The sequence below is a fragment of the Narcine bancroftii genome, chromosome 10 (genome assembly GCF_036971445.1).
Source record: "Narcine bancroftii isolate sNarBan1 chromosome 10, sNarBan1.hap1, whole genome shotgun sequence".
Lineage (NCBI taxonomy): Eukaryota > Metazoa > Chordata > Chondrichthyes > Torpediniformes > Narcinidae > Narcine > Narcine bancroftii.
This window is the reverse complement of record NC_091478.1, coordinates 63,143,386-63,257,681: the sequence shown is the minus strand read 5'-3', so window position 1 is coordinate 63,257,681 and position 114,296 is coordinate 63,143,386. Positions and strand designations below refer to the sequence as shown.

At 40.3% G+C, this 114,296-nt stretch overlaps 2 protein-coding genes across 4 annotated transcripts; both read left to right on the top strand.

Moving 5' to 3' along the window:
* The first annotated feature begins 18,752 nt into the window (after nt 1-18,752).
* Nucleotides 18,753-72,477, top strand: ogfod1 (2-oxoglutarate and iron-dependent oxygenase domain containing 1). Of its 3 annotated transcripts, XM_069901051.1 has the most exons (14): nt 18,753-18,976; nt 23,062-23,210; nt 33,319-33,365; nt 34,054-34,154; nt 48,158-48,274; nt 49,501-49,592; nt 50,164-50,322; nt 53,941-54,054; nt 55,757-55,836; nt 57,192-57,241; nt 57,320-57,508; nt 62,579-62,707; nt 68,061-68,119; nt 72,034-72,477. In XM_069901051.1, exons 1-14 carry the CDS (start codon nt 18,826-18,828, stop codon nt 72,193-72,195), a joined length of 1,599 nt encoding a protein of 532 aa, XP_069757152.1. In that variant the 5' UTR covers nt 18,753-18,825; the 3' UTR covers nt 72,196-72,477. The 3 variants fall into 3 exon arrangements, with proteins under 3 accessions (XP_069757152.1, XP_069757151.1, XP_069757150.1); XM_069901050.1 differs by having other exon boundaries at nt 50,194-50,322; nt 57,192-57,508; XM_069901049.1 differs by having other exon boundaries at nt 57,192-57,508.
* A 9,023-nt stretch (nt 72,478-81,500) lies between these two features.
* LOC138744618 (natural cytotoxicity triggering receptor 3 ligand 1-like) lies at nt 81,501-103,534 on the top strand. Its single transcript, XM_069901048.1, has 5 exons — nt 81,501-81,687; nt 82,329-82,640; nt 88,041-88,331; nt 95,590-95,694; nt 103,305-103,534. Exons 2-5 carry the CDS (start codon nt 82,514-82,516, stop codon nt 103,502-103,504), a joined length of 723 nt encoding a protein of 240 aa, XP_069757149.1. The 5' UTR covers nt 81,501-81,687; nt 82,329-82,513; the 3' UTR covers nt 103,505-103,534.
* The last annotated feature ends 10,762 nt before the right edge of the window (nt 103,535-114,296 follow it).

The window sequence follows — 114,296 nt, the reverse complement described above, 5'->3', positions numbered from 1 at the left end:
GTAGAAGAAAGGAGTAAAGAGGTCACAATGACACAGGATTTATTGGCCCAGAAAATTGACATTCTTGAAAATTTTAATAGGCATAATAATATTAAAATAGTGGGTCTGAAAGAAGGTGTGCAAGGTACGGACATAAGAGGATTTCTAAAACAATGGACTCCACAAGTTCTGGAGATGGAAGAACTTCAGGAAGAAATAGAAATTGAAAGAGCTCACAGATATTTGGCACCAAAGCTGCAGGTGTAGCAAAGACCATGTTCCATCTTGGTCAAGTTATTAAGGTATCTGACAAGGAGAAAAATATTAGGGCTGGCAGCCAGAAGAACAAAAGAAATTAATGATCCATTGGAACATAATGGGAATAAGCTATTTTTTGACTCAGACATAAGTTTTGAACTTTTAAAGGAAATTAATCCAGTATAAGACACATTATGGAGATAAGGTTATAATTTTATCGTGTGGCACCCAGCAGTGTTAAAAATATTCTTTCCCAGTGGACAAAACTGACTGTTTGATGACCCAAGAAAAGCTTGAGACTTTGTTGAACAACTTACAAATATTCAACAAGGAAGAGAATGATTGACAGAACTAAGAAACAGTTAAAGACAATATATATGTAAATATGTTTGGAGGTAAACCAGTCGATTAATAGTTGGTTTATTTGAGAACTTTGTTTAAGTGTTTAGAAAATAAGTTATAAATTCTCTGGGCTGGGTCTGGGGAGGGCTGGGTCTGGGGAGGGATGGGTCTGGGGAGGGCTGGGTCTGGGGAGGGATGGGTCTGGGGAGGGATGGGTCTGGGGAGGGTTGGGTCTGGGGAGGGTTGGGTCTGGGGAGGGCTGGGTTTACTGCAAAATCAGTTGATAATTGCAGTTTATACCACAGTCCGTAATGTTAAAGGTGTTGTGGTTGTTCCGCAAGTCTGCAAGGGCAACTCAATAAGGGGTGGTTCTATATGTTTTTTTTACAGTTTCTTATTCTTTTTTTTGTTTTTAAAACTTTTTCAGGGTGTTTATGTCAACAAATATAGAAGGATATGTTAAATTTCAAAATGTGGTGGGAGTTGGAGGGTTTGAGAGGGTAGTATGAAAAAAACATGGTCTAACGGAATGAATACATTGAAGTTTATGACTTAATGTTAATGGAATACATAACCAAATCAAGAAAAAAAGATTATTGTCATCTCTAAAAAATGAAAAAAATAGGTATTGCATTTTTACAAGAAACTCATCTAACAGAAGAAGACCATCGTAAATTGGAGAGAGATTACATATGTCATGTGGTAGCATCATCTTCCAACTCAAAGGGTAGGGGGGTGGCTATCTTAATTAATAAAAATTTGCCTATTAAAATAGGAAAAGTAGTTACAGACCTGGCTGGGAGGTATGTTATGATAATATTCCAGATCTACTTGGAATGCTTAAATTTATTCAATGTATATGCACCGAATGAGGACGATCAGAAATTTATGCGGGATTTTTTTTTACAATTAGCAGGTACACAAGGACTTATCTTATTGGGTGGAGATTTTAATTTTTAGCTTGGATCCATTATTAGATAAAACCTGGAAAAATTCAAAAAGAGTAAAGCAGCTAAATTTACAGTAAGTTCCATGCAAGATGTGAAGACAATAGTCATATGGAGAAAACAACACCCGAAAGATAGAGATCACTCATATAACCATATAACAATTACAGTACAAAAACAGGCCATCTCAGCCCCTCTAGTCCGCACTGATTTAAGTGAACGCCACTAGTCCCTCTCCCTATCCATAACCCTCCAATCCCCTCACATCCATCCACTTATCCAACCTTTTCTTAAATGAAGAAATTGATCCTGCTGCGAACAGAAAGGAAAACTGAGACTGATGATAGATGTAGGAAATTCCCCACAAAACTTGCTGCCTTATGGGTTAGTATCAGTACAATTCCTCTTTGAATTCTTCTGGTGATCTTTAAAATTAAAGATGTGCACTTCATATCATTCTAACAGACATAGACTTACTCCAGGATTGATATGTTTTTACTTTATGCCCACAATATTGAGTATAAAGCAAATTGTTATCAGATCACTCACCCTTATGGCTGACAATTGCTCTGGAGGATACTCCAATTAAAGAATATAGATGGAGACTTAAACTCATCTTGCTAAGAAGACAAGATTTTAAGCAATTTATAGAACAACAAGTTAAAATATATTTTGATATGAGTACAAATTCTATAACATAACATAACAATTACAGCACGGAAACAGGCCATTAGGCCCTTCTAGTCCGCACCGAACCAAACACCCCTTTCTAGTCCCACCTCCCTGCACAATGCCCATAACCCTCCATCTTCTTCTCATCCATATACCTGTCCAACCTTTTCTTAAATAATACAATTGACTCCGCCGCCACTATTTCTCCCGGAAGCTCATTCCACACGGCTACCACTCTCTGAGTAAAGAAGTTCCCCCTCATGTTACCTCTAAACCTCTGCCCCTTAATTCTTAACTCATGTCCTCTTGTTTTAATCTTTCCTCCTCTTAACAGAAATAGTCTATCCACATCCAGATAAATTTATATTATGGGATGCAATGAAAGCCTTTATTAGAGGGCAAATAATATATACAACTAAAATCAAAAGAGAATATTACCAAGAAATAGAAAAATTCGAAAAAGATATAGTAAATTTAGAGAAAGATTTAATGAAAGGAGAAGAAAATGAGAAAAAACAGCAATTGAAATATGATACATTACAAACATACCTCATGGAAAAAAAAACCATGAAAACTACACAAAAATACTATGAACAAGGTGAGAAAACTCACATAATCTTGGCTTGGCAATTAAAGATAGAGAAAGTAACAAGAACTATTATAGCAACAAGGAAAGGAAATAATCAGATCATATAATACACAAGAGATTAATGAAAATTTCAGGAGATTTTATAAGCAATTATACCAATCAGAGGTCCTAGAGAAGAATAAGGAAATAGCTAAAGTTTGACAAATATCGAGTTAGATAAGGAAGAACAAAATAAATTAGCAAATCCCCTGATGGTTATGCAAGTTTATGACACATTAATGAATCTATCAAAATAATAAAGCACCAGGTGAAGATGGATTCCCTATGGAATTTTACAAAATTAAAAAAAAACTTGTTAATTCCACCATTTTTAAATGTAATAAAACAGGTGGAAGAAACTCAGAATTTACCTGAATCTTGTCAGATGGCAATAATCACAGTAATTCCAAAAACCTGTTGTAACCATCTTCATACAGAGCAATTACCTTATTAAATACTGATTATAAATTAATAGCAAAATTACTAGCAAATAGATTAATGATTTGTGTACTGTGATTGGTGAAATCAGATCAATCAGGATTTATTAAGAATAGAATGGCAGCAGATAATGTATGTAAATTTATCAATCTGATACATACGGCACAAGAAAACAAAGAACCAACAGTGGCAGTAGCTCTAAATGCAGAGAAGGCCTTTGATAGACTGGAATGGAGCTTTCTCTTCAGAAATTTAAAATACAAGGAAAATTTATTAATTGAATCAAAGCCTTATATAATAATCCTAAGGCAGGAGTACTAACCAATGGTTATAGTTCAGATTATTTCAAATTGAGTAGGTCAACAAGACAGGGATGTCTACTATCAACTTCCCTTTTTGCCTTGGCAAAAACTATCAAAATGGTTGCAATATCCATTTCAAATACTACCTTTTCCCGTAAAAGGGGATTTTTTTCAAAAATTGAATAAGTTGATAACGAAATTTCTATGGAAAGGTAAGAAACCAAGAATAGCTTGGAAAAGCTGATAGGGACATATAATCAAGAGGGAATTGCAGTGGCAAAATTAAAAAAAAAACTACTATAAGGCTGCCCAATTAAGATTCTTGTCAGATTTTTATAAAGTTGGAGAAAAGCCAGCCTGGCTTAGGATGGATGTATGTAAACTAGGGGAAAGTGTTTCAGAACTTGTACTTTACAAGTGGAATGAGAAGTTAGTGCAACAGAACAGTCTACCAATACTACACCATATATTAAAAATATGGAGTAGGATACATTTAGAGCAAAAGTTAATAAATGATCTAACACCAAATATGTTGCTGCAGCAAAACCAATTAATACCTTTTACAATGAATAACATATATTTTAAGGAATGGTCAAGAAAAGGAATAACAAGAATAAGAAAACTTTTCTGAGCAATAACCTACTGACATTTGAACAGCTAAAAGATAAATGTGGAATATTGCATAGTTCAGAATGTTCATAATATCAATTAAAAGAAAATCTAGGAAATGATCTAAGTTTGATGGAGGGCAGTAGCTTTGAATATATAATCATGGACACTGATAATTAAAAGGTTTATTACAAATATGTATATTAAATTACAAGACAAAGGAAAAGATGAGGCAATATCAGACCCAAACATCGGTGGGAAACTTTAAACATCCAAATAAATAATGAAACATGGAAGGAATTATGCGCGGGCACCATGACAAATAAAATAAAAGCTCGGTATCGAACAATACAATATAATTGGCTTCACAGACTATGCGTTACACCTCAAAAATTAAAAAATGAACCTGACTGTTTCTGATAAATACTTTCACTTTAAACAAGAAATTGGTACAATGGTACATTCAGTTTGGATATGTACAAAAGTGAAATCCTTTTGTGAGGATTTAAATTCAATACTAGATCAAATTACAAAAACTAGATACTAAAAGACCCAAAACATTTTCTGTTAAGCAATATAAAAGACAAAGAGTTAAAATTAAATTTAAACAGATTCCAAAAACGATTTATCAAGATTGCATTAGCGGCAGCTAAAAAATGCATAATGATAACTTGGAAAATGGAAACATCCTTGAAAATACAGCAGTGGCTCACAGAAATGAACAAATGTATTCCATTGGAGAAAATTACTTCTAACTTAAGAGACAATTATGCATAAAACGAACAAATTTGGGACCCATATATCAACTTTATTGGTAACTGCAACCTCTGACCTCCAGCTCATAAGTCTTAATGAGAAAGAATATATGTAAGAAAAAAGTGAATCTCAAAAATGACATAATCTGAAAATCAAGTTCAAATTGGAGTTCACCCTGTGTTCTGGTACCTAAGCCATATGGCTCAATTAGGTTTTGTACAGATTATCGAAAGGTAAACATGGTTACAAAGACTGATGCATTCCCTATTCCCAGAATAGATGATTGTATAGATAAGGTGGGGAAGGCAAAATTTCTTACAAAGATTGATCTCTTAAAAGGATACTGGTGTGTTCCTTTGACAGAGAAAGGCAGGGAGATTTCTGCATTTGTTACACCTTCGGGATTGTATGAGTATAATGTTATGCCTTTTGGGATGAAAAATGCACTTGGCTCATTTCAGAGAATGATAATGCAGTAATTCAGGGTTTAGAGCACACAGGAGCCTATATCAATGATTTAGTAATTAGTATGGATACATGGGAAAAACAGATGCTTGAGTTAGAGCAGTTATTTCAGAGTCTCGTGGAAGCACACCTTACAATGAATTTGCACAAGAGTGAGTTTGGACATGCCACTGTAATTATCTATCTGGGTTATGTGGTAGGGCAGGGAGAGGTGACACAGGTTGGAGTGAAATAAAAAATGATCTGGTCAGATGCATGCCAGGAAGCATTTCTGAAGTTAAAGGCCATTTTATGCCATCAGCCTGTACTTGTATCTCCTAACTTTGAAAAGCCATTCTCTTTAGCCGTGGACATCAGAGACGAAGCGGTTGGTGCTGTACTGTTGGATGGTGATGGAGTAGAACATCCTATTTTGTACTTCTCGAAAAAGTTTAATGACCATCAATGAACTTATTCAACCATTGAAAAGGAGTTATTAGCACTTGTTTTAGCATTGCAACATTTTGATGTGTATATTTGTACTGCTCCAAAATTGTTAATAATATATACTGATCATAATCCATTAGTTTTTCTGTCTAAAATGAAAAGTAAGAACAGACGGTTATTGACCTAGTGCTTAATATTACCAGAGTATGATTTAATTATTATACACATAAAGGGGATGGATAATGTAATAACAGATTGTTTGTCAAGATGTTAATCTGGGTAGATATGAATCTAATCACATACTTACTGTAAAAAAAATTGAATGTTTATTTTATTTTATTTATGTAATACTTTGATTAATTGTTAAAAAAATTGTTCTTGTGGACCAAATTTTTTTTTAGCAGGGGAGGTGTTACAGAGTTCTGTATTGGCCTATGTGTTGTGTGGTTTGGTGTTTGAAAGTGACAATTTACATTAGAGTACCATGGTGAAGGTGGACTGCTGAGAGAGTGGGAGACGGACTGGGCATGTGGAGAAGATGATCTAGAAATTTCTGGACTTGGAAGACAAACCACCACTGGGTGTGGCTGTGAAGTGGAAGGTAGCCCAAGCAGAGTCATTGTTTGGGAGGCATTTTAAAAGGGATGAACATCCTGAAGGCAGCCAGAAGGATCCAGACCAAGCCATTGTTCCTCTCTCTGCAAGCAACACAAGAAGACAACTTCAGATTTTGTGCTCTCTCTCTCTCTCTCTCTCTTAAAGATCTTTTGGCTTCAGTTTACCAAACAAACTGAATTTTGTTCGTGATCTTTTCTTTGGTTGAGATTGACGTTTTGTGAGTCTGTGTGCTTGGAAAGATAAGAGTCTTTAATTACATGTTATATTTAGGCTGGGGAATTTATTAGTTTTACACTGTTATAGAAATTTGCATAGTAACCAGTGGGCATTGTTATAAAAGGGGGGATTTTGAATTAAAGTTTGAAGGTGAATTTTTGTTAATAAAGTAATTGTTCATCTTTACATCTGTGTGATATGCCTACTTTGTGGTTGCTGGTTTGATCTTGTAACAATGTACATACAAAGTTTGTGTAAATATTGTTAGAGATTGGTTATATTGGATGTATTAAATTTTAAAAATTTTAAAAAGATAATGAAATATTAAATGGTAGATAAGCCTCTTGGACTGGATGGATTGCACTCTAGCATTGTCAAGGGGATAGCTGCAGAGATTATGGAGGCATTGGTTTTAACTTTCCATAAATCAATGGAGTTTGGCATGGTCCGATGGACTGGAGGATCGTGAATGTCATTCTGCTGTTAAGAAGGGGGCGAGGTAGCAAAAGGATATTATTCATCTATTAGCCTGATGTTGATGGTTGGGAAGCTGTTGGAGTCGATTTTCAAGGATAAGATTACGGAATACCTGGACATGGATGAAAAGATAGGCCCAAGTCAGCATGGTTTTCGTACAGGAAAATCATGCTAGAGTAACTTATTGCAACATTTTTGAAGAGATCATGAGTAGGATAGACATGGGACATGCAATGGATGCTGTATATTTGGACTTTCAAAAGTTCTTCGACAAGTTGCCACACATAAGGCTGCTAAACAGGATGAGAGCCCATGGAATTACAGGAAGGATACTCACATGGCTGGAGCATTGGCTGGTTGGCAGGAAGCAGAGGGTAGGAATAAAGGGATCTTATTCTGTTTGGCTACCAGTTACCAGTGGTGTTCCACAGGGTTCAGTGTTGGGGCATCTTTTCTTTACATTTTATAAATGATTTGGATTCTGGAATAGATGGTTTTGTATCTAAATTTGCAGATGATACCAAAATAGGTGGTAGGGGTGGTGGTGCTGAGGATACGGAAAGGCTGCAGAGAGACCTGGATAGATTAGGAGAATTGGCGAAAAGGTGGCAGATGGAATATAGTGTCGGAAAGTATATGGTCATGCTCTTTGCAGAAGAAATAAATGGATAGACTAATATTTATATGGGAAGGAAATTCAAAATTCTGGGGTGCAAATGGACTTGGGAATCCTCATGCAGGTTAGCCTCCAGCTTGAGTTTGTGTTGAAGAAGGCAAATGCAATTTTGGCATTAATTTTTAGATTGATAGCATACAAGAACAGGAATGTAATGTTGAGACTCTATAAAGCACCGGTGAGATCTCACAAAGTACTGTGTACAGTTTTGGGTGCTGTATGTGAGAAAAAACATGCAGGTGTTGGAGAGTGTACAGAGACTTACTAGAATGATACCATGAATTAAAGGGTTAGCATATGAGAAACACTTGCCAGCTCTTGGACTGTACTTATTGGAGCACAGAAAGATGAGGGGTGACCTCATAGAGGCATTTTGAATGCTGAAAGGCCTGGACAGAGAAGATGTGGCAAGGTTGTTTCCCCAATGTAGGGGATTCTGGGACAAGAGAACACAATTTCAGGATAAAAGGGCATAATTTTAAAATAGAGATGTGGGAAATTTTATTTAGTCAGAGTTGTTAGTCTGTGGAACTTGTTGCCACAAGTGAAGTGCGAACATCCATATAAACCACTTACAATAAATAAATAAAATTAGTGCACAAAAAGTCATAGTAAGGCAGTGTCTTTGGTTCAGTGATCATTCAGGAATCAGGTGGCAGTGGGAAAGATGTCCTTGAGCCACTGAGTTCTCATCTTTAGGCTCATGTACCTTTTTCCTGTGATAGCAGAGTAAAGGGGGCATTGTCCTTGAGGAGAGAGGCTGCTTTCTTTACATATCATCTCTTGAAGATGTTCTCGATGGATTGAAGTTTGGTACCCACTATGCTGCAGGCCTAGTCAATAACCCTCTGGAGATTTGCCTTGTCCTGAGCATTGGCACCTCCATACCAGTGATTCTCCAGGGAACACCTGCAGAAGTGGATACCAAAATAGGTATGCAATCGCCTCAAACTTCTCACAAAGTATAGATGCTGCCGAGCCTTCCTTGTGATCTTGTGATACTGTGTTGTTAGGTTCTCAAAGCCCCTAAATTCAAGGGCATAATAAGTTAATATAACAGCTTGGTTGAACAAAACGTCGATATTAAGAGCAGCACACTAAATGTTGGAGAAACTTTGTCGAATAGACAGCATTCATGGAAGGCAACTTTTCGGGCGGAAAACCTTAATCAAGGCTTTTAAGATTTTAAGAGCCGCTCTTTTCAAGAGAGAATCCGATTTTCTGAAGAACGTTGCGAGTTAAGGTTTAGCCTGATTACAGGAGGTCGTGGGATGGGAATTGTGGTATTCAGTAGAGAAGTGAAGCGCTAAGGACCGCAGATGTGAGCGAACATTTAAAGACAAGGCGGAATAAAGTGGAAGCGGAGGATGGAGAGAATACTAGATGTAATGTACAATGTATAATCAATGTTCGAGGTGTAATTACTTTATTATTAAGTAATAATATCAATAAAATTTACGTATTCCAGGATTGTGTGCAAAATTAAACGATAAGGCAAAATTGAGAAGTGTGGTGTATATAATATATCGTTCAGACGGAGACATGTCTTCAGGGACATACAGATTTACGGACAAGAGCACACAGACAAATTCTTTTGTGCATATTATACACACAAACAAACACACACACACACACACACACACACACACACACAAACTTGTGCACCCTCTGTGGAAATATAATTGAGATTAGGAGTTCAAATAATTTCTTCTCAGCCGTGTTTCTACGTTCCCCTCACGTTTGTTTCACGCCCATTCTGACTGCAAAGTCCCGTTCTATTTGTCCCGATGGCTTTTGATTTTGCAACAGAATCAATAAGAATCAAACCAAAGATAACGATCATTCCCCACAATCGTGACACCACATTTTGATTACAAATACTCACCTATATATTTGTCCATTTTCATCGCCATATTTCTGTGACATGGAACATCTTCATCTCAATCTCTCCACTGCTCTCATGGCTTGCCTCTCGCGAAACATCACCGCACCAAATCTTAATTCACCTGAAAACGCGTTGCCTTGCATGCTAAAATCTACCATAGCCTATTCCATGCTACCCACCCCGTGCTCAGTAAGCACCCAGTGCAAATGTAAAACGATGCCAGCTTTTATTCGCGGTCAGTTGAAAGGTTATATTTGAACTATTCTTTCACCTGCTTGTTAGGGAATCACGATTGGAGATCACAGAATTACAACAGGCCATGCCGACCAAATTGTTTATCTGAGCTCGTTCCATTTCCCTACATTTGGCTCATATTCCTCTGCATGTTTCCTAGCCCTGTACCTCTGCAAATGTCGTCGAAGTGTCGTTAATGTACTCATCTCCACAGGTGTTCTTGGTAGCTCTTCCTATAATTGCACTTTCCTCTTGGTGAAAAGTTGCCCCTCATGTCCCCTTTAAACTCTATTCCCTCTCTCTTGCTTTCATAGGTCAAAGCATTTCGTTCATAATAATGCTTAGTACATAAATGTAAATAGATTTCCCTAGATAGTATCTACATGACATCTCAATTCACGTATTGAATGTTTTGGCCGATGAAAGCAAGACGTCATCATTTTCCGAACGTTTTATTGAGCGACTTCTCGATGAGCTGGTACCAAAAGGCCATTTTTGGCGGATTATGGATCTGAACACGTTGACTTCACTTTTCAATCTTTGAGAAATTGTGGACGATTGTTTTACAGGAACGATATCAGGCTTGCTCCTGGAATTCTCCTGCTCCAGTTCTGCTTGTGACAATTATTCAAGGGCAGTGCGTGTCGAGCTGTTTCGAATTTCCTTCTCCAGTTTACGTCAACGTTCGTCTATTTCATGACTAATGATAGAAAGCAAGGCTTGGATGCATTAGAAAAAGCATTGATTATTTAAATGTGAATGGGATGGATAAGTTTTTTAAAATATTTTTTCTTTAACTTTAAGGTGAAAAGAGTGGTAATTCTGATGTATATTATTTTGCTATTTTAGTTATAGAAAGAAGGGAATAATGGTGAAAGTTATAAATTGAATTGTACAATTCTTAATGAGGCTTGAATTTTGTTTGTGGTTTATGCTCCATTTGTTGAAGATATAGATTTCGTTGTAGATGTGTTTTTATTATTTGGATATCTGAATTTTAACGTAATGATTGGGGATATTTAAATGTGGTATTGGAGCTTTTATTGGATAACTATTCAAGAGTAAAAGGGAAAAATGGTGGAAGAGTACTAAAATTGAATTGTACAATGCTTAATGAGGTTTGAATTTTGTTTTAAGATGGTGGTTTATGTGACTAATATGATGATAGATGTGAAGTTAGTTGATATTTGGTGAAGGTTTATCTCTATAGAGAAAGTTTTTTTTTCATCTTTTTTTTCATGCTACAATTTTTTTTAAGAATTGATTATTATTTAAGAATTTTTGATAGATAATGTTACTAACTTTACTATTTTTTTATATTAAATTTGAGTTAAATATATGTTTCATCTTAACTCCGTTTGTTAAATATATGCATTTAAGTTTGATTTAAATATGTTTTTTAAGTCTGATATCTTAGTATTAATTATTTTTTTGTTAGTATTTTAATCGGTTATGTTTTTGTTTTTTTTTTGTAAGTGGGTTTTTTTCTCACATATATTATTAACTTTATTAATTCTTCACTCTTTATTTTGGGGGAAGGGGGGTTGGACTAATTTGAGTTGGGTTATTAATGTGTAATAATTATTGGGGAGGGTATAGTTTATTTAGATTACTGATATTGTATTGTAATTTTATTATTTTATTCTTAATTTTATTTTACTGTAATCCTATATGTTATTCATGTTATAAAATCTTAAATAAAGTTTAAAAAAAGAAAAAGCATTGATTTAATTCAGTAAAAGAGAATTTATTCAAAAATTTTGAAATAATTGGCGTTTTATTTTAAAACTATTAAGAGACAAGTTACCACGAGGGGACCTGGCACTAGTGATATTATTCACATTTGAAACCCAACGTAAACAAGAACTGCTTTTTAATTTGATGCATGTTTTCTTTGATTTCATCCTTGATAACGTGATTAGTGACTGGTTGACGGTCACCTCGGCCAGAACGTCAAGGAAGGAGAAAATCACAGCTGCGCTCTGTCAATACAAATAACCTCTTTCCACCGATTGAAATGGACTGAAAGCAGTGATATTTTGTTGCCGCACATGGTCCAAAGTGCAGAATTTCACTTCAATTCTCAGCTTCTTGACTCATTTAAATTTGCGGACAGTGCAAGTCTCGATAAATGCTCAGATTTTATCGGCGTTGGTAAGAAGCATGTCAACTTCACCACTGTTAATCTCTGGGAATGATTCATATTGATCATAAAATTAATCGCACCAAGTACTCGATTTAACACTCCCATTGATTATCAACGGCGGATCGTTTTTCACTATTTTAAATTCCTTTCCTTTTTCCCGATTGCATATCCATACTGAATCTCAGCACTGCGAGTTATTTTCGTGTCATAGAACAAAATACATTTTTCCCTGTTGATTTTTTTCTTCCTTTGTGTAAATGTTAATGCTATAGATTTAAGCGTGTGACAGAGTATATAGAAATGTTTTTGGGAGATAAATTGGGAAAGGTTTGTTAGAGTAGGTCACATGCAAACACTTTAAAACAGATCTTATTTGAAATACTGGAGCTATGCTAGACATAGTGGCTTCTCACACCTTTTTGCAAGACTTTGAAGAGTGCTCAAGGGACGTCACTAATGGATTATCTTTACCCAAAAGCAACAGATGAAAGAGAATTGTCTGCAGGAGACTTGGTGTTGTAAGAGATACAAGTGGCTTTGCAAGCAGAGAGAGTCAAACAGGCTTTCTCTTAATCTACGTGTGTGTGTGTGTGTGTGTGTGTGTGTGTGTGTGTGTGTGTGGTGGGGGGGGGGCGGGGAAGTGAGAGAGAGAAAGCAAAGCAGAGATCACTCTGACAATGTTACAACCAGCAAGGGACTGAAACAGGACAAGTTGGCAAGCTTTTGGAAGACAGCCTGGTCAAAGCCCTTGTGGTTAATGCAAGAGGAGAGGACTGGCTGTCTAATATTTCGTTTGGAATAAGGGAAACAAAAAGGAACTCTATGATGACCTGAAAGAAAGAGGTTATCATCTGGAGAACCTAATGGGATAAGTTTTGTTAGTAAGATGCTGAGGTGACTGATGGAAGTACATCAGTTGTGGACATCCTGGAACAACACATCTCTCTCTCTGAAAACTTAAAAGAACCTTCCTGAGCGGTAAGCATTTATCTTTTGAGCACCAAAGCCTGGTGAACTTTATAAATGTTAAATTCTGTGCACAGCATAAGAATTGCCTGTAACCAGTGAACTTGGAAGAATGAGGTGAGATTGGACAGTGAACCAAAGAACTTTTCTGAACTTACATACACATTACGCACAGGTGCACTTAGAATTAGAAGAGGGTTAAGTTAATAATAGATAAGTTAAAGATTGATTCTGTTTTCATGACCAAAGCTGTCAAGAAGGAAGCAGCTCCAATGTGCCCCTTCATTTTCTACGATTTTAGCTGTTAAAGAAAACATATAATGAATTATTCACATCTACTGTCTAATCCTTTCAGCATTGGAAAGGCAATCTGTTTGCTCATAGTTTTGCTATTATCTGATTCCACCTGCATTGAATTCGCCCATCGTTATTGAATGAAGATCTACCGGGACCAATGCCTGAAGAGGGCGCACAAAATCAGTGAACCGGTGCGGACTCGAAAGGCCAACATGGCCTGTTTCTGCTCCGTAAATGGTTACATGGTTATATGGTTATGTTTAAAGATAAATAAAAGCAACTTTTGTTTAAGTAACCATTTGTCTTGGTGAATATTTATTGCTGCTGGGTTTATGGGACCTCTGGGCTTGTAACAAGTGATAGACCAGAAATCACATAAAGAGTAATGAACAACCTTCCAGGCACTTAACTGCCACTTCAACTACTGATAGGTTGTTGCTGTTTACTGGACAGTAATACATCCCGGACTCTGTGAGGCTCACATTCGGCAGAACAAGTGTACTCCTGCCCTTGATTGCATTAATTTGTTTTCTGATTCTGGTTCTATAAATGCATTTTGCCCTTTCTTCACCAATAAATATCAGGTATTTATTGTAATATCGGAATCTAGGAGAACATGGAAACATTTCAACTTTTCAGGGCATTGTTCTACTTTGCTTGAGGTGACTGCTAGAAAATGATCAATAACAAAAAATAGTTGCACATGACAAACAAACCACAAAAAGCATCATCTACAGAAATAAAATTGAGAACCAATGGGAGCTGAATTGGAGAAATATTACACTATGTATTCAAGCATGATATTACTGGACATCGAAGATGTTGCATCTTGAACAGTTTTGGGTGTATTTTATAGATTTTGGGCTGCTGGTCATGAGCATCACCATAAGATCATGTGATAGTACCAATTCTATCACCAATGTGTATATGTACATATGTACAGATGGTAGTGTAGGATGACTATGATTGGCTGAGAGTGTAGCCACACATAATGGCAGGTCTTAAAGGATTGCTCCTAGCGAGACAAGGTCATTCTGGACTGGTCAACCTACTTGTGATATGCTCCAGTCTTTTAGTTAATAAAAGCCTTGGTTTGATTCAACAATTCTTTGGTTCTTTTGACGTGCACTACAATTTTGTTAACTAAAAAAATTTTGAAGGGATGGAGTGTATGCTACGGCTGGAATGCCTCATCATCGACCCATAGTCAGCTACAGCCTCGAATGACTTTAAGCACTGGGTGAGATGCTTGAAAACATACAGCTCTCTGATCCTGCCATGATAGAGGACAACCATCGACTACTAATACTGATGAATATGGTGTCCCCAAGAGTCTACCAGAGTGTCCAGGACGCGACTACTTATGCTGCAGCCACGAAGATGCTGAAAGGGCTCTATGAGCGACCGGTGAACAGGGTCTATGCTCAGTACAAACTTGTTACAAGGAGGCAACAGCCCGGTGAGTCCTGTAAAGCTTGCCTCACTGACAAAAGGCAAAGGAGGAAAAACCCAACACCCAACCCCAACCAACCAATTTTCCCCTGCAACCGCTGCAACCGTGTCTGCCTGTCCCGCATCGGACTTGTCAGCCACAAACGAGCCTGCAGCTGACGTGGACTTTTTACCCCCTCCATAAATCTTCGTCTGCGAAGCCAAGCCAAAGAAATATTCAGGCACTAAGGGCAATGGGCAAGGACTGTGTCTGCACAGACAGAACTGCTGCAGAGACCACAGATGATATTATTTGGGATGCCTATGTGGCTGGGGTTCGATCGAATGAGGTGAGGCAGCACCTGCTAGAGCACGGGGGAGAAAACCTAGAGGTCATGATCCGGATCACAGAGATGAAGGAGGCTGCAGTCTTAAGTATGGACATGTACTCTTGGGGCTGGACCCCACACTCTGATGTGAGCAGGATGCCCTCTGTCTACCCTACTACTGTCGCTACGATGCCCGATGCAACTCTAAAGTGTTATTTCTGTGGGAAGAACAAGCACAGCAGGTCCAAGTGCCCATTGGCCCTCATATGGCCCCTGTAAGGGTGACCCATGTGCACCTCTAAGCACAAACACAAACTCACAGTCCTGGAGTTCCTTTGGGATGAAGGGTGTAATTGTTCCATGCCTTTACATGGGAACGTCAATTTTATAAGCTGCTCCCACAGTCTGTCTAAGACTTCATTTGGTGGCAGCTCCTGTCCATGTGCTGTGGGCACAAACTCCCCAGGTATAATGAGAGGGCTCCATAAATCAACTCTGCTGATGAGGAGTTGAGATCCTCCTGGGGTGCTGTTCTTACTCCTAGGAGGATCCAGGGCAGCTCGTCTGCCTAATCAGGTCCCTGGAGATGGGCCATCAGTGCAGCTTTCTTGTGCCTATGGAACTGTTCCACCAGGACATTCGATTGCATATGTGGTTGAGCTGTATTCCCAGCAGTCGTGGCAAAATATCCTAGAGGATGAAGGTAAACTGTGGGTCTCTGTCGGAGGTGACATGTGGGTAGGCTGAACTGAGATACCCAGGAAAATAAAAGCACTGGTACATGAATTAGTTAGTGAGCCCATCATAGGAACTGCCTCTGGCCACCTAGGCCCTCTTGATATCTGAAGTGGGCTGACAATGTCGACATGTACATGGTTGAATCTGCGCAGCAGTGGCTGGAAAGGCTGAAGTGGTGCCTTCACGTGCCTTTGCACTTATGCAGATTGGCAATTTATGCACGTCTTTGCCCAGTACATGACCTGTTTTTTGAGTCCATGTCTGTACAAACTTGTCAGCTATCAGGCAGACCATCACTCGAATTGACAGTCCATGAATGGCATCAAAAATGCAACTTCTCCACACAGCAGGGATGATAGGATGAGGCTGACCTGTGGAAACATCGAACATGGTACCTTGCAGCCCAAAGGCTACATCCTCGCCAGCAGTTCTATAAGTCGGGAGAGTTTATCATCCTGCTACTGAGCTTTGGTGAGCACCATGTAGTCTACACCCAGAGAGATGGCACATATTGCTTGAATGGAGGAGTGGGACAGGGCATCAGTCACCACATTACTCTTACCGGAGATATGTTTAATCCTAGTTGAAAATTCAGATATCTAAGATGGGTGGCATTGCTGCTGGGTTGACTATGGATCTGATGCCTTCGCAAAGTTGAACATTAGTGGTTTGTGTTCAGTAAAAACTCTGAAGTCCCTGCCTTCCAAAAAATAGTGACAGTGTCTGACCATTAGGTACAGTGCCGGCAGTTCCCTTTTGAATGTGCTGTATTTTGTTTCTGGAGGGTGGAGGGGCCTACTAAAAAATGCTACAGGCTTCCATTGTCCATTGGTATGCTGTTCTAAGACCCTACCTACTGACAGTCGAGCCTGTCTATCATCAAGACAGTTGGTGCATCAGATTTTATGGATGGACCAGCAATGTTGCCTTTGCTACGGCGTCTTTGGTCTTCTGGAATGCTACTGTCGACTCTTTTGTCCACTTGAGTGCTTTGGCATTGCTGGACATGAGGCCAATGAGGGGTTTCACAATATGAGCTGCAGAGGTTAGAAAACAATACTAGAAATTGACCATCCCCACAAATTCCTGGAGTTCTTTGATGGTATTGGGCCTCACAAATTTGAGGATGGCTTCCACCTTGCTAGGAAATGGAATGACACCACGGCTATTGAGAAGATCTCGATATAGGACTGCCTGAATTTGCACTTGGCAGGGTTCACAGTTAGCCCAACTCCTGTAGGCAATGGCAGATTAAACATAGATGCTGCAGGTGCTCTTTGTGGGAGGGGGTGTCGACGAGTATGTCATCCAAGTATATGAAAAGGAAGTCCATTCCACGTCCCACTGCATCCGTCAGTCACTGGAATATTTGTACAGTATTATTGAACCTAAAATGTATTCTCAAAAATTTAAAGAGGCTGAATGGTATTATGATGGCGGTCTTGGGTACATCCTCCGTGTTAACAGATATTTGGTGGTACCCACACACCAAGATAATTTTAGAAAATAACTTGGCCCCGTGAAGGTTAGGTGTAAAGGCCTGTATATGTGGCACAGTGTAGTGGTTGTACTTATAGAGAAATTGAGATGCCTGTAATCCCTGCAAGATCTCCAGCCTCCTGTGGTTTTGGGCACCATATGTAGTGGGGAAGCCCATGGGCTATCAGACTTGCATATGATTCCAAGTTCCTCCATTTTGAGGAACTCTTGTTTTGCAAGCTGCAAATTGGGTGGCAGCCATCGGGCTTGGGCGTGTAGAGGAGGTTCTTGGGTGAGGATGTGGTGTATGATGACATGTTTGGATATGGCAGTAGAGAACTGGGGAGTGACAATATTCTGAAACTCTGCAAGAAGTATGGCGAATTCATTATTCGACTACTCCATGGTACCTAGGCAGGTAGTTTGGCTCTTCCAAGGCGAAAAGTCTGGAATGTTGTGTTGTTCTCCAACCGGCTCCCTTTTAAGTCCATCATTAGTGAATGGGCTCTGAGGAAGTTGGCACCCAGCAACAGCCAGGACACAGCAGGAATGAACTTCCATGTGATCCGATTGTCGCCAAATTTCAGGGGTAAATTCTGTGTGCCGTACATACGAATCGAACTGTTACTCACCGCAGTGAGCTCTGGTCCCGCACTCCTGGTATGGGTGTCAAAACCAAAAGGAGGAAGGACACTAACCTCTGCACCAACTAGAAATCTGTACTGGGAGAGTTCAACCCAGAAGTAGAGTAGGCTGTTACATTGGCCGTAGCCATTGTTACAGGGTCACTTGCATCCACCTGCTGCTGCCAGCTCCTGTGCCAGCCTCTGTATCACCCCTCTTTGCTCCCTGAGTCCTGTTACAGCCTCTGGATCCAAAACATTGACCATCACTTCCCCACCAAAGATGCTGGCTAATCTGCTAAATTTCTCTAGCAGTTTATTTTATGTTCCAGATTCTAGCTCCATCAGGAAACGCCTTATTTTTGGAACATGGTAGACATAACAAGTTCTCTGCAGAAAAAAAGAGAATAATTAATACGTTAATTTAAATTACAATTTTAAATGTAATATTAACAGAATGATATGAATCAAAACAGGTTCGGCAATTATAACATGGTTCATCTTGAGCTCGATGGATCATGTGAACAGTCTTCATCATAAATGACTATGTTTGGTCTGAGATGGCATTTTGATTTCGTTATCTGCAGATACTACCCGGTCGGGTGGATTTTTTGCAGCATTTTCTGGTTTGTTTCAGACTTTCAACATTTGCATTTTTTGGATTGAAATTCAACATTTAATGGAGAGTTTTTGTGGTGTTGTTCAGGGACCTGTAGCAGTTTCCACGACTCGCCATGTGGGTGCACTCCAGCACAAGAGTCGCTGACCGGACCGTTAGGCGGCGCTGTTCCTGGAGTCAGCGGGTACAGGGTGTTGCTGGGTAATGTAGTTTTTGTTCGAACCACCACGTGAACTGGAATCGATCAAAACTGCCAAACTGCTGTGGGAATGAGCTTCAAGAGGCTTCGGGCAGAGCCCGAGAATGGGGGCGAAAGGAAAAAGCAATTGAAGCGGGAGGTGGCGGAACTCAACCCGTCATTGCTGGAAGCCAAGGAGCGAGTGAGCGAGGCCTGGAGCCGGGGCTTTGAGTACTCGGAGGGTGAGGAATTGGGGCCCGGAGGAGGGGCGGCAGCTCTCAGGCTGCAAGGAGAGGCAGGAGCTTTCGGGGCGGGATAGGCAGAAATTAGAGGCCTCATTCATGTGTCAGTTTGGCCCACTCTGGTAATGTGAAATGCCGTTCGAAGATTTGAGCATCCAATCACTTCAAGTTCAAGTTTATTATCATCTGACTGTACTTGGACAACCAGGCGAAACAGCCTTTCTCCAGACTACAGCACACACACACACACACACACACACACACACACACACACACACACACACACACGTATATATTATACACACACAAAACGTGTGCGTGTATGTATATATGCACAGAACGTGTGCGTGTATATATATATATATATACACACAAAACTTGTGCGGACGTGTATACACACACGTGTGCGTACGTGTATACACATACAATGTGTGTGTACGTGTATACACATGTGTGCGTAGGTATATAAACACAAAATGTGCATACGTATACACACAAAATGTGCGTACGTATACACACAATGTGTGCGTACGTATATATATATATATATATATATATATATTTTTTTTTTCTTTGGCTTGGCTTCGCGGATGAAGATTTATGGAGGGGGTAAAAAGTCCACGTCAGCTGCAGGCTCGTTTGTGGCTGACAAGTCCGATGCGGGACAGGCAGACACGGTTGCAGCGGTTGCAGGGGAAAATTGGTTGGTTGGGGTTGGGTGTTGGGTTTTTCCTCCTTTGCCTTTTGTCAGTGAGGTGGGCTCTGCGGTCTTCTTCAAAGGAGGTTTCTGCCCGCCAAACTGTGAGGCGCCAAGATGCACGGTTTGAGGCGTTATCAGCCCACTGGCGGTGGTCAATGTGGCAGGCACCAAGAGATTTCTTTAGGCAGTCCTTCTACCTTTTCTTTGGTGCACCTCTGTCATGGTGGCCAGTGGAGAGCTCGCCATATAACACGATCTTGGGAAGGCGATGGTCCTCCATTCTGGAGACGTGACCCATCCAGCGCAGCTGGATCTTCAGCAGCGTGGACTCGATGCTGTCGACCTCTGCCATCTCGAGTACTTCGACGTTAGGGATGAAAGCGCTCCAATGGATGTTGAGGATGGAGCGGAGACAACGCTGGTGGAAGCGTTCTAGGAGCCGTAGGTGGTGCCGGTAGAGGACCCATGATTCGGAGCCGAACAGGAGTGTGGGTATGACAACGGCTCTGTATACGCTTATCTTTGTGAGGTTTTTCAGTTGGTTGTTTTTCCAGACTCTTTTGTGTAGTCTTCCAAAGGCGCTATTTGCCTTGGCGAGTCTGTTGTCTATCTCATTGTCGATCCTTGCATCTGATGAAATGGTGCAGCCGAGATAGGTAAACTGGTTGACCGTTTTGGTTTTGTGTGCCCGATGGAGATGTGGGGGGGCTGATAGTCATGGTGGGGAGCTGGCTGATGGAAGACCTCAGTTTTCTTCAGGCTGACTTCCAGGCCAAACATTTTGGCAGTTTCCGCAAAGCAGGACGTCAAGCGCTGAAGAGCTGGCTCTGAATGGGCAACTAAAGCGGCATCGTCTGCAAAGAGTAGTTCACGGACAAGTTTCTCTTGTGTCTTGGTGTGAGCTTGCAGGCGCCTCAGATTGAAGAGACTGCCATCCGTGCGGTACCAGATGTAAACAGCGTCTTCATTGTTGGGGTCTTTCATGGCTTGGTTCAGCATCATGCTGAAGAAGATTGAAAAGAGGGTTGGTGCGAGAACACAGCCTTGCTTCACGCCATTGTTAATGGAGAAGGGTTCAGAGAGCTCATTGCTGTATCTGACCCGACCTTGTTGGTTTTCGTGCAGTTGGATAATCATGTTGAGGAACTTTGGGGATATCCGATACGCTCTAGTATTTGCCAAAGCCCTTTCCTGCTCACGGTGTCGAAGGCTTTGGTGAGGTCAACAAAGGTGATGTAGAGTCCTTTGTTTTGTTCTCTGCACTTTTCTTGGAGCTGTCTGAGGGCAAAGACCATGTCAGTAGTTCCACTGTTTGCGCAAAAGCCGCACTGTGATTCTGGGAGAATATTCTCGGCGACACTAGGTATTATTCTATTTAGTAGAATCCTAGCGAAGATTTTGCCTGCAATGGAGAGCAACGTGATTATATATATATATATATATATATACATACACACATGTGCATATGTATACACACATACTAATCGTGTATACAGACTCAACGTATGTGTATATATATATATATATATATCTTTTTATTTATTTATATATATATATATATTAAAAAAAGGTCAATATAAATAAATAAATAAATGTTTTGGAATGATTTACTTGGTTACAGAATACTATTTTCAATTTCACAGTTTAGCCTGATAATGTTGTTGCTGTACCTCCTGGGTAGCAGGTCAAAGGTACTGTGTGAGGGATGGAAAAAAAATCCTCGATAATTCTATGAGCCCTGTTTAAACAATGCTTCAGATGATTGCTGTCATTGGAAGAAAAGGGGACCCTAGTGATACTCTCTATTGATAATTCTCTGTATTGACTTCTGGTCCAATGTTTTGCAACTACCACATCACATGTTAGTGCAACCTGACAGAACACTCACAACTGGGCTCCTATAAAATATTGTCAAGATTTGGGCTGGTAGCCTTGCCTTCCGCAACCTCTTTAGGAAGGGGAGGCATTGCTGTGCCTTCCTGACTAATGAGGTGTTGTGGGTACAGGAGAGGACAGTGGTGCAGTGGCATTAGAAATATCTTTAAAAAAAAAGACAAAGCATCTCCTTGAGACTGCTTTGCCAAATGTTAAAATAATGTCTGATCCTCATATTATTTACTGTATATTTTGTCCTATAAGATAAGACGGTTCCCCAATTTCAGCCTGAATTTCATGGTTTTATCGGGTGTATAAGGCAACTCCCACCCTCCCCCCCCAAAAAAAAACAATATGTGTGCTGACTGAGCTGGTGTCGTGTTGACTGAGCTGTTGCGCGGGCTGGAAGGTGGATGTTATCGTGAACTCTTCAGCAAAACAAAGAAAGTATGAAGCAAGTTTTAAGTTAAAAATCATTGAAATGGCCAAGGAATCTAACAGCTGACATAACTGAGAAAATGACAAGAGTGGAGAAAGAATGATGTTTTAATAAAAATGCCTAAGAAACAATGTTCAATGAGAGGAGGAATCATGATGACTTGCCCAGAAGTGCTTACCCAGTTCTTTGCCTCAGATAATGATCATGAATAGTGATTTTTGAAGGATTTTAGATGTTTTTTTTACAATAAAAATGTATTTCTAATGTACTTAAACATTTGTTGTAGGGTGGTGTCTGAGTGGGTTATGCAACCAATCAAGTGGCATTTTGAGTAGAATTTTAATGTCTCACTTTTGTATCTGGGCTATAAGATGACCCCTGTTTCTGGCATGTTTTTTGGGTGCTTCAGGGGTGGTAATTCCCTTAGTTTTTGAAAAGCTATGGATCTTGAGCATTGATATTTACTCAAGGACAACACCAATGGGCCTCTGGGGTAGAGAGGTGGACTTCATCGAGAACTTGGGTCACAGTTTTAAACGAAGGCATCAGACATTCAGATCAAGGATAAGAAAAAAATTCTTGTCGATATTTGGAATTCTCTAGCCAAGAGGAGCATGCAGACTCAGTTGCTCACACCCAGATAAGTAGATTGTTTGATGTTAGAAAAATCTAGGGATATTGGGGGTTTAGTGCAGGAAGTGGCACTGAGGTAAAGTGGTAGCCTTGATATTATTACTAAGGGTTGTACAGACAGGTGAGGCCAAAATTAGCACACGTGATTTGATTTAAATGGAGGACAAACACAAAGATTTGCACACCTTGTATGTTCCTATTTTGATGGCGAGTTGGGGGATCAGCACATACTGGGAAGATAATTCAAGTGTTCGCCAGGCAATATAAGTGGAACCAATCCTGCAGTTATTGGTATTGTGACAGTGTAGAAATAGTTTCCCATTGTATTTCTTTCAGAGCTTGTGATCATTTTAGCAAAGAAACTGAATTGCTGTCTATTGCAGCATAAGTGCTTCTCGACAAGATATTTACCTAATATATTTCTCCTTTCCTTTACAGAGCAGGGTCTGCTGGTCAGCTGTCAACCATTCACACACTGCGTGATACCAGGTTTTATCCAGAGTCAGTTGTTCCTGACAGGGCTTCAAAATGAGCTTCTGCAACTAAATTTTCATGAAAAATCCAATGATCTCTATAAATTTAAGCAGGTGAGAAGCAGTTTGTGCAGGCAAGTAATGGAAGGGTTGGCTGGAGGGAAAAGAAAATGGAAATTATGCATCAAAAGTGCAGAGTTTATCCTATTCTAGTTGGTTGCGCGCGAGTGCAGCGAAAAGAACGGAGACCACAGGCTGTGAGCTCGTTAAGCACAATTGATTTACTCCGAAGTTTGCGCTGCAGCCCTTAAGGCCATCCGGAGCCTGCCCTTTGTGCACTGAAACTCGTGTCATGCTGGCATATGCACATACTCGTACTTCCGGTCTGTACCAGAAGAGAAGGACCTGCGATGCCATCATAGCTGCACATGACAAGTGGGACCAGTTCGCCGCTGCAATTATGTGCGCTGCCACACAAACCCCCACCCCCAGGTGGGCTCTGTGTGTCGTGGGTGAGGTTTGCTGCTTCAGAAGTTGACCTCTTTGAACTGGCAGCAGGACATTTACCAGCTCTGACAAGTCGAAGTGTCCAGGGTGAAAAGTTCCTCTTTGCCCCTGATGTCAAGAGTGAAAGTAGATGCATTTCTCTGGAGCACCTTGTAGGGTCTCTTATAGAGACACTGGAGGGGTCTGAGTCTGCCCCTGCGAACAAACACATAGTCTAAACCTGCGAGGGGGGGTTGGGTGGCAGTGTCGTGATGGTGACGGTGGTGCGAATGATCCCACTTTGTCTCTCAGACTTTCCAGTATGATGGTGGTGCCAGAATCTTGCTCTGGTGATGGAGGAATTGGCCCAGGACAGCAATGGGTTCACCATAGATCAACTCTGCTGAGGAGGTCTTGAGGTCGACCTTCGGTGCTGAGTGGATACCGAGGAGAATCCATGGCAGTTCGTCCACCCAGTTTGGCCTCTCCAGCCTTGCCATCAGTGCCGACTGAAGGTGGGGATGAAAATGCTCGACTAGTCTATTGGACTGAGGATGGTAGGCAGTGGTGTCATGTAGCTGGAATTTGGAGAGTTCATTTCTAAGGGCAGAAGTGAATTGGGCCCCCCAGTCGGTGGTTATGTGCGCTGGGACTCCAAAGTGGGAGACCACAGGCAGAGAGGAAAACTCTGATGCAAGTGTCGGTGGTAGTGTCCAGGATGGGGACAGTCTCCGGCCAATGGGTGAATCTGTCCACTATTGTGAGCAGGTAGTGTGACCCTCGGGAGACTGCCAAGGGGCCTACTATGTTGAGGTGCACATGGTGGAACCTGCAAGTGGGTGTGTCAAGCTCTTGGAGGTGGGGTTTAGTTGCTACTGGATCTTTGCAGTTTAGCAGTGAGTGGAGATTTTCGCCCATTCGCTGACTTGTTTTTGCAACCCGTGATAGATGAAGAGGGAGGATATCATCTGTACTATCATTTGTATGGGGAGATGGGAAAGGCCGTGTCGTGTGTCGAAAACCGTTTGTCACCATTAGGCGGGGACAATTGGTCGGGGTTGGCCGGTGGAAGTGGTGCAGAGTAAGATCGTGCCATTGGTGTCCAGTGGGAGGTCTCGGAGCTGCCAATTCGTGATCGCCATCCTGAAACTGTGGGTCTCTGGATCGTCCTGTTGGGCTTGAGCCAGGTCATGGTAGCTGATGCTGTGCATTGGCGACAACATTCTCTTTGACCGAGAGGTGGCAGATGGAGGTAGTAAATTCTGAGATAAGATAAATGCTGCAGTGCTGGCGGGCGGATCACGGGTCAGACGATTTGGAGAATGTAAACATCAACAGCTTGTAGACCACACATGTCAAACTCAGGATCGCGGGCCAAATTTGGCCCGTGATATAATTATATTTGGCCCGCAAGATCATATCAAATATGTATTAGAGCTGGCCCGCTGGCCGCCGCGCCAGTATAGCGCATGCACAGCTAATACTACAAATCCCAGAATGCTTTGCAAATGCGTTGGCGCCGGCCCGTCAGCCCGCTAATCGCCCCCACCTCCTCTCTTTACTTTCATTAGCATCTGCGACCTGCCGCCCAACTCACATGTAATAAACCCCTTACGAAAAATGGCCAAACGAAAGACAGAAAACAGGACCTTTCATGACAGGTGGGAGGAAAACTCTGACCCCAGAGTTTGATGAACTTGCATCTAAGAAGTGATGCCAAGTATTTGGTTTAGACCCAGGTGCATCAGAGTAAATCACAGTGTAGCAAGCTAAGCTTGGATTAATATTTTCTTTGGTTAACTTTGGACTGTTCATAGTTGACAGATTGGATTTTCATTGAAGCAAGTTGTTATTTTTTTGACTTGTTGGCTTGTGAAAAAAAAAAACATTTAAAAGGAGCTTAAAGGCTATAGAGAAATATTATTTATTGAATATTTTATTTCTCATTTGTTAATGCTTCTTCTGGAAAGAGTTTAACCAAAACTATTATTAAACATTTATTTTAATAAGAAAAAGTTTAACATTACATATGTTGAAAGAAGAGAAAACATGCAGATGTTGTTGAAAATTTTCAATAAATATTTAGTTTGTTCCACGACTTAGTCCGTTTTTAATTTTGGCCCTCTGTGAATTTGAGTTTGACACCCCTGGTGTAGACCGTGAAATGCCGCCCCTCCAAGAAGTAGTGAAATGGTGGACAGCCAGGTAGAGGGCTAGCAGCTCTCTGTAGAACGCGTGTACTTAAGTTCAGGGGCTTGTAGATGACTGCTGAAAAAGGTGAGGGGCCTCCAGGTGTTGCTACGAACTGTTCCAGTCCATGCGTGGGTGGACAAGCATCATTGTGGCAGTCAGGGCCTCTTTGGTTCTTTGGAAACCTGCCTGTGCCTTGTCAGTCCAGTCTCTCTTGGAGTTCAACGTTAACGTGGAGAGGGGGTGCATAATGCTGGCAGCTTCGGGGACGAACCTGTTGTAGAAGTTCATGCACACGAATTCTTGCGGTCCCTTCAGAGTTGTTGGTCTGGCGAACTCTTGTATAGCCTTCACCTTTCTGGGTAAAGGAGAGGCACCGTTCTTGGTGATCCTGTGGCCCAAGAAGTCGATTTCTTCGAGGCCGAACTGGCACTCGGCTGGGTTGATGGTGAGGCCGAACTCAGCCAGTTGGTCGAAGCGAGAATAGGCGAGGAGGGTGTGACGTGATGGAATAGCGGTTGGTTGGGTGAAACCAGCTGTCTCCGGAGAATAACTGGGTAAGGTGGCCTGAGCTGTGAAACCGACAGGTGAGCAACGTTGGCGTGAAAGATTGCAGGGCAGGCTCCAGCGATGGCTGATGAAAAAGAAAGTGGAACGCTAATGCATTGCAGTCAGGACACTGAAGAGAACAGTCACCAGTAGCAAGATCCTGCAAGCCCAACAACAAGTAAAGCAGGAGAAACGGCCTTGGAAATGGACTCTACGTCAAGTGAAGATACGGAGCACGAGAGAGAAGTCTTGGAAGGGACAAGAAAAATAGAAAAGAAAACTGAAGGTAAAAGCCAAAAACAAACAGTAGATATAAAGTGGCAATCAGTTGAGAGCGATGATGGAAACATTAATGTCGGACATCAGAGTTAATAGAGAATGTGTACTGGAAGCAGATATAAAAGTTCAGCATATGGAAAGTGTAATAAGGGATATGAAAAAACAATGTGAAGAAGAAGAAGAGAGTGAAAGGAGTGGAAATGGACATGACTGTCTTAAAGGAAAAAACAGAAGAAAGGAGTAAAGAGGTCACAAAGATGCAAGATTTATTGCCCCAAGAAAATAGACATTCTTGAAAAATTTAGTAGGCGTAATAATATTAAAGTAGTGGGCCTAAAAGAAAATGTGGACAGTACGGACATAAAAGGATTTTTAAAACAAATTCTGGAAATGGAAGAACTTAAGGAAGAAATGGAAATCGAAAGCACTCAAAGAACATTGGCACTGAAGCTGCAGGCACAGCAAAGACCATGCTCCATCCTGGTCAAGTTATTAAGGTATCCGACAATGGAAAAATTTTTAGGGTTGGTAGCCAGAAGAACAAAAGAAATTAAAGGACCATTGAAATATAATGGGAATAAAATATCTTTCTCCCCGGATATGAGTTTTGAACTTTTAAAGAAACGCAAGGAATTTAACCCAATAAAAGACACATTATGGAGAAAAGTTTACAATTTTGTCTGGTAGCACCTGGCAGTGTTAAAAATATTTATCCTGGGTGGATGACCTAAGAAAAGCTCAAGACTTGTTGAACAACTGACAAATATTCAACAAGGAAGAAAGTGATCGACAAAACTAAGAGACAGTTAAAGACAATATATATGTAAATATGTTTGGAGGTTAACTGGTTGATTAATAGTTGAAATATATGAGAGCTTTAAGTGTTTAGAAAATATGCTATAAATTCTCTGGGATGGGGTGGGTCTGGGGAGGGACAGTTTGCTACAAAATCAGTTGACAATTGCAGTTTATACCGTAACCTGTAAAGGGTGTTGTGGTTCTCCTGCAGGTCAACAAGGGCAACTCAATAAGGTGGGGGGAGGGGGGGCATTTCTCCATGTTTTCCATTTTACTGCTTCTTAGTCTTCTTTTTGGTTCTTAATTTTTTCAGGGTTTTTGCCAATATGTATAGAAAGATATGTTAATTTTTGAGATGTGGTAGGACAAAGAGTTTGAGGATCTGAGAGGGGGATATGTAAAAAAAACACGGTCTAACAAAATGAATATGTTGAAGTTTATAACTATTAATATTAATGGAATACATAACCAAATCAAGAGAAAAAGATTATTGATATCACTAAAAAAAGGAAAAAAAAATAGATATAACATTTGTACAAGAAACTCATTTAACAGAAGAAGAACATCTTAAATTGGAGAGATTGGGTAGGTCACGCGGTAGTGTCATCTTACAACTCAAAGGCTGGAGGGATGACTATCTTAATTAATAAAAATTTGCCTATTAAAATAGAAAAAGTAGTGACAGACCCAGCTGGGAGATAGGTTATGATGGTATGCCATATTTCCTCGGAATCATGGAAATTATTCAATATCTATGCGCCTAATGTGGACGATCAGAAATTTATGCAAGTTTTTTTTACATTTGGTAGATACTCAAGGACATATCTTATTGGGTGGAGATTTAAATTTTAGCTTTGATCTGTTATCAGATAAAACTGGGAAAAATACAAAAAAAAGCAGCTAAATTGACATGAAAATAATAGACATATGGAAAAAAAAAACAACACTCAAAATATAGAGATCACTCATATTATTCTAACAGACATAAGACTTACTCCAAGATTGATATGTTTTTACTTTCAGCCCAAATATAAGGGAGAGTCCAAGATGTTATCAGATCACTAACCCTTACGGATAACAATTGTTCTGGAGGATACTCCAATTAAAGGATATAGATGGAGACTTAATCCTATCTTGCTAAAAAGCCAAGATTTTAGGCAATTTATAGAACAACAGATTAAAATAATTTTGATATGAATGCAAATTCTGTAACAGATAAATTTATATTATGGGTTGCAATGAAAGCTTTTATTAGAGGGCAAATAATAAGTTATACACTAAAATCAACAAAGAACATTACCAAGAATTAGAAAAATTATAAAAGATATAGAGTCTAGAGAATGATTTAGTGAAAGGAGAAAATATAGAGAAAAAAAGACAATTGGTGGAGAAAAAAATTGAAATATGATATATTACAAACGTGCCAAGTGGGGAAAAAACATAATGAAAATAAAACAAAGATACTATGAATTAGGAGATAAAACCCACAAAATCCTGGCTTGGCAGTTCAAGGCGGAGCAAATATCAAAGACTATTGTAGCAACAAGGAAAGGAAATAATCTTCTTCTTCTTTGGCTTGGCTTAGTGGACGAAGAATTATGGAGGGTGTAAATGTCCACGTCAGCTGCAGGCTCGTTTGTGGCTGACAAGTCCGATGCGGGACAGGCAGACACGGTTGCAGCGGTTGCAGGGGAAAATTGGTTGGTTGGGGTTGGGTGTTGGGTTTTTCCTCCTTTGCCTTTTGTCAGTGAGGTGGGCTCTGCGGTCTTCTTCAAAGGAGGTTGCTGCCCGCCAAACTGTGAGGCGCCAAGATGCACGGTTTGAGGCGATATCAGCCCACTGGCAGTGGTCAATGTGGCAGGCACCAAGAGATTTCTTTAGGCAATCCTTGTACCTTTTCTTTGGTGCACCTCTGTCACGGTGGCCAGTGGAGAGCTCGCCATATAACACGATCTTGGAAAGGCGATGGTCCTCCATTCTGGAGACATGACCCACCCAGCGCAGCTGGATCTTCAGCAGCGTGGACTCGATGCTGTCGACCTCTGCCATCTCGAGTACTTCGATGTTAGGGATGAAAGCGCTCCAATGAATGTTGAGGATGGAGCGGAGACAACGCTGGTGGAAGCGTTCTAGGAACCGTAGGTGATGTCGGTAGAGGACCCATGATTCGGAGCCAAACAGGAGTGTGGGTATGACAACGGCTCTGTATACGCTTATCTTTGTGAGGTTTTTCAGTTGGTTGTTTTTCCAGACTCTTTTGTGTAGTCTTCCAAAGGCGCTATTTGCCTTGGCGAGTCTGTTGTCTATCTCATTGTCGATTCTTGCATCTGATGAAATGGTGCAGCCAAGATAGGTAAACTGGTTTACCGTTTTGAGTTTTGTGTGCCCGATGGAGATGTGGGGGGGCTGGTAGTCATGGTGGAGAGCTGGCTGATGGAGGACCTCAGTTTTCTTCAGGCTGACTTCCAGGCCAAAATTTTTGGCAGTTTCCGCAAAACAGGATGTCAAGCGCTGAAGAGCTGGCTCTGAATGGGCAACTAAAGCGGCATCGTCTGCAAAGAGTAGTTCACAGACAAGTTTCTCTTGTGTCTTGGTGTGAGCTTGCAGGCGCCTCAGATTGAAGAGACTGCCATCCGTGCGGTACCGGATGTAAACAGCGTCTTCATTGTTGAGGTCTTTCATGGCTTGGTTCAGCATCATGCTGAAGAAGATTGAAAAGAGGGTTGGTGCGAGAACACAGCCTTGCTTCACGCCATTGTTAATGGAGAAGGGTTCAGAGAGCTCATTGCTGTATCTGACCCGACCTTGTTGGTTTTTGTGCAGTTGGATAATCATGTTGAGGAACTTTGGGGGTATCCGATACGCTCTAGTATTTGCCAAAGCCCTTTCCTGCTCACGGTGTCGAAGGCTTTGGTGAGGTCAACAAAGGTGATGTAGAGTCCTTTGTTTTGTTCTCTGCACTTTTCTTGGAGCTGTCTGAGGGCAAAGACCAAGTCAGTAGTTCCTCTGTTTGCGCGAAAGCCACACTGTGATTCTGGGAGAATATTCTCGGTGACACTAGGTATTATTCTATTTAGGAGAATCCTAGCGAAGATTTTGCCTGAATGGAGAGCAGCGTGATTCCCCTGTAGTTTGAGCAGTCTGATTTCTCGCCTTTGTTTTTGTACAGGGTGATTATGGTGGCATCACGAAGGTCCTGAGGCAGTTTTTCTTGGTCCCAACAAAGCTTGAAAAACTCATGCAGTTATAATCAGATTTCATATAAACCACAAGAAATTAATGAAAATTTCAGGAGATTTTATAAGCAATTATACCAATCAGAGGTCTTGGAGAAGAATAAGTTAGTAGATATTGAGTTACCAAAGAATGGTCTGACAAAATTCTACTCTTATACTCTGCACTATCAACTCTACCTTGTAAATGAGCTAACAGCAAAAAAGATCTATTCTGGAAAAAGACTCATGACGAGTAGAATAAAAAGAATAATCTTTCTCAGTCGGATGAATTCGTCACCATATTTCGACTAAATTCAAGTCTTCCATCAATTCATTTACTCTTTTCACCATCTTAGTTTTCTTAACAATTTTTGGAGGTTTATCCAACAGTGGATCCAAACAACGATTAAAGTCCCCTCCTACCATTACATTCTCATTTGATTGATTCAAATGCAAAAAAGCATCTGTTCATCTTCATTTGGTGCATACAAATTCAATAAAGTCCAAGCTTCCGAAAACAATTTACAATTAACTTTCAAAACCCTTCCAGCATTCTCAGAAAAAGATTCTAAAACAAAAGGCAGCTTTCTGTGTATCAAGATTGCCACTCCTCTGGCTTTCGAATTAAAAGAGGATGCCAAAACATGTCCAACCCAATCTCACTTCAATTTCAAATGTTCCTTTTCTGTCAAATGTGTCTTCTGCTAAAAAGCAATGTCCACCTTCATCTTCTTAATATAGTCCAACACATGTTTCCTCTTTATCGGATGATTCATCCCTTTAACATTAAATGTGAAAAATTCAATTTACTCATTGTGTCTTAACAAAGCCCAGCACAATCAACCCATGCACAAATTTAAGCTCCAAAAAAACCCCAAATACAAAATTTAACAAAAAAATCCTCCGCCCCCCCCCCCTAAACCCTTTATATAAAAAAAATAAAAAAAAATGCCTAAGTGGTACCCCCCTCTATTGACCTGGTGTGGTCTAAACCACTAATGGTAGATGACTTCAGATCCTGTCTCAGATGTGGAGTAGGCTGTTCAGCTGGCCAGAAGGAATCAGTTTGTGTCCAGTGAACAACAAAGCTCTCTCTAAAACCATCAAGAACCTTCCAGAGTGGTAACCATTTAACTTTAAGTATCAGAGCTTGGTAAAAATTCTGTGCACAGTATAAAAATGGCCTGATACTGGTGAATGTGGAGAAGTGAGATTGGACTGTGAATCAAAGAGCTTTCCTGACACATTATATAGATGTGCGCTTAGAATTGGAAGTGGGTTAAGTTAGGTGAAAAATAGTAATAAGTTAAAGTTTGATCCTGTTTTTATGATGAAAGAAAATTAAAAGCAACTTTTGTTTAAGGTCTCGCCTTAGTGAAATTCTATTGCTGCTGGGTTTTGAGGTCCTCTGGACTTTTAACAAGAGCCATGTATTTACCTTCTTTTGGTGGTGCCTGGATGAGGTCATACACTCATGAGGCAGCTTCCTGGTCTACCGAGCTGATGATGTGGAAGTATTTTGTCGAACTGAGCTTCCGTTTGGACCAAACCAAGTGCGGGGCCTGTTCGCCCAAAACGTGGGCAGCTTTATGTAATGGCGCCTACAGCTACAGGGTCCATTGTGCTGAGTTTTCAGAACGTTGAGCCTTATTAGGGCCATCAGTGAGGTGGGTTGTGCGCGAGCACAGTGAAAAGCACAGAGACAGCAGGCTGTGACCTCATTAAGCACAACTGATTTACTTTGAAGTTTGCACTGCAGCCTTTAAGGCTGTCCAGAGCCCTCCCCTCACATACTGTAACTCGTGTCGTGCTGATGTAAGCACGTATGTGTAGTTCCGGTCTGTACTGGAAGAAAAGGACCCTTGACGCCATCTTTGCCGTGGCTGTCCCGCTGATCGCGCATGACAAGCGAGGCTGGTTTGCCGCTTCAATTATGTGTGCAGCCACACTATATATTGATAAATGAAATTTTATTGAAGATTTACTGGTTTTGTTGCATTGAATAAAAGAAGCTTGTGCATCATGTGGCAACAGATACTTAATAATGACATAGGCTTTGGCGTTCTCTCACCAGCAAATGGACTAGTTGCATGATTTGGACAAGAGAATCATAGTTCAACTGGTACTAAAAAAGACAGACGAAAGAACAAAATAAACTTAATTTTTTTTATATACAAATGGCTCTTTGCTACATCCTGGGTCTTTTCAAAACTATACAGCCAAATAATCATTTTTATAGTGTAGTCCTTGTTATAATGTTAAAAGACATTTGTTTTTGAAGTGATATCAGGTGAGCTGATGACTGCACAACAGAAACCCTGAAATAGGGTGAGGTGTACAATTTAAATCCTACATTCACTTGGGGAAATTGGTGTTTGACAGTCACATTACTTTCTAGTTCCACTGGTTGCTGGGATTTTTAATTTCTTAACAGAAACAGTGAATTGCGGGCATTTAAAAATATTATTTGTAAGTTTTTATTAGCTTATTCAAGGTAAATTGGAGGGAATAAAACAGCCAAATTCCTTACAATGATGTCGAAAATGACTGTCACTAGAAGCAGTGAGATGAAATTCTGAACATAATTATTCTAATTGAGGTTCCAAACAAGAAGTTTTCATGTAAGTAAATAGAATTATTACGGGGACAGTTCTAGAGTTAGAATAGATTGACTTTAGAGATGTTAATGCTTTGTTTCTTTACAGTCAGATGACCTCAGGAGAAGGAAGGAGTACCATATCTCAGCATTAAGGTGAGTTCATTGCTGAATCCCTTGTGGTGTTCATTGACCCTTTCAGTAAAATGTGTTTCCTTGTATAGCAATGAGAAACAGAATTGTTTTAGGACATTTATTAAATCAACTTGGGAAATGGGGCCCACTAAGAGATATTTAGAGTTTTGACATTTGGGCATGAGTACCACACCACTGCCACTGACACCACTACTTGTATCATTCTGTCCCTACTGGACTACATGCTGTCAAAGGCATTACCTGTGGATTCCTTTGTATCTTTCCTCTTTCGCTGCAATTCAATATTTTTATTATTTATATCTTTGTTCAAGTTCGTTTATTTGTCATACAGTACAACCTGACAAAGAACCTGACAAAACAGTGTTTTCCAATCCATGGTGCAGCACAATGCAAACAGTGCAAAATCACGTACAGACATTCCACACATGCAGACAAATGAAGCATATACACAGTATACATGTACATATATGAATATAACTTATTAATATATAGTAGAATCACGGAGTATTGTTTAGCAGGTTTGCTTTGCCAGGTGAATTTTCAATATTTTTTTTTGTATTCAAGTGTGTGCTTATTGTTCTGTTTTTTAAAAAAATCACCCAGTAAGTGTTTAAATTTAATTGAATTTGTGATCTAACTTCAGCTGAGATCTCGCTGTTAATCTATTTCACTCTATTTTTTCCTCTAGGAAAATTCTTTATGAAGACTTTCGTAAATGGCTTTCAGATATTTCGGGAGTAAAACTGGAAAGCACAGTTGATATATCCTGTGCTCAGTATGAATACACAGGTATATTAAATGTACAACAGAGTTTGCATTGGGGATATTTATTGCAAGTCATTTTACTGTGGGCACTGCCCATAGAGTATGACATGGGTTATGTGGTGTCACTGTTGCAACATTGTATGGCATATACACATTATTGGCATTGTGATGTGTATTGAAGATATTTAATTAATATTTTTGCTCAGATCTACAGACATGCTAGTAATGTCTGATTGTGGAAATGCCATCTTCTTTGGCTTGGCTTCGCGGACGAAGATTTATGGAGGGGGTAAAAGTCCACGTCAGCTGCAGGCTCGATTGTGGCTGACAAGTCCGATGCGGGACAGGCAGACACGGTTGCAGCGGTTGCAGGGGAAAATTGGTTGGTTGGGGTTGGGTGTTGGGTTTTTCGTCCTTTGTCTTTTGTCAGTGAGGTGGGCTCTGCGGTCTTCTTCAAAGGAGGTTGCTGCCCGCCGAACTGTGAGGCGCCAAGATGCACAGTTTGAGGCGATATCAACCCACTGGCGGTGGTCAATGTGGCAGGCACCAAGAGATTTCTTTAGGCAATCCTTGTACCTCTTCTTTGGTGCACTTCTGTCACGGTGGCCAGTGGAGAGCTCGCCATATAACACGATCTTGGGAAGGCGATGGTCCTCCATTCTGGAGACGTGACCCACCCAGCGCAACTGGATCTTCATCAGCGTGGACTCGATGCTGTTGGCCTCTGCCATCTCGAGTACTTCAATGTTAGGGATGAAGTCGCTCCAATGAATTTCGCTGGTGGAAGCGTTCTAGGAGCCGTAGGTGCCATAAGCACAAGATAAAGGAGCAGAAGTAGTTACATTGGCCCATTGTTTCTGCTCTGCCTTTCTAATCATGATCTGATCCATCCACCCACTCAGACCCACTCTCTGGCTTTCTCCATAACCCTTCATGCCCGGACTAATCAAATACCTGCCAGTCTCTGCCTTAAATACATCAACGATTTTGTTTCCACGGTCTCTTGCGGCAATAAATTCCAACGATTCATGACTGTCAAAACAATGATAGAAAATAGACATACGATAGTGATTTGTAACAATGTGCATGCAATTAATTAATTTGAGATTGCTTTAAGGCTGGGTCTTCAGAATTGTCAGAATGGTTGCACATTAAAATTCTCAAAGAAAAATATCCTAAGTTTAAAAGTTGTTCTGGGTGTGCTTGTGGACAAGCTGAGTTTTACATCAAACACTGGCTAAATAACTGACAAAATTTGAGTTTTTGACAAGGAGATGGATGTTCTTTCTTTTTTTGTAATATTTTATTTATAATTTTAAATATATTTAACAATCAATAAACATACCAAATACAAAACATCAAGAGAACCCCACCTCTCTATACGTCCTATTAAATACAGGAAGAAAAAGAAACACAAAAAAAAATCCCATCGTCAGTGCATACAGTAAAACATGGAAACACAATAATACCACAGTGTTAAAATCTTTACAGGGTCTACTGACCAGCTAACCCTAACCCTATACTGGTGCCAGTGAGGTACCTCTATGCTCTAAATAAGGCTACCAGATTTTTAGGAAGGTGTTATATCCCTTCCTGAGATTTTACGTGACCTTTTCTTTTTTTTTTTTTTTTTTTTTATTTTTTTATTTCTCACACCATAAATCACAATAGCCATGATATACACTTTTTCTTTTCCACACATTTACAGTGACTTTTTCTCCCTCCCCCCTCCCTCCTCCCAAGCCACCCCCCCATCCCTCCCCCCTCTCATCCATTTTAGTTATACAATCTAGGTTGCATTAATTCAGTTAGACAATGTTGTCATTCAACAAAAATACACCAGAAATTCTACTGAGTCCATTTTTTTCTTCTCTTCTCCTTCCATCAACTTAGGTAATGTTTGTTCCCGGTAGGTTTTCGCTATTGTATTTAATGTAAGGCTCCCATACTTGTTCGAATATTTCAATATTATTTCTTAAACTATATGTTATTTTTTCTAATGGAATACATTTATTCATTTCTATATACCATTGTTGTATTTTCAAATTATCTTCCAATTTCCAGGTTGACATAATACATTTTTTTGCTACAGCTAGGGCTATCTTAACAAATCTTTTTTGTGCATCCTCCAAGTCAATTCCAAATTCTTTATTTTTTATGTTACTTAGGAGAAAGATCTCTGGATTCTTTGGTATATTGTTTTCTGTTATTTTATTTAATATCTGATTGAGATCATCCCAAAATTTTTCTACTCTCTCACATGTCCAGATTGCATGAATTGTTGTTCCCCTTTCTTTTTTACATCGAAAACATCTATCAGATACTGTTGGGTCCCATTTATTTAACTTTTGCGGTGTAATGTATAGTCTGTGTAACCAATTATATTGTATCATACGCAGCCTCGTATTTATTGTATTTCTCATCGTTCCAGAGCATAACTTCTCCCATGTTTCCTTTTTTATCTTTATATTTAAATCTTGTTCCCATTTTTGTTTAGTTTTACCATTTGTTTCCTCATTTTCCTTTTCTTGCAGTTTAATATACATATTTTTTATAAATCTTTTGATTAACATTGTATCTGTAATCACATATTCAAGGTTACTTCCCTCTGGTAAACTCAAGTTGCTTCCTAATTTATCTTTCAAGTAGGATCTCAGTTGGTAATATGCCAGCGCTGTATCTCCCGTTATATTGTACTTATCTCTCATTTGTTCAAAGGATAAGAATCTACTTCCTGAAAAACAATTTTCTATTCTTTTAATCCCTTTTTTTTCCCATTTTCTAAAGGCAAGGTTGTCTATTGTAAAAGGGAGTAGCTTATTTTGCGTCAATATTAGTTTTGGTATTTGGTAATTTATTTTATTTCTTTCTACATGAATCTTCTTCCATATATTGAGGAGATGGTGTAATACTGGAGAAGTTCTATGTTGTACCAATTTTTCGTCCCATTTATATAATATGTGTTCAGGTATCTTTTCCCCTATTTTATCTAATTCTAGTCTCGTCCAGTCTGGTTTTTCCCTTGTTTGATAAAAATCTGATAGGTACCTTAATTGTGCGGCTCTATAATAATTTTTGAAGTTTGGCAATTGTAAGCCTCCTTGTTTATACCATTCTGTTAATTTGTCTAGTGCTATCCTCGGTTTCCCCCCTCTCCATAAAAATCTCCTTATTATTTTCTTTAACTCTTTGAAGAATTTTTCTGTCAGTTGTATTGGCAATGCCTGAAATAAGTATAGTATCCTTGGAAAAATGTTCATTTTAATACAGTTTATCCTTCCTATCAGTGTTAGTGGTAGCTCTTTCCAATGCTCTAAATCGTCCTGTAATTTTTTCATTAGTGGATTGTAATTGAGTTTATATAATTGGCCTAGATTTTTGTTTATTTGCACACCTAGGTATCTTATTGCCTGCGTTTGCCATCTGAATGGGGATTCCTCCTTAAATTTTGAGAAATCTGCGTTATTCATAGGCATTGCTTCACTTTTATTTACGTTTATCTTGTATCCCGACACTTCTCCATATTCCTTCAATTTCTTATATAGTTCTTTTATTGATAGTTCTGGTTCTGTTAAGTACACTATCACATCATCCGCAAACAGACTGATTTTATATTCCCTGTCTTTTATTTTTATTCCTTTTATATTATTATCTCTTCTTATCGATTCTGCTAGTGGTTCTATAGCTAGCGCAAACAATAATGGTGATAGTGGGCATCCCTGCCGCGTTGACCTGCTTAAGTTAAATTGCTTTGATACATGTCCATTTACTGTCACTTTCGCTAACGGTCCCTTATATAATGCTTTAATCCAATTAATATACTTCTCCGGTAAACTGAATTTTTGCAATACTTTGAACAAGTAATTCCATTCTACTCTGTCGAAGGCCTTCTCTGCGTCTAAAGCAACTGCTACTGCCGGTGCTTTATTTCCTTCTACTGCATGAATTAAGTTAATAAATTTACAAATATTGTCTGTTGTGCGTCTTTTTTTGATAAATCCAGTTTGGTCTAAATTTACCATTTTCGGTACCTGTTCTGCTAATCTGTTCGCTAATAGTTTAGCTATTATCTTATAATCTGTGTTTAGCAAAGATATTGGTCTATATGACGCTGGTGAGAGTGGATCTTTCCCTTGTTTTAGTATCACTGTAATTATTGCTGTTTTACATGAATCTGGTAAGTTTTGTGTCTCATCAATCTGGTTGATTACATCCAGGAGGGGCGGTATTATTAGGTCTTTAAATGTTTTGTAGAATTCTATTGGGAGTCCATCCTCTCCTGGTGTCTTATTATTTGGTAAATTTTTTATTATCTCTTGTATTTCTACTGTTCCAAATGGTTCTGTTAATTTATTTTGTTCCTCTATTTGTAGTTTTGGTAGTTCAATTTTAGTCAAAAATTCATCTATTTTCCCTTCTTTCCCTTCGTTTTCGGTTCGGTATAATTGTTCATAGAATTCTCTGAAGTTTTCCTTAATTTCTTTTGGATTATATGTAATTTGTTTGTCTTTTTTCCTTGTTGCCAATACCATTTTCTTAGTTTGCTCTGTCTTAAGCTGCCATGCTAGGATTTTGTGTGTTTTTTCCCCTAGTTCATAATATTTCTGTTTTGTCTTCATTATATTCTTCTCCACCTTATATGTTTGTAATGTTTCATATTTTATTTTTTTATCCGCCAATTCTCTTCTTTTGGTTGTATCTTCCTTTATTGCTAATTTTTTTTCTATGTTTATTATTTCCCTTTCCAACTGCTCTGTTTCCTGATTATAGTCCTTCTTCATCTTGGTTGCATAACTTATTATTTGCCCTCTAATGAATGCTTTCATTGCTTCCCATAGTATAAACTTATCTTCCACTGATTCCGTATTTACTTCAAAGTACATTTTTAATTGTTTTTCAATAAATTCTCTAAAATCCTGTCTTTTAAGTAGCATGGGGTTTAATCTCCATCTATACATTCTTGGAGGGATGTCTTCTAGCTCTATTGCCAATAACAGGGGTGAGTGGTCCGATAATAGTCTAGCTTTATATTCCGTTTTCCTAACTCTCCCTTGTATGTGGGCTGATAACAGGAATAGGTCTATCCTTGAGTATGTTTTATGTCTAGTCGAGTAGTATGAGTATTCCTTTTCTTTTGGGTTTTGTTTCCTCCATATGTCCACAAGTTTCATTTCTTGCATTGATTTAATTATAAATTTGGTTACTTTGTTCTTCCTGTTAATTTTTTTCCCCGTTTTATCCATATTTGGATCCAAATTCAGATTGAAATCCCCTCCTATTAGTATGTTCCCTTGCGTATTAGCTACCTTCAAAAAGATATCTTGCATAAACTTTTGATCTTCTTCGTTAGGTGAATATATATTAAGTAGATTCCAAAGCTCTGAATATATCTGACATTTTATCATAACATATCTCCCTGCTGGATCTATTATTTCCTCTTCTATTTTAAATGGCACATTTTTGCTAATTAATATAGCCACTCCTCTTGCTTTTGAATTATACGATGCTGCTGTTACATGTCCTACCCAATCTCTCTTTAATTTCTTGTGCTCCAATTCAGTTAAATGTGTTTCTTGGACAAATGCTATATCTATTTTTTCCTTTTTCAGTAAATTTAGTAGTTTCTTCCTTTTAATTTGGTTATGTATTCCATTAATATTTAGAGTCATATAGTTCAGCGTAGCCATTTTATATTTTGTTTATCTTCTCTTTCCGTTTTTCCATCATTACCTTTCCTCCTTTTCCATTTCTGTTTTCTTATTTTCAACTCTTTACCAGACAACATTCCTACAACATCCAACATTTTCCTTATTCTCCTATTTCTATCTTCTTTATCCCCAATCTCCCCTTCCCCTCCTGAGTTGCCCTTTATCCCTTGTCGGACAACCACATCTCCCCTCTCCATTTGGATTTGCGAATCCACTCGCAAGCGTCAACTGATTTTGCAGTGACCGCTCTTTTCCCCCCACCCAGCCCCCCCCAGAAAAGATTTCGTTTTTTATATGTCACAAAGGTCACTCTTTTAGTTCCCTCCTTATTCTCTCTATTCCATTACCTTCCCTTATTAATTCTTGTCTATACTTTCTATGTTTTCCTCTAATTACAGATACTTTCACATATGCCCGTTGTCTCTATTCACTCTTATACCTCTTTACCCGCATACATATCAATCGTGGTCATTTTTACCCTCCTTACCCGTCTTCATCCCTCAGTCTATTTTTGTCTTTACCCACATACATATCAATCGTGATAATTTTTGCTCTCATTACCCGTCTTCATCCCTCAGTCTATTTTTGTAATTGTTCTGCAAATTTTCGTGCTTCTTCTGGATCCGAGAATAGTCTGTTTTGTTGTCCTGGAATAAATATTTTCAATACCGCAGGATGCTTCAGTGTAAATTTATATCCTTTCTTCCATAAAATCGCTTTTGCTGCATTGAACTCTTTTCTCTTCTTTAGGAGTTCAAAGCTTATATCTGGATAAATGAAGATTTTTTGCCCTTTATACTCCAGTGGTTTGTTGCCCTCTCTTACTTTTTCCATTGTCTTCTCCAGCACCTTTTCTCTTGTAGTATATCTTAGGAATTTTACTACAATAGATCTTGGTTTTTGTTGTGGTTGTGGTTTAGGGGCCAATGCTCTATGTGCCCTTTCTATTTCCATTTCTTGCTGTAGTTCTGGACATCCTAGGGCCTTAGGGATCCATTCTTTTATAAACTCCCTCATATTCTTGCCTTCTACATCTTCCTTAAGGCCCACTATCTTTATGTTATTTCTTCTGTTATAATTTTCCATTATATCTATTTTTTGGGCTAGTAATTCTTGTGTCTCTTTAGTTTTTTTATTAGATTCCTCCAATTTCTTTTTTAAGTCTTCTACCTCCATTTCTGCTGCTATTGCCCGTTCTTCCATCTTGTCCATTTTTTTCCCCATTTCTGTTAAGGTCATATCCATTTTATTTATTTTCTTTTCTGTGTTGTTTATTCTTCTTCTTAAATCATTGAATTCCTGTGTTTGCCATTCTTTAAATGACTCCATGTATCCTCTAACAAGAGCAAGTACCTCCTTTACCTTGCCTATCTTTTCTTCTTCTATTTCCCTGTACTCTTCCTCTTCCTCTTCTTCTTCCTCTAGGTTGACCATCTGTTGTTTCTTTGCTGCCCTTTCCTCCTCTTCTTTCTTGTTTCTATTGTCTTCTGTGGTCTCTTCTTGCTGCAGGTGTTCTGCAGCTGTCGTTGCCGGCTGTGGAGATCGACTCCCCAGCTGGTCCCCCCTCCCGTCGGTGTGTTTCTTTGTATGCGCATCGCGCATGCGCGAGGAGTCGCGCATGCGCGGTTGCGCACTTTTACTCGGCTCTGTGAGCCATTGTTGTAGTTCTCTTTCTACCGACCTGAGGTAGTGGGGTCTTCTCTCCACAGCGGGCCTCTTCGGACAGGTAAGGCCTTCACCTTTTTCCTCCGTTGTCTTCTCTTCCTCTCTTCTTTCCGTTGATTTTGATTTTTCTCCTTTTGTCTCCATCTTCTTTCCACCTTTATATTCACTTTTCTTTAACTTGTATTTCTGTGCCTTTGTATTTTCTCTTGTTTTTCCCGACTTTTCTGGAGAGGGCTGGAGTTCACCGTCCGGCCACTACTCCATCACGTGACTCCTCTTTTACGTGACCTTTTCAAGTGGGATCCAGCTATTCATCTCTGAAGACCACCTATCCATGAATAGATGGGAGTCAGACTTTCATGTTATTGCTATGCTTGAGAATTAGTGATCTACCAACTGTGGTAAAGTTCCCCAGAGGGCAAAACTCTGGGTCTACTGGGAAGCTGACTTCCATGATCTTGGTTAGGGTGTCACAGAGGTCATACCAGAAGGCCCTCACCTTTTGTGCAAAGCTAGGTAGAATGTAAATATGAACCAACTTCTACACCACACCTAAAACACATCTCTGATAATTTACATTTATATTGCTGTAATTTCTGTGGGGTGAGGTGCAGTTGATGGAGAAAATTATAATGGACCAATCTATACCTGGCTTTGATCAAGGCCAATATACTTCCCTGACGCAGATCTGACTAGAGTTGTTTGTCAATTGTTGTGCCTAAGTCTGACTCATATATCACCCTAGATTTATGTAAACTTGACTTTGGGATCTCGCTCATCAATAAAAAATACATCCTAGAAATAAATGTATATATATTTCCTTCATGGAGTAGTTTCTCCTTTTCAGTGAGTCCTGGTAGAGTCATTTCAGGGCCCAAATTGGCCCTAAGGAAGGATCATAACTGAAGGTAACAAAAACAGCTATTATTGAACAAGTCCCGTTTCTTATTCAGCTGTTCAAATAACAATCCTCCAGTCATTGTATCCCCCTTATGATACCAAGTTTCCAAAATGGTGTTATTCAAAGTCATAGGTATAAGTTCATTCTGTCTCAAAGGTATCCTCGGTGACAATCCTCCACAAGTCTCACACCATATTTTAACCAAGAGTTTTAAAATGGGGTTGCCTGTCCTGCTATCTATAGTTTTGGAATTCCATTTACACATGAAATCATAATATACATTCTCTTTTAGAGAGTGAAATCCAATTTGTACTCATGAGGGGTATCGTCCCTCTCAAAAAAATGAAGAAATGAATCTCATTTGGGCAGCCAAATAATACTTTTTGAAACTAGGCAACCTGATGCCTCCTAAGCTATAATCACATGTTAACTTTTCCATGGGTATTCTAGGTACCTTACAATTCCAAATAAATTGCCCAACATGCTTTTTAAGGCTTTTAAAAAAGGTTTGAGCTGGTGCAATGGGCAAGGACTGGAAAAGGTACTGCAATCCTTGCAATATATTCATCTTTACACAGTTGACCCTGCCAATTAGAGAGATGGGCAAATTCATCCACCTACTCAAATCTTCTTCAATTTTACTAAGTAGTGGGTGGTAATTGAGTTTGTATAAATTCTGAAGATAATTTTCTACCATTATTCCAAGGTATTTGTTGCCACCTGAGGGCCATTTGAATGGACTTTTTCGCTAGTACTCAGTGTGATCAAAATTTGTTAGTGGGATGATTTTACTTTTTCTCCCAGTTTCCCTTGTATTTTGAAACTTCGCCATAAAAATTTAATAGAATGTGTAATTTAGTAAGGGAATTAATCGGATCTGTTAAATACAGGATTACATTGTCTGTCATAAGATTCATTTTGTGGTTTGTCTGACCCACCATGAAACCCTTTATCTCCGGGTCTTGTCTAATTGCCTCTGCCAAGGGTTAGTAGGCAAGATAAAAGTCCTGGAGACTAGGGGCAACCTGTCTGCTCGATCTGGTCAAAGGGAATGCTGCCAAGACCTGCCCATTAGTGACAACTCTAGCTTTGGGTCTGTAATAAAGAGTTTTAACTTAATTAATGAACAGTTGACCAAATCTGAGCTTGGTCAAGACTCGAAATAAATACGGCAATTCCAGCCTGTCAAAGGCTTTCTCGGTATTCAGAGCCACAGCGACACTTGGTTCAACCTGAGATTTTGCATAGTGGATAATATTAAAGAGCCTACATAGTTTGTTGGCTGACCATTTATAAATAAAGCCGCTCTGGTCTATATTTATTAATTTAGGCAAGTATTGGCCAAGCTTGTTAGCCAGGACCTTAGAAATCAATTTGTAATCTGAAGTGAGTCAAAATGAGGGGTATTTCAATGGCTCCCAGTTCTTTTTATGAATCACAGTAATTATGATAGTAGAAAATGATTTGGGGAGAGTTTGGGTTTTACATGCTAAGCTAATTACATCCATGATGAGGGGTATAAGTAGATTCTTAAATTCTCTGTAAAATTCTGGCAGGAAACTGTCCTCCCCGGTGATTTATTGGACTGTAGTGAGCTCAAGGCTTTTTCAATGTCTTTTGAAGTGAAGGGGAGGTTCACATTTACTTGATCATCTTGGCCAAGTTTGGGTAGTTCAACAGTGGATAAATCTTAAGTCAGGTCTTCTGAAGACTGATTTATATAGGTTTGTATAAAACAGTTTAAATGTATTATAAATTTCTGTTTGGTTATATGAAACTGAGCCCATTTCATTCTGGATTGAATTTATTATTCTTGAACTCTCCCCTGCTCTCAATTGCCAGGACAAGACTTTACGAGCTTTGTCTCCCAGTTCATAATTCCTTTGTTTAGTTCTTAGAATTTTAGTGTGCAGTTTATTCTACTTGAATTTTTTGTTTACAAGCACTTTGGAGCTGGACTGTTGAAACTGCCATGTATTTCTTCTTAATATCTTTTGTATTTGAGATTACCCGATATCTGTCCCCTAAGGTAGGCTTTTAATGTGTCCCATAGAATAAAACTATTGGGACCAGAGAGACAGTTTATCTCACAGAACTTTATCTGGTCTCTAATGAATTTGCAAAATTCTGGTTTTTGGAGTGAGGTAGGATTCAGACGCCATGTGTATGAATTAGTTGATTTTTCTGGCAGAGAGAGAGTCAGAGATGAGTGATCCGACAAGGTTCTAGATAGGTATTCAGATTCTAATGTTCAGTGAATTAACTGTGTTGATAACAAAAAGAAGTCAATCCTAGTATGGGTGTCATGAGGTCCAGAATGAAAGGAGTAGTCCCTGATTCGAGGCTGTGTTGTTCTCCACATCTGTCAAATTGAAATCTTTCATAGTGGTTTTTGTCTATTTTATTTTGGATATTGTTTGCTTAATTTGTCCAGAATAGGGCCCAAACAAAGAATTGAAGTCATCTCCTACAATTATATTTTGTTGTTCCCCAAAACCTTAGGGAAAATATCTTGATTAAAGGATTCATCATCATAGTTAGGTACGAATAGGTTTAAAAATGTCCAGGACTCTGGCAATTAGCTAATACATATTGGTCTGACGGGTCAATGGTAGTTTCTCAAATCATTACTGTTGTGTTTTTGTTTATCAGGATGGCTACCCCTCGATTTTGGAATTAAAAGATGACGATATATGTCCTACTCACTCTCTCCTTCGTTTCTTGCATTCTTGTATAGTAAGGTGGGTTTCTTGTATAAAGGCAACATCAATTTTCATTTTTTTTCAGCTGTGCCAAGACTCATTTCCTCTTAACTGTTCCATTCAGAACATTCACATTAAAGCTAATAAATTTCACTACCTTATCAATTAGTAATAATCACATATATATATATATATATATATACACCAAAGTGTTATGATCTCCTGTAAAATTGCCATACAAGTAAAAATGTGTCTTCTGTGGCAAAGTTGTAAAGGATCGGATAAGGCACTGACATGATTGACAAATTTAAAAATAAGACTAAAAATAAAAATCCCTCTCTCCCCCCTCCCAATGCTAACCCCTGAATATTCAGCATTACCTTCCCCATTAGGCTGGGTTGTGCATTTTGCACTCACTAAGTGCAGCATATCTGACTAACTCTTCAACATTTTACCCGGCCCAGGGCTCCTATCTAAAACGTATAAACTATTATATAAGTTTATTCAATTTTGAATACAACATTGTTTTTTTAAAAAAATGCTCAACTCAGAAACAATTAGTCTGAAAATCAGTCATCGTAAAAAAAACTAGTCAGTTTAATTTGGTTTAGATTGGAATTCAGCTATCTATTGTAGGTGGGAAAGGTGACTACACTTTAAGGCACATATTCTCAGCAGTTCGTGAGGACCACGATCCAATTTTCCTCCACCTGCTCTTACTCGCCATTTTATTTTCCTTCTGGCCAATTATGGAAGAGTGTCATTGCTTCCCCGGGCACCTTGAAGAATCTTCCTTCCACCTACAGTGTTGCTGGGTGAAGCAAGGTAAATGGAATACACTTAGACCAGAGCTCCTCCTTTACCTAGTCGAACAAGACTTGCACTTAAGTCAGGAAAAAAAACACTGGCTTGTTGTCATACAATGGGGCCCTTGTCCTCTCTTGCTCGTTGCACACAGTGTTTAATATTTTTAACCTGGTCCTGATACCTCAACAGACATATCGGGATGTGTTCTTGGTCTCTGGCCCGTAGACATGCCAGGTGCAAAGACTTGGTGGGCCCTTTTGATTCAGTAAAGTGTTCTTGTCCCAGAATGTCTGGGATCCAACCTTGAAAAATTCTACGGGATCTTTTCCCTCAGAGCCTTCCTTCAGGTTAACGATTTGGACATTTGGACATATTTCTAAATGGAGCACCTTTCCCAGTAGAAAGTCATTTTCCTTCCTTAGCCTCTCACGGGAGGAGTCCACTTCTGTTATTTGGTCCTCTACCGTCCTGATGCGCACCTCAGTGGCAGCCACTCGGGTGGTCAACTGGTTGAACATGACATTAAGTCCTGAGATAGACTGGTTAATCTCCTCCATTGGGCATCTAATTTATTAGAGAGGGCTTAATTGTCTTTTTGAAATCCCCCTCCTTCAGTGGTTGCTCTTGAGTTGGCCCTGTGCCAAGGATGGATCTCTGCAGACCTCGAGGTTTTTGAGGCAGCCATCTTTCTGCTTTGTGAATGTCCCTTTGCTGAGATGGATTCTACTATCGACTGGATTCTGGTCAGAAACTGTATTCCTTTGTATAATTTCTTGTTTCTTGCTCAAGTTCTAGGTATGTAACTAGTTTAAAGGTGATTTTTAAGTGTTTTTAATGGTTTTAAATGGCTGCCATCTTGCCTTTTTGCCATCATCCTATAGCTAGGATGAACTTCACTCTTAAGGTTGAATTCTTGTCAGTACCTGTTTCTTTGCTTGATTCTTCATTTCTTGCTCTTGATTTAGCTGTTCAGCTATTTTACAGACAATTGTGAGTCCTTTTAATGGTGTTTCAGTGAATTCTTCTGAGGAGCCCTGGGGCTCACGTCCTCCTATCTCCATTGCATCACATGACCCCCTCTTTCTCCCCCCCCCCTTCCGATTCCCTGGACATGCTTTCTCCTGTAATTTAGAAATTTTTTACATGGCTTTGTATATGCTGATTTGCCTTAAAAGTCGTTGTTCTTGTATCAGTAAAATTAACAGAATTTTTATGAGATAAATAATCATTTAATTTGTTTTTGGTGTTGATCACCAGAGATTTTTCTCTGTTTTTGTCCACTTAGAACCCTTGTATGCCTCCTGGAAGGTAGTCATTGCATCCAAAAGATGCCTTTTGTGGACAATTATCATGACAAGGAGTCTTCGGAGTGAACAAGTGGTTTTAATTGCAAAGAAGTGCTTGTAATAGGCAGGGGAGAATTGTTGTACAGGGAGAGCAGTGTACCGTGCAAACTGCTTATGTGCAGTTGAATGTGAATGGCAGTTTGGAGTGATTTATTCTCTTAAATATGAGCTTTTAGATTGAGAAGGAACTGGTGAACAGTAGCAGTTATTCTGTTCACTGTGCTTTTAAAATCCATCTGATGAGAATTTCATGATTGGAAAAAATGCACGAACAAAAAAATGTATTGTACAAATACGAGTGCTTGAATCTTAACAACCAGCATCAAGAAAGCTAAAAATGTACAAAGTAATTTAATTTAATTTTTATCTTCACAATGCCAATCCTTGGCATTACATAAACAGATGTGACAGGTCCTTTTTTTGTTCAATAGATCCTCAAAAGACAAATTACAAAACATTTCTTTCTTTCACTTTTTCTCTGAAAAGTGATAGTTCCATGGGGGGGGGGGTTGCATGATGTCCATATTTGTATATATTATATTTGTTTATGTGGGTTTGGATTTTGTGTGTTGATAGCTTATTTAATCAACTGCAGCTGTTTTAGTGTTGCATATGTATTTTATATTGGGGACCATTAAATTGAAAGATGAGGACAGCCTTCCTGTTGCTTGGAGCAAGCATGATGCAGGCTAACGATGGAGTGAGTAATCTGCCTGGATTGGGTATACTGGATGTCATCAAACCATCAACAAAGATGGGGAAAAACGTTAAAATAAAACCTGAACATTTATTAGTAAAATTTGTTAGACTGAAAACGTTGCTGAATATTCACTAAGTATAACCAAGGATAATTTTAAGTAGAAGCTACACTGAACATTTGACCCCAATGCTGTTTTAGATGTCTTGCTTTGTCATGACGATGAGCTGGAAGGACGGAGAATAGCCTTCATCTTGTATCTTGTGCCTGAGTGGCAAGCAAGCGATGGTGGCACCTTGGACCTTTATGATGCAGATGGTGAGTGAGTAGGATTTACAATCTATCACTGAGTTATACTGCTTCAGCTGCGTCTTAACTGGAGATTCAACCCAAGAGATGTCTACCTGCAGTTCATCATTATGGTGGCCATATGTGTTGAATTGATTGTGTTGTTTTAGTTCCTAGCAGTTATGATTACTGTGACAACACCCTATGTCAATGTATATACAACCAATGTATTAAGGATGCTGACACAATTTGAGGGCCTTATTTATCAGGGTAAATGGGCCGTACTGACGTAGACACATTTCTGATGGTAGATTTCAGAATCAAAATAACTGTTGTGTGGGACAAAATTAAAATGAAGAAAGAACTAACAATTATTTATGTGCAGTGAAATTAGGATGCCGCCATCTCTAATTATTCAAGTGCCTTTTGCACTTAATATTTAGGTTTCTTTTTAAATGTGGACTGGATGGTTTGGTATGTGACTCCATCAGCAGTTGTAAGTGCCAATCAAACAACTGTCATTAGGGCTGATCAGTAACTCTCCAAAGACAAAGCATCTCACCTGATGTGCACCCATCAACCCTCCTAAACCTTAATTTCCTCCACCACCATCACACACTGGTTGCCTGTGAACTATCTATAAAATGTAGTGCGGTGAGTTGCATAGGTACTCTGAGACCACCTTGAAACTTATGACTTCTACCCAGTAACTAGTGAACACCTCTGCCTGCAGTAGAAAAACAAACTGCTGAAGGGAATGGACATTCATTGTTTCGGGTCAAAATCCTGCTTCAGGTCAGTGAAAGGGGAGGGAAGGTAGGCAGCCTTAAAAAGGAGAGAGACAAGGAGAAAGTTATAGGTGATGGATGGACCTAGGAAGGGTGAAGGATGATAGAGCAATGGAACCAGATGGTGGGTGGGTGGGTGGTAGAGTTGGGAGACAAGCAATTGCCAGGATTCCAGCATTTGCAGTCTCTTGTGTCTCCATCACTGACTGCAGATTCAGCACTACTTTGCACATTCTCTTTGGAAATATATTGCCATGCTTTGCCCAGTTCTCCCTCCCCTACAGCCTGAAGGCACACTTTCACCAGATGACGAGAATTCTGATTAAAATTGTAGTCTTCAGAGGTTAGTCAGAACAGAAAGATGATGTTGATTGTAATGTGGGAATCGGTTTGTGGGCAAATGGGAAATGATGCATGTCTACCACTTATAACTAAATATTTACTACTTTCATCAATTGTCTTTTACAGACCATTACCAGCCTCAGAAGATTACCAAGTCATTAACTCCATCGTGGAACACTTTAGTTTTCTTTGAAGTTTCACCTGTCTCTCATCATCAGGTACTGAAGTGACAAAGTTCAAAAATAAGCCAACTGTTGATCACCAGACAAAGAAGCTTCAGATAAATACTTTAAGAGACCTTCTGAACTTTTGTTATTGTCCCAGTATCTTGTTTTAAACTTGTTGTGACAAGTATTCTGTCTTAGTATTTTTTTACCAATATGTGTTGGAATATAGCCTGGTCAGGCACTCAATTCAGGCCAACTGGTTAGCTGTCAACTAGTGATTTTTTTTTTGCTGGGGATTTTTAAAATTTTTCGCAACATGGTAGAAGCTGATACCAACTTGAAACTCGTGCTACCCAATTAACTTATCAACTCCTTATGTTTTTGTAGGGTGGGAGAACCCATTCAGGTCATGGGGAGAACATAAATAAGACCAGGATCCAATCCAGGTCGTTGGCATTGTAATAGTCTTGTGTTAACCAAGCAATCTTTTTAAATCTTTAGATATGTATTAAAGTCTTTGTAAAGGTCAGGGATATTTTTATTTGCATGTGATCTTCAAGTTTTGATTTGTGTTGAAATTTGATTTAATGAAACTACAAATGGCTTATTTTCTGTAATATAGCATTCATTGCTCAATGCTTCACCTGCCCAGGTGTCGGAAGTTCTGGTTGAGGGAAAGTGCCGTCTTTCTGTCAGTGGTTGGTTCTATGGACCAGCATTGGAGAGGCCACCTCGCTACATTGAATCCTTCTCTCCTCGAATGCCACATATTACATGTGATGTAAGTTGAAATCCATCTCACTTACAGCTTCCCTTGAACAACCGTTGTGCACACACAGAAAAGATCAAACAACATTGAGATCCAGAAAAAAACTTCTCGTACTTTGGCTGACAACACTATTCAGCTGCACTGAAATATCAATCTAATGCTTTCCTAACCAGTTCTGGTTATCTTTTGAAGCCCTTCCAATGAAAGCCAGTTTGTACCAAACCAATGCCACGGTGATAGTAGTTAACATGCTATGATCGTTTAATTCACTGAACCTCTTGTAACACTTACCCACACTTGCATTGTATTCCTGCTACCAACAATTTGCCGAAGATTACAAAGTCCACCTCAATGGCTCAACAGCTACCTTAGTGATTGGAGTAGTGGATGTAAGTCAGCTTTGACCCTGGAAAGTAGCCAAAGAAGAGAATCTAAAATCTACAAGAAACACCATTATCTCTAGTTTAATGCTTGTAAGCCAGCATATCCATTTAAATGTGCTAGGTTTTACTCACTGAACTGAAGTTTGGCTTACCCAAATTCTGCCTGAAATTCTAATTTCTGCTCCAGCTGAGTATCAGACACCTCACATGGGAAATCGTAGCCACTTTGAGTGTAACCTGGCATGTGTTGTGCAGGCCTATTGGAAGCAATGGGGAGGTCAAGTTTATTGTCATCTGATTGCACAAGTACAACCTGATGAAGCAGTGATCTGTTCTCAGTGCAAAATAAGCAGACACACAACCAGACATAACACACATACAGACAAGCAGTACACATGTAGGACAAGTATTTCATCAATATAAATAAATATTGTTTTGTACGTTTGAGAGACTCGGATGGTCAGTGTGAGCAGATCCTTTGGTTGTTCGTTCTCCCTGCCCGTGGGAAGAAGCTGTTCCTCAGCCTGATGCTGCTGGTTCTGACACTCCTGTATCTCTTCCCCGACAGGAGCAGTTCAAAGGTGCTATGTGCGGGGTGGAAGGGGTCCTCAATGATCCTGGTAGATTACATTGAGGGAGGGAGGGAGATTCTCATGGTCCTCTCTGGACCTGTGGATTTACTTCCAATCCACTTCACTGCAGAAATGAGTGGGAAACAAATTGTAAATAGAATTTATGGTTGTGTTTTCTTGTGTCTCAGACCATTCAGCTCACTGAGTGTTTTCTAGTTCTCCTATATCTTGTAATCTATTCTTTCCCTCACAACCATCTGCTGGTTATGAGGGGTAATTTACAGTAACCAATTAACCTACCAATCCACTTGTCTTTGGGTTGTGGAAGTAAATGGGAATATTTGGAGGAGACTTATCACTGTGAGCATGTAAATATCATGTATATGGCACTGAAGCTCAGAGTTGAACCAAGGTCACCAGGGTGTGCAAAAGCCTTCTTAGATTTTTTAAGTTTTACACATAATTTATCATTTAAACTTTTTCTGATTATTTGTAAAAATTTGTCGATCTCAAAGAAATTCAGAATCACAGGTTTGATAGGTGGTTTGATTAGCTCGTCATCTATCCAGCCATTTTGGTGAGACACTCTGTGTCTATTCTATTTGCAAGCATGTTTGTTGAAGACTGCACTCAGGATCATGGTGCAAGAATGTGCTCCACATTCATGTGATCGGCACATTCAAGTATTGAGGCTATTGTTCGTGGAAGATTTTTCCATTGGTCTGTGTTATTTCCCTATTTTTACATGGGAACTTTCTTGGTTTTTTTAGGATTATTTTAAATGAATAACATAATAAAACATTTTTATAGTAGTGTTATTAAATAAAACTTTAAGCACATTGATTTCAGACACTTGCCCTAATATTGTGTTAAAGAAGCTTTTTTGACTGAGAGTGTGGAGAGGCAGAGAATGTGAGCACTTGTGTTATGCACCTATTTAAAGCACTTTGACAAAAACAAAAAAATAAAGACCATCAGTTACAGAGTCAATGCTGGAATCGATTAATGTGGAAGTGTTAACAGGGTTCAGGAAAGAGGTGCTGCAAGACTCACACCACCAGGTTCAGGAACAGCTGCTACCCCTCTACCATCAGAATCCTCAACAACAAAGTGAAGCCGAGACTCATTTAAGGACTCTTACTTGTGTGCTTTATTGATTTTTTTCTTTGCTTTCTCTGTGTTGCACAGTCAGTTGTTTGCATTCGTTACCTTTTAACAGATCTTTTGGTTGTTTACATGTTTGCGGTGTGTACGATTTACTTTTTGCACTACCAATTAGTGGTAATTCTACTGCACCACAGGAAAAAGGAACCTCAGGGTTGTATGTACTCTGACAATAAATCTGAAATCTGAGAAATTAATAATGTTTAGGCAAAATCATCCTGGAATTTTAAAAGAGAAATCACCCTTGATAAATTTATTGGGAGTTTTTTGAGGTTGTCACTGACAGTAAATTAAGAGAGTTAACTATGTCTATTTGGACTTTCAGCACTCTTTCGACAAAGTGCCATGTAAGTGGTAACGAAGCAATATGAGAATGCACAGAGTTGAGGGTGATCTGTGGAGTGCGGATTGTTTAACACAGAGAAACAGGATGTAAATAAATGGATCATTTTCAGGTTCAGAAACTGAAGAGGAAAATGATGCTGTTCACAATTGATTTCAGTGATTTGGTTAAGGCAGTTAAGTGAAGGGGGTGTGGGGATATTGAAGAAGCTTAGTAGAATGAAGACAGATTGAATGAATGTATTGTGAGGTGGAATATAGTGTGCTAAAATAATTGATGGAAAAATAGCAAGGTAAATTATTTTTAAATAATGAGAAGTGAAAAGGTGACCTTGGCAAATCAGCAAGAGGATTAGAGGACAAGAGTAGAAATATTTTACTGCAGTTATAGGGCTGTTATGAGACTGACTGGAATATTGTGCACAGGTAAAATTTCCAGTCCCAAGGAAGGATATATTTGTTGATAGGGAAAGCACAATGAGGTTTACCAAATTGATTGCTGGAATGGAGGATTTTTATCATCATACAGCACGGAATCAGGCCCTTTCAGCTCACGAGCCCATGCTGCCCAATTACACCCAATTAACTTATACCCCTGGTATGTTTTGAATGGTGGGAGGAAACCAGAGCCCCCAGGGAAAACCCACACAGATGCGGGGAGAATGTACAAACTCCTTACGGATAGCGTGGGATTTGAACCCTGGTCCTGATCATTGGCGCTGTAACAGCATTGCACTAACCATGCCGCCCTACTATATATTTGTTATATAAATGTAGATTAAGTAGTCTTGCCCAATGTGTCTTGAGCTTCGAATAATGAGAGGTCATCCAATTGAAATGTTCAAAATTCATACAGGCTTTTACAGGATAGATGTGCCATTAAACATTTTCCTTGTTTGGGATGCCCAGAACCAAGTGTCAGAGTCACAGTTTAAAGGGTTGGTCATTCCAGACTGAGATGACAAGAAATTTCTTGACCATGGGGGTAGTAAATCTTTGAAATTCTGTACCCAAGAAAGATAAACAAGGCAAAGATGAATTGATGTTAAAGATTGCAACTTGTGATTTGTTTCTGTTCCTATTTTTTCGGAGAACACTGCAGGAAGTTGTATATCGATATTGAAGTGGCATTGATCCTATGTGATATATTTTGTCTTGCAATGTTTCAGGAAGAAATTCTTTATGAATGGATCAATCCAATTTACATGAACATGACAACTCAAGCTGACATTCAGGAGCAGTTTGAAGAAAAATCTGAGATTCTTCTGAAGAATTTTTTCAGAGTTAAGTGTTCAGCAAGGGATTAATTTTTTTGCATATACAAAATGTCTTCAGAGCATGAACAGGAAAATAGACAAGGTTCAGTGACATGGTTAATCGGAAAGAATAATCTTATTTGTTGAAATTTCAGTATATGACGTTTCCTTCTTCAAGGTTATTTTGTTTTTCTGATGTTTATCGCATGAACATTTTGTTTTCTGCTGGAATCCATGTCTGTTAGGAGGAGGCTGTTTTGTATTTGATTGTATGCTGTTGAGGGGATTGATTGCTTTGATGTATTTTGGAAAGCTAGTGCTTGCTAAAAGGCTGAAACAGTAAAATTACTATTGGGGGAGATGTACTTTATCTCAGATGAAGGGGATATTCAAAGCTTAATTATTTTAGATTGTGTGAAGGATTGATGCGAGAAGATGACCTGCTGAGTATACAATATTCTGTTTATATTTTAAGAACTCTTGGAATATGGCACAGAAGTAAGTACCTCAATGCACTGAGTTGGCATGACCATTAGTTAAAATCACAGCATCATCTGCCTCAGGCAGGAATGAAATGCCCAAGCCAATTTCACACTATAAAATAAAGTTCAGTGCTGGTTTAAGCTGTCTGAAGAAGTAATTGTTAATAATTTTGCTTTTGAACAGAAGGGGCAAGTATTAGCCATCCTCAGTATTCTCAAGTTAGTGGTTTATCCTGATTAATTGTTCGTCCAGGACTAATTATTAACTGGGATCAATTAATGCAGTGGTTCTCAACCTTTTTCTTTGCACTCACATTTAAGTATTCCCTATGCCATAGGTGTTCTGTGATTAGTAAGGGATTGCTTAAGATGGTATGTGGGTGGAAAGAAAAAGTTTGGAAACCACTGTTTTAATTTTACCTAATTGACTCATTATGTGCACGGTTTCAGAACTCCAAAGACCATTGACAATTTTTCTCAAGCAAAATATTTCACTAACAATTGGATCCAGAGCAGTGATTCTCAACCTTCCCTTCTCACTCACATACCACCTTAAGCAATTCCTTACTAATTAAAGAGCACTAGTGGCATAGGGATTACTTAAAGTAGTATGTGAGTGGAAAGAAAAAAATTGAGAACCACTGAATTAACCATTCATCTTTAGCTATTTAGTAAAGGGTAGTTTAATTTTACAAAGGATGTTTTACTTCCAGAAAATGTTGATCTGAGAAAAGAATGTGCTAATTTTAACCTGAATTTTAGCTTTAGTTTCATACTGATGAAATATAGAAAAATCCATCATACATCTTCCATATTGTAGCAGCTCTCATGTAGAAGCATTAAAGTTGTTTAGTAAATATAAAATAACTACAGATGCTGGAAATATAAAATAAAAGCAGAAAAGTGATAAGACTGGAAACATTCAGGAGATGGATAAGGAATCACTTTTAGCATTTCAGGTTGAATACCCTTCAGGAGAATTAAAAAAGGAGCAAGCAAATTAGCTTTAAATTGCAGAGAAGGTGGGGGAATATTTGTGATAGGATGAAGCTCCATTTGGCACAGTAATTTGTTGTGGAGGTCATGTGATGGACAGGCTAATGAGGGCAGTTAGAGAGAAAGTAAACAAAAGCTATGAAATTGGGGAAAATGAAGAGAAAAACAAAGGAATGGGGAAGTGGAGATATTGTTACTGTGTGGGAACTACAGAATGTCACTGTAACACAAATTTTTCTGCATTTGAGCAGAAAGAAAAGTTTCAGATGGTATGTGAGGCTCTATCTGACCCGAAAATTAAATGGAAGAGAAGAGGACCTGCCAACAAAAGGTAGATGAATCAAAAGTCTGAAAACATTGGCATTCATGAATATTAAAACTTGAGTGATAAAATAATACCTAGTGTCGCCGAGAATATTCTCCCAGAATCACAGTGCGGCTTTTGCGTAAACAGAGGAACTACTGACATGGTCTTTGCCCTCAGACAGCTCCAAGAAAAGTGCAGAGAACAAAATAAAGGACTCTACATCACCTTTGTTGATATATTTTCGTTTAGCGTGCACACGCATATAACACGCGGTGGGGGGTGGAAAAAACCTGGTTTGTAAAATATGCATATAACGTAATATAGATGGTAATGTAATGAACCTATCTTAAAATTTAATTCACAATAAGTATCTTTGGATACTGCATAATTGTAAAATTTGTTATCTTTCATAATGTCTGTACTACCATCTTTTGCTGCTCCACTATGGTGCTTCATTATTTGTCAAATAAAACTAACTAAAGCTTCTACTCACACAGATAGTTTGCCAACTTTTCAAGATTCCTTTATTGTCATGTAATAGAGCAGAACATATTACATGAAATTGCCTTCTGCCTTGCCGTAAGGCAGACAAAGTCACCATTAGTGTTGCCCCTTACAGTATGAGAGAAAAAGAAGCAAAGAGAGCCCCTTCAGAGTCACCGAGTGTCTATGGATTTGCCTCCAGTGCTCCCATAACTTCTGCAGTTGCATGAACTTCTGTGCTCCAAATCCAAACATCTGACATGATCAGGAAACCTTCAGTGTCTGAGGCCTTTTGGGAGTTATTCTTGCCCTCAGCACCCTCTTGGATCCTGGCTCTAATATCTAGTCCCTATGAGCCATTCTCCTGCAGCCTGTGCAGGTCCCTCAGTCACTGAGCCCCTTGCTGGTTCGCTGCCCTAATCACCCTCCTGTAATGTCATTCAGCCACTGAGCTCCACGTTGGTCCACTGCCCTGGTTACCTTCCTGCAGGGTCATCTCCTCCGCTTCTCCTTCTCAGTGAGAGGTGTTCTGATGCTCTGCGCTAGTCTACTACTGCCTGAACTGTGCAACCCCTTGTGGCCGCTGCCGAGCTTAGCTGCCACCATCTTGGGCACAGACCTGTGCCTGCTGGCTCCTATAATGTTTAACACCTGGTCAGAGCTGCCATCTTGGGCCTGGGCGGTTGAACCCTTTGGAGCACCTCTTTGTTCCTCCTTTCTGCCCTTTTGGGTCCATGCCAGTGGCAGCCCTGCTGTTTCAGCAGATCCGGCAGCACCAGCATTTTTTTTTTGAGGTACATTTTGGAAAGTGACAAACCCTGTCATTGTTTAGGTCCCTGGTATCTTATTTCTCGAACTTGTGACATGCTCTCTGATGGTGTTTTTTTGTTCCATAGATGCTACGATCAAGCAGAGGAAGATGGCCTACCTGACATTCTTGCCAAATGTATGAAGCTCTTTTGTTCCGAGGCCACGTTCCTGCTTCTGTCCAATTTTACTGGCTTAAAACTGCATTTCCTCGCAGCTTCAGGTGATGATAATCGTGAAGAAGATGGGCAACAGGATGAACTGGAGATATCTGGTGGAAATGAGCATGCATGCTCCAGCACTGGAAAGGATGAGAAGTCAGATTCAACACATCCTGAAGGCAATAAGACTGGAGGAGTAACAATTGAAACAACAGAAAAAGCAACTCGAGGGGACAGTCCACCAAGTAAGGTTTATAGAAAACTATTTTTAGAAATTGGCAGATTCTATGTGCAGTGCAGATTTGATGTTATTTGAAGACATGTTGAAATTAATATTACTAATAAGAATGTAAACTCTCTAGTTCATGTGATGTTCTTTTTTCGGATGTTCTCCTGTAAAGCCAGCATTTATTGCTCTCAAACTGAGTGGCTTGTCAGATTATTTCACATTGGCTAATGTTGTCTAGAGCAGGCATTCTCCACCTTGTTTTGGTTATTACCCCCTTCGAACTCTGCTCAAAGTTTATGGCCCCCTTTCCCTGTAAAGCAGTCAAGTTTTGGTTTATTCCATACTTAAAAAAAAGTCATGTTAAATGAGAATGACTGGCCTGGAGTCAGGCAAGGGCAGACGGAATAAGGCTAGCAGGTTTCCTTCCTGGAAGAACATTGGGGAACCAGATGAGGTATTACAACAATCCCATGGTTTTACGGTCACTATTTTGAACATGTCTTTGTTTTCTACATTTCTAACTATTTAAATTCTCCATCTACTTTCATGTAATTTGACCTAGGTCAAAATTTCATTCAAGTTACCTTTACAGTCCTTCTCAACTGAGAAACAAGAACATTTTACTTTTTTTTGTTCTTGTAAAACTTAAATACAGTAAAATATAGTCAGTGATCTCTGAACTTGAGCGTAAAAGGCAAAATTGGTGCACATATTAGAAATCTTAAACAAAAATAACCTGCTGAATATTCCCAACATTTTCTGCTTTTTTATTTGAAAGTGTCTCTCGGTAGCAGGTGGTACTGAGGTGATTCAAAAAGTATCCAAATCAGATGTTGGTGAAACTGCAGAAATTTTTGCTGAATTTTAATGTAAGTTTGCACAGTGTCTGATATTATCTTCTGATTTCAGTGGATAATGAAGTGAGGCTTTAAAGCATTATTAGTAGCCTGTCAATTATTCAATACCAGGTTAGAATTGAATTCCTTCTCAACTGTGGAATTTCAAACTGTGCTTGTGGTTGATGAAGATGTGGAGAAATTTTGAATGACAATCATGGTGTGAAGTTAGTGTGTAAATTTATGTTGGAGATGGCCTATACGTAAAGATACAGCAAAACTATAGCCAGGGAAGTTTATTTAAGTCAGAAGCATCAAAACATTATTATAGGTTGACATCTTATAGATGGTCTGCATGAAATGTGAGCTTTGATAGGACTTGATGTGATAAATAGTTATTCAACCTATCAGTGCATGCTTCTGGCATGTGTGGCGGAGGCCCCGGTCCAGGCAGAAAGAAGGAGGCGGCGGCCCTGGCCCCGGTCCGGGCAGTATGGTCCGACCTAGGAGGGGAGGCAGGCCCCTCCAGCCCGAGAAAGAAACCTGCATAGGAGAAGGCCACTCTGATATAAAACCTACGACCCAAGGACCTTGCTGCCACGTCCCAGCTTGCTTGGCCACGGCACACGAACCATGGGTGCAAAGGGTATGGCCAGTACTGCGCACACTGCACTCCACCTAAAAGCTCCTTTCCGCAGGCCCGAGGACATGTCCACGTCCTCCCCCTCCACGTCCTCCCCCTCAAAAGATGCTTACAAACTCAAGCTAGCATGCTGGAACATCAGAACCATGCTAGACAAGGCTGACAGCCACCGACCTAAACGTCGGTCTGCCCTCATCGCACATGAACTCCTCAGACTTGACATCGACATAGCCGCTCTCAGTGAAGTCCGCCTTGCAGATGTAGGCAACCTCCAAGAACGCGGCGTGGGCTACACACTCTACTGGTCTGGTAAGCCTATGGATGAACGACGCCTATCTGGTGTAGGCTTCATGGTCAAGAACTCCATTGCCTCCAAACTCGAAAACCTCCCGACAGGCCACTCGGACCGGATCATGTCCATGCGACTCCCCGTTCAAAACAAGCGTCGCATCACCCTCATCAGTGTCTATGCTCCAACCCTCCAGGCGGAACAAGCAGAAAAGGACAAGTTCTACACTGATCTGCGCAACCTCATTCAATGCACCCCGACAGCCGACAAGGTTGTCATCCTTGGCGACTTCAATGCTCACATCGGCAAAGACTCAGAAACCTGGCCAGGAATCCTGGGCAAGCATGGTGTCGGCAAGTGCAACGACAATGGGCGCCTCCTGTTGGAGCTCTGCGCAGAACAGCGGCTTGTCATTACGAACACCCTTTTTCAGCAGAGGGACAGCCTGAAGACTACCTGGATACATCCCCGATCCAAACACTGGCACCTCTTGGACTACGTCCTGGTGCGAGAAAGAGACAAACAAGATGTGCTCCACACCAGGGTCATACCCAGCGCGGAATGCCACACTGACTGCCGGCTGGTTCACTGCAAGCTCAACCTTCACTTCAAGCCAAAGTTGCAATCCACTGAAGAGGTACTGGGCTTCTCCTCCAGGAAAAACAATGACTGGTTCGACGAAAACAGGCAGGAAATCCAGGAGCTGCTGGCAAAGAAGCGAGCTGCCCACCAGGCTCACCTTACAAAGCCGTCCTGGCCACAGAAGAAACAAGCCTTCCGTCGCGCATGCAGCCATCTTCAGCGCAAACTCCGGGAGATCCAAAATGAGTGGTGGACTAGCCTCGCCAAACAAACCCAGCTCAGTGCGGACATTAGCGACTTCAGGGGTTTTTACGAGGCTCTAAAGGCTGTTTACGGCCCCTCACCCCAAGTCCAAAACCTGCTGTGCAGCTCAGCTGGCAAACTCCTCCTCAGCAACAAGATCTCCATCCTCAACCGATTGTCAGAACACTTCCAATCTCTTTTCAGTGCCAACCGCTCAGTCCAAGAATCCGCCCTGCTCCAGCTCCCTCAACAGCCCCTAAGGCTAGAGCTCGATTGGGTCCTCACCCGGGAAGAGACATATAAGGCAATTGAACAACTGAAAAGTGGCAAAGCAGCAGGTATGGATGGAATCCCCCCCTCCCCAGAGGTCTGGAAGGCTGGCGGCAAAACTCTGCATGCCAAACTGCATGAGTTTTTCAAGCTCTGCTGGGACCAAGGAAAGCTGCCTCAGGACCTTCGTGATGCCATCATCATCACCCTGTACAAAAACAAAGGCGAGATATCAGACTGCTCAAACTACAGGGGAATCACGCTGCTCTCCATTGCAGGCAAAATCTTTGCTAGGATTCTCCTAAATAGAATAATACCTAGTGTCGCCGAGAATATTCTCCCAGAATCACAGTGCGGCTTTCGCGCAAACAGAGGAACTACTGACATGGTCTTTGCCCTCAGACAACTCCAAGAAAAGTGCAGAGAACAAAACAAAGGACTCTACATCACCTTTGTTGACCTCACCAAAGCCTTCGACACCGTGAGCACGGAAGGGCTTTGGCAAATACTAGAGCACCTCGGATGCCCCCAAAGTTCCTCAACATGTTTATCCAACTGCACGAAAACCAACAAGGTCGGGTCAGATACAGAAATGAGCTCTCTGAACCCTTCTCCATTAACAATGGCGTGAAGCAAGGCTGCGTTCTCGCACCAACCCTCTTTTCAATCTTCTCCAGCATGATGCTGAACCAAGCCATGAAAGACCTCAACAATGAAGACGCTGTTTACATCCGGTACCACACGGATGGCAGTCTCTTCAATCTGAGGCGCCTGCAAGCTCACACCAAGACACAAGAGCAACTTGTCCATGAAGTACTCTTTGCAGACGATGCCGCTTTAGATGACCATTCAGAGCCAGCTCTTCAGCGCTTAATGTCCTGTTTTGCGGAAACTGCCAAAATGTTTGGCCTGGAAGTCAGCCTGAAGAAAACTGAGGTCCTCCATCAGCCAGCTCCCCACCATGACTACCAGCCCCCCCCATATCTCCATCGGGCACACAAAACTCAAAACGGTCAAACAGTTTACCTATCTCGGCTGCACCATTTCATCGGATGCAAGGATCGACAACGAGATAGACAACAGACTCGCCAAGGCAAATAGCGCCTTTGGAAGACTACACAAAAGAGTATGGAAAAACAACCAACTGAAAAACCTCACAAAGATTAGCGTATACAGAGCCATTGTCATACCCACACTCCTGTTCGGCTCCGAATCATTGGTCCTCTACCGGCATCACCTATGGCTCCTAGAACGCTTCCACCAGCGTTGTCTCCGCTCCATCCTCAACATTCATGAGGGCGACTTCATCCCTAACGTCGAAGTACTCGAGATGGCAGAGGCCAACAGCATCGAATCCACGCTGCTGAAGATCCAACTGCGCTGGGTAGGTCACGTCTCCAGAATGGAGGACCATCACCTTCCCAAGATCGTGTTATATGGCGAGCTCTCCACTGGCCACCGTGACAGAGGTGCACCAAAGAAGAGGTACAAGACTGCCTAACGAAATCTCTTGATGCCTGCCACATTGACCACCGCCAGTGGGCTGATATCGCCTCAAACCGTGCATCTTGGCGCCTCACAGTTCGGCGGGCAGCAACCTCCTTTGGAGAAGACCGCAGAGCCAACCTCACTGTCAAAAGACAAAGGTGGAAAAGCCCAACACCCAACCCCAACCAACCAATTTTGCCCTGCAACCGCTGCAACTGTGTCTGCCTGTCCTGCATCGGACTTGTCAGCCACAAACGAGCCTGCAGCTGACGTGGAAATTTACCCCTCCATAAATCTTCGTCCGCGAAGCCAAGCCAAAGAAGAAGAATGTGGAATTGCGAATGGGAGAAGAAAGTTGCAAGTGTAGACAATAGACAATAGACAATAGGAGCTGGAGTAGGCCCTTCGGCCCGTCGAGCCAGCACCGCCATTTTACAGATCATGGCTGATCACTACCATCAGTACCCCTTTCCAGCCTTATCCCCATAACCCTTAACTCCTTTGCCCACTAGAGTCTTATCTAACTCTAACTGGTGCAGGCTCCTTTCATATAGCAGCACCAACATTAGAGTGATCCCAGGGCATCAGTGCGTTCATTGGTGAATATTCCATGGTAAATAAATAAAGAAATAAAATGATACCGTAAAAATAGCAGATGGAGCCTGTATTTGGTTCTTCTTACACTTGCTGCTCATTGAGTAGATAAAAAAGTATTAATTATTTCTTCATTTTCAGAGCCTGGTGTTCCTGTCTGCTGTGGAGAATTGCGGCAGTGGAAAAATGGATACTACACACTAATCCATGACACCAATGTAGAGAACACAGAATTTGCCCTGGACCTGTTGTTTAGCTGTGGTTGTGAAGGTACATGCCTACAATATGAGCATAATAAATCTAGTGTGATGTTAATAAAAACACAATGCTGGAGAAACTCAGTTGGCCAAACAGTGTACTTTATGTAGCAAAGATAAAGATACATAACCAATGTTTCAGGCTACAGATTGTAGATTACATACATGACATCACATACAACCCTAAAATTCTTTACCCTGCAGGCAAGGCAGAATTACTATTTATTGGTGGTGCAATGTGCACATGTAAAAAAATAAAGAAATGTAAACAACTAACTGCATAATACAGAGTGGGGTGGGGGGGGGGGGGGGGGGGGGGGAACAATCGATAAAGTGCAAAAGCAAGAGTCCTAAATGCACTCCTGATTGAGTTTGTTTTTGAGGAGTCTGATGGTGGAGGGGGAGCAGCTGTTCCTGAACCTGGGGGTGTGAGTTTTGTGGCACCTCGATGGCAGAAGGCGAGAACAGGGCATGTGCTGGGTAGTGTGGATCCTTGATAATTGCTGCTGCTCTACAACAGCAGCGTTCCCTGTAGTTATTCTTGATGGTGGGGAAGGTTTTGCTGTGATGTCCTGGGCTGTGTCCACTAACTTTTGAAGGGCTTTCCATTCACTGGTATTGGTGTCCCCATACCAGACCATGAAGCACCTGGTCAGCACACTTTTCACCACATATCTGTAGAAATTTATCAGGATTTCCGATGTCATACCAAACATCCGCAAACTCCTGAGGAAGTAAAGGAGCAGGCGTGCTTTTTTCACAATGCCATTTATGTGTTGGGTCCAGGAAAGATCCTCTGAGATAGTGACTCCCCCCCACCCTCCCAAGAACTTAAATTTGCTCACCCTCTCCACCTCTAGAGGGTGTTGTTGTCGTATCGAGACGCACAATCATAGGTGTAAAGTGAGTAGAGAGGGAGCTAAGAATGCAGCCCTGTGGTGCTGATGGAGATTGTGGAGGAAATGTTCTTATCAATCCTCACTGATTGTTGTCTATTGGTGATGAAATCAAGAATCCAAATACACAGTGGGGTGTTGAGTCCCAGGTCTTGGAGTTTGCTGATCAGTTTTGAGGGGTTGATGATGTTAAATGCCGAATTGTAATCAATATCTTTGGCTTGGCTTCGCGGACGAAGATTTATGGAGGGGGTAAAAAGTCCACGTCAGCTGCAGGCTCGTTTGTGGCTGACAAGTCCGATGCGGGACAGGCAGATAGAGCTTCGTAATATGCATCTTTGCTGTCCAGGTGTTCCAGGGGTTTGTGTGAAGCCAGAGCCCCTCATCGTGTGATGTGAGATCACTAGTGACATTATGAAGATCCATTTGTACAACAATTGGATGACATCAAGCTAGCTGACCAACCAGAAATTACTTCAATAATTTCTCAGGGGGCAAGTCAGAAAACAGAAAACTTATAATTTAATCAGAAATATGTAGCAAACAGTGGAGTTGAAAAATCCTTGATCTTGTATGAATTGGATGCTGAAATAAAACAAGAGATTCTGGATGGATGAATTTGAGATGGAGCAAGAAGCAAACTGCACTCATTAGGAGACATTACATTTTCTCCTTTGAGTTTAGGTACCTCCCTTGAAATACCTGTTGTGTACTGAGTTAGCAATTTAGCCCAATGGTATTTGATGAATTTTACCCTTCCTGTAACCATGAATCCCCACAAAATTATTTTATTATGGAGAGGGAAAATGTTTCTCCTTTATTGCAAACCTTTGGCTGATTACTTAAATTAATAATATTTGAGATATTTCTGCAATGTCAATGACTGGCAATAGCTCACAGGTCATTTTTTAAATTGGTGATAAAGTTTGACCTACATTACTTGGAGAATTAATATTGTTAAAACAATCATAGATATAACTGGTTTTGGTAGTACATAAACTGATGAGACTTTTCTTTCTAGTTGTACTTTTAAAAATTATTTACAGCACAGAATTATTTCACGTGGTGAGTTCGCTCGACCAGGAGACGGCAGCAAGGATCGTCAACTTCCTTTGGCAGCCTCTGGGAACAAATCAAATACGATCCCCTCAAGGAGCTATTAACTTGCACTTTCAGGCTCTCATGGTGTGAGCGCGCCACCTGATTGTTGCTTATGGATGGTTTGGGAGACACAGGCCTTGTCTGCTTTTCAAGCAGATTTTCCTGGAGCAGCTGCCAAAGATATCCAACTCTTGCTTGCTGACGAGGCCTTCAGTGACCCCAGGAAAGTTGCAGCCCAAGTGGACATGTTTTGGAGAGTGAAGAAAGAAAAATATGCCTTGGTGCCTTTTGGACTCTTCAAATTTTTTAAATGCCTTTGGACTTAAGAACTCAGCCCAGACTTTCCAAAGGCTGATGGATACAGTGGGCCAGGTTCTCCCATTGGTGTTCATCTATTTGGATGGTATTCTTATTGCCAGCCGCAACAACACCTAAGGCCCAGCTGCAGGAATTTGGACTAACTATAAACCCTGCTAAGTGCCTGTTCGGGTTGGAAACTTATAGACTTCCTAGGGCATCAAATCATCAAGCTCGAACTGAAACCACTACCCAAAAAGGTAGATGCCATTTGGTATTTTGCCAAGCCCTGCACAGTGAAGGGGTTGCAAGAATTCGCCAGCATGATTAACTTTTATCACCAATTCATATGGGCAGCAGCTCACATCATGCGCCTCCTTTTCGGCACTCATGGCGGGGAAGGGTAAAGACATTACCTGGGACAATGAGACCTCGGTGGTGTTCCAGAAGGCCATAGATGCACTGGCCATTGTCACCCTTCTGGTACACTTCAGGCCATAGGTACCAACCACTCTCACAGTAGATGTCTCCAGCACAGCGGTAGGGGGCGCACTGGAGCAATTCATCTATGTTATATCAATCAACATATATTTATAAACTGTATCATTTTGATTTATGATTTATAAATTGCTGTTATATATGTGTTGATTTTAAATAAAATATTTTTAAAAAAGGAGCAATTCATCGAAGGCCAATGGCAGCCCCGGGCTTTTTTAGTAGGCATCTCCGGCCACCCAAATTCAAATACAGCTCCTTTGACCGGGAACTATTGGTGTTGTACCTAGCAGTCAGGCACTTTGGGTATTTTTTTGGAAGGCAGCCAATTCAGAGTCTTCACAGACCATAAACTGCTAACCTTTGCCTTCCACAAAGTGTCTGACCTGTGGTTGGCCAGGCAGCAGCAACACTTCTCATACGTGTCTGAGTTCACCATGGACATCCAACACATTATTGGGGTAAGACTGTCCCACCCCGTGATTGAGACCTTCTATGTCCTATCCCAGGGAATAGACTATTTTGTCCTAGCCAGGGCATAGCAGGAGGACCCTGAGATCCTGGCATACAGAACAGCAGTTTCAGGCTGGAGTACATCGCAACCAGAAGCTCCTCTGCGATGTCTCCACCGGCAAACCCCACCCCATTGTGGAGACCTGTGGAGGCGGCAGATGCGTAATTTGGTGCACCCAGCCATCAAGACTTCTGTAAAAATGGTGGGCAGTAGGTTTGTCTGGCATGGCCTTTGGAAACAAGTCAGTGGGCCAAGACTTGCACGCTCTTCCAGACATCCAAAGTACAGGAGCACGTCAAGGCACCATCGACCCCCCGCCTCCCCCCCTCCAGATTTTTGAGCGGTTCAGCCACGTCCATGTTGACATTGTAGGGCTGCTGTTGGTCTCCTGTGGGGTGAAGTATTTCCTCATTATGATTGACCACTCCACGAGGTGGCTGGAGGTAGTCCCACTGGTCAACACAACCACCAAGACCTGAGTCAGGGCACTGATTAACACCTGGGTGTCGAGGTTTGGAGTCCCGGAGCATATGACCTCTGATAGAGGTACACACTTCACTTCGGGACTCTGGGCGACGCTGGCCAAGTTGCTGGAAACCCAACTCATCAATACCACAGCTTACCCCCGTCAGGCCAGCAGGTTGGTCGAGCAGTTTCATAGTCACCTAAAGGTGGCCTTGATGGCTCAGCTCAGGGGGCTGACTGGGCAGACAAGTTACCCTGGGTCCTCCTGGGGATCCGCACTACGCCAAAAGAGGACTTCAAATCCTCAGCAGTTGAGATGGTAAATAGTGCACCGTTGGTGACACTGGGGGTATTCTTGGGCACTGCCAAGGACCCAGAGGACCCATGGACTCATTGACTAAGCTGAGGGAAAAACTGGGATCTCCAGCACCTCCGCAGCCTTTGCCGCACAGCCAGGTGAAAGCCTACATCCCCAAAGTCTTAGAGACCTACGAGTACATTTTCGTTCAGAGGGGGTTACACTGAACACCTCTGCAATGGCCCTACGAGGGGCCGTATAAAGTAATTGGGCACAACGGGTCACCATGTATGATCGATATTGGTGGCAAGGAAGAGACTTTCACCATTGACTGCCTCAAACCAGCACACCTGGTCTTTAGCCAACTCAGCCCCCACAACGCAGAGGTAGGCCACTGAAAGCAGCGAAAAGTGCTCTGATCGCTGGTTCTTGGGGGGGGGGGGGGATGGTTCGTGAAGTGGCCCGCTAACTGGGACATGACCTGGTACACAAAATGTCTGATGACCACGCAGACCCCATGGGGGCCAATGACCTTTGTGACCACCCGCACAGTGGGAAACATCGACCAATGGCGGGAACGCCGCTCAGTCGGAGATTGGCGCTGCCATGACATTACTCCTGTCGTCAGCAGCAGGGAGAGAATATAAGCAGAGCTGCCAGTGCAATAAATCAGTCTTCGACTTTGACTCCTCGTGTGTATGTCGTTCTTTCCACACTTTGCGGCAACGTGTGCACTACAGTGGCATAATTACAATTGGCATTATTGACTCCTTCATTCTGTTGCACTCAATGCTGGAATCAGCACTTGATTTAATTCCATTCTAATGTCTCTGAGGTGGAATTCCTCATGCTAACTTGTTTCTATTTTATACCTTTGTGATAACTGTGATGAATTTGGAATGAAGTTTGTAATTCGGATTACATTAAAAACTAAGTGGCTTGAATGCTAATTGAGTGGCTTGAATGTTAATTCTGCTTACTTAACGAATATGGATTGAGAACCCCTTCCTGAGAAACCTAAATTAGATTTTGCTCTTAGTGTGTTTGGGTTTGGATTGACTATCTTTTGGAGGGTGGTTTATTCAATAGATTTTCTGATTAATTATAGTAATGGAGAGCAGCTACTTAAGGATAGTCCCCATTTTACATTTGAAGGCTGCTCACTATCCTGTTCAATACTCAATCAATGGTGTTTTGGAACCCTAGTTTTTCACATGCAATTATGAGAAAGACACAGCGTTTGAAAGTACCAGCAGGTGATCTGATTGGGAGAATGAATTTGTGTGCATTTCTGTTTCAGGCTGGGATGAAGAATTTGGTGGTGTCACTTCATACATTGCAAAAGCGGAAGATGAAGAGGTGTGTACTCAGTTCATTCCAATTCAGATATGTCAAAAAAGATTCATTCACTATCTTGTGAATACCCCCGAGATATGATGAAGTAATGCGAGCGTAATGAATGTGATTTTGAATCCCAGCAGCCGTTTTTGTGTGCAAGTTCCCATTGGCCTATCATCTTACATCTAGTCATAGAAGGTAAACATATAGGTAAAGACCTGCAGCCGGACCATAGGCTTCCATAACTCTCCCATCCATATATCTATATCAGTTTTTTAAAAATGCCAAAATCAAGCCTGTATTCACCACCACTGACAGTTTGTTCCACATTTTCACTAGCCTGGGTGAAGAAGCTCCCCTAAACATTTCACCTTTCACCCTGAACCCATGTCCTCTAATTCTTGTCTCACTTAACCTCAATGGAAAAAGCCTGTTTGCATTTACTCTATTAATAGCCCTCATAATTTTATCTACTATCAAATATAAACTTTTCCTATCTGTGTAACTGTCCAAAAGTCTTTTGAAAATTATAAATTTCCCTACTCCTATCACTTCTTCTGGCAGCTCATTCCATATCCCATCATTATCTGTGTGAAGAAAATGCCCCTCAATTCTCTTTAAATCTTTCCCCTCTCACTTTAAACCTGTACCCTCTATTTTTAGATTTCCCCAACCTTGGTGGAAAGATTATAACTATTTACCTTATCTGTGCTTCTTACGACCTTGTAAACATTTATTCTCCTTTACACCAGGGAGTAAAAGTCCCAGCCTTTCTTTATAATTCAAGCCTATTAACATTCCATGACTCTTTTTTGTACCCTTTCCAGTTTAATTATATCCTTAGGGCTGGGTGACTAAAACTGCACAGTACTCCAAGTGTGGTCTCGTTGAAGTCATGGGTAGTTGTAACATAATGTTGCTGCCCTGACTGATGAGTAAGATCTATCCCAGGTTGTGACGGGAAGCGAGGGAGAATGTAAACTGCACGACAGAGATTTTTCATCCTTATGAACCACATTTAAAGTGCCAAAAGATTAAACAATGCTTAGTTGTTTCTTTATGTAGGAAGAGCACTGGGGATAAGCCAGGTAGCAACAGTGCAATGAGTTTTGTGTCAGTGATGGGGAAATTACTGGAGAAAATTTCAAGGGATAGGACTTGTGGAAAGGCAGAGGCTCATCAGGGATAGTCAGTGTGGCTTTATGTAGGAGATATCTTGTCTCAGTAATTTGAGCATTTTGGTTAACGTTGTCTGTAAGACTTCAAGGTGAGCTAGCTAATTGGATCCAAAATTGGATTGATGACAAGAAGGTAGTGTGGAAGGATGATTTTTTTAAAATTGGAAATCTAAGATCAGTGATGCACGACAAGGATTGTTCCTTGGACCCTTGTTGTTTCTGATGTACATTAAAAACTTGAATGGGAAAAATAGGAGGTATAATTAATATGTTTGTATTGAAAGTCAGTTCAAAAAACAGTCTGGAGCAAATCAGTGAGATGAGCAATATTAGTGGGAGAAAAAGAATTGCAATTCAAGACTATAGTTCCCTGAAAGTCACCACACAGGTATTTAGGTTTGTCCTGGAGGAGTATGACATGCTTGACTTTGTAAGACTTTGCAAGGAATATAAAAGTTGTAACTTTACAAAATGCTGCTTGGATCGCACTTGGACTACAGAGTGCAGTTTCTGGGCGCCACACTGTAGGATGGATTTGGTTAGAGAGAGAGTGCAGAGGAAATTCAAAGGGTTGCTTAAATAGGAGGACTTTAGTTATGTGGAGAGATTAGATAGTTTTCCCTGGAACAAAGGAGGTTGAAGTGTTACATTTTAGGGCTATATATATCTACAGGCAGTTCCCAGGTTAAAAGCTAGTTCCGTTACCTAGATGTGTCTTTAGTTCGAATTTGTATACAAGTTGGAACAGGTACATTCCGACCTCATTTAGTGTCAGTTAGTTAAATGTTTATCTCAGTATATAGTATATAATTTACCTTTATATGCATATAAAAAACTTCCAAATACACTAAAACATCTTAAACATAAGAATACAGTATATATTAATAATACAGCAATAATAAAAATAACTACATACGGTCATAAGATCATGATTAAAACTTAATACTTACAGGAGAAGTCGATGGAGGGATCGCTGTAGTTCAGCCCACAGCCCTCCCGCATCTTTGCTTCTTCCAATCCGTGCCCAGCTCCTTCGCTCTCTACTCGCTACCCCCCTCCCTCCTTGGCAGCGCAATCACACTTTAAGGCCAGGCTGTGATTTCGCGGGGCCAAACGGCGGCTCCACACTGAGCCATAACGGTTCCAGAGGCATTGCGATGGCACATGTGCTGCTGCTGCTTCTCCCCACTCCCTCCCTCCCTTCCCTCTGTCGTGCTGCTCGTCTCCTCACCCGTTGCTTTGCCCAGGCCCCATGTGGCATATCCTGACAGCAGATGCGTGTCTCCGGCTGCCTGACGATCGAGGAGACATTAGTCACCTATCACAATACTATGACTTCAGTGCCATAGTCAGATACTGGATATCGTTTGGAGAATAATTTCACGAAAGGTTGGCTAACAGCTATACTAATTAGAAATCTGCTGTGCAGAAACTTAATTTGGCAGATATCTTTTTTATTGATTTTAATAGATAAAACATAGTCTTCTAGTTGATAGCATAGAACAGGTCATATCATATATGATATTTATAATTTAATTTATCACAGATAAATTATAAATCATAAATATACCCATGATTATTAGCTTAACTTGTCTCCTACGATAAATCAAATTCACATATTCTAACAAAATTAGTATTGAATATAATGGATGAGTTATAATTAATTTCATTATATAAGGGGGAAAAAAGCAGATATCTTAAAGCCAGTCAATGGAAAGTGAGCTCCGCTCAATCCGGCAATAAATGTCATTCCCCTTCCGGTTGGCTTGTCATTTTGTAACTACGGATTATCCGTAAATCGGATGTTTTCAACCCAGGGACTGGCTGTGCAGGGTCATTGCTGGTCATTATCTTTTTACCAATGGTAAGTAGTATCAAACACAAGCAGATGAGAGGGAGGAGATCTGAGGCAAAAGAGGTTTTTTGGTTATACAGTCATTGATATCTGGAAGTCGCTGCCACAGGATGTGGTAATTACGTTTCAGAGCCATTTAGATAGCCACGTGCAAGTCTTAGAACTGTATGGACCTAATATGGGAAAGTGGGATTTGTATAGATGGCAAAAAGGGTGGTATGTTGTGGTGGAAAGAAAGGCCTGTTGTTGCACAATGCTGACTTATACAGGAAGGCCTCCTGCCCTGATCGACAAGCATCAGGTCTCAGAAGAAACAGCAGCAGGAGCATGGGTTTTGATCATGTTCTTCGGGTATTTTCCGAAAATGGAATCTAGGAGAGAAGAAAAATAAATCAGGGTAGCATGGTTGGAGTTTTTTTTTAGACATACAGCAGGCCCTTTTGACCCAAGAGCCCATGCCGCCCAATTAACTTATAACCTTCATATGTTTTGAACAGTGGGAGAAACCAGAGCCACCGGTGAAAACTCATGCAAACACAGGGAGAACATACGAACAGCATGGGATTCAAACCCCAGTCCTGATTGCTGGTGCAGTAACAGCGTTACGCTAACCGCTATGTTAATAGTGCTGTGGTTGGTGCAATGTTACAGTGCCAACGACTGGGGTTTGAATCTGGCGCTGTCTGTAAGGAGTTTAGACATTCTCCTCATGTCTGTGTGTATTTTCTCTGGGAGTTCTGATTTCCTTCCACTGTTCAAAACATACCAGGGCTGTAATTGGGCAGTACGGGCTCCTTGGCTAAAAGGGCCTCTTATCGTGCTGTATGTCTAAATATTTTTTTTTAAAAACTAATATCCCCTTGGAACAAAATTCATTCTTCATTGTTCATGTTGGTTTTCAGTTACTTACTCTTTGTCCAGAGGACAACGCATTGGCATTGATCTACCGAGATAAAGAAACACTGAAGTTTGTGAAACATGTTAACCAGAGGAGCATCACACAGTTTAACAGGAAGCACAAGGAGAGGGGATTCTGGGACTTTTCCTTCATGTATTATGAATGACTGCACATCTGCCTCCTCATTGCACCTGATGAGAGATGAAGGAACAGTGTGGCCTTTCTAATAAAGATTTCTGTAGTAACGTGTGCTGGGTCACTCCAAGATCTGATTCATGATGTTTGCATTTGGATCGCAGCTGGATTTCAGGTGAACTGATAATTAGCTTGTCCACTTGAATGAAGATTATTTGGCCTGGGAGAAAGTGTCCTGATTTCATTCAGGTCGTTGAAATCTTTTTTGAACAATTGTGGTCTTTGTTCCCTATTAAAAATAAGTTTCAACAAATATGAAATATCTCCCTTAATTTTTCTTGACTAATATTGGGTGCACTTTGCCACCATCTACCTTCAGCTTGTAAGTGCATGTTCTGGTTGGGAAGCCCCATGGCTTTCACATATTTTGAAAAAAGTATTTCACAATAAATGTATTCTTTGGCTTGGCTTCGCGGACGAAGATTTATGGAGGGGGTAAAAAGTCCACGTCAGCTGCAGGCTCGTTTGTGGCTGACCAGTCCGATGCGGGACAGGCAGACACGATTGCAGCGGTTGCAAGGGAAAATTGGTTGGTTGGGGTTGGGTGTTGGGTTTTTCCTCCTTTGCCTTTTGTCAGTGAGGTGGGCTCTGCGGTCTTCTTCAAAGGAGGCTGCTGCCCGCCAAACTGTGAGGCGCCAAGATGCACGGTTTGAGGCGTTATCAGCCCACTGGCGGTGGTCAATGTGGCAGGCACCAAGAGATTTCTTTAGGCAGTCCTTGTACCTTTTCTTTGGTGCACCTCTGTCACGGTGGCCAGTGGAGAGCTCGCCATATAATACGATCTTGGGAAGGCGATGGTCCTCCATTCTGGAGACGTGACCCATCCAGCGCAGCTGGATCTTCAGCAGCGTGGACTCGATGCTGTCGACCTCTGCCATCTCGAGTACCTCGACGTTAGGGGTGTGAGCGCTCCAATGGATGTTGAGGATGGAGCGGAGACAACGCTGGTGGAAGCGTTCTAGGAGCCGTAGGTGGTGCCGGTAGAGGACCCATGATTCGGAGCCGAACAGGAGTGTGGGTATGACAACGGCTCTGTATACGCTTATCTTTGTGAGGTTTTTCAGTTGGTTGTTTTTCCAGACTCTTTTGTGTAGTCTTCCAAAGGCGCTATTTGCCTTGGCGAGTCTGTTGTCTATCTCATTGTCGATCCTTGCATCTGATGAAATGGTGCAGCCGAGATAGGTAAACTGGTTGACCGCTTTGAGTTTTGTGTGCCCGATGGAGATGTGGGGGGGCTGGTAGTCATGGTGGGGAGCTGGCTGATGGAGGACCTCAGTTTTCTTCAGGCTGACTTCCAGGCCAAACATTTTGGCAGTTTCCGCAAAGCAGGACGTCAAGCGCTGAAGAGCTGGCTCTGAATGGGCAACTAAAGCGGCATCATCTGCAAAGAGTAGTTCACGGACAAGTTTCTCTTGTGTCTTGTGTCAAGAGAAATGTATTATAGCCTCACATGGTGACACTGCTGTTAATGTTGGTTTAATTCTGTAGTGATATCATCTTGGGATGGTAGATAGTCTTTGAATATATGTTTTCTGTTTGCATTTCTTCTAGTTTATATTAATTTCTATCTCACCTTGATTCTCTGCTATCACCAGTTCTTTGTCAAGTGTGGTTAGGTAATTTCTCTCTGCCTCGTTAACTGAAACAGATTGCTCAATGTGGGAAACCAAGGCAATTGTTTCTTTGTTTCATGAAGGATATAATAATGAAATGATGCGCAAAGTAACAAGAATTTACTCAGTCAATCAGTATGTTCCTCAAGGTTTCTTCATTGGCATATACTGTACACAAATACACAAAATATGTTTCAATAAAAAGAAAAATAGTTCTCTTCGCCCCTCCCCCACAACATTTTGAGTCAGGTGCCCGCCTGTGTTTTGCTCATACCTTGATAAAGGGCCCAGGCCTAAAATGTTGGTTATATATGTTTGCTTCCCATAAACTCTGTGTGACCTGCTAAGCTTCTCCAGAACTTTTATGCACTAAAGCAGAAAATGTGTTTACTTGTAAAGGCACACAGAAGCACTACTACTAGCCTAGCGCTCCTACCAAGAAAGAGAAGGAAATGAGTATTCCTTCAGAGATGTAGAACATTCACAGATCCTGCCAGTTTGTCCTATGTCACTACCTCCTGTACTCTTGAACTTCCCTGTTCCAGCAGTGAAGTCATGCTCCAGGCATCCAAATCACCCTCCTTGGCCCCTGCTTTTGAATCCCCTGATACAATTAGGAAGCTGTTAAAGCCCAAGGCCCTTCACAAGCCCTACTTGCAATCAGCACTCTCACAAATCCTGTTCCAGATACCTGTTTCCCATGAGTCAGTCTCCTGCAGCCCACAACCTGGTGCAAGTCCTTCAGCCATCGAGCCCCTCGCTGGTCTCCTAACCAGTACTGCCTTCTCCCAGGCTTCTTTTCTCCATGGGTAGTGTTCTGCTCTGGTGCCCTGCGCTGCTCCCCTGACACCTTCAAACCTTGTGGTCTGGGCTGCACAATTGTTACTGATGTGTAAGAAGTCACTGCATTGATATTAGGAATTTGATACATTCTCTCTCCTTCTGACCATGCTATGCTAGTGGGTTGAAAAATGAGGTAATAACTTAGCATACAGAAGGGAGATTGAAAACTTGACCAAGTGGTGCACCAACAACAACCTTGCACTCAATGGCACCAAAACCAAGGAGCTAATTATTGACTTCAGGAGGGGAAAACCAGAGTTCTACAATCCAGTGATCATTGTGGGATCAAAGGTGAAGAGGGTAAGCAAATTTAAGTTTGTGTGAGTCACTTTCTTGGAGGATCTTTCCTGGACTGAACCCTCAAATGGCATCATGAAGAAAGCATGTCAACGCCTCTACTTCCTCAGGAATTTGGAGAGGTTTAGTATGACATCAGAAACCCTGACAAATTTCTACTGCGTGCTGATCGGCTGCATCATGGGTTTGCTATGGGGACATCAATGCCAGTGAGCGGAAAGCCCTGCAAAACACATTGGAAAACAGCAGCAATCATCAAGGACCCATACCACCCAACACACATTCTGCTCTTGCCTTCTGCCATCAGGAAAGAGGTCTAAGTGCCATAAGACTCGTACCCCAAGTTCAAGAACAGCTGCTACTTCTCCACGATCAGACTCCTCAACAACAAACTCAATCAGAGTCTCATTTAAGGACTCTTGCTCTTTATTGATTTTTTTTCTCTCTGTATTACACAGTTTGTTTACATTTCTTTATTTGTTTACATGTATTGTTAGGTCTGCTTTGTTCATGAATGAGTGAGACAAACACCAGACTGAGTCGAAATCAGGGTTCTTTGTTCTTTATTACCGGATTGTAACACTTGCAACTAACCATGTTAGTCGGAGAATGCATTCTGCCGTTATCAGCAAAATGGTGATTTTTTATACCCTTGGATACATGCTTAGAACATCATCATATCATTACTTGTCCAATGACTAAAACTGTTGCTATCCTTTCCCTGCTAGCTTCCTGCCTCTCAATCCATCAATGTCTCTCTTATCTTGTAAGTACAAGGATGCATTCACATCTTGTTACAGCCCTGTACAGGGTAACTCCTTACACATTCCCATCTCATGATGTTTTACCTTACAGTATCCGCATCTTAAGTACAGTGTTTTGCTTTGCACAAAGTGATAATTGTGCCTTGCCCTCAAAAAAAGAATCTCAGGGTTGTGTGTGATGTCATGTGTGTACTCTGACAGTAAATCTCATCTTTGAAAAATCATAGGAAATCTGATGCTGGAACTCCGAGCACAAGATAGAAAATGCATTCCAAACTGCTTGCTTTCATTCTGTACAGTGAAGAGAGGCCTCAATTGGTTAAAAGACTGCTGCGGTTGCTATGATTTGGACATTGAACTCTTGTACACCGAATGGTACAAACAAAAGATTGATTTTGCAGCCACAATTGTCATTATGTAACTGGGAAAATACATCAGCCTTTACTGGAAAAGAGCTTTGCTATAAGGGTAAAGAAGACATTGCAATTACAGGGCCCTTTGTTAAAATGAAATATAGAATTTTGGGCACAGACTTGGTCTTTAGTCCAAGGAGTGGGCGGGGGTGCGGGGGGGGGTGTGGAGTGAAAGACTTTGACGGGTGCAGTGAAATTTATTAACTTGCTGCCTGATTCTATGATAAGCAGGTTCTATCAGAGAAGATTTGGTATCATGGTTCTATGTATTGTTTGAATATTAAAACGCTGAATAGAAAGGCTGAGAGCAGAAATTCCAATAGAATTCAGGCAGAGTGAATAATTGAGCAAAGTTAGAATTGATTTAAGCAAATCAAGTGAGAACATTATTGATGAAAAATATGCATGGCTTATTGAAAATCCATATTCCTCTTGTGAACAAGCATGTAATTTAGACTGATGGCACCTTAGTTTAGCATCAGATTTCTGCACTGTGTTTAGTTAGAAAGTTGAAAAGGCCATGCTAAAGATTAAGGATTCCTACTGGTCTTTTGACCCACATCTCTCCTTCACCCAACCAGCATGACCAGAAGATTTATCTGATCACTTGGTGTAAATATGGATGATTAATTTGGCTGATTGATCTGGAAACTTCAAAAAGATGGGACTTCTTGAACCTCTCGCTGAAAATATTCTGTAGGGGAAGCCCTGGTATTTAGTGCAAGAATAACTAACTTTATCTTGGCGAAGCGTGTGCAGTCACACTAAGATCTTCCAACAATAAACTTTTTACGTATTCATCAAGCTGTCTGCCTTTGAAGTGGGCTCTGTTAAAAGTCATATATTGATTGAGTAGGCTTTGTCTGTGGACCTAAATAATAAAGTGGCACCCTGAAGAAAGATTTGCATGAATTTGAGAGCCACATGGGAAGGTGGGAGCTTCAGATGTCTCCCATCTTTTACACACAGTAACAATTAATTTTGTCTTGTCCTAAAATTATTTGAGTCTTGCATGCATCAGTGGGGTGGCTGCTTTGCGACAAAGTCAAAGCAGATGGGTTAGTGTAAATATTAACATTATTTGTTAATATCTTCCCATTAAGATGGACTAAGCAACTCTGAGGTTTCTCTGGTATGACACAAAAGTATGGGAAACCAGCAATCATGAAATCTTGCAGAATAAAGAATAGTCAACACTGAACTGGAAAACAAAACAATGTCTATATTACTGTTTTTTCCATTCATTTTTAGCTTTAATACAAAAAATGAATGTAGGCTTTTCAACCGATGAACTGATTTCACTTTTCCTGATTTGGTTTGATCAGGAATTTGCAAGTGGTGAAGCTGCATTCCAGTTTCTCTGATTATTGATGCTGCAGGTTTTCACATAACCTATTCCAAGAGAGAACAAAAAGGAAAGGAATTAATTTGTGGCAGGATAGATGCAATACCTATATTGTAGAAAGGCAATAAAGCTTGGAGTCTACTGGTTTCTGGTTTATTTTGGGGAATTTGAATGTGCTTGCATGAGCAATACCAGCTAAAAACCCAAAATCTCCCTGAACTATATATGGATTATACCTTGATCTTCCTCTTTAATCTTTGAGAATGAGTCACAATTTAGTGAGATTTTTAAAAATGCCTGTCAGTTTTTGAATTCCTCTGGGGAGGAAGAAAGGAGAAGCCTTGGGTGTCAATTCTATGCTGAGAAAGATGAAACATGGCAAGCAAATGTAAAGGGAATCTGAATGTGTCAGAATATATTTTTGAATGATTGTTTATTAATTCCATATCTGGATGTTGACTTTATTTAAAAAAAGATTCTGCTGCTTATGTTTAATATCAGCCATCGTTAGTTTCAGAGCTGTTAAAGCCTTGCATTGATGTTGCAAATGTTGAGATAATTGGACCATATTTTTGATTGGAATGATTTTTTATGTGCTTCCACCTTACAATGTTGTAAGTATGAAATGGCACATGAATTTTTTTTCATGCTAAATCTTCAAATAAGTTTTGGATTAAGATTAAAATTTAACTTACAACTGTTGGGGTATTTTCTGTTCACAAGTGAGATATTGACAGCTGTGAAGAATTAAAATTTTTAAAATGAGAATTACCCTTGAAGCCATTTCTTTGCAGGTGTTTTGTTTCACTACAGTTAAAGACGTTTCACAGAGAAGGAAGCAGGAATCATAAACTTAGATGTGAGGAAAGGTTTATGAAATTAACGTGGCCCTAAAATATTTTTTTTAGTTTTAAGGAGAGAATCTGAAGCTTGAATGAAGCTCTGTAAAACATTACTTTTTTTTGTCCATGGCAAAAGTGGAAAGTTTTGCCATGGCACAATTTTTATTTCATATTTGTAAATGTACTTGTTCTAAAATAATCCAAAAGGTGACTGTAGAAAGAATAACATAATCTAATCTACTAAGTTTGTCTCCAAGCTGAATTTTCAATCTTTATTTCATTGTCTTGTTTTATCTGAATTAAATTTAGAAGCAATGTCTGTTGCACAACTCCAGTTAATGTTGTGAAATAAGTGAGACTTTCTAATTCTGAATACTAGGTTACTGCACATTTCATGAATAAATGGCAATTTAAATTTTAAATGCATTATGAAAAATAGCTTGAAACAGATATTGTTTCAAATTCAGTTTCAATGATAATTTTAATGCTTGGATTAACATGATCTCAGTTATGGTTTAGCATACCCAATGTGGTGTTGATACCTTATCTGAATATAATCTCTATTGTGTACTCACCAGATGCCATGATACTGAAAAGTCAACCCTTTCTGTTGACAGCTCTTTTGCTTTAAGTTAGTTAATTTTACATTGTTGTTTTCTTCTTGCAGTCACAAATAAATTGTGTGTGGTCTTAAACAACTATAAAGATTGTTAAAGACTCTTTGGACTGCAAGAGATCTAGAAATTCTAAGAATTTAAGAACCTGCCTTCAGATACCAAATGATACAGCATTTCGATAATTTGAATGTTTCTTCTTTGGCTTGGCTTCGCGGACGAAGATTTATGGAGGGGGTAAATGTCCACGTCAGCTGCAGGCTCGTTTTTGGCTGACAAGTCCGATGCGGGACAGGCAGACACGGTTGCAGCGGTTGCAGGGGAAAATTGGTTGGTTGGGGTTGGGTGTTGGGTTTTTCCTCCTTTGCCTTTTGTCAGCAATTAACATGATTATTTCCCAAAACAAATTAAAAATAGGAGAAAGTCTAAGATGAGGATCAAATCTTTATTAGAATAAATAAATGAGTTCAAAGGGTGTGGTAAGGTTGCCCTTGCTGTGTATTAAGATTTTAATTGGGAAACAAAATTGAGCTTTGTTGTACCAACCTGATTTATCAATGTTTGCATGCAGGACAAGCATTGTTAAAATAAATATGAGGAAAAACTGTTTGGAGCATTATTAATGTTTCTGAGAGTGGCAGGTTTTAAGGTTCCGTATCACACCATCGAAAGCTGCACTGATATAATAAGGCCCAGATATAGAATGTGGAGAGCAGGTGAAGTAAGGTTTGGAATTTTTATGGAGCAAAACTGACTCAATATTAGAGATAGTGACATAAAGCAGAACTGGCTAATTGTTGTCTAAACAGAGAAAATACGTTACCTGAATTTAGTATTTTGAGTCCAGAAGACTGTACCACGCCCAGTTGAAGTTGAAGTGTTAGCCCTCATACTCATGTTAGGCTATGTTATGAAGGAAGCACTGATAGATACGTCAGTAGGAATGGGATGGAGATTACAAGTTAATTGTCAGATTATACCTGGTACAACAAGAAGGGTTTTATTCTGTAATTGGTCTCGCCAGTCAACATTCATGCAAGTAGCATGGGAAGAGCATAGTTGCAATAAAACAGATCAGTTTGTACATACATAGCAAGAGGAGTATGAGAGCACTGTTGTGATGTTTATGGAGGAGCCTGATGGCTACAGGGAAGAAAGTGGTTTGGTGTACCATTTCAAACTCTTGAATGTTCTCCCCACGGTAAAGAGGTGGGTCCTTCATTACGTTGGCAGCCTTATCTCTGCAGTGGGAGGTGTAGATGGAGTCAATGGAAAGAACCAAGCTTTGCGTGACTTTCTGAGCTGCATTCATTACTTTCTGTATCTTCTTCAGATCTTGGGCAGAGTAGCTCCATATTTTGATGTGATGCATCCATTCCTCTAGTGCTTTTGACGGTGCACCTTTTTAAAGTTGTGTGACATGAGGGAGATGCTGAACCTAGTTTGCGTACTTTCTACACTGGCGCTTCAACTTGGTTAGTCCAGGTCACACCTAGAAACTTGAAGCGATCTATTCTTTCACTTCCGTGCTAGTGGTGTTGGGTTGAGTGGTTCATCTTTTATGATTTTTAAGATGGAGTTTAAACTCTCAATTTGGCTGTTCATTTGTGGGTGTAGAGGGAGAACAATTGAGGACTAGTGAGAAGGAGTGTCGATCCAGCTGTCCCACTCAATCCCTGCGGTGGTTGGTTCCTTCTCCATTCACAAGATGGGATACAAAGCAACAAAGTCCTTACCACCCCAAGGTTTGGAAGAAACAGTGAGTTGGAAGAAGATAGAAGAAGAACTGGGTTGCAGCCATGTGTGGGAAGGGGCAGGAAAGAGTAGTTAACATCTCCAGTTAATTAAATTAAATTGTAATTGAACGGTGCCAATATCATCTGCCAGTTAACCCCAGCATTGAGGAATCAAAATACCCACTCGCATTCCACCTTAAGCAATCTCTATGCCATAAATGCTCTGATTAGTAAGGGATTACTTAAGGTGGGATGCAAGTGGGAAGGGAAGGTTGAGAACCACTGCTCTAGACTCAATTGTTTCTGAAATATTTCGCTGGAGAAAAATTGTCCTTGGCCCATTTCCTTTGGAGTTATGAATTCTTGCACATAACGAGTCAATGAGGTAAGATTAGAACAGTGTTTTCAAACTTTTTTTTTCCCCCTTGTATACCATCTTAAGCAACTCCTCACAGAACACTGATGGCATAGGAATGGCTTAAAGTGGGATGTGAGGCAGTTTGAAAACCACTAATTTACAGTCTCGCTGCTAGAAAGGGTTGAGGGAACTAAGGGAACACGAAAATGGTCTTTCTCTGCAGTGAAGCACGGGTGACGATGGTGAATAACAGGGAAAGGGGAGAATTGGTAATATTCAGCAGGCCGGGCAAAAACAAAGGGAGGAAGATGTATGAGTTTTCATCGGCACTGACCCGTTTCAACAGTTTTAATGAAGAGCCAAATCTGCCCGCTTGACGACTACTTCCTCTGATCATTTTATTTCAGATTTCATAAGAACATTTCAAGATCGGAACGGGGGAGGAAATTCAGCCCATCAAACTTTCTCTGTCATTCGATACGATGATTATTTTCAATATTGCCGTTTATTGCCTTCCAGTGATGACGGGCAGACGTCTGGCGGAAAACCAAGATGCTTTAACGCGCCATTCAGGTGGCCCTCGGCCGGAGAAGACCGCTCAGATTACGTGCAAAAGCCTTATCCTGTGTTGGCCGACAGTGAGTTGTACATTTGTCTTGCTTTGGGTAGTGGATGTTTCATCTGCGCAGAGGGCGGGATTAGGGGGAAAGACTCGAACGGAAACCTGCAGCGGCGAAACGCCCCAACATCTTTGTGATCTAGACCCCTCCACGACGTGAACTCAACTTCAGACTTTTTTTCCAATTCTCTGAAAGATGGTTGCATTGAACACGTGCTTTGCAGATTTCAACTGAATCTTGAAACCGCAAGGCTCCAAGTGCGATATTTCGTTTCGATTTTTACAATTACTCCCACAAAAGAAACCAGTACTTTACCCACCGATATCCTTTCCCAAACAACACAAGGGGCCCGGTGTCTCGCCGTTCTCCAATTGCGAAATTAAAGTATGTTTGGGAACACATTCCTCATTCTGGCCGCCTTTTTCACAGGTATTCTTTAAGAAGGTATTAGTGAGCAAACGAATGTAAAATTGTACTGAATGAAGTTTACGTTTGAATGCTCTGTGCTCCTTTCTTTGAAGGTCATCCATTCCTTCGGTGTGTGTACTCCATTAGGGAAAGTCGCTACTTCCAGGGCATCGTTGATTGAGTGACTGGTTGTTGTCTCGAAGCTCCCTTAAATAAATTTCTGGTTTTTTTTTCCTGTGTTCCCCCCCAAGCACTCGCTGAGGCTTCTGAGGTGAGTCAACTCCAGGAGAAAATCGAAGTATTGGTGGGACAGGACGCACGTTTCCAATGCTTCTTTTCGCTGGTCAGCCACGTAAATAAAATCAGGATCTATTGGTGGAAAAGGGGAGAACGGGAATTCTTTAAAAAGAGTCAAGACCCCAGGAAAACTTTCCGGATGGAATCGAAAGCGAGCAGCTCGTTTCTGCTTGAGAAGGTGAGGTTCGGAGATGCCGGAATCTATTACTGCAGAGCGGAGGGTGAAGTGACTGGAAATGGAACAGGCACAAATCTCATCGTTATGGGTGAGTGATTATTCTCGGCATGTTTAGAAACGGGACCCAGCCCGGTGGGATGCGGGAGCAATGCGATGGAGAGAGCGGGATGGAATGAGCGAAGAAACGGCTCCGATAAAACACTTCTTGCTTAACGCACGTAAAGAACGATGATTGCTGGGCAGAGCGTTGAGGAGTGACGGGGATTTCGAGGGAACGTTGGTACAACTTTCCCAGATACTGGAGCATGGCTCTTGTTCAATCAATTGTGGGGAAATTTGGAGAAGGAACGATCCAATTCTGCGCGGCAGCCTCAGGTATATTTCGAAATAAATTGGACCCATATAAAATATTTCGAAATGTGCTGCACTTTTGTTATTACAAAACCTCAAGGTAAAATATATTAAACATTTCCCAGTATCAATCTATCCCCGTCCGGTGACATTGCTAATCCCCACCCCCCCTCCCAGTTTTCACAAACGTGCATTAGAGCACAATGTTCCGATTTAATGATCAGTTATCTTTCACCGTTTAAATCCTGCAAGTCTTTGGGCTGGGGAGCAGAATGGTGGCCAAGTGTTCATCAGAATTGTACCCGATTGGATATTTTTGTCCAGCTTTTATTTTTTTGTTATTCAACTATTTCCCACCACCCCCCGCATGAACTTGCCATGCGACATTAATTATTGCCGTCGGCATTAAGTTGGTGCCAGCATTTTGCAGATAGAAAAAGAATTACATTCAGAATGCATTTGGGAAAAGTTCCCAGATAAATTGAAGGCAGATGAAACTGAGCTGAGGGTGTGTGTATATCTCTCTCCGTTTTTGAATACTGTAGATGGGTTTACTTCACAGGTGAGTGAAGCTCACTGTTCGGCAGCCTGGGGTAGGGTTTTTCTCAGCACAGACACGCATTGGTTTTCCCCCGGAATGTACTTCCAGACGGTGAGTCAGTAGAATCATTCGTGGAAAAGGGAATAAAGTCGTGGCTTCGTCTGAAATACTATCCGTTGTCTCTTGTCAGATTGGCAAGAAACATATGAGAGACTATTCATTAATTTGCACAGTCGCTACTGATCGTATTCCTGCTTCCTTTAAAGCGTTTATTTTTAATGCCGAATCAGTACTTTGCACTAAGTTCATAATGAGTTTATTACTATATGCAATGTACTGTGCACGAAATTCGTCCTTGCTGTAGCTGAACAGGCAGTTTTTTAAAAAAAAACTACCAAACAACTAAAAACATCTGCATACTGAATGCTTAATCGAAATACAATCAATAAATCCACAGTAAAGACAATAAGTATTCAGTTATTCTAGTACAAAAAATGTAGCAATAATGTAGACAGTCCCCCACCCCTCCACAGCAGCAGGTTGTTTTTGTTGGTAGTTTGACTGTTTCAGATAAATTTTAACTGCAGAATTTTGCAAGAAGCATCAAATTGCATATTTGCATCACCCTTGAGTTTTATTTCCATTGATAGCCAGTATTTCGTTCTCCCGTGTCACACATAAATATTATGAATCAAACCATTATCCCTTTAGGGTTACTTTATTAAAAATATTTGAGAGCCATGGACAATACAGATTTCAAAGCCAACCCGCGAGATGCGAGGATTAAAAAATGGAACAAATTTAACAATTCCACGTTTAAAAAAAAATCGATGTGTTGTGTTTCAGGGGTCCGTTATTCCAAAGTGAAGGCTATTGGCGACAACTGTTTTGCAGGCTCAAGTTCCTTTCCTCTATTTTTATTTGATTAGTCCCAAATCTAAACTCTTTGATGCCAGAAATATTAATCCCATTCTAAATGAAAGATTTAATAGTTAAATATTAAAATGAAAAAAAGTTTTAAAAATACTGAAACATGCCTCATTCCCTTCTCATTTACCAAACTGATCCGAATCCAAATATTTACCTTGATTTTGTTTCAAATCTCGACTCTTCAGAGGAACAATTCTGTAAATGATTAAAAATCTAATCTCTGGACACCCCCCCCCCCCCGGAATTTTAATGACCGTTTGAATCGGTTCTTTAGGTGACGGCTCTGGTGTATATACTTGCATTTTATGATTCCATAAAATCATGGTTAATTTCTAGCACCTTTCCAAACAGTTTCCCATTTCTAAAATGGGCTGGGATGTTTTGGTGCATTTAAAAAAATTTTTTCTCTGGCTTGAGGTTAAATAGCTCTTGTTAATGAAAGGGATGTGACATATTTTATTCAAACTATTTTCTTCAGGTTACTGTTTTAACAGAAATGAATTGACTGGGTCTATATTCAAATGACAATCTATCCATTTATTTCTTCATATATTTTCTCTATTTTTGATTTAATGTATACTTTTAAAAATGAAGGGCACCTGTTTGGCTACAGTAAGAATTTTGGTGCCTATGCGCATTGTACAATGTACATGACAATAAACTTAATATCATTATAATTATTATTGGAAAAATTTCTATTCCTCTGCATTTTCCATCAAAACCTTCTACCCCTTAATAATATTCAATGCTTTAAATTAATTGATTTGATTGAATTCTATATGCTTTATTAATCATTAGTGAATTCAGGAGAATAATGGAATGAATCATTAAAAGAAAGAGACCACACTTACACAACCCCTCTAATGGGTTTGATGGGGAGGAAGCGTGGAATTAACAAAATGGGTTTTATAAGCAAAGGGCATTGGTCTGTGTTTGGAATAAAAACCTGCATTCATGTGAGTAAAGACTCATAATTGGATTGGTCCTTATAGTAATTTTCCCCCATTAACAATTACTATATAATTCTACAGCTTGCATTTTGAATTTCAATATTATGAAACCTCTTAATTCAATAGTACATTTTTATTATGCACAAAGAATAGTTTAAGTTGAATGTAGAGCCTGTCAATTTGCTTATAGTAACATTCTTGGTTCTAAGTTATTAGACTTGCAATCTATGGACTTGAGCTGAGATGCCAGTTCCATCTGGAGCATTAACCATAGTGCACGAATGTTACTTGACTGAAGTAAAAGATGGATTGGTGTCCCAATGTTCCTGCTGTTCTTAATCCTTCTCTGATACCATAAAAGCCCATTCATGTGTTTTGTCACACATTACACTTCATAGAGACTTGCTTTAAATTTTAATGCTGCCAGGCAATTTTTAACACAGAACAAATTTTCCTTTAACAGAGAGGTGACTTTTACATGACAACAGGCAAATGTTTTATGGAGAATGGTAGCTGCCTGCTTTAAAATATATATTTTGTATTTAATTTCACAAAGGGAACACAAGGTATTCAAGGGCAAAAAGGCATCATTAGAATTCGGGCTGCACAACTTTCTGAACATTTTAGTAATTGACATCTGCATTCTTGATCTGCTGAAACTCTTCTGTTGGGAATTTTCCTTATTAAGTTAATGAGCCAAGTGGTGATACTTAAGAAAAATAATAGTAAATAAATACTTTAATTTTGGATTTGGTACATAAAGTATTTTTAAAAATGTGGCAGCGCTGCCAGAGGCTGCAGTAATGTCAGTGCTGCCCAGTGTTGGATTTAGGCGTAAGGTAAACGAGCTACAGTTTAGGGCCTCACAATCTGCACAGACCTCAAAATAAATTGTATTTTTTGGGGAGAGGAACTTTTAAAATTTTATGTCTACTTACTGTGTGAGTTTCTCTCTCTCTCTCTCTCTCTCTCTCTCTCTCTCTCTCTCTCTCTCTCTCTCTCTCTCTCTCTCTCTCTCTCTCTCTCTCTCTCTCTCTCTAAATAGAACATGAAACATATGTGTTTCATCCTTGCAAAAATTTTCTATTTGGAGCTTTGCTTTTATTTTATATTTTTCCGCTTTGTATCTTCCGAATTTTATATTTAATTTCAGGCCAAATAATTAAGAGACATACTGTATATGCTTTCAGGTTTTGTGACATCTGGCATAATTTTTTAAAAAGGGGCCTCCAAGCTTTCTATTATTTGGGGCCTCACCAAGTCTAAATCTGACACTGATCTCTCCCTGGTGCAGACCCAGGGAGAGCAGGGAGTGGAGAAACAGTGCTCCTCTGCAGGGTGCAATGGCCCAGTCCTAATGTCGAAGCCTCCATTTAGGCTTTAAATGACCTGTTAAAGGAGTCAAAAGTGTTTTTATTTAAAATCCTGTGCCCAAACTGGGGGGAGAGGGTTGCTTGTGCTCGCAGTGGCCTGAAGGGGTTGTGGACTCTAGGGGAGCAGCAGACTAGTGCAGGGCACCAGAAATGGGGAGAAACATCTCCTGTTGAAAAGGAGTAGCATAGGAGATAACCCTGCAGGACAGTGACCATGGCGGCACACCAACGAGGGCCTCAGCAGCAGAAGGACCCACACCGGCTTCAGGCAGGCAGTGGTCAACTTGCAGTTGAAAAACCCAAGTAGGCTGCAGGTTGCTGTAGATTGGATCATGGGAACCAGGTATTGGAACTGGGATTTGAGAGGGTGCTGAAGGCAAGAAGGGCTCCTGAAGAGCCTTTAGCCCTGAAGGCTTCCTAATTGTATCAAAGGTTTGGATTTGGAGCTCAGGTTACCAACTGGTAGAACAGGCTACAGAGGATGCGGCCTGTTGGAGGCAAATCTATGGACACTCGATGACTCTGAAGGGATTCTCTTTCTGAAAGGGGCACCAGGTAATACTAATTTTTTTTTCTGCCTTTCTACAGACTAAAAGAAATTTTGTGTAATATTACATTTTCTGTTTTATTACATGATAATAAAAGAATCTTAAATAAAACATTTGGTTCAAATCCGGACATGCCATTCTGTACCAACCATGGTCAGGCTATTTACTTTAATGTACGCACGCTAGCATTGTTTGTCCAGCTTTACATTTTAAATTTAGGCATGCAGCACGGTAACAGACCCTTCCGGCCCACAAACCTGTGCCCCCCCCCCAGAAAAAAACACCAATTCACATACAATCCCCATATGTTCGGGGGGAACATGCAAACTCCTTAGAGACCATGCTGGATTCAACCCCATGTTGCTGGCACTAATAATAGTGTTGGGCCACCCATATTCCCCTTTTTAGCAAATGGATGAGGAAGTGTCCTTAAATGTGGTATTAGGGAAAAGAAATTTGCTCAGATTCAATTTGGGCTCATCATCATTACGTTGGTTTGTGTCAGTTTTTAATTTTATACCAAAGCAGACCTTTATGGCATAGAATAGAGAACACATTTGCCCAATAGGACAGTATCATTGCATTTTTGTATGTGGTTCTGTTTATTTATTATGCAAATAAAGTTCTGTTATTCATAAACACCAAAGAATAGTTGCTATTAATTAATAGGAGAAAGGAGAAATTAAGTATCAGAAATATTACTACTTTTAAATGAAATCCAGAGAAATCTATCAGTTTACGTGTATCCAACTTTAAAGACCAAATGTAACCATTTTTTAAAAACTTTTTCCACAGTTTCCCCAGAACCTCTGACTATTTCACCAAAGCAGCCTGCAGATGGTTCTCTAATTTGTAGAACATCTGGTTTCTATCCTGAGGATTACAGCTTGTCTTGGTTTAAAAATGGTCAAAAGATTACAGATGGAGTAACTACCAGGACGCAGAAGACTGCTGAGGGTCTAAGTGAAGCTGTTAGTTATTTGAAAGATTCTGAACCAGCTCAGCATGGAACTGTTTATGGATGTAAGGTTGTTCACTCCACCCTCAAAATTCCAGCTTTGGCCAATTACACTGTCAGCTCCGAAGGTAGGAATATTCCTTGTTTGGTGTGAATTCAATCTACGTATAATAACACTGTCTATTGAATTCTTTGATGCTTTTGCATTATAATAATTGCACTAATTGCAGTGACTTTAAATCTGAGTTTGCAGAAACCCAAGTTTCAGTATTCAGAAGAGAAAAGGACGTTGAGGTCAAAATTTAATAGACGTGTACTAGATAATGTGGAAATTAGGAAGAGAAAAAGTTGGATCTTCGTAAAAATATCAAGATTGATCTCCCCTGGGCCGGACGCAATATACTCCAGTTTGCTGTGGGAAGTGAGAGAAGAGATACCTGGGACAGTAGCTTTGTCCTTTGAATCCTCTTTGGCCACATGGGAGGTGCTGGAGGATTGGAAAATGGCAAATGTAGTCCCCTTGTTTAAAAAAAGTAATGGGGTGATTATATGATGGAATAGTGCCTGGTTAGGGAAAACCAGCCCTCCACAGAGAAAGTTGATAACAAGACAGAGAAGCAAAGCCAAAAAAGTTGCAAGAGAAAAAGTATAAGAAGAACCTGAGGATGTTCCAAAGAAGAGATGAAGAAATTGCTGGGGGGGGAAAAAAAGAGGAAGGCCTTACTGGAGTCCGCAAACAGGGAGCTCTCCCAAAGAGGATGGTCTGAGCTGTTAGGCAGCTCAGGGGTGACGTCCGCTGGGGCAGTCTGGAGCTTTGGCTTGCGGAGCCTGAAAAAGAAATGCCAGCGTGCATTCTAAAGAGGACGCCAAAGGGAACGGACGCCGACAGCAAGATACTGACTCTGTAATGGGAAAAGCTGCGGAGAAGACAACAATAGAAACAAGATCAACACAGAGCCAAGAAATGTTGCAAGAGAAAAGATCAAGAGGAAGATAAAGACATACAAGAAAAAATACAAGGTAAAAAAACAGATGCAGGTGGTAAATAAGGAATACTTTGACAGTCAAATAAAGATTCTAATGGAAACAATAATGGCTGAATTCAGTATTATTTAAAAAAAACATGCAAGAGACAGATGTAAAAATACAAAGAATGGAGAATGCCATGGCAGAAATGAGCAAGTGGGTGATGAAGTGGAAGACAGAGTGATAGGCGTGGAAATGGAGGTGAATGAGTTAAGAGAAAAATTGGGAGATAGAGATAAGGAGATTAAGAGGACATGACTTATTGGCCCCAAAAATTGACATTTTAGAGAATTTCAGCAGACATAAAAATAGTAGGCCTGAAAGAAGGTGAAGAAGGGGCAGATATAAAAGGATTTATAAAAAGATGGGTCCCACAGATTTTGGGAGTAGAACTCCAAGAAGAAATAGAAATTGTAAAAGCCTATAGAACATTGGCACCAAACCGCAGCCACATCAGAAACCGCGATCCATACTAATAAAACTACTACGATATACAAGAGAGAAAATGAACTGGCAATGAAAAGAGTGAAAGAAAATAAAGAACCATTGGAGTACAATGGGAAAACAATATTTTTCATCCAAATATAAGCTTTGAACTTTTAAAGAAGTGAAAGGAATTTAACTAAATCCGTACTATTGAAAAAGGGTTATAACTTTGAGTTACGGCATCCAGCAGTATTGAAGATATTCATCCCTGGTGGGAAAAATAGACTTTTCAGATCCAGAAGATGCTTGTCACTTTGCGGACCAATTACCAAATAAGCAACAAGAAGAAGAATGAAGAAAATAATAAAAGGATTGTTAAGATAATGTCTATAAATAAGTTGGAATCTTAATAGTTTGAGTACAGACATTTAAGAAAAAAAAGAGGTTTTTAAAAAAAAGGCTTTGTTATATTTTTAGGAATAATATATAGTGATTCTCTGGGGGGGGTGCTGGGGAGGGGGGAGGATCTGTCCATTGACAAATCTGTTGACATTTATGGTATACACCACAACCCATGTAGAAAAGAGTGTTGTGGTTTCTTGTGAGGCGGCAAGGACAACTCAGTAAAGGGGGATTTAATGTTATTCTTGGTTTTCTTATGGTTTTTGTTATTTTCCTACTAGTTGTGTCATTGTGTATAGTAAAGAGTAAGGACAATCTAAAGAGAGATTTTAGAAGAAGGGAGATGGAGGGGTTGAAGAGGTGGAATGGAGGTAAAAATGGATGGGTAAGATGAATACATAGAACTATATGACTATTAATATTAATGGAATTCACAATCAAATTAAGAGAAAAAACACTGACACCACTTAAAATGGAGAAAATAGACATAGCATTTATACAAGAAACACACTTAACTGAGTTAGAACATCGCAAACTGAAGAGAGACTGGGTAGGTCATGTAGTGGCATCATTGTACAATTCAAAAACCAGAGGAGTTGCCATATTAGTTAATAAGAATCTGCCAATTAAGATAAAGTAATAACAAACCCAGCCAGTAGATACATAATGACGATGTGCCAGATTTATTCAGAATCTTGGAACTTGTTGAACATTTATGCACCTACTGAAGATGACCAGGAATTTGTGCAGGACAATTTTTTTAAAGATAGCAGATGCACAGGGACACATTTTACCATAATTTTAACCTTGACCAATCAATAGATAAAACTGGGAAGACTATTATAAAAAATAAAGCAGTTAAATTTACATGATATGAAGATAGATATCAATGCATGATATGAAGATAGTTGAGATATGGAGAAAACAACATCCAAAAAAAAAAGAAATTATTCATATTATTCAAACAGACATAAAACCTATTCTAGGATAGGTTTGTCGGCTCAGATTCAAGGCAGAGTTCAAAAGACTGAATATAAGGCAAGACTTTTATCAGACCATTCACCCTTGTTATTGACAATTGCTTCAGAGGATATTCCACCAAAAACATATAGATGGAGCCTAAACTCTGTATTGTTAAAAAGGCAGGACTTTCGGGAATACATAGAACAACAAATTAAAATATATTTTGGGACAAATGCAAATTCTGTAACAGTCAAATTTATTGTATGGAACGCAATGAAGCCTTTATTAGGGGTCAAATAATTAGCTTCATGACCAAGATTTAAAAAGAATATGATCGGGAAATAGAACAATTGGAAAAAGAGATAGTAACTATAGAGAAAGATTTAATGAGAATGGAAGATGGAGAGAAAAAGAGAGAATTGACAAAGAAAAAAATTAAAATATGATACATGGCAAACGTACAAAGAGTAGAAAAACATTATGAAAACAAAGCAAAGATATTATGAATTAGAAGAGAAAACCCATAAAATATTGGCTTGGCTACTAAAACCAGAACAAACAACAAGAGATATCATAGCAACAAGGAAGGAGGATTAACAGATCTCCTATAACCCATTAGAGATTAATGGAAATTTTTAAAAAAATTATAAGCAATTGTATCAAACCAAAAACCCAGGGAAGAACGACAAAATAGATGAATTTTTGTCAAACATTGAATTACCCCAATTACAATTGGAAGATCAAAATAAATTACTAACCTGGCAATTACAGAAATACATGATACACTAATGACATTACCATATAATAATGTCAGGCAAAGATGGATTCTCTGCAGCATTGTATAAGGTATTCAATAATCTATTCATTCTGTCCCTCATAGAAGTAATGAAACAGGTGGAAGAGACCCAGAATTTGCTTAACTCATGTAAAACGGCAATGATCATAGTAATTCCAAAAGCAGGAAAAGACCCATTGTCACTGGCTTCATATAGACCAATATCTTTAGTAAATACAGATTATAAATTAATAGCAAAATTACTAGTGAGTAAATTAACAGACTGTGTACCAAATTAGTGATGCTAGATCAGACAAGATTTATTAAAAATAGAAGAGTGGTAGATAATGTCTGAAAAATTTATTAATTTAATCCATGCAGCAGAAATAAATAAAGCACCAACTGTGGCAGTAGCTCTTGATGCAGAGAAAGCTTTTGATAGGGTAGAATTGAATTATCTGTTTAAAGTACTACAGAAATTCAAATTACCAGAAAAATTTATTAATTGGATTAGAGCACAGTATAATGGTCCTTTGACAAAAGTGGTAACAAATGGATATGTTCAGACCACTTTAAATTGAGTAGGTCAACAAGACAGGTATGCCCATAATCACCATTCCTGTTTGCTTTGGCTATAGAACCATTGGTAGAGTTGATAACCTACGATAAAGGGTATAAAAGTAAAAGAGAAATAATTTTAAATTATCTTATTTGTGGATGATATTATAGTATATCTAATGGACCCAGATAAATGAATAAAAATTGAAAAAATTTGAGGCAATATCAGGATACGGTTAATATTGATAAAAGTGAAGTGATGCCAATGAACAAAGTTGATTATACAAAATGTAAATGGGAATCCCCTTTTAAATGGCAATCACAGGCCATATGTTACTTAGGTATCACGATAGATAATAATTTAAATTGTTTGTATAAATTAAATTTCTAATCGTTAATAAAAAAAAATACAGGAAGACTTAGAGAAATGGATAGATTTACCATGAACTTTAATAGGGAGAGTAAATTGCATCAAGATGAATGTATTTCCAAGGCTACAATATCTGTTCCAAACACTACAGATTGCCTTGATGGGAATTTTTAATGAAATTAAATAAATTAATAAATTTTTAATGGAAGGGTAAAAAAAAATCAAGAGTGGCTTCGGAAAAATTAACATGGGTGTATAAACAAGGAGGATTGCAGCTACCAAATTTCATAAACTATTATAGGGAAGCACAGTTAAGATATCTATTAGAATTTTATCAGGTGGGAAAAAAAACTGGATTGGCTCAAGATAGAATTATATAAATTAGGAGAAAAGGTCCCTGAACATTTACTCTATAAATGGGATGAGAAACTGGTGCAACGTAATAATCTACCAATATATCATCATATACTAAAAACATGGAAGATAATACATCTGGAGCGAAAGATAATAAATGATCAAATACCCAAAATGCAACTGACATAAAACCCATTAATTCCTTTTACAATAGACAATTATTTTTTTTAAGGAATGGGCAAGAAAAGGAATTAAAAGAATAAAAGATTGCGTTTTGGGAAATTTATTGACATTTGAACAGTTACAAAAGTAAGTATGGAATATCACATGGTACAATATTTTCATACTATCAGTTCAAAACTTATTTAAAAGAAAAGTTGGGAACTAGTCTTAAGATTATCTGAGAGTAACTGCTATGAATACAATTACAGACACCGCGATAGTAAAAAAAATATATTATAAACATATATAGCAAATGATGAAGCAATATATAAACCCAATGTTGGAAAAAATATTTAAATATACGAATAAAGAATGAAACATGGAAGGAATTATGTGCAGGGACCATGATTAATACAATAAATAGTTTCAAATGATATAATTGGCTACATAGACTATATGTTATACCTCAAAAGTTAAAAGAATGAAATCCAACACTATGTTGGATTTCCATTGTAAACACGAAATTGGAACAACAATACACGCAATTTGGACATGTACAAAAGTGAACATTTTTTGGGAAGTTTTAAACCTAATATTAAATAGAATTACAAAAAATAGGATACCAAAAGACCCAAAAATCTTCCTGTTAAAGAATTAGGTCTAAAATTAGACAGGGCTCAAAAAAGATTTATTACGATTGCGCTCGCAGCAGCAAAAAAGTGCATAATGACAACTTGGAAAATGGAAGCAACCTTTAAAATACAACAATGGTCCATAGAAATGAACATGTGTATTCCATTAGAAAAAAATTACCTACAACCTAAAAGACAAATATACTTTATTTGAACAAATTTAGGAACCATACATAGAGTATATTAGAAACTGCCATTTTCAGACCTCCATCTCTTGAAGTCATAAGATTCAAGTATGAAAATAATTAAATGTGAAATATTGGACGGCACAATTTCTTTTTCTTCTCTTTTGTGTTCTTCTATTGTTTATTTCTTCTTCTTTCTTTCATTTCTTGCTTTAAGTTATAAGGGGTGAGGAAAGGGGGGAAAATGAAAATGCCACTGTATGCCGAATATTTGTATATATTGTTACTAACATGGTTCACGGTGAAGTACTAAATAAAAAAAATTTTAAAAAGGTAATAGGGAGAATCCTGGGAATTATAGACCAGTGAGTCTGACATCAGTCAACAATCAAACTAATGGAGAGGATTTTTAAGATTGGGATCTATGAACATTTGGAGGAGGTAACAAAAGAAATTAAGGGGGGTAGGGTGGTATATGTGGTCTACATGGATTTTAGCAAGGTCCCCCATGAAAGACTCATCCGGAAAGTCATGAGAATCTGGACTTTTCAAACTCTTGGCTGAAATTCAGACCAATCGAAAATCCAGACTTCTCGAATTCTCGGCTTTTCTGTGTATAAGCACCACAGATGCACAGTGGCAACAACGGACCACATGGAAGTTGTGGGAAAATGTAAGAAAAATATTTATTTGTGTTTGTTTCTACTTTGCATTAAAGTGAAAAAAATGTTTCATTGATAATGAAAATCTACTTTAAATTTGAATTTTAACAGTACTGCCCGAGAATTAATAAAATCCGAAAATCTGGAGTAACCCAATCCCCAAGCAGTCCGGATTTTACGACTTTTGCTGCATGATATTTTTGCACCTAATGTCCAACCTTGTTTCATACACATGGGCCGTGCAAACAGGCCTTTTAATCCACTATGTTGTTAACCCTCAGGCATTCCATTATGCTTTGCCTACATGAACCCTATTTCTTCTTTTTCCCCTCATTCCCATCAATCCTATTCTCCCAGGTCCCTAGCATTCTACCTTTCACCTGTACACTCACGAATTTTACAGAGGCAAACTAACCTACCAACGAGCATGTTGTGGGGATGTGGGAAGATTCCGAAACACCCTAGGAAAACATGTGGTCACAGGGAAAACATGCAAATTCCCTAGAAACATATTGGAGTTCAAGATTGAATCTGGATCCTGAGAGCAGGAAACACTATGGCAGCATTACCTGCTGTATCATTTTGTTGCCCTGAACAATTTAAATACAATTCCAAACTTGACACTGGAATTGGAGGATCAAGATTCTCCTATTCATTACTCAGAGTGACTGGTGAGGTGTAATAGGCCCCTTTGCGTTAATATTTGTCTCTGTTAGTTGGACTATATTGGTCTGACTATCCATGCTGTTTTTGTACAGGGTGGCTAAATTCATAATATAATTTCTGGAGAGCCCCAGAATATGTTAACCTCCTGAATCATTTGCTTTGAGAGAATGTGACTTTATTTCTCTATTTTGAATCTACTTACCAGGTATAACCATCTCTTTTCCATGGTGGATTTATCTTTGTGGAGGAATTTTTCTACTGCTTCTGATTGCTTTGACATTAATTTATTGTAAATTCTGTAAATACAAAGGTAAGCTACAATCTAGGGGATTTCATCTTGCATTGGTTCAGGAATTATATGTCAGCATTTTATTGTGAATTGTCTTTCTATTCTGAAATGACTGGGTTTCAGGATCCTTTTTTTCCCCCACAGCTGTTCAGAGTGAAAAAGACTGGTATTGCAAATCAGACATTTTAATTAAGGCTTCTGAGCTCCGCAACTAGGTTGTGCCATTCAAAGGCAAAGTATCCAGTGTATCAATTGCTCAAGATATTTTTTGATATCATGTGGAGAGAACTGAAATGGTGAAGATTTACTTCCATGATGGAGATCTTAGGAGGAGGTCAAGGTGGATCATTTATTCAGCACTTCTGTTTGAGCCTTGGTGTGAATGTTGTTGGTGAGACTACACTTGGAGTAATGTGCCCAGTGCTGCAAAGATGTCATTAAGCCAGAAAAGGTGCAAAATAGATTCATGAGAATTTTTACCAAGGTTGGCGGGTTTCAATTGTAAGGAGATGTAGGGTAGGCTGAGCCTTTTTGCCCTGGAATGTAGAGAGTTGAAGGGCAACCTTGTGAGAAGCAGAGATGAGGTAAATTGTCATAGCCTCAGTCCTGGTGTAGATGTGTCCAAAGCTAGAAGGTGAGCAGGGAACGATTTAAAAGAGATGTGAGGGGCAGCTTTTTCCATCTAAAGGTAGATGTATGAAAAAGGGGGCAAATAAATTGATAGAGTTACAACTGCAGCATTGAAAAGACACTTAGACTGATACATGGACAGGAAAGGTTTAAAGAGCCAACTTGCACAAAATGCACAATCTTAGGTAAATTAGTTGGTCAGCAAGGACAGTCTGACTGAGGGGCCTATTTCAGTGCTGTAAAAGTCTAAGATATATGATCCATATATCATGATTGGCTGTTTAATTACACTGGACAACAACATAATTTGCTACCTGAACATTTTTGGGTGTATTTTATAGATTTTTGGGCTGCTGATCACAAAAATCACCTTAAAAATTTCTCATCACGTACCCCATTTTTAGATACAACCTATTTTTGTGATTTCCGCTCATATTTTAAGTTTGCTAGTTTATTTCCCACAAAGTAAACTATTTTGGTCAGTCCAAGCATGCCTGGCTAAGTGCTTTGCAAATGCCTAGGAACTGGGCATGCTTAGTCAGGATAGATGCAGAAAGGTTATAAAAGCAGCTCACGTATATAGATGCTGTGCATTATATTGATGTAGATTGAACACCTGCTGATGCACATGTTCTTCAGGCAATAGCGTAAGTGAGTATACTTAACAATAGCATTTATTGTCTTCAGTAAGATTCAAATCAACAGGAAAGTCTCGTCAATGTTGCAGCAGCTGCGATACGTTCTGTAACATTTGTGGCAAGAAAAATTTAAGGTTCAACGACACAGCTTGACTGCACTTATTGAGAAAGCCTATGAGCTCTACTTCAGTTGTAAAATTGGTGACCCTGGACTCCTCATGCTTGTTGTGCAACATGTGCAGTCTACCTCAGAGCTTGGTTCAGTTGAAATAACACAATATGTCAGCACCATAAACACGCTAAATTCAAGAAAACTAAGTTTAATATTTCTCCACCTTGCTATGTGACAGAGCAAATCTGAAATGATCTTTGTGTTCAGCTTGGTCCCCAATATTTCCTCAGGAATTAAAAATATTGAAAAAATTGTTGCCAGGTGTTATCTAATTCCTAGACTTGTCTAGGTTTGGTAGAGCTCTCCGAAATGTAGACACCGTTCCTCAGATGTGGTGTCTGAATTTAATGCCCATGTCAGTGCCATATGGTCTTGGAAATTTTGTTCTTTTTCTGAGCATTGTTGTAATGGTATACCTAAGAGACTTGCGCAGCCAACTAGCAGTCAAACATGAGGCATGGATCTGGTGGCAGATAACCTTTCCCGAATTAGATGAATTTTTAGAGACCCTTCATTTTTGTTGACAATGTTATTAAGACTAATTGATAGTGTTCCAAATTCCATGTTTGTCATAATGAGGGTTGTTAGTTCAGATTTCTGGAGTACTAATTTATCGGCCTTGTCGGCAACCTTTCTTAGTTTGAGCATTCTTATCGTAAGCGAGCTATCCAATGTGCTTCAAGTCATAAGGGCACTGCCTATTGTCTACATCAAATAACTGCATATTGTGATTATTGTAAATGATGGTTTTCTCCACATGAAGCTGCATTTACAATTAGAAAGGTGACCTTTTGGTTATTCAGTTTTGAAAGCTCACTATCACCAGCAAGGCTAGTACTCAAGTGCCTTTTCAAATTGCCCTTGGAAAGGGGGAGGTCTTCCCAATAAATGTTAGGGATACACCATGGTAACAGGGCTCATTTCAGCCCATGAGCCAGTGGCACCCACATCTGCCATTTACAAAGACCATATGATTTTGGAGGGTGGAAGGAAATAAAGGAGCACCCAGCAGAAACCTGTGTGGTCACGGGGAGAATGTACATGCTCCTTACAGACCGTCAGATTCGAACCTGCATCACTGGTGTGGTAATAGCATTTTATGAACTACTAAACTAACCGTACCATCATTTCTTGAGCTAATGCCATTCTTCTGCTGTTTTTTTGGTGAAGGTACTCCCACATTGTTGTTTGCAGTTTCACCACCTACAACAATGAAAGTCCAACAAATTAGATTCAAAGAGTAACACAGTGTCTGGTTTACGTTGGATCCTGTAGATGCTGGTGTTTTCATACAGTTGCTATCCTTGTTTCATAGGCTTGTGAGGTGCTGTCAGAGCAGCCTAGATAAGTGATTGCTGTCTACTTTGTGTATGGCAAACACCGCAGGCACTGAGAAATGAATGGTTCAAGCAGTTGATGGGCGGGCAGTCAAGTGGGCTGTCTTAACCAGGGCAGAAATGAGCTGACTGAGAATTGTCTGAGTTGCGCTCCTCCAGGCAAGTGGAGAGTATTCCATCACTTTGCTGACTGCTTGAGAATTCCTGGAAGAGTTAAATTATAAAATCAGCTTTATATTGACATTTTGTCATCCCTGACATGGCGACAATATTACTACACGTTGCATCTGGTTCATCTAGTGCGTCTGAGTGTGGATTCTTGTGGAAAAGTCCCTGGCTGCACAGATATGTCATAGCACAAATAATCACACACATTTACTTAATTAAAAAAAAACGCTTTAACTTTTAGCCCTTAATTTTATCAAGGCATATATTGAGTGATGGCCTTTTAATGATAATTAAACTTATCCAATCACAGAGATATTTTTTTAAAAAAGAGCATCTAATATGTTCAAGGCTACTTCTGTTTTGACCATGTGACCCCTTTTTGCCATTGTTTTCACCATTTGGAGCCACGTACAAGGAGAATAATCAAGAGGATTACCAGTGATCAGTCATATATATGAAATAACCACCATCTGTTTTCTCCACTCTTGTTGATGTTATTACTTCAAGACCAAATTAGTGCTCTGTCACCCTTCCTTCCTGTGAGTGTGTGTTGGCAACTGAGGAGGCCTTAGTGTTTCCTGCAGTTTGGATTTTCACATGCGGTTAACCTTTTAAACGTTGAAGGGTATATTCTCAGTCTTTGGTAATACTGAAGATTACACAGAAATCAATCTAGCCCACTTGTTTTACATAGTTGAAGACCCGACACACACAATTTAATGGATAGACTATTCAGATATTTAAAAGACATTAAATATTTTGGGGCATTTTCTTTCCTTCTCCTCACTCAATTCAAATCGTGGTCTCTATCTCTTTAAAATTGAATTTGTAATTTTTTTAGAATCCTTATTGACCTTGAACACATTTTATCTCTTACTCTTTTTGAATCTACAGTTCTTCATTCTATGAAATCTACCATTATCTCTTTCTTATCTGAAATTCCTATCCCTTCACTGAAAAGTTTTTTCAAGGAATCTTGATTTCTTTACTGGCAAATACCTCTTCACAATTCTTCAAATTTTATAACCACACTGAAGGCTTATATTGATTCATTTTTAAGAATGACTGAATAACTGCAATGTCAGTTGTTTATTTTAAGAACCCACATTCTGGTTCCACCTGCCACAGTTTTTTCTTAACAGAGTCCATAATTTGCAGCCCTATGTTAACTACACGCATTATCTCTCCATCTCTTTTGCTATCTCCACCTTTCCTACACCTGCCCATCAGAATTTATTGTCATGAACAAGTCACGAAAATTGGTGTATTGAGGTAATATCCTGGTGCAAACATTCATATAAACCACCTTACAACAATAAATTTTTTAAAATACATGAAAAGTAAGGCAGCGTCTTTGGTTCATTGATTATTCATGAATCTGATGGGCAGTGGGGAAGAAACTGTCCTTGTGCCACTGAGTGCTTGTCTTTAGGCTCCTGTACATTTTCCCCAATGGTAGCAGAATGAAGAGGGTATGGCCTAGGTGGTGGGGGTCTTTGAGGATAGAGGCTTCTTTTTTAAAACACCACCTCTTGTAGATGTCCTCGATGGAGTGAAGTCTGGTGCTTGTGATGTTGCAGGCCGACTTAACAACCCTCTGAAGTTTATTCTTGTCCTGAGAGTTGGCACCTCCAAACCAGACAGTGATGCAACCAGCCAGAATGCTCTCCATGGTACACCTGTAGAAGGTTTTGAGGGACTTCAGTGACATACAAAATCTCCTCAAACACCTCACAAAGTATAGCCACTTGTGTGTCTTCTTCATGATTGCATCGACATGAAGGCTCCAGGATGCTCCTTGGACATGTTGACAAGAATTCTTGACCCTCTCCACCTCTGAGCTCTCGATGAGGACTGGGGGACTGGGTCATGTTCCCCTGACTTCCTCCTGAAGTCCACAAACATCTCCTTGGTTTTGCTAACATTGAGTGCAAGGTTGTTGGTGGGACACCACTCAGCAAGTTGATCTATCTCCCTCCTGTGCGCTTCCTCATTGCTGTTTGTGATTCTGCCAGCAACTATGGTGTCATCGGCAAACTTGTAGATAGCATTGGAATTGGGCCTGGTCGCACATCATAGGTGTAATGAGTAGAGCAATGGGTTAAGCACTCATCCTTGAGGTGTGCCTGTGTTGATAATCAGTGAGGAGGAGATGAAACTTCCAATTTGTACTGACTTTGGTCTTCTGATAAGGAAGTCCAGGATCCAGTTGTAAGGGGTGGGAGGGGGGTGGTGGTGCAGAGGCCCAGAGTTTGTAGCTTGTGACCAGCACTGAGGGAATAATGGTGCTGAAGGCTGAGCTGTAGTCGATGAAGAGCAGGTGTGTGTAAGAGTTGCTGTTTTTGAGGTGATTCAGTGCTGAGTGGAGAGCCAGTGATATTGCATCTGTTGTGAAGCGAATGTGATGATAGGTGAATTGCAGTGGGTTCAGACCTTTGCTTAGGTACATGTTAATTCTGGCCATGACCAACCTCCCAAAGCATTTCATCACAGTAGAAGTTAAGGCAACTGGGTGATAATCATTGAGGCAGCTCACCCTGCTCTGGAGCAAAGGGATGATTGATGCCCTTTTGAAGCAGGTGGGAACTTCAGTGTAGCATTGAGAGATTGAAAATGTCTGTGAACACTTTGGCTAGTTTGTTGGTGCATATTTTCAGTACCCTGCTAAGTATGGTGCCTGATGCCTTGCAAGGGTTCACCTTCTTGAATTATATTTTGGCATGGTCCTCGGAGACAGATATCACAGGGTCCTCAGACTTTTCAGGGATTCTAGTAGGCACTGTTGGATTCTCCTCAAAGCAGGCATAGGTATTTAGCTCATAGGGTAATGAAGCATCACAGCTGTTTACCCTCACTTTGTAGGCTGTAATGGCCTGCATTCTCTTTCTCCAGATTCCTCTGGAATTGTCACTTTTCTTCAGAGATGGCATTCCACAGATCATACCTGGACTTCTTGTAGAGATCTAGATCTCTGGTCGTAAATGCCTTTGATCTCAACCTCAGTAGTTGTGAATCCTCTAATTATTCCAAGGCTTCTGGTCGGGAAACACCCGGTATGTGCATGTGGGCACACATTTGTCCACACAGGTCTTGATGAAGTTGGTGACACCTGTTCCATCTTCATTCAAGTCTATGAATGAGTTCTTGAATTATGTTCCAGTCCATCGATTCAAAGTAGTCCTGCAGATGCTCCTCGATCTGCTGTCATCCACTGACTTCACGACTGGTGCTGTGGTCCTTGGTCTCTGCTTGTGTGCCAGGTGTAGACATACAGGCAGGTGATCAGACATGCCAAAGTATGTTTGTGGCATGGCTTCATAAGCATTCTTCATGGTGGTCGAGTGTGTTGGCTCCCCTGGACTCGCATGTGATGTGTTGGTAGTTTGTTAGAGGATCCTTCAGGTTGGCCTGATTGAAGTCCCCGATAATGATCAGGAAGGCATCAGGATGTGCTGGCTATTAATCAAGGTGCTCAGTCCTTCCAGTGCCAACCTGATGTTAGCCTGGGGCGAAATGTACACAGTGACCAGGATAATGGCATTGAACTCCCTTGGCAGGTAGAATGGATCAACCTCTCCTCACTTGGATCCACAATCACTTGCCAGTTTCCGCCTCACCCACCATTCTTACCTCTTTATAATAATTTTTTAAAAGTTTAGACATGCAGCACCATAATAAGCCCTTCTAGGTCCTGAACCAGTGCTGCCCAAATATCCTGACAACTCCCAGACATTTTGAAGGGTAGGAGGAAACCAAAGCAGACACAGGGAGAACATGCAAACTCCATACAGCTGACTGGAGTTAAACAAGAAAGTTTGCAGAAGCTGTGATCTCAGTTTAACATGCCAAAGTGCTGGAGAGACTCAACATGTCATGCAACAGCTCCATTGCAAAGGATGATTACCCTGAAGAAGTTGTTCTCTTCAAAGGGAGTCCTCTGTGAGTCCTTCTCACTGCTCCCCATCTGCATTCCCTGTTGCTCTCAAGCTCAACCTCTTGCCTGTGGGCCTGTGCTCTACCCCCTCTCCATTTTATTCATGCCGTGATGTAGGGCTCAGGCCCAAAATGTTTCTTGTGTATCTTTGCTACATAAAGAAAGCTGTATGACCTGCTGAACCTCTCCCCACTTCTGTCCATTAAAATGTAATTGGTATCATTCTGGTTTTCAGAAACTTTCAGTCATTGATTAGATTAATTGTTTTAATGTTGTTAATGGGACAGTGGCATTGGGTACCTAGTCCCATACTGAAACTGGGACTATAATTTTGATTGGTTGAAGGCCAAGTATGTTTTGGAAGCTTTCATCTAAATATAGTAAATGTTGATTATTTTAGTAGTTGACAAAAAGAAGCTCAAAGTTAGGCTCCCAACATTCCATTCTGGAATACAGCATGTTTTTCTTCCCAGTTCCCACTTTTGTAACAGTGGCCAGATTATTAAGGAGGCATTTCCATATCCCCACTGTAAATGATGGATGCAATTTTGTAAATAACGATGATGGGAATGTCATTTCCACCTGATCTTTTGACTCCTTAACTCTTGGACACCAGGATTGATTTTGCGGCCATCATCTTGATGGTGGATACAACTTAGATTTGTTGGGTCAGCAATTCTTGGTATCAGTAACGCACAAGTTAATCCATTTAAACTTGCTTCAGATGTGTTTTTGCATTTCCTATTTTTCAGTTCGTAAAGACAAGTTTCAAGTAAAGGCATGCGTGCGCTGCACTCAACCAATTGTGACGATGCCGGAATATGAAAAGAGGAATGATGTAAATGATGACATATTAATGATATCGACTGACCCAAGCAAATCAGAAGTTACTAATGGCCCACCAAAGGCCAAAAAACACCGTAAAAGAAAATGTGACCCTATGCTTGTCTGATATCAGAAGTAAACAAAAACCTGAGAAGCATTTTATGGTAATTATGGGTTCTTTTAAATTGTCACTGTCTTCTTACATTCTTTGATGTTTGAGTCTGAGAGTTTCCAGATTTGGGTTAACCATCTGCAAAACACCTACTCATGCCATTGAAGGTCACAATTGCTGTCAATATTTATTACTTTTTAAAAAATTTTAATCAGTATTAGAAAACATTTCTATGTTCTGACTTCCTAAGTCATCTTGTACTTTACTGCAGACAACTTACCTGAAGCACACCACTCTAGTCAATGAAGTCAGGCAGAGAGACAAATTAATCAACCTTAGCAGTTGACTCCTTAAGTCAACAAAACCACTCTTTCTGAAATACCTTTGCAAACAATAAATTGCTACTTTCTATTTATTGTCTAGTTTTGCATATTATATATGCTTTGTTTAAATAAAGTCCTACAATAACTATTAATTTTCACAGACTTTTGAGATAGAATATGTGTGTGATGATGCAGAAGAGTTTGTTTACATCATTTCAGAACTTTCTTGGGTGAGTGTGTACCTCTGAAAACAACAAAGCTGAGGTTTATGCTGTTGTTTCATTTCATTTTAAATCAAAGTAAGCTTGCCTTCGTCACAACAATTCTGTGCGTGCGTGCGTGCTCTGGTGTGCAATTGAAGAGGAATTGATCCAGAGCAGGATATCCCTGAAACAAAAGTGAATACAAGTCGGATTCAACGGCTTGGAGATGAGAAGATGTCAGTTAACAATGAATTCATTCAATGAAGTGATGCTTGAACAAGTTCTAGTTCATTGTCACATGTATCCAGATGCAGTGGTGAGCTGACCAATAGATCTCATGTACATTGGACAATAAATACGAGTAAAACTAGTGCACATTTACAGACAACAAAGACAATATAATTTTACTATATATTCAGTAAATCCACCTCTTTGCTACTTTCCCTCAATATACTGATCTTTCAAGAATTTGTCTGCTTCCTGCTGACAATCCTGCACTGGCCGCCCCAGTGCTGACATCCCTTCATGCTCCTAAACTCCAAATATTATAGATCTAATTATTGTTAGCCCCGAGAAAGACTGCCTCCAAAAACAATTTTTTTTCATTTTCATAGACTCTAAAAATTCAAACAATGCAATCCCCTTCAACAGCCGTATAACAAACAGAGTGTATTTATTGCCACTCCCCTACCCCAATACAACTGAACATACGGACATATAAATACCAGTGGGGTCAACAACCCCAACAGAAACCTTGGGGGTAAAAACAACCATGGTGACTAAATAACAAAAGGTAAGGAAAAACTAAAAAACACATTGTTTGCTTCATGTCCATTGATTTCCCTACTGGGACCGATTGTTACAGTATCCACATTTTGAAGGGGGGGAGGTAGTCAAATCTGTGTACCAATGTATTTTAAATAGCATTGGCACATTCTAACGAATGTGTCCTATGTCCTTAGATTGTATGTGATTTTTCTTCAGGAGAACGAAACTCTGCATTTCCAGATTCCATTGTGTGGTATTTAATTGGGAGTCAGACTTCCTTGTAACCACTATACACTCCCTGGCTACCAACAAGGTGATCTTCCTGAACTGAGTTTGGTATTTGGACCGTCTAAAACTTGTGTCACCAATGTCTCCCAGGTATAACCCCAGATCCTATGGAAAATCCACTTTTGTATTTTTTTTTCTAGAATGTCCTCCAGGCCCTCCCAGAAGGATCTCACCCTTGTACACAGCTAGGTGGAGAGGACAAAGGTTCTAATCTCCACACCTCACCTAAAGCATATTCCTGAAATTTCTGGCTTTGATTTATGTAATTTTTGTGGTGTGCGGTACAGCTCACAAGACATTGTATTGCACCAACCTGCATCTGGCATTGATGACTCCAGTTACGCTGTCCAGACATAGGTCTTGCCACCACTCTTTGTTTATTGTTGTGCCCAAGTCCAACTCCCTTCTCTCCCTTGACCTGTGTGAACCCGCCTTCAGGCCCTCTCTTCGGAATATATATTACATCTTTGAGATAAATTTACACACATCCCTCCTATCGAATTAGAATCTCCACATTACTACATCTGGGTAGGGTCATAGATGATCATATTTCTTACCTTAAGAAAAATCTTATTTGCAGATAGCAGGAGAATGTTCTGTTAGATAAATCAAATTTTCCTCAACTGCTCGAATGACATAAGGTGCCTTCACTTGTAACAGTCATTGATACACCTGATCCCCGCACCAGGTGTCCTGGATTTTATTACCCAGAGACAAAGGTATTAAATTATTCTGGGTCAAAGGCATTTTGGGAGATAACCCCACCTTTCAACCAATACACTGTTTTATTATTTTCCATGTCTGAAGTACATGCTTTAATAAGGGGTTATCTGTTTTCTTTGAGAATAATTTGGCATCCCACTTGTATATGAATTCTCCTGCTATCTTTTCACCTACTGCGTGTAGTCCAATTTGTGTCCATGAAGGGGGTGGGGGTGGGGTGGGGGTGGGGTGGGGGTGGGGTGGGGGTGGGGTGGGGTGGGGGTGGGGGTGGGGTGCTGCTCCCTCAAAGAGTGAGGCAATAAACCTTGCCTGGGCTACCCAGTAATTTTTTTAAATCCATTAATTTTAAATCCCTCAAATTATAGTTCCACTTCAACATTTCCATGAAGATTCTAGCCACTTTACCTTTCCAATGGATCATTTGCTGAACCTCTTTTTTTTAAAAAAGCCCTGGGGCAATGGAATGGGTAACAAGAAAAGATACTGAAGCCTTGGCATCACGCTGATTCTGACAATTCAGTTTATAATTTTATTTTTAAAAAGTACCAAAACTTAACATTGGTCTAGGTTCACCAGTGGTCCTGAACAATAGTATTTATAACCACTTACAGCACAGAACAGGCCAGTTCGGCCCTACTAGTCCATGCCGTAACAAATCCCCACCCTCCTAGTCCCACTGACCAGCACCCGTCCATACCCCTCCAGTCCTCTCCTATCCATGTAACTATCCAGTCTTTCCTTAAATGTAACCAATGATCCCGGCTCGACCACATCTGTCGGAAGCTCATTCCACATCCCTACCACCCTTTGTGTAAAGAAATTTCCCCTCATGTTCCCCTTATAATTTTCCCCCTTCAATCTTAAACCATGCCCTCTAGTTTGAATCTCCCCCACTCTTAATTGAAAAAGCCTATCCACATTTACTCTGTCTATCCCTTTTAAAATCTTAAACACCTCTATCAAGTCCCCTCTCAATCTTCTACGCTCCAGAGAAAAACCCCCAGTCTGCACAACCTTTCCCTGTAACTCAAACCTTGAAATCCTCTCAATATTCTCGTGAACCTTCTCTGCACTCTCTCTATTTTGTTTATATCTTTCCTATAATTTGGTGACCAAAACTATACACAGTACTCCAAATTTGGCCTCACCAATGCCTTGTAGAATTTCATCATAACTTCCCTACTCTTGAATTCAATACTCCGATTTATGAAGGCCAACATTCCAAATGCCTTCTTCACCACACCATCTACCTGAGTATCAGCCTTGAGGGTATTATTTACCACAACTCCTAAATCCCTTTGTGGCTCTGCACATCTCAATAGCCTATCATTTAATGCATATGACCTATTTATATTTGCCTTTCCAAAATGTAACACCTCACACTTATCTGTATTAAATTCCATCAGCCATTTCTCAGCCCACACCTCCAGCCTTCCTAAATCACCTTTTAATCTACGGTAATCATCCTCACTGTCCACAACACCACCAATCTTTGTATCATCCGCAAACTTGCTTATCCAATTCTCCACCCCTACTTCCAGATCGTCAAACATACGTAACGAGGACCGATCCCTGAGGAACTCCACTAGTCACCGGCCTCCAATTGGACAAACAATTTTCTACCGCTACTTTCTGATACCTCCCATCTTGCCTATGTCTGAATTCAACTGCCTTGTAATACAAGGCTACAAGCCATTTGCCTTCCCTGCCACTTCCTGCACCAACCTGCTAATATTTTGTGATTTATGGACAGGAACACTTGGAATCATACTTCAGTATTTTGTTCATCTGAAGCCTTTCTCCATTCAGATAATAGTTTGTCCTGAAATTCCCCTCACCACAGTGTGTTTCCTCACACTGGAACTCATTTTGCTAAGTTTTCACTCACTCACTTAACCAAATGGAAACACCATAGTCTGTCTAGGTTGGTAGCAGAACACAGAGCACTGGTGCACCTCAGGACTGTGTGCTCAGCCCGCTCCTGTTCATGCTACTGACCCACGACTTCATCACCAGATCCAGCTCCAATAGTGGCATCAAATTTGCAGATGACACAACAGTCATTGGCCTCATCAGCAACAACAATGAGTCACACTGCAGAGAAGAGGTGGAAAATCTTGTGATATGGTGCGAAAGTAACAACCTGAGTCTCAACATGGACAAGACGAAGGAGATTATCATAGACTGCAGGAGGACCAGGAACGACCACCCTCCACTACACATCAATAACTCTGTAGTAGAGAGCACCAAGTTCCTTGGAGTCTACTTAACTCTTTGGACTATGCCATTTTACCCTTTTATAATATATCCCTGGCAGGTGAATTCTTCCCACCATCCCAAGACTTGGATGCCAAGGTGAAAGCAGCATTGCAGAAACTACAGGACAGGCTAGCCTCCTTCACACCGCACCCCATCTTCACAACATGGGTGCCAGCCTGTGTCCATTCCTCAGGACTTATTAACCACATACTTTGTTTATGTCCACTCTGGACCACATTCCGTCCCCCTCTAGCCATACAAAGTCCTCCGCAATATGGGCAAAACTTTCACGCTGGACATTGGGGGTAGGGAGGAACTGTTCACAGCCAACCAGCTGAAGTCCACACACCTTGACCTCAGCCAGCCAGTTGTGCCAGGGCAATCCAAGTGCCAGGGATGACCTCCCAAGGGTCTGGCTCCAACGTGCTCAGGGGAACAGAAGGCTAGAGCCAGTTCCGGGGATTGGGTGGGGGGGGGGGGTTGTGTGGCAGGGCACATCTGAACGCAGGCAAACTGGTGCCGCATTGTTACGGCCATGGCAGTGAAGCAACCGTGTCAAGATGGCGCCGCCGGGTTCGTCACCTTCCTTGACCAAACAGGCCATGGACACGCACTTGACTGTGCTGTGACATCACTGCCTGCACATGGGTGGGACTTAGGTGTTGCTTTATAAGGCACAGTGCAGGCTTTTCAAAAATAAACCGTTGGAAGTGCATGCGACTTACAGTGTGTGGTCTGCTCAATTCACTTCCCCATGTTGCTACCGCTACAAGCACACATTTACACCCAAAAATGAATCATTGCAGTTTCTATTTGATTCGTGTGGTTTCTATTTTGTTTCACAGACACTGTTACATTTAACAGCACTATTCCAAGATGAAGAAGAAAATTATATATGCTTTCTAAGCTTTAAGCAGATGGTCAAAGTGGATTAGTACATTGTGAAATAAAGGAAACAAAGTCACCCACTTAATGACCTTTTTCTAAAATCTTATTATGCCACCAATAGCATGCAGAAAAGAATACAGGCAATTGAAATGAGGTTACCAAATTTTTTGGAAATGCAGATCAGTTTTTAATTCTGTTATAAAGTTGGAATATATTTTGTCTTTCAGCAATTGTCCATTAAAAAAGTTAGCAAGCAAACACTGACCATCCAGAAGATCCAAACTCACATGCAAAAACTATAGAAATATTAGAACTGCCATCAGGAGAGATAACATGCAATCTAAAATGAAGTGAGAAGCAATGCTGCAAAAAGGTCCAGCATGACAATCCCAAATCCCAAGCATAGGATTTTTAAGTCCTGCCATCATTTCCCATCAGTCTTTCCCTCATATTTTCCCTTCCTGATGCTCCATTGAGAGTAGGATGGTTCAGAAACCTAGAATATCCCCCACAGGACAATTCGGAAGTTTCACATGTTCAGCAGTTGATGGGGTTCTCACATTCCTTGCAAATGTTATTGGAAAGGTTTCCATAACTTCAGTAGCTTATACTTGGAATGTATAACCAAGTATGAAAAGTGAAGTTTCAACTCAGCATTGCTATGATGCAATCATATAAATCTGTATTACAGTTTACACTTACAGCGTAAAGGTCCATTTAGAGCAGGAAAATATGAGTCAAAAATATCAAAACCTTTAAAGTAAAGTGCACATTATTGATTTCTTTTTGTTCTCTTTGCATTGCACAACTTTTTACAGTTTGGCACGGGTCGACATAATGGTTAGTGCAGCGCCTTTACAGAGCCAGTAATTGGAACCGGACCTGGGTTCGAATCCCACACTCTCCGTACATTCTCCCATGTCTGTGTGGGTTTTCTCTGGGGGCTCCAGTTTCCTCCCACCCTTCAAAAATGTACAAGGGTGTAAATTTGGTGGGATGGACTTGTAGGGCCTAATTGGCCTATTAGAGGGTTGAATGTCTAAATTATTTTAAAAATTAAAAATTCTTTTTGCTTACATGTAGTTTTTTTTGCACTACCCCAATAAGTAGTGATTCTGCCTCGGCTGCAGCAAAGTAAATCTCAGGGTTGTATGTGATGTCATGTATGTTTTCTGACAATAAATCTGAAATCTGAAGCATGCACAATAGCTGGAAACTTGCTTGAAAATTTGAAGAAATATCTCGTTTTATGGACATTCAGGTAGAAGGATTGAGGATGTGTTAAACATTAAGGCAAAAGTGGGTGCAATGTAGTTGCACATATAACTAATCTTCAAAATCTGTGATCTTGTAGCTCAAGTAATTAGCCTGGAACTAAATTGAATATGAACATAGAAATATTTAAAAATCTTCCACTTTACTTTGGGGTGGTGTATCATGAACTGGTTTGCACCCAACTATCAGGTGGTCAAGAAATCGTCACCATCTCTGGTTTAGCTGCAACAAAGAAACAAATTTATAATGGCTCCTAAGTTCACAATTTAGTTGCCCTATACTCTAATCCATTCTTTTCCTGCAAAAATGGAACTTAAGTCACACTTCAGTCTACTCAACATCGATATCTAGGGCAGGAAGTGAAAAATAGAATGAAAGATGTGTGTGTGCAAAATTTGAAGGGCAGATTTCCTGTTTAGCACTGTTGAAGTAATTGACGGCGAAGTTATCAGCTGCAAAATGCTTGAATATTTCAACCTATTATGTTTCTTCATTTGTGTCAATTCCAAATGGGTTATCAGAATGGTGAAAGAGTTATGGGGTGCAACCTCATTACAAAAAAAGTGTTAAAAATGCCCATGCATGCTATTGTTTAGATTTAGCCTATTGAATCTTAAAGCCCTTGATCCTGTGAGCATGTGTGATATTTGTAAGAGCTGTTTTATATCATCCAAGAGCCCACTTTGTGTAAGTGAAATAGAAAATTAATCCTCAATGTGCACGACTAATTACCTTTTGTAAATTCCCATGTAATCAGATTTCATAAAACAATCCATCAATTAGTGCGTACAAGATGCTAACAGCACTCCATGTTAAAACATTAGTTATAGCTCCCCCTACTTGCTTTATTAAATTTTCTCTCCTTGGTTTCATGTGTTTTATTAAGGCTTATTTTAAGTTTTCCAAACCTTCCCCTTTGTGAAATTTCCTTGCACGATACTTGAAAGCCCCCTTTATCTTTAAGATTTGTTTCCTTTATTGTCATGTAATAGTACAGAACATGTAATATTACACAAAATTACCTTTAACAAAGCTCGACATCTTAACTTTCTTCACAAGACTTCAATAGTTTCTAACAGGTTGACTGAACATTTTAGTCTTGGAATTTACATTCAAACATCCCATATTCTGTAGGAGCAAGAGAAGTCAGGTGACCTGAGGAGTGGCAGGAGTTAGAATTTAAAAAGCTGGAAGCTGAGTATGACTATAAAAGTGAGGGGCTGTGTAGCAGAGTGGACATCGAGTGAGTGGTCATCGTTGGAGTGGACTGAGTCAGAGTGGTAAGCTCAACAGGCTTCAGTGAGAAGAAGTAAGAGGTGAGGGGTAGAAGGAGTTCAAGTAAGAAAGGGATACAATATTCGAGAAACAAAAGGGATTCAGTAGGTAGGCATAGGTAAGGGCAGGTTTTAGACATTTTGTTCCTCTAGTCACAAACAGTGGAAATAGCAGCGAAGGCAGGAGAATGCTCCTCTTGCAGAATGTGGGTTGTCATGTAAACCAGCAGTATCCCTGATGACTTCATCTGCAAGAGGTACATCCAGTTGCAGCACCTGATAAGCTGAGTTGAGGAATTGGAGCTGGAGATGGATGAACTCCAGATAATTTGGGGGTGATAGGCAGGAGTTGCATGGACACTATCACATCCAGGAGGCAGGAGGAGGGTAGATAGGTGACAGTCAGGAGAGGGAAAGGGAACAGGCAGGCAATATAGGGCACCTCTGTGGCCATTCCCCTGAATATAAACTATTTTGGATACTGTTTTGGGGGTTAAGGGGGGGGGTCCACCAGGCACAAGCCATGGTGATCAGATCTCTGGCAAGAAGTCTGGTCCTGTGGCTCAGAAGGGAAGGGAGGAGAAGAGGTGAGCTGTAGTGATAGGGGATTCCATAGTTAGGAGGACAGATAAGAGGTTCTGTGGAAGGGATCGAGTATCCCAGATGATATGTTGCCTCCAGGTATCAGGGTCTGAGATACCTCAGATCGAATTCACGGCATTCTCAGGAGGGAGGGTGAGCAGCCAGATGTCATAGTCCATATAGAGACCAATGACATGGGTAGGAAAGGTGAGGAGGTCCTGCAAGGAGAATTTAGGGAGTTAGGCACTGGGTTGAAGGATAGGACCTCCAGGGTTATGATCTCAGGATTGCTACCCATGCCACGTGCTAGTGAGATTAGAAATAGGAGGATAATATGGCTAAAGACATGGTGCAGGAGGGAGGGCTTCAGGTTTCTGGATCATTGGGGTCTCTTTGAGGGAAGGTGGGACCAGTTACAATGGTATAGTTTATATCTGAACTGGAGGCGGGGGACTAATATCCTTGTGGGAAAGTTTGCTATTGCTGCTCTGGTGGGCTTAAATTAAATTTGCAGGGGGATGGGAACCAGAGTGCTAGAGCAGATGGAGGGGTGGAGGAGGGAAAATATGATGTGAAAATTCCATGCACTATTAAAGATCAATGGGTTGTATGTGGTTGAAATTTTATAAAGTGCATCTATTTCAATACAAAGAGTATTATAGGAAAGGCAGGCGATTTTAGACCATGGTTTGGTTTGTGGAATTATGATATGGGGCGAGGCACGGTTGGCAAACTAGTTAGCACAATGTCTTTACAGCACCACCGATCAACACTGGGGTTCGAATCCCTCACTGCTGCCTGTAAGGAGTTGGTACATTCTCCCCGTATCTGCATGGATGTAGGTTAATTGCATGTAAATTAGCAGTATGACCTCGTGGGCCAAAATGACCTGTTACCGTGCTGTAAGTTTATATTTTAAAAAAATTATGGTCATTAGCGATACATGGTTGCAGGAGAGGCAGTAATGGCGGCTCAATGTTCCGGTCTTCCCTTGCTTTAGATGCAGTAGAAAGAGGGGATGAACGGGGGAGGAGTGCCATTGTTTGTCAAGGAAAATATCATAGCTGTGCTCAGTCAGGGCAGAAGGCTCGTCTACAGAGGTTATATGGGTGGTGCTGATGAACAGGAAAGGTATAAACACACTCATAGGGTTGTACTATAGACCACATAGCTCTGGATGAATCAGAGAATTTGCAACCTGCTGAGGGTGAGAACAGGGCGTTTAAGGCCTGGGATTGGGATCTTTACAAGAAGTCCAGGTATGACCTGTGGAAGGCCATCTCTGAAGAAAAGTGGCAATTCTGGAGGAAGCTCGAGACAGAGACAGATACAAACCTATTATGGTGGGCAGTGCAGGCCATTACAATCTATAAAGTGAGGGAAAACACTCTAGATGGCTGTGATGCGTCATTACTCAATGAGCTGAACACCTTCTATGCCTGCTTTGAGAAGAAGAACCAAACAGTGCCTACTAGAATCCCCGAAAAGGCAGAGGACCCTGTAATATCTGTCTCTGAGAGCAATATCAAAACATTATTCAAGAAGTCAACCCTTGCTAGGCATTAAGGCCTGATGGCATAATTGACAGGGGACTGAAAATCTGCATCAACCAACTAGCTGGAGTGTTCATGGACATTTTCAACCTCATTATTGCAGTCAGAAGTTCCCACCTGCTTCAAAAGGGCATCATCATCCCGATACCCAAGAAGAGCAGTGTGACCTGCCTCAACGACGACCGCCCTTTAGCACTAACTTCTACTGTGATGAAATGCTTTGAGAGGCTGTCATGGTCAGAATTAACAAGAAACTAAGCAAAGATTTGGACCCACTGCAAGTCGCCTATTGTCACAATCACTCCACAGCAGATTCAATATTGCTAGCTCTCCACTCAGCTCTGGATCACTTTGAAAACAGTAACTCATTGACAAGAGCTCAACCTTCAATACCATTATTCCCTCAGTGCTGGTCAAGAAGCTACAAACTCTAGGCCTCTGTACCCCCCTCTGTAACTGGATCTTTGACGTTCTATTTGGAAGACCACAGTCAGTACGAATTGGAAACAATTTCTCCCTGATCATCAACACAGGAGCACCCCAAGGATGTGTGCTTAGCCCACTGCTCTACTCATTGTACACCCATGAATGTGTGGCCGGGCACAATTCCAATGCTATTTATGAGTTTGCCGATGACACCACAGTTGTTGGCAGAATCACAAAGGCAATAA

What these genes read in the sequence shown, in the direction of transcription:
- ogfod1 (XM_069901049.1), top strand. Translation starts at nt 18,826, where the DNA reads ATGAGCTTCAAGAGGCTTCGGGCAGAGCCCGAGAATGGGGGCGAAAGG. An exon ending in ATCTCTATAAATTTAAGCAG is followed by an intron (nt 23,211 to 33,318) that starts GTGAGAAGCAGT and finishes GTTTCTTTACAG; the next exon opens with TCAGATGACCTCAGGAGAAG. An exon ending in CACCTGTCTCTCATCATCAG is followed by an intron (nt 49,593 to 50,163) that starts GTACTGAAGTGA and finishes TCTGTAATATAG; the next exon opens with CATTCATTGCTCAATGCTTC.
- LOC138744618 (XM_069901048.1), top strand. Translation starts at nt 82,514, where the DNA reads ATGGAATCGAAAGCGAGCAGCTCGTTTCTGCTTGAGAAGGTGAGGTTC. An exon ending in CACAAATCTCATCGTTATGG is followed by an intron (nt 82,641 to 88,040) that starts GTGAGTGATTAT and finishes CTTTTTCCACAG; the next exon opens with TTTCCCCAGAACCTCTGACT. An exon ending in TAAATTCTGTAAATACAAAG is followed by an intron (nt 95,695 to 103,304) that starts GTAAGCTACAAT and finishes CCTATTTTTCAG; the next exon opens with TTCGTAAAGACAAGTTTCAA.